This window comes from Drosophila albomicans, chromosome 3, assembly GCF_009650485.2.
Source record: "Drosophila albomicans strain 15112-1751.03 chromosome 3, ASM965048v2, whole genome shotgun sequence".
Classification (NCBI taxonomy): Eukaryota; Metazoa; Arthropoda; class Insecta; order Diptera; family Drosophilidae; genus Drosophila; species Drosophila albomicans.
The window spans coordinates 14196836-14341014 of NC_047629.2; the positions used below are offsets into that span (position 1 = coordinate 14196836).

A 144179-nucleotide genomic window follows, 5' to 3' on the forward strand; every position below is an offset into this window, starting at 1 on the left:
CAGTAACTACATACATACATATGTACATATGTATATATAATTGCTCCTAAGTCTTTCACGCATCATGCCTGCACGTGTTTCTCTCTTCACTCTCAGTTGCTTATCATCGCATTGCTGGCCTTAGCCTCTAAACTGCCCAGCAGCTTGGCAACAATAGTCAGAATGACGTCTTTTTGGGAGAACGCTTCAGCAAAATCATAATTCGCTGACCTGCACCAATTATTTAAATGTTGAAAGTAAATAAAATTAAATGCGAAATGTGCGCTACGTGCAGACGAAAACAATTTCGAGCACACAAAATATCTTTAATATATAAGGTTGGCCAAAAAGTCTTGCGGTATTTCCGATAGGTGTCTTTGCAAGCGCGTAGTTCTAGTTCTATTTATCGAATCGGTTCATGCGATACCTTTTTGGAAAGCTCTTTTCCCGCGCTAACACGTGTTTAATTTATTGTTGTTTGTCTTGAGTCGTTCGTGAGTTATAGCGTCACAAACATGGAGCAAAATAAAGAGAAAATACGGCATATTTTACAGTACTACTACGATAAAGGCAAAAATGCAACTCATGCTGCCAATAAAATTTGTGCAGTTTATGGACCCGATACAGTTTCCATTTCCACCGCACAACGATGGTTTCAACGTTTTCGTTCTGGTGCAGAGGTGGTCGAAGATGCGCCACGGTCCGGAAGGCCTGTCGTCGAAAATTGCGGTAAAATCGCTGAATTGATCGAAAGAGATCGGCATAGCAGCGCCGTAGCATCGGCCAAGAGCTGGGCATGAGTCATCAAACCGTTTTAAACCATTTGAAGAAGCTTGGATTCAAAAAAAAGCTCGATGTGTGGGTGCCACACGACTTGACAAAAAAACATTTTTGACCGTATGAATGCATGCGAATCGCTTCTGAATCGCAACAAAATCCACCCGTTTTTGAAGCGGATGGTGACTGGCGATGAAAAGTGGATCACTTACGATAACGTGAAGCGCAAACGGTCGTGGTCGAAAAGCGGTGAAGCTGCCCAGACGGTGGCCAAGCTTGGATTGACGGCCAGGAAGGTTCTTCTGTGTGTTTGGTGGGATTGGCAGGGAATCATCCACTATGAGCTGCTCTCCTATGGCGAAACGCTCAATTTGGACCTGTACTGCCAACAACTGGACCGCTTGAATGCAGCACTCAAGCAGAAGAGGCCATCTTTGATCAACAGAGGCCGAATTGTCTTCCATCAGGACAACGCCAGGCCACACACATCTTTGGTGGCGCGCCAGAAGCTCCGGGAGCTCGGATGGGTGGTTCTTTTGCATCCACTGTATAGTCTGGATCTCGCACCAAGTGATTACCACCTATTTCTGTCCATGGCGAACGAGCTTGGTAGTCGGAAATTGGGCACAAGAGAGTCCTGTGAAAATTGGCTCTCCGAGTTTTTTGCCAATAGAAAAGCGAGCTTCTATAAGAGGGGCATTATGAAGTTGGCATCTCGTTGGGAACTCGTCATCGAACAAAACGGCGCATATTTGACTTAAATCGCATTATTATAACCAATTTTATGAACAATTGAAAATTCAATAAAAATACCGCAAGACTTTTTGGCCAACCTTCTATATTCTAAATCGCCATCAACACTGTTAAATTTTGACGTTCATTTGTTATTCTGCATTATACAGTATAGAGTATATATATTCCAGATTGTTATCTAAAGTAACTGAAACACGTTTGCAGTAGCCGATCAGACGGACATGGCTATATCATCTCGGCTGCTGAAGAATATATATACTTTATGGGGTCAGAGATGCTTCCTTATACACTATAAAAAATATTTCAAGTTCAATCTTATCGTTATTAAATACATTTTTACTTTAAAACTTCACAAAACTTGACTCAACTTCCACTGAAGTTTCACATTTAAAAAAGAAAGAAAGTTCAGTAATCGCGATAGTCCCACATCTTTAATAAGAGCGTTTTTTCCAGTACGTGATTGCAGCTCACAACCAGGGTTCCAAAGACGAGCTGCAGGACGAAGAACATTACGGATTCCTTTCTAATTGGTTCAGAAATCATTAAGTATATAGCTTATTTTTTTATCGAAAATAGATAATATCTAAAGCAAGCTCATGCCGATACATCTATGCATATTTATAAAGGATACATCTAAGCATATTTTGTCTGATGGCTAAAACTACATGTTGACATATTTATTTCATTTTATTTGCCATATTTCAATTGATGTTTTTACATTACTCAATGAATATAAACAAGATTTTTTGTTAGTACTAAGCATTTTGGTCTACAAAATTTGTTAAAAAGATGAAGGTATATGTTAATTTTAAGAAGTTTGACTGAGACCGAATTCTTATTAAGAAGAGGAAAAAATCTTAATGTTATATTTGGTTTTATTTTAAATATTTGACATTTTTTAGACTAATGTTCTTCGTTTTTAAAATTTGTTCCTAAAGAACACAATTTTTCAAACGAATGTATTTTTTTTTACAAACTGAAGATAGTAATGAGGCTCGATTGATTTTATAAACTACAATTACATACTCTTAAACACTTCAGAAAATAAAATATATACACAATCAGCACAAAATGTATTTTGCAATTCATGTTATTTAAATAGATCCATTATAGAATCTACTTTATAATTGGTTATTTATTTAATAAATAGATATAATCGATTATCATCGTCATTTATAATGTGTTATATTTGCGAGTAAATTCGATAACTTTGTCCATCTTGTGTGCATAGTTCAATCACTATCTCATAAGGCAACTGCAAGGTATACAGGTTATATTCGAGGTGCAGGTGCAGCAGCACCTTCAAAGGTTGTGGCACCCTCAAGTGTGCTTTGATACCGACTGCTTGCCGCACTCTCGGCTCCGGCGGCGAGCATTCAACGTGTTTCCTGCCACGGCAGTAAGAGGAAGCAATTATGAGAGCAGGCAGCACATTCAACTCGAGCACCAGCATCAGCCAACAAAATGCAGTGTTGCCAGCTGCCTTGTTTTTAGCCAATCCCACCGCTCTCCCCTTTTTGCCAGTTGCAGCTACTTTTTGCCACAAAAGCGTCACAGCGCGTGTTGCTCATAAGATAAAGATAATAGAAAAGTTGAATTTATAGCAAAACACTTTTTCAATCATGCAACCAAAACGTGTGCCACGAACCCTCAATTCTGCTCCAAGTCTATCCACACTGTGTTCATGCTAGGGAAAAAAGACTCTGCTAGGATATGGATCCTTCTTCTTCTTCTTCTGCTTGCAGTCGACGTCAAATCATTTCCGCAACACTTGCTTATACACATTGTTGTTGTTGTTGTTGTTGTTATTGCTGTTACTCACGTTCACGTTGTTTTGTTTCTGAATAACGTCAAAGTTAATGGCTGCTGACACTTGAGCACCATTAACACAACGACTGCTGAATACTCTGCTTCACTTGATTTGCTCTCGTTTTTAAAAAGATTCAAACGTATTTCTAAATAATGTTTTCTAAATGTTTTTATCTCAACAATTTTCCATTTATTTTTTATTCTTATCAACAAAAATTCCCATTACGAAAAATATCTACATATTAAAGTAATATAATAAAATAAGAAATGTCATTTTAGAGTTACTTGATTGTTGATTATAGAATATTTTAGAGATACATTACTTTGCTTTAACTTTCGGTTAGAGTATGCCAAAGTAACTTTTGGCTGTGCAAAAAACATCTGCCTGCGAATATTCTCTCCCTCTCTCGCTCTCTCTCTCTCTCTCTCTCTCTCTGCCTCACATGCTCAGTCCACCACCCAAATGTATCTGGCAGATAAACTCGACTTGACTCGAGAGACAGAGAGTAAAATAGACCTCCAGGGCGATCTAACTGACTATTCATGCGTCTCAAATTTTGCAATACAATCCTCCCTCTCCAAAAAGGAAATATATAAAAGGCAAAAAGAAAAAAATACTATATAAAAGATGATGAAAAGCGCCGCACATTACACTTTACGTTGAGGCTTGGGCAAACAAGTTGTTCCCCCTTTTTTTTTTTGCTTTTTTATCTCTTCACCAGATTCAAGGGGACACCGCACTGTATCTGTCTCTTTCCCACCCTCCTGCATCGTGGCCCGCAAATTGATAAGAAACTTTAAAGAATATTTAGCAAACTTTCAGGTTTTGCTGCTGAGTTACAAATGTTATTTTCAATTTATATATTAGTGTGATTGCGTCATGGAATTGAAGTCAACAATATTTATATTTAATTTTGATGAAATATAAAAAAGGAGTAAAAGAAAAACATAGTTGAATGTGTACATTGAAATGATATCTTCAGGATAATCCTAAGTCTGTTCGGAGAGTGGTAATATGTATAAAGTTTACAACAAAAATTACTCTAAAATGGTCAAGTGGAGTATTAGATACAGAATTTGCAGATATACTGAACTGATATAATGTGGAACTGAAAAATACACCTTAATCTACAAATAAATCGGCTCTAAGTATTTAATCTGCGTTAATATACATGCAATCGAATTTTGCATTAATGATAAGAGATAAGCTCTCTCAAAATTGTTTTATGATATTCTCAGAGCGAGAGACTTCATGATAATGAAATTTAATGGAAACTTAATTGAATTGATTAAAAGCTGCTACATCAAGGCGTTTACTTTAATTTAATATTGAAGGTTCGATTGAAATAATATAGATGGTAGGTAGATGATTTAATTTAATATTGAAGGTTCGATTGAAATAATATAGATGGTAGGTAGATGATAGGTTTACTTACTTTTAAGTATTTGCAGCTGTATTGAAAGCATCTAGATACTTACAATTTGCTACATCAAATCATGAAATACAATAACAACTGATCAATTTAAATTATAAAAATAAATCGCTGCATTAAATAGTCGATAGTTTTTTTTATGCAGAACGCAATTTCTTAATGCACCAATTATATATTATATAAATGATTATATTATTTAGTAAAATATCGGAATTTCGGCTCTTCAGTTGCTCACTTCTTCATCGCTTCTTTGGGGCGAATTAGCATCTTTGCTTCTTTCAATGGATTTCGTTTGTACCAATTTAGGTTTGGCCCATAGAGTGCATTTAAATTACTGCATAAGAAAAAACAAAAATCAATAATTATGTGTATTCGATCGAAAATAACAATCTGCAATATTTACCAATTATAACAATACGTGTACCACCAGCCACTTTTGTAATGAAGTGCGCAATTACCATTCTGAATGTCGTGGTCGCGATCGAATGTTGTGAATTTCATGTTTTCGCCGTTTCTCATCGCATCCTCATTAATAGTTCCACTGAATTTACCCAAACTCAGTTTATATCCACTGTCTTCGTCAGCTATTTTGAAGTCGTCATATCGAGCGTTGAAGGTACTTCCACTCACAGCAACCAAATGAATATAAAGTTCGTGAGGCTGCAAGCTCGTGATACGATATATTTTCTCTAGTCCGAGGAAGAAATCGCTGCTATAAGAACCGAAACCTTTGCGATACGTTGCCCAATCCCTATTGAAACTCTCATTTCCCCCAACTCGTTGTTGTATTACAATCCATCCAGGTCCAGCTAACTGACTATCGCATAAAACATCAAAGAAACCAACTCCAGAAACATTAAGTTGATGAACATCTGAATCTCCAAATGGAATGCAAGATGTGGGACTTAGCTTATCAAGTTCAGATTGACATAACTGATTTTCTTTCACTTTATCTATTAGCTTAGCTTCACTCTCTTTTAATTGCAATTCAATTTTTTTCTGTTGTTCTCTGATGTTTTCTGATGTCCGATTTAATGTATCAATTGCAGATTGGCATAACTGAATGTCTTTATCTTGACTTATTAATTTAGTTTTACTCTTCTCTAATTGCACTTCAAGTGTTTTCTGATGCTCAGAATTATTTTGAATATTCTCACTAAATCTTTTTATATTTTCATCTTTTTCAATTAAGCTAGAATTAAGGTTTTTAAATTGAAGTTCGCCATTTTCAAAGTTAGTTGTTTTATCAGCTAATTCTCCTTTTAATTTCACAATAATATTTTGTTGCGAATTAATCTCAGATTCTAATTTCTCAACTTTATTTTGACTCAATTGCAAATCGCTTTCCCCTTTAAGTACTTTGTTTTTATACTCATCTAATAGATCTGCCTCCTTCATGAATTTATCATGAATTCTCACAATTTCATGATACTTTTCCATAAGATCAGAATTTAATTCATTTAACTTATTTGCCTTAATTTCACTGTCTTCTAACTCATTTCGAACTTGTCTAAAATAATCAAGCAACGGTTTCACTGTTTTATAGGTGTGACTTAGGCATTGCTTTTCCATTTTTCGGTCGAATTCGCATCTCTGATAAGAAGAAAATGTAAACATTTTTAGCACGCACTGTATTACACTGCTTTATGTAACTGTTCTCACCTCTTCGAAGGCAGCTGCTGCCACCAAGAATATTTGAAGTATTATTAAGAAAACAGTTGCGTTGATTTTTATTTTGCACATTTTGAATGTTTCGACTGAATGCCAGCAAGAATAATTTGCAACTAAAAGTTGAATTTAAATCGAAGAATTCAACTCCGAGTTGCTGTTTTGTTTTTGAGCTTTCAACGGATGTGGGTTCAGCTCAAAAATTTGTGGCGGAAGTGAAGGCGATAGCAAATGGTGTCAATGTCGGGACAATGTCAAATTTCTGACGCATGTCTGAGAGAGGATTCTTGTTAATGAAATTATAAGTGATGACAATTTTTGAGTAATTTATTTAGCCGAATTTTGATTATAATTACAATTAGAAAACTATGTAGTGCAAAATTGCAATGTAATATACATAAATATATATTTGAATCACAGGGACATTATATTGAAGTCAGGATTAAGGAGTCAAAATATTGATGATTTCACATAGACCTATCGTTTCATGATCAGCTCTCTCTCTCTCTCTTTCTCTCTCTCTATCTCTCGCTCTATATGTCTCTCTGTCTCTCTGCTGTGTCACCATTTCAATCAGTGAGAGTGATTCTATGGCTTATCTCAATGTAATAAAACACTTAACTGTACCTAAGTTAAATTTATATTTAATATGTGCCAATGCAATCTTGAACCACCTGACTTTGCAATCATTACTCAATATGGACTTAAGACTTCTTTCAATCAAACTTTATTCTACAGGGTGAAGTGTCTTTTAAGTCTGGCAAGAGAGTTTTCACTTTATGTGCTTTTAACATATTTGTAAGAATGTATATACTGAACGTTCTATATGTTGCTAATTCATTAAATGTATGTCATAATGTCAGATCAATATGACATTGACATTGGACGCTGTATTTTTGGGCATTAGTTTTTTACAGTGGAGTATCATCATCAAAAGGAGCTCAAAGTCTGTTCAGCTGAAGATGGTGTGACAAAATTATTCAATTTTCGAATTGAGCTTGCATCAACTTATTTAAATAAAATTTTTCTTTATTATGGTTAACTTTTTTGTTCTGTTGTACTTAATAAACTTAGAATTCAGACAAGATGAAGCACATACAATTAGATAGGAAAATCCAAGCAAATATATTAATTTTTGCTTGTTAAATTAATTCCGATTTTTCAGGGCAAATGATCATATTGAAAACAATTTTGAACATATCAATAAATGCTATTAGTATTCTGCCAATTCTGCTCGACTGGGTATCTTGTAGTCGAGCAATCGTTCAGTTTTGATTTGTTTCGAAGTATTTGTCCAGTAAATACATTTATATAATTGCTCCTAAGTCTTTCACACATCATGCCTGCTCGTGTTTCTCTCTTCACTCTCAGTTGCTTATCATCGCATTGCTGTCCTTTGCTTCAAAACTGCCCAGCAGCTTGGCAACAATTGTCAGAATGACGTCTTTTTGGGAGAACGCTTCAGCAAAATCATAATTCACTGACCTTCACCAATTATTTAAATGTTGAGTAAACAAAATTAAATTCTTCGTTGGGGAAATGTGCGCTACGCACAGACGAAGACATTTACGAGCACACAAAATATATTCAATATATATTATGAATCGTCATTAACACTGTTAAATTTCGACAGATTCGTTAATTTGGATTCACAGAACCTTTTCAATAAGTTTTTGTCTACATATATGAATGCAACTGAAATTAACAAGTCGAGAGAGCTCGACTGTGAGATATCCGTTACCCATTTTCACAAAAACCATATTCTACAATTCAATACATTTTACAAATATACCACAGAGATATTAAAATATACAAAGGGCTATGTTTAGTATATTCATAAAGTACTACATTCAAAATCTGCGATAGAGTACAAGATATACCAGACTGTTAGCCAAAGTACTTGTCATATAACTAACGATTCATGTACAAAATATATTGAAAAATTAATTTCTTTATATATAATTTAGGATTTTTTTAACGCAATAATTTGAATACAAAGTTGATTAGCGTAAAGCTCTGCTGCTTAGCTCAGAGCTTCTAAGAGATCTCAAGGCATTTTCAAAGCTTAGCGAATGCAGATGAGTTCAACGAGAGCGAATATTTGTTTACCAAGATATTTGATAGGGAGAAATAATCTTGTTATAATATTTTTTTCAGAAAAAAAAAACAAGTAAAAAAGTTACAGTCGAGTGTGCTCGACTATGAGATACCCGCTACCCATTTTTAATAAAGGCAAAATAATGCGGTATCATTTTCAAAATATACCGAAAATACTAAAAATACTAAAAATATACCAAATGGTATGTTTGGTATATCGATATAGTACACCATTCAAAATATACCATAAACGGCACAATGTGCCAGATTGTCGGCCAAAGCAACTCAGACCCCTAGTAAGTATGGGTTTTTGCCCATACAAAAGTATTTCCTTAATAACTTCCACAATTTTTATCTGATCGCAACCAAATTTTCAGGAAACATACCTACTATAGTAATTATGGTATATACCAAAATTAGCTCTAGCTTTATAATTAGGCTTGTTATTCGATTTTTTTGATTTGCGGGGGCGGAAGTGGGCGTGGCAAAAATTTGAAACAAACTTGATCTGCGTGCAAACATAACAAATGCTGTCGAAAAAAATTGTAGCTCTATCTCTTTTAGTCTCTGAGATCCAGTGTTTCATACGGACGGACAGACGGACAGACACACAGACGGACAGACGGACATGGCTATATCGTCTCGGCTGTTGACGCTGATCAAGAATATATATACTTTATAGAGTCGGAGATGCCTCCTTCTACCTGTTACATACATTTCCTGCCGGCACAAAGTTATAATACCCTTCTACCCTATGGGTAGCGGGTATAAAAATGAAAAGATCTTAAAATTGAATCAAGATCAAACAATCCTAAATGTAGATAGTTTAAAATAAAACAACAAAAAATTAGATTGAGCTAACAGCAATAACACCAGAGTTTTCGTTTTAATTCCAAAGTAAGGGGTTACAACATTTTAGGAAACAAAAAAAAAATTATGTTTTTTAATCTAGAAAAAAACATTCTTAAATCAAATTTTAATTCTAAAATAAGCAAATTTAGCATAAAAATCTTGACGTATGATTTCAGGTCTAAAAATCTTATTTCAAGATTGTTCATTTATTTCTAGTTTGACCTAATCAACGAATCAATTGAAATAAAATACGCTCCTTCATAAATCATATGTTAATTGAAGAAGTGACAAAAAAACAAAATCAAAATCGGAGTTTCAGTTTTCGGTTGCTCACTTCCTGAAAACATCTTAATCTTAAATGCTTAAAGTGCAATTTGTATATTAGCCAACCAATGTATCCACGACCCATATAACGTTCTTAAAGTTACTGCATATGAAAAAACAAAAAGACAAAAATGAGCAAATTCGTGCTCAATTTTTCAATCAATTTTCATTTAGATTACTTTGTCGTAACTAATTTTGAATTTGTTGAATGTAATCGAGCATTGGTAGATCAAGCCTTATGTAATTATAATCACCTCTACTTCAGTAGTTGTGAACATCAATAATATTTTAAATACTATCAGAAACAACACTGGGTTTCTTTTTATTCTGCCCTCAAGCAAGAGGAATATGAAATAAAAGTTTAATTTAAATCAACAAAAAATTTAGTTAAGTTAATCAAATGAATGTCAAGTTTGAACCTTAAATCAATATCGAAAATCTACCACATATCTAATTTTTTTTTTATTGTAAACAATCAAAATTTAAGATTGTTTGATCTGGATTTAAGATTTTCATAAATACGAAACAACTGGAGAAAAACAGAGCTCAACGACTATACGTCACAATTTGCGGCATCTCTACTAACTCACCAGAACAACATTTTTTTTGTCTAAGATTGAAAAGTTTTTAAATCAAGATTTGCAATATTATTTTAAATCTACTCGTAGAATGAAAAAATATTTTATTATTAAATGTTTTTCAACTTGAAATTTTGCATACAAATTTTGATAGTTTCAATATTATTTCAAGATTGCTTTGTTTCAGATCGAAAAAATCTTAAATATTTGTGATTTTTTTCGAATTTTTATTAACTAATTAACTAACTTATATACAAAACATAACAAATTAATCTAAATAGTCTCAATAAGAAATATTTAAAAAAATAAAACAATATCTACTAGCATGTATTCAGTTATGGTCATTTCGAACATATCAACAAATGTTTATTTCTTAATACGTGGTCCTAAGACTCTTATTTCTAATTAAGATGTTTATGCTATTGGCTTTTAATCAAATTTTTTGATTTGTTTCTTTCGGAACTTACAACTCGTGCTGGTTTGATTCCAGAATCGTAGAGTCGGCTATCGACCACAAATTGGAAAAATTGGAAATTTTAACAGAAACATTAACGTGGTTTTTTGCTTTTTCGAGAGGTAAGAATACAGACTCCTATACTCGATTAATTGAATATGAAGTAAATTTTTGGTAGGATTAAGGGAAACTGAAAAGAGAAAGAGAGAAGGATAGAGAGAGCGAGAAAGAAAGAGAGAGTGTGTGTTGTTATTAACGAAGGGATTAGTCAGGCAATTGGTTTACTTAGAACAAACAGTGCGCGACAGAAGTCTACTGACAGCGGCTAATCGTCTAAAAGCTCCTGAGGAAAACCATCTTTACACATACATACATACGTATGTACTCAATGTGCAACATTTGCCACGAACTTGCGCCTCCCTCAGCTTTATTTTGGGTTTCTTGTGGCGTCGTCGTCGTCTTGGTGGCGTCGTCAAAGTGCCAAAGTTTTTCATTGTAATAAATATTTTAATTTTGAACTTGAGCAATTAACCCAAGAAACGCATGTGAAGATTGTGCCACACACACACGCACACACTCACAATTGAGTGGAGATGTGAAAAGTGGAAGTGCAAATGGTAATGGTGAGGGAGTTGCCTGTGCTTATGCTGTCATGGCAATTGAACGACTCCTCAAGCAGGAGGCGGGTCAACCACATGTACAAGAGATTTACCCTCACCCCACTCCCTCCCACACACTCTCCGAGCATTATGAACTTAAGCTGTTGCCCCAACCCACAAACTCCAACCTTCAACAACAACAGCAATAACATTAAGATCCTTAGCCAGACTTCTCAGTCGAATTGCTCTTTCGGTTCTGTTTATAAACTTTTGTCTTTTGCATTATTCAACGGAAAAGTTAACTGTTTGTTCTAACATTTTAAATAAAAACTAGAGCAGAAGTTTTGGAATAAGTATACTGATGCAAATGAGAAAATATGTCTAAAATAAATTAAATATTTTAGTTTTTATTGTACATTTTTATTGACAATTACCAAATGCATCTGCATTAAAATATGTCCCATTGTCGATGTTATTATGCTTTTAAACAATTATTCAATTGTCAAAAGATGTTAAATTTTATTGTCATTGTAATGTTTCTCAATTAAAAAACGCACTTGAGTTAAATGTTTATGATTTATCGAACATATCAATAAATATGAATCAATCAATAAATATAAATATGAAATAAAAAGCAACAATGCCTTGTATGCTGCAATCACATATCACTTATATGTGGAGAACCTATTATTTTGATATAATTATGCCCGCTACTCAAAAGGTAGAAGGGCATTATAATTTTGGGTCTGCAAATATAAGTAACAGGCAGAGGGAGTTATCTCCGATTCTATGAAGTTTATGCTTGGTCCGTCTGTCCGTCTGACCATCTGTCTGAACACCTAGAATTTAGAGACAATAAGAAACAGAGCTATAATTTCTTTCCAAAGCACTTTGAATCCTTGCACGCTTATCATGTTGGTTTCAAAATGAACAAGTAAGAAAGTTACAGTCGAGTGTGCTCGACTGTGAGATACCCGCTACCCATTTTTAATAAAGGCAAAATATTGCGGTATCATTTTCAAAATATACCGAAAATACTAAAAAATACTAAAAATATACCAAATGGTATGTTTGGTATATCGATATAGTACACCATTCAAAATATACCATAGACGGCACAATGTGCCAGATTGTCGGCCATGGCAACTAAGACCCCTAGTAAGTAGGCGTTTTCGCCCATACAAAAGTATTTCTTAAATAACTTCCACAATTTTTATCTGATCGCAACCAAATTTTCGGGATTAATAAATACTATAGTAATTATTGTATATACCAAAATTCGCAACTTCCGCTTGTTATTCGATTTTTTTGATTTGCGGTGGCGGAAGTGGGCGTGGCAAAAATTTGAAACAAACTTGATCTGCGTGCAAACATAACAAATGCTGTCGAAAATATAGCTATAGCTCTATCTCTTATAGTCTCTGAGATCTAGGTGTTCATACGGACGGACAGACAGATACACAGACACACAGACGGACAGACGGACATGGCTATATCATCTCGGCTGTTGACGCTGATTAAGAATATTTATACTTTATAGGGTCGGAGATGCCGTCTTCTACCTGTTACATACATTTCCTGCCGGCACAAAGTTATAATACCCTTCTACCCTATGGGTTTGATTGATTTTTGATTGATTTTTATTGATTTTTACTCAAAATAAATTGTAATATAATTACTCAATTATTATTGATGAAAATGATAAAAGCAAAATGTTTTTCGGACCTTGCTTTACATGCAAACATCTCTATGCCAGCTATATGTTATATAGTATTTAGATTCCCGGAATTTATTTGTAACTAGCAATATTCTTTGCTTTCTTCGCTAAATCGTTTTTATGCGTGAACTTGTTTATGTGTTTTTGCCATCTCATTCAGGTAAGTTGCGACTTTATCCCCGATATACTCGTTATTTAACCCGTTCGGAGTGTTCCATCAGCTGGAAACGCGCATGCACAAAGACCTTAATTATAAAAGTCAACAATGGGCAAGGGGAAACGAGAACGGGTTGTTGAGTTACCACCGACTTTGTTTTATTGTCATCAACTGAATGAAAATCCGCTCGCAGTCGGAGTCGTTTGCCCAAAAGTAAAACTCGCATGTAATTAAAATCAAATCCTTTTTTACGACTGTATTTATTTATTTTTTCCTTCGCTCTTTTACGCTTATTTTGTTGAATGCGCTGCGAACCTGCACAAATTAAACAAACCTAAATGAAAAAAAAGAAATTGTGAAAAAAAGAAACACACAAGGACAATCAAAAATTGTGATAAATTTTTATATCAATTTTTTCGTTTCGCTGTACAATTTTCCAGTTCTCATTCGGTCAACAATAAAAGCGAAATGGCAGTTGGGGGAAAATCAACGGAAAAAGGGTTCACAACAGTAAATGAAAACTGGGCGAGACCCGTGCGGCTTAAAGGCTTAACAACTGATTTATTTCAATACGAGTAGAACAAACAATACTTTAATATTCGGACCGAAAAATAAAAGAATAAATAAAATGATATTTTACAATGTACTAATGTGGAGTTTCTTTATAGATTATACAATCAGATTTGTTTGTTATACATTTGTTTGCTAATGTAAATTTTGGCAAAAGTTCAAGTGTGAATGATGCAACCACCCAAAAACAAAAAAAAAGTTAGCATAGATCTAACTCCAGAGCTTGCCAGTTAACCATTTTAATTATTGTCCGCTTTTATTGCAGTCCGCGATTGCAGATAAAGTCGACTGTCAATGTCAATATCAACACAGTCACAGTCTTGCCCCAGAGCTGAGCCCCTGGTCCATCTCTCTCTCTACCTCTTTTCATTGCGATTCTCATTCCCATTTCCACTCTCATTCTCATTCTCAGGCTGCTGGCCATGTCATCGGCATCAGCTGGCGATTAACTTTGCAAAGGCAAAGGCAAAGGCAACCCTTTTATCGCGCCAACGGCGATATGCTAATGATGGCCATGGCCATGCCCACTCAGCCCACAATTTGATGGGCCGCGGGCAGCGTTGTACACTTTTTGCGTGTTTTATTATTTCCCCACAACTCGTTGTAGCATTTACCATTTACCATTTGCTTTTGCTGTTGCTGCTGCTTTTATTATTTTCAAGTTTAATTAACTTTTCTCTTGTTTTCGGCTCACATAAATTTCCAACTCTTTGCTGCCCTTTGCCAGTGGGCACAAGCCGAGTGGCAGCAGCGAGAGATGGCGAAGGAGCAGGTAGCACAGGATCTGTTTGGCTCGAAATTTGATACGTTGCTGTTGTCATAAGCCTTGGGAGATGGATGTGCCCCAGCTGAAACTTTTTCTGAATTAACTCGACCAATTCCAAACTCATCTACTCAGCATTTCTCTCTCTCTATCTCTCTCTCCCGCTCTCTCATCCTCTTTTTCCAGAATTCACATCCACAAGAGAACAAACTATCCCTTTCAAAGAACTACAAATATATTCGCATTCGGCTTAGTGTGGCACAACTAACAGATACCCTGTTAATTTTCGAAAAAATGTACAACAACAGAAATGGTTTGTCAAGTTTTTACAGGGTATATGCGTGTGAGTAGCTGGATGAGAAGCATATGCACAGGAAATGTTGTTAGTATTTTAAAGGGTATTTTTAGCAGACATTGTATTAACAACGTAAAATGGTATGGATGGTGGAAAAGTAATAATTGCAGGTTGCAATTCTTTAATGAATTTGTTCACTTATCAAAAATTCTTCCAGCACTCCCCGCCTGTGTTAATTCTATAACTATAGGGTGTATAGATAAGATGAAAAGTTATGTGAACCTTGCCTTCTTTAGTAATCAACAATTAATGTAGTACTAAAAGATGAAATTTTATGGTCAAAACTCCCGCTTGGGGTAATTTTTCAATTGCAGGGTATACAAAGAGCACTTGACTTGTGGTCGACAAGTGCTTACGTAATTTCGCACTCTTAATGTGCTGGATATGAGTACACATAATAATCGTAATAACAATGCCAGCACATCCACATCTTATAAATGCGAAACTTTGCAGATCTCACCGCTCCTCGACCGCCCCTCGCTCCACTGTGTCTCTGTTTTGAACTGACTCTGCGATAGCTGCCAGTTCATCTGTCAATTAGACTTTAATGTATTGCGATTGTACTCGAAGTTATACGCAATTACGTTAGAACTTCAAGGCAGAGGGAGGAGTCTGAGCAGCCGAAAGGCAAATGAACACATTTATTGAGTGACAGACAGCAAAGCATTACACATTATACCATACTAAATAAAAAATAATAACAATTTTCTGCTTGGCAACTTGATGAACGCAAGCAAAACAAAGAAACTGCAGAAAAAGAGATGATATAATCCTAAATCAAAGTCTAACTTCTTCGAATAGGTAAAAAATTAAAGATTATATGAAATATATATATATATATATTTTTTTTTGTAAATCTTAGATCATTTTGGGCCTTACGATCATGTAAATTTCAGCAATCGATAAGATCAACCGAGGCGCTCGCAGTTCTTACACTGTTTTGGTTCTTTTTTGATAAAGTTGAATTTATGGTTTTTACCCTCGAGCTGTCTGGCTTCAATCCACATCACGCTCCCCATCCCGCGTCCCTCGCTGTCGTTGATTGGTGCGACTTTGCAGTGATCTTGCGAAGCTTGTCAGTTGCTCTTGAGATTTATGTCTGCAGCAATGTTCGAAATCGAGCTAACAAACAAGTATTGTCTACAACTCCAGCAAACACACCAAGATATTTACATATATATCTCTTTTTGATTATTTATTTATTTATGTTGTGCTCGGTGCTCTGGGCGCTCAAGCTGGGGTTTTCATTTTGGGCAAAGTGTCAGTGCTGAGATTTATTCATGTTCCAAGAGAAAAAAAAACGAATTTGATGCCACGAGCTTAAACATTTGAAATGAGTTTGCTAAAGAACCCAACAAATGTTAGATAGCCTACAAAATGTATCTACTTATAGATGCAGACGCAGAGAGAAAAGCTGATATTCCAAAAACATGAATCAAAATTTAGAGTTTGAACATTTTACGAACTTAAAGCAGAGAATTTTCAAACTTTAAAATAAAGCATAAAACAATTATTATTTTCTTTTATTTTAAGCAAACAGAATTTTGTAAACTTTTGGATTCTGGAAATAAGAATTAATTCCTTAAATGGATGGTCTACAATTACAGCATTGTTTAAATTTTAAAGAATTCTTCTTCTTGCTTAAATTTTGACATCGTTTTATCTTGATTCATGATTTTGTATCTTTTTTTTTTCTGTGTATGTACTTAATATTAGATCAGACTTTAAAAGAAACTAGCATATAAGCCATTCATGTTGGAGCTTAACTACGCTTTTAACATATAATGAGAAATTTAATTTCATATTTGATTATTTGCAGTTTTGTTATAAGTATGAAACATATTATCTAACTGCCTATCTGTTAGATGTCAGAGAGTATTATAAACAATGAAAGAAAATCTACATTGGAAAACATCTTGATTTAAGATTTATTTGATCTTAAAAAAACAATCTTAACATAGGTTGAAACAATCTTAAATCAAGATTTTCGTTATCTAAGTCAATTTTAAAAAAATATAAACAACATACGTAAATGTGTAAGAAAAATAAATATATAAAAAGATCTGAAATCTTTTTGTTTTTTAGTTTCATTTTAAACAATCTAAATTTAGGATTGTTGATTTAAGATTTTTCTTAAATGGTTCAACTTAAAGATTTTTCCATTTTTGAAGCAAGATTATAATTTTGAATTTCAAGATTGAGTAATCTAGATATTTTGATGTTTTTCAATCTTGATTTAAGAATCTTCTTGGTTCAATTTCGACATACAAACAATTTCGATTCAAGATTTTATTCTTTCGGTGTACAAGAATTTGGCATATAAGACGAACATGTTGGAGAAAAATTTCATATTTGATTATTTAAATGATATAAATATAATATTATAATAATATTCTACTATATATGCCAGCATTTAATGACGCATGCAGCAAATGTTGGTTTACTGTTGAAATCATAGAGTGACACCTTTAGAAGATATCTCGATGGATCGACATCCTGGCAGGTCACTCAAAGATCGAATCATAGATATTTGTTTGTGCGTTTGATTTAACTTGCCACTCGCAGCTCTCTTTCTCTGTCTTTCTCACTCTCTACCTATCTCTCTTTATGTCGATCCATTTTCTTGAATGTTATTTTCCTTTACTCTTTCATTTCTTAATTCTTGGGGTCGTTTGATCAATCTTGATGGCAAAGGCTGCTGTGTGACAGGCAGCAACCTGAAGCGAGATCCACACACATACATAAATACACGAACACACACACACACACACACAAACATGCACTCAGCTGTCTGCCTGTGTTGAAGGTGCGGCCGAAATCTGCTGTGTTTGTTGTTGTCGTTGCCTTTATATTCGATCTAACTTCGTGTTGGTTTCTTTTGTGGGTCTTTCGTATGGTTGTTGTTGTGTGTGTGTGTGTGTGTTTTTGTTTTGTTTTGTTCGTTTCTTTTATTCCTTTTTTGCTACATTTGGTTGTTATAGTTGTTGTCGTCGCTTGGCTGTGGTTAGCGCGTTGGCTTCAGACAACAATTTTGACCTGTTCTCAATCTTCTTGCTGTTGTTGTAATGGATACAGTCGTTGATTGCAGTCGTTGTTCCTGTTGTTGTTGCTGTTGTTGTTGTTGACTTTTTCATGCAATTTAAGTCTTATTTATGGTTCTCGTTGATGTGATCGTGTTGATGGTCGGCTCTTCGTTTCTCTCTTCTTCTTTCGCTCTTTACCACTTTTTTTTTTGCTTTTCCTGTCTTCAGTTGGATTTGTTGATGTCTTATACATATGTACATACCTGAATGTACATACATTGATGTATATATATATGTGTTGTATTCACAATAAATCCTAAACAATCCTATAATCAACGCGAAAGAACTTTAAGTGATAAAATTGTCGATTTCTTTGGATATATTTGATGTTGATTTAGATTTCGATTATTTTGTTTTGTAGTGCAGAAGTAAAATTTGAAAACTGAGTATTGATTATGTACAAAAGACAGTTTGGCACTCTGAGTGTGAATCCCAAATGTGAAGTGCAATCAACTCTATGAGCTCCACTTCAGCAATAAAAAACTATTAAACAATAACAACAAAATAGAAAAACACATTCGAGTCAAAGTAAACAACAGCGATATGAATTTATGAGATCATGTTTGATGGTAATTATGCTCATGTCTATGTCAGACACACAGCTAAACTATACCCTGTAATTATGTTAAGTTGGAGCCACACAACTAATAATGAATAATACAAAAAATATATACTGCACTTTTACAGGATATGTGCATGTTCACGATATAAGTATTAACAAAGTTGAAGTTCATATATAACATAATTTTTCTATTTATTCTGCACGTTCCAGTCATCAAAAAAGGTCTTTATCTCGAGAGTCATACAATTTGATGGCTATAGGCGGATGTGCTTGACTTTGAAATACCCGCGATATGAATTTCTACTTAAACAAAAAACTTTGTTCATAGTATCGATCAATATTCAGGGGGATCTGAAAATATAATGCTGAGGATCAACAAAGTATCAAGCGCATGTATTGATAATACCCGTTGATAATGTGGTGAACGGGTATGCAAAGAGTCGAGCAACACATTGAGCTGCAAATAGAACGCTGTCAAACTAGTTGTTAGACCTAGGTTAGTTCTTAAACTTTATCACAATCTGAGCCATGTTCCCAGACCTGTTTCTTGGCCTGACTTAGATTCGTTTCATGTTTATGGTGCTTGAGCCAGCAAAGCCAAAGCCAAAGTGGTTGGGCCTGCCAAACAACAAAGAGTCTGTCCAAATATATATATGTATGTATATATATATTTGTGTATACATGTGTATATAGTACTCACTATATACTCATTGTCCGCGTGTTGTTTACGAACAAGAAGTTTTGCGGCAATGGATGTGGTTTGTGGTTTAGCTGCTTTTATGGAGACAACAACAACAACAGCAAAACCAAAAACTAAATCAAAAACAATAGCAGCTGCTAGACTAGCACATACCCATTAATTGGTATTGTTTAAGTGACGATTCGCAGGCAGAAATTTCGTGCGTTGAATTAACCCCATTGCAGGGTATTTCAATGACAACAAATAATTTCATATTTTTTAAGCAAAAACAAAGAGAGAAGTAGAGAAAGAAGTTACAGTCGCGTGTGATGGACTGTGAAATACCCGCTACCCATTTTAGTATACCGCATATAATACTAAAGTAGTATATTGATATTCGACATGTGCCATAGCGATGAAAATATATGTATTTACTATATACCAGCCAAGGCAACTCAGAGCCGTAGTAAGTAGGCTTTTTTGTTCATACAAAAGTTATTCTTATATAAGGTTGGCCAAAAAGTCCTGCGGCATTTCCGATAGGTGTCTTTGCAAGCGCGTAATTCTAGTTCTATTCGTCGCATCGGTTCATGCTATACCTTTTTGGAAAGCAATACCGCAAGACTTTTTGGCCAACCTTATATAACTTCTACAGTTTTCATCCGATCGCAATAAAATTTTCAGGAATTATGAAAATTAAAGTTCTAGCTTCAAAAGTACGCTTGTTATTCGATATTTATCGTGGGCGTGGCAAATATTTTGAAACAATCTGGGTAATCTGAGATATAGGTTTTCAGACAGACAGACTGATCTGGTTACATCGTGTCGTCTGTTAACCCTGATCAATATACTTTATAGGGTCGGAGTCGACTCCTTTAACCTGTTGCATACATTTCCTGAAGGCACAAGGTTTTAATACCCTTCTACCCTATGGGTATTGGGTATAAAAGAAAAACGAAATCGACAACAAGAGGCAAGAAACATTGGTTAAAAAGCCATCAAAGAGCAAGACATCAACAACAACAACAACAACTTCAACCAGTTCAAATCGCAGCCGGAGTCGGAGTCGATGTTGATGTCGAAGTAGAAGTCGAAGTCGAAGTCAGAGTTGGATTCGGAGTCACGATGTTGGGTTGGTCGGTCTGTCAGTGGTTTGGCTGTTGGTTGAGGTTTGTTTTGCTCTGTGTTGTTGCTGCTTTCGTTTGTTTGGAACCAGTTTTTGGCCTCAGCTCGAAACTTTATTTACAATATTGTTTTCGCTGTTAACGACGATGCTGCTGGCTGCGATTTGAGCTCAGCTTGTTGTTGTTGTTATACTTGTTGTTGTGGTTTTGACCCAAGCCCCTTTTTTATACTTGGCAGCTAAAGCCATATTGGGGTATTCACAACGGTTGCTTAAAATTTTAAATTGTGTTTGAATTTTAAATGAATATTTCACAAAATTTTTTTTTTGTTGTACATTGTTATCTTTTAGTGTTATTAAAGTACACATAGAATGTTATGTTAAGCTGTTTTCTTTTTGTCAAAGATTTGATGCCAAAGAATTTATATGTTATATATCATTTATATAAAGACTATGGCTTGATAATTTATGCATTGCACACCTTTTAATTACAGAAAGATATTGGTATTCTTATTTTGTATTGTCAAAATCACTTTTGTTGCTTCAAATCGACAGAATATTTCGAGTATCTTTCAGTCGAGCACACTCAACTGTATTTGTTTTCATCTTTCTCTCTGTGTGTGCGTGCAATAAAGAAACTGGTATACCAACTACTTGGTCTCAAGACGAAACTCACGACAATGTGGCCAATTTGATGTGCATCTCGCATGGTTAGCACTGCCAACCTCTCCCTCCTTCCTTCTCTTTCACTCTCTTTCTTCGCTCTCTGCTCTATCATTGTCCCTCCTTTTGGGTGTTGATGGGTCCCGTGCGGTTTATCAATCATTAACAGGCAACGCACTCATAAAAGTCCATTGCCTAAATGGCCATCACATTATACAGATGCCGTCTTTCAGATTTACAAATACACACAACAAAAACAAAAAAAAAACATACCCATAAACTTTAGCTCAATCTCAAACTCCAACTCTAACGCAAACAAAGAACCGTTTTTACTGAAAAATCCGAAAATTGTTGTATGGTCATAACATTTTACGAGTTTTGGACCGAGATGACCAGAAAACTGCACTTGGCCGTCTTAGTTGATTAGACATTTTCTGTGCGAGTAATATGACGCTTTTGTTTTGTAACTTTGTGTCGGCAGGAAATGTATGTGACAGACAGAAGGAGGCATTTCCGACCCTATAAAGTATATATATTCTTGATCAGCGTCGACAACCGAGATGATCTGTCAGTCTGTCCGTTCGTCTGTATGAATACCTAGATCTTGGAGACTATAGAAGATACAGATGGAATTCTTTTTCGAGAGCAGGCGGATCAAATTTGTTTCATATGTTTGCCACGTCCACTTTAGAATGTTGCAACATACAATAATATCTAAAGTCTTTATCATTTCTGAAAATTTGGTTAAGATCTGATAAAAAAAAGTTGAAGATATTAAAGAAATAGTTTTGTTTTTGCAATCTTGTATATATTTCTTGAATGTAGTATTGCATCAATATACCTAACATAGACTTCGGAATATTTTTAGTATTTTTGTTGTATATTAATTAGGGTAGCGAATATCTTACAGTCGAGCACACTCTACTGAAGCTTTCGTTATTGTTTATATATGCTTTAAATGGAATTTTTTTCGAACAAAAGTATTTTTTAATTGTATTTATTTAATCATTTCACACTATTGAATTTGTTGCAAGGCTTTCAAATTTCATTTGACAAAGAGTCAAAATCCTAGTTACAAAATATATAGCCTAGAATTAGTTAGTTGCATAAATCAATGGATGACAATAACTATAAAATTTAATGAATCTATATGCAAATTTCAATAGAAAAGCGCATTTGAGACAATTTATAATTTCCAGGAATTTATTAATTGCCATTCCTCGAAATTATGACAAACATTATCAGGCTTATACATGAATATGTAAGCGCGTTTATTGAAGAATATTGATGAGATTAGGTCAGAAATCTAATCGTGTCTAGAAGCATTATTTAAATTCCTAGAATCAGTTCTGCCAATTTAGCTATTTCATCAGCACATTCCATTTTATTTGATTATTATTATATATTTATTTTGCACATATTTAACACTTGACTACTTTAATAACAAAGTTGCGCAGCTAAATTACGCACGGGACATTCGTACGCGTTCAAAGTAAAAACACGGTAAAAAGGAAATGTTTTTTTTTCCAACTGAAACGCTTAATGTATAGCATTTTATTAGCTCTTTCATTGGTGCAAAGATTGATGTTGGGTATTTTTTCATTCAGAAGATAATTGCAGAAGTCATGTGATTCGCACGGGACACAAAACGGAAGTGGTTTAAGAGGTCAACCAATTCAAACGCAAATTTCAGCGAATCCAGAGTCAATATTTTAATGCAACTAATTTTAAATTTTTGTGCATTATAGCTCTATCTCTTATAGTCTCTGAGATCCAGTGTTTCATACGGACGGACGGACAGACGGACAGACACACAGACGGACAGACGGACATGGCTATATCGTCTCGGCTGTTGACGCTGATCAAGAATATATATACTTTATAGGGTCGGAGATGCCTCGTTCTACCTGTTACATACATTTCCTGCCGGCACAAAGTTATAATACCCTTCTACCCTATGGGTAGCGGGTATAAAAATATGAGAAAATTATTTTTTAATAGAACGCACATCAATTGATATAAACCATTAGTAAACACGATAAAAATCTCAAGAAAAAGTATAATAATAAAATATTATGATATTTAGTTATATTTATGCTTTTGCTTTGGAATCGTTGTCAGCAAAGTCAAATGAACGCTTGAGTAGTTAAGATCCATTGATCTTACTTGCTGTTCAGCTGCTGTGACTATCAGCGATATTTCCAAGAATAAATATATATTGAATTCAGTTGAAATTACAAAAAAAATCTAATGATTGTGTGTGACATGTTTACTTATTTACCTCTTACGCAACATAATTTAAATATAGAACTGAAGGTCAGAGGAGAGCAATCATTAAAGATAGAAAATGCACCGCATGTTGGGGAATTTTGTTGTGGATTGGATTGAAGCTTTGCAATGCTTCGAGACTTTGCCACTTTGCACTTTCTCTTCAATGCAAAAGGGAATCGTAAACTGAATGTCAACCAAAAAGAGAGAGAGAGAGAGAGAGAGAGAGAGAGAGAAAACATAATTTGCTTTGCTTAGTTTTAGCTACGCTCTGGTATTTTTATTACAATTTCTGTTAGTTGGTTCGTTGCGACAAGAACAAGAACAAGTGAAGAGCAAAGCCAAGACCCAATCGCACATCCCACATCGACCCAGTTCGTGGCCGGCTGTGGTTCAACTCTCAACCGACCCGAACCGAATGGACCAAAAGCAATGTAACATGCCAAATGTGTCCCGGAATTTAATTAAACATTTTCTGCGCTTATTCGTGTATACCATTTACCCCAAGCTCACCCTCTAATCTGCCAGCCAGGGTTGATTCGACCAGCTCCCCTGATGTGTCTGTGTGTGTGTGTGTGTGTCTGTGGCTGAGGATGGTCGAGTTCGGTTCTTTTTGAGGGTTCTGTGTGAAGGTTATTGACATATTTTAACAACTATTTGCGAAAGGCTTTAGTTTCACTTCAATTTCGTTTCGAGTTGTCCTCACACTGCCTTCTCTTTTTCACTCTCTCTCTCTCATCACATAATTGAAACAAGTGCAAAATGTCTTAATCCTGTTGGTCCTTTCACTTCGTTTGTTTGGCATTTAAATGTCCGCGCGGCATCAATATTTGTATTCTTGCAAATATTTGCCATTTGCCATGTAACAAATAACTTTATTCAAATTAATCCATGAAGGGCACCAAAGTAAAAATTGTTATTTCTCAAGATATGTAAAGAAAGAAAAAAATTTTTTGTCTGACAATACCGTACACGAAATACTCTCACTGCAGTTGATACTATGAGCATAATAAAATTGCTGAAAGTGTACTAGAAAAACGAAATAAAAGGAAGTACATTATATGAGATGTCGCCAGTTTGCATTAGTCAAACATTCTGGAACTTTAGCAAAAAAACTATAACGTAATTTTGTATATATGTATATATGTTAATAATAATATAATTTCAAAATGATTCATAATAAAAGCAAATACAGTCTATATAATTGCATGGGAGTTAAATGTGCTTCAATTCGAACATATGTAAATATGTATATAAATGGTTATTATTATATGTTTAGTGGTATAAGAGAAGAAGTTGCCATTAGTCAAACGGAAGCAGTTTCTGCAATACTCAGAGACGCAATCGTTAAATGGAAGACGTTGCTAGTTGTGGTTAGGTAAAACAGAAGTTGTTTCTAAGCTCAAGCCCTTGCACTTTTGTAGACGAGTGCAAGCGAGTACGCGACAATTAATTGCCAAAACAAGCGCTGGCTGATCGTGTCTATCACACAGAAAAAGCGTTGCAGCAGATGTTGCTAGGGTTGAAAAAGCCAAACGTGAAATAGAAAAGGATGCTGCTTGTGGTTAAGTATAATGGAAGAAGTTGCTATTAGTTAAGTGGAAGCAGTTGCTAGTTTGTTAAACAGATAAGGATGCTAGTTGCGTTGATGTATAACAGAATAAGCTGCTATTAAGCTCAAACAGTCGCAAGTTTTTTGGCGAGTGCAAGCGAGTGCGCGATAGTCGTTTGTCAAAACAAACGTTTGATGATCGTTTCTATCCCACAGACGTATGTACAAACAGATTTGAGTAAATATTCATCTGCATGTGGAAAAGCAAAGTTCAAATCTCAACAACAACAACTACTTATGTATGTATGTATGAGAGTGAGTGTGTTAGCGCTCTATATAGTACTCACCCGTGTGCACACTGAGTTATGTATTGCATATGTATTGTGTAAATATACATACATAATATGTGCGTCTATATATTTATTTAAATGTACTGGCAGATCGAATTATAAGCACTTATATACTTATATATTTTATATACTGCATGTAGATTAGGTTTGTAACGGAATGAAGATTAGGTTTGTACCTACATATATACTATATAATAGCTATACACTGATAATTAGCATTGAAACTTGAAGTTTTCATTACTGCGATGCAGTTTAGCTTTTTTTTTAATTTTTAATGTCAGACGCCATGGACAGAAGATTTGAAATATTATAAAAATAATAATCAAGACAATCGCTCTCACTTAATGAACAACATACAGACGGAGGCTGCACTTATCAGTAGATGCCAATAAAAAGAGAAAGAGTCTCTGTGACATCAATATATCACATTCGATATAATGTTTTTATGATGCAACTTCTTAGAGTAATTTTGCACTGCAGTGTTTGTTCTTTCTAATCGTTTCAAGTTCATATTTCAAATTTCGAATCCACTTCGCCTTTTCTGCTTCCATTATCAAGAAGCCTCTCTCGGGCAGGCAGTCGAAAGTCGAGATTGTCGGTTCTCTCGGGACGAATAGAGACTCAATTTGCTATCACTTTCTCGTCCGCTATGAATTTTTAATCTGAACCTACATCGGTTCTATACGTATTAGCGGTTCAATCTCATAGCACACTCAAAGCTGACTTTTTCGATTTAAATTACGCTTTTAGTTTCAAATTCATCTTTTCCGCGAGCAGTCGAAATATTCAAAATGTGCAATTTAAAAATCAACTCAGTTCTTTTCTTGGTAGTACTCGAAATATTCTTTGTGGCCACAGCTGCCTTCGACGAGGTGAGAACAGTTACATAAAGTAGTGTAATACAGTGAGTGCTAAGAATGTTTACATCTTCTTCTTATCAGACGTGCGAATCCGACCGAGAAATGGAAAAACAGTGCCGCTTGCATAACTATAAAACTGTGAAACCTTTGCTTGATTATTTTAGGCAAGTTCGAAATGAGTTAGAAGACAAAGAAATTAAGGAAAATAAGTTAAATGAATTAAATGCGGATCTTATGGAAAAGTATCATGAAATTGTGAGAATTCATGACAAATTCATGAATGAGGCAGCTCTATTAGATGAATATAAAAACAAAGTACTTAAATGGGAAAACGATTTGCAATCGTGTCAAAATAAAGCTTATAAATTCGAATCTGAAATTAATTCAAAACAAAATATTATTGTGAAATTAAAAGGAGAATTAGCTGATAAATCCGCCAACTTAGAAAACTGCGAACTTCAATTCAAAAATCTTAATTTAAGCTTAATTGAAAAAGATGAAAATATTAAGAGATTTAGTGAGAATATTCAAAATAATATTAAACATCAGAAAACACTTGAGTTGAAATTAGAGAAGAGTAAATCTATATTAATAAAGAAAGATAAAGATATTCAGTTATGCCAATCTGAAATTGATACATGGAACAGGACATCAGAAAATATCAGAGAGCAACAGAAAAAAATTGAATTGGAATTAAAAGAGAGCGAAACTAAGTTAATAGATAAAGCGAAAGAAATTCAGCTATGTCAAGCTAAGATTGTTAAGTTAAGTGCCACTTCTTGCATCCCTTTTAGAGATTCAGATGTTCATCAACTTAACGTCCGTGGCATAGGTTTATTCGATGTTTTATGTGATAATCAGTTAGCTGGACCTGGATGGATTGTAATACAACAACGAGTTGGGGGAAATGAGAGTTTCAATAGGGATTGGGCAACGTATCGCAAAGGTTTCGGTTCTTATAGGAGCGATTTCTTCCTCGGACTCGAGAAAATACATCGTATCACGAGCTTGCAGCGATTCGAACTTTATATACATTTGGTTGCTCTGAATGGAAGTACCTACAATGCTCGTTATGACGACTTTAAAATGTCTGATGAAGACAGTGGATATAAACTGAGTTTGGGTAAATTCAGTGGAACTATTATTGAGGATGCGATGAGACACTCTGAAAACTGGAAATTTGTAACATTCGATCGCGACAATGACATTGGTGATGGTAATTGCGCAGTTATTTACAAAAGTGGCTGGTGGCACAAGAATTGTTATAATTGGTAAATATTCAAAACTGTTATTTTTGATGGAATACACATAATTATTGATTTTTATTTTTTCTTATGCAGTAATTTAAATGCACCATATGGACCCAATCTAAATTGGTATGTGAAAAATAAAATCGAGCTTAAAGAAGCTAAGATGCTAATTCGCCCCAAAGAAGCGATGAAGAAGTGAACAACTGAAGAGTTGAAATTCAAATATTTGACTCAATTATGTAATCATTTATATATGTATAATTGGTTGATTAAAATGTTGCGTTCTAAATAAAAACAAGTAAGAAAGCTACAGTCGAGTGTGCTCGACTGTGAGATACCCGCTACTAATCTCAAAATATTAAAAATAAATATGCATGTATTCTCGATCGGGATTTGAGCTTGAGCACCACCGACCGGGTGGTTAAAAAAAAAAAAGTTTAAACCCCGAGCGGGCTCGAACTCGAGCACCACAAAATGCTCGGATTGCACTCTACCACCTGATCTATCGCATTGCTTATGAACCCTCTATGCATATAGATACTAATATAGACGAGCATGTATATACATGTATATACGTATACGCATATATACAATACATAGCAGGCGTTTTTGCCCATACAAAACTATTTCTTTAATAACATCTACAATTTTTATTTATAAAGCACAAAGTTATAATACCCTTTTACCCTATAGGTAGCGGGTATAAAAAGACACAACATTATTGCTATTAAACCTTTTCCCTTTCAATATCGCTTTCGTGAGCCACACAGCTGCTGCTTAGTTTGAAATTTAATTAGTTCAAGATCTCTTTTTTATTTACAAGTTTTATTATTATTGACTGGAACATCGAGAACTCTTAACGAATTATTGAATTTGGAGAACAGTAGAAACTCAGTTCAGAGAATATCCGCAAACACATCAATTAATAATAATACTTAACAGAAAACATAATATATATAATATTTAATATGTTTTACAAATTTTAAAACTTTTTGCTTTATGATTTTTATACTTTTTTAACTTTTTAATTTATTAACAATATAGCAACATTTTAATTAATATATATATAAACATATATAATTATTCTTACGCTTTTATTGCTTTGATTTGAGTGTAGTTAAATAAATTATTGTTACTTTTTTTTTTTAATTTCTTACTTTTATATTCTTCTTATAAATCATAATATTTTTATATTAATACTTTTTATTACTTTGAATTGTATAGCTTAATGAAATTTTGTTCCTTTTTCATAAATTTCCTACCTTAAGATTTATTCTTCATTATTCTTTATTAACTTTTAATTTATGTACAATATAATATTTTTTATATTTTTTTATTAACACTTTCACTGCTTTAATTTGAAAGCACCTAAATAAATTTGTACTAATTTTTCGTTCTGAACTTTTAAATTTATTTACAATATAATATTGATCCATTTTACATACTATGTATGTATAATACTTTTATTATTTTAATTTGAATGTATGGCGAAATTATGAATGAAAAACAAGAAAAAATATAAAAATTCTTGAATTTGAGAAATTATCGATCTTAAATCAGGATTTTCAAAATAATATCGATGTGCAAAGATCGAAAAGGTCTCATACTCAAGATGAAGTTTGTAGAACATGTTTTTTCTCCCAGTGTACGTATGAATATACTACATACGTACGTATAATTAACGTACTCACTGCACTGCATTAACACACACATTGAAACAATCTCTTCTTGTTTGCTTTGCGATGTTGTTCTCACAACCTTTGCATGATCGTTGCGCTTCGCGCAATCAAATGATCACTGCGAAAAGCGAACACAAAACGTAGAGCGCAAACGTTTGCACAAACAACACAACGCAATCGAGTGTCTCACTCGCACTTACGCTCGCATGCTTGCGTTTTCTCTCGCATTTTAACTTTCAGTCACTCTCTTAGTTTAGAGTATTCTGCATTTGCGCATGCAAGCTTGTGCTCAGTGTTGTGCCTGCGCTCCAACGGCAGAGAGCTTTTTGTGGATCGTGCAAGTAACAAAAACAAAACAAAATATGAACTCACGCGACAGACAATTCTGGACGGAGTTTCTGCTACTCTATCGATCGTTGCCGGCCGTCTGGAAGGTCAAGAGTCCAGAGTACAGTAGTCGCGCTTTGAAGTCCGCTGGATACGAGCAGCTGGTCCAAAAGCTGCACGAGGTCGAACCACATGCGGATCGTGCCCTAGTGGTGAAGAAGATCAACTCGTTTCGTACAAATTTTCGACGCGATTTGCGCAAACGCTTGGAAGGCGAGCGACTCGGCGAGGCGCCATTTGAGTCGACGCTTTGGTACTTTGAGCTGCTTGGCTTTTTGGAGGATCAGGAATCATCATTGGGCTCAAGCCAGAGCTTGCACAATGCCAACAGTCCTGAGCGACAAACACACAGCGAAGCTTTCGTAAGTGCAATTTGTAATAGCTTCCACTCGTTATCACGGCTTCCTCCTTTTCTCTCTCCTCTCTCTCTTTCTCTCTTAGCATTCAAAAAAGCGTCGCTCTGCGATTAAAGATGAATTAACTGCAGCTCCCGCAACCGCTTTAGCAGCCACACCTCGCTCCTCTCGTCCACCCCTTGACGAATCGGAGGCTTTAGCTCACATCTGGCGCAATCAATACGATGAGTTGGCGCCGCGACAAAAGCTTCTTGCCCGAAAGCTTATCTCCGATGTGCTTTACTACGGCTGCTTGGATCAGTTGGCGCCCCGTCATGTAACCCAGCTGCAGCAGCTGATGCTGCCACACACCCGCATCTCCTCGCCACAGATCGAAGATGTTTCCTCGTCGCCACAGCGAAGACTTGAAAATTGTGATGATGATAACGATGCTAGTGATACACTCGATGAGAATGGCTGAGATGTTTTGGCATTAAAAAAAAGCACATCTCAGATTGAACAAAAATGACTTTGAAAATAAAACTAAAATATAGTATTTAAAAATGACTTTTACAATATTTAAATTCTTATGGTAGTTTTAAGCTACCGTTTAGTATCACTTATGTATAAAAAACAAAATTAAATGGAAGGCTTTGTGGAAGGTAATATTTATTATCTTCTTTTATGAACACCACACATACAATGCACACTCTTTTTCTATGAAGTTTAATATAGTTGTCGAATCAATTACTTTTTTTGAGCGGAAACCTTCCGGATGGACACAAATTTGCAATAAATGTTGAAGATTGTTTTCATTGCAAATATATAAGAAATATAATACCAAATATACTTCAGTTACTTCGTATTTTTTTTATATAATACCTAACTACGTATACTTTATGTACTAAAAAATACTTTACTAACAATTTGAATCCTAACTTTTCATTTTATAATAATATATAATAATATAATAATATATAGTATAATAATATATTAAGTGTTATATCCCGTATACTTCAAGTACTAACTATACACCTCATTTAATGGGCTTTTAATTAATAATCAACTACTTGTACTTCATGTATTAAATTGCGTATACTTTATATTTCATATTCATATACCACGAATTTTTTTGTAAACTGCACATACTGCGTATACTATATGCTCCAAGTATACATAGTAATACTTAATGTATCAAATATACTATGTATACACAAGAAGCATACTTAATATATCTCACTTACTGGGTATACTTTATATACCAAGTATGCTACGTATATAGATATACTTCATTGAATTCACAAACTGCGTATATTTTATATACACTATAACTACGTACACTTCATAAATATAATACGTATACTTGATTCACTTCATAAACTTTACTTACAATATAACTCATATACAAAATATTCTAAGTTAACTTCACGTATTTCATAACCTGCGTATACTTTATATATACTATAAATTAGTAAAATTCATATATCTAACATACTACTATCATATTATATATATAAATATTATACTATGTATACTTCATTTCACTCACAAGCTGCGTATACTTTATATGCACTACAACTTCGTATACTTCATACATCTTACATACTACGTATAGTTTATATACCAAATATATACTGCCTACTTCATTCACTTTATAAACTGCGTGTACTTTATATACAATATAACTATTTTTTTATTTACCAAATTTACCACGTTCATATACTTGATTCACTTCAAAAACTTGTTATACACTTATACGTAGTATACGTAGTTTACTTAATACATCTTAAATACCTTATACTATATACCAAATATACTACGCATATTTCTCACATACTGCACATGCATAATATATTATGAACATTTTACATAAACTCTGCAAAAGCCAAACGGCAAGAGGGAGGACGTCATACCCTTTACACAATATAGATGTAATATTGATTCTTAACATACCTATTCTAATAATTTTAACAACAAATTAAATTGTAATGTAGAGATTTAAGATTTCAGTAACTAGCAGTAACAGTAAGTAGATTTATAGGAATATCATTATGGAGCTAGATAAAAAACAATACACCGCGAAAGGGTTACCCAGGTTTTTTTAACGGAATCGATTTTGGAATAGTATCAAATACTATTAACAATATTTATGAATATAACACTATATTAAGAATTCACACATTTTAATAATCTTATATTAATATTAAAGTAAATAAAATGAGAAGTCAAGCAAAACACAAAAATCGAAATTAAAGTTAAATATAAATTGAATAGAACACAATAAAAGAAAAACTTGGGAAAAACGAAAATAAACTGATTAGAAGGGAAGAAATGGAAATAAATTGGACTCTTGGTTCAATTGCTTGCCAGGAAAGGAAAACAAATTAACAACATTTATGTGCAAGATTAAAACGTGGGGAATTGAAAAACTTGTGCGAGGAAGCGAAACGATGAAGAAGCAAATGGCAGTTACGAGTTAGTCAGAAACAAATGACACTTTTAGTCGCAAGGCCGCGACGATTTGAAAAATGCAAATTTATTGGCATTTAATTTGAAAGAGAAACAACAACGCTGCTGAACAGAGTGTGAGAGAGAAAGAGAGAGAGAGATAGAGAAATAAAGAACAAAAGCAAGATCCCCATAATGTGCACGGAAAACTGTACAAAAACAACACGAGGGGCGTACCACAAACAACAAATTCGGCATATAAACGAGCACATAATGAGCTTCGCTGTGGGATGAGCCTCGATAGACAGAGGCGGAGAGATGGCTTGAAAATCGCATTAAATGCCTAAAAATAGTAGCACACAGACAAACATACATGAGCGTACGAATAAAAAGTGGCATAAGTAACAGCTCGTCGAGTCGACGGTGCTGCCTTTTTTATGCTCTCTGCATATCATGCAATTACTTTCCACTCAAATGTCAATTTAAATTGAAGTTTTATGCAAAAACCATACTTGAAACTTTGCCTCGCTCGTCTGCTTCCGCCACTTGCCTCATGCCTCATGCCACTTGCCGGTTGCCAGCTGCCAGCTTGCGATTCCCGCTTGAATCGCTCAAGAACAATACGCCGCCTGGCAACTCAATCTGACACAGCTCCTTCTCCTTCTGCTCTCTCTCTCTCTCTCACTCGCTCGCTCTTGGTCTTCAGCGAAACCCAAATCCAATCCCCAAAATACACCATGCTCATTTCCGGAACAAGCTGCTGTTCTCCAAAAGTCTTCAGTCTTGGCTCTGTTCGTGTTTGCGTTCAGCTTTTTTTTTTATGTGTTAGATGCACATTTCGGAAATTAAGTTGAAATTTATTAGCACATCTTTGTCGTCGAATTACATGCGATTGCTTTTTTCACAGCACCAAAACATTTCAAGTGTCTTCGGCTTGAAGTTCAACGATCTTGAGAATACCCTAAAATACAGAAAATATTTTTGATCAATTAAAAGTCTTACACTCTAACTCCTAATAACCATTTAAAAATGCTATCAAACTTTAAAGAATTTAAATATAAAATTTAATTTTTATTTTACTTGGAAAACTCGCATAATTTTAATCTATGAATGATTCTGAAACGTTGATTATTACTTTTGGAAATAGTTGATTTATTTAAGTTTTTCTCGCTGCCGATTCTCAGTTAATAAATGAGTGCCTGCATATAGGTTTCCTTCAATTGATTGGTTGTTAATTGACTCAACTGTGTGCAGCCAACCGATATGCCAGACTCAATCAAACGTAGAGTACTTGCCGCTCACAAATGTATCTGAAGGACTTTCAATGAGCACAAACACACACACAGACACAAACGCTTATTTATTTGCACATATGTGAGAGTTTGTGTGTATGTGTGGGCATTCGCTTTCCATTTGGTTGAGTATTAGTGCCTCAATATTACACAATTTCGAATCGCATCAAGTCGTTAAAAGTTTCGATTACACAACGCGTTTTACAATTGCCATCAAAATGGATATCGAATAGGGCGCAACGCGAATCTCTGCAAAACCAAACAAAAAAAAAAAAACTAAAAAAAAATCGAGACCGAAACCGAAACTGAAACAAGAACAACAACCACAACTAAATGTTTTGGAGTGGGGCTGTTGGTGGTGGTGCTAAAACAAATATTGAAAGTGGCATTAAAAATAAAAAGAAAACAGAAAAAAACACAACAGAGAAAAAAACAAATTCGAAAAAGAGAGAAAAATACTTTGCGAACGTTGATTTTATTGCCATGAATTTGCGCTCAAATGGCAAATCAATGTGTTTCCTTCTGCCAGTCAATTTTATGGTTGTATTGTTTCCCATATCCTGTGCCACAGGGCCACAGCATCAGCAGCATCACCACCATCACCATATCACATCATCAAGGGCGAACACAAAACATTGCAGAGCGAAATAGTGCTGAGATGCCAGACCATCGAGTGGTTCCAGCTGAACAGGCATTGATTACACTTAAGTAATCATTAGAAAGGGGTTTTTCGCTTGCGAATGCCGCACAAAACAGAATGGCAAAAGGGATGGTGATATTGCCAGACAGAGAGATAGAGAGAGAGATAGAGAGAGAGAGAGAGAGAGAGAGAGAGAGAGAGAGAGAGAGTGAGACTTACATATCTATTTTACAGTTAAGCATTAATCCGATAGCTTTACTTTTAAAAATCAGCAACAAACGTTTGCGAATGGCGCAAAAAGAAGACCCGTGGATTGCGAAATTACAAGAGAGAAAAAGAGAGAGACAGAGTGAGAGAGAGAGAGAGAGAGAGAGGAATTAACTGATACCTTTACTTCTAAAATGCAGCAACAAACGATTACGAATAGCGCACAAAGTAGAATAAGAGAAATCACTGAAAGAGAATTCTTACTCAGAAATTTCCATTATACTTTTCAAAGTTTAAGTCTTCCCCTTTCTGAACTGCACTACAAACGTTTACGAATATCGCACAAAACAGAATAGCAAAATGAAATGTGCGGAGAAAGAACGAAATCTTCTCTACGCTTTAAGCCTAAATAGCCATCTTTTGTTTTACATTTAACGTTGACAAAACGATTACGAATACCGCACAAAGCACAATTCAAAAAACTAAAAATCAGCATATTTCTCTAATAAGGACGCTTGTGTGAATAAGAACTCCAATTGTTAACAGCTACTTTTATGTATTTTGTCGTTGTAATTGCCACAAATAATCCTTTAATTTGTAATGCCTATCGATATGTTATCGCTGGCAGGACACGCACGCACATCGTCATCGCTCCCTCCCCAATAATATCGAAAGTATATTCGTTAGTTTTATGCCCCGGTATTCCCATTAACTTTTCGTCGTAATTTTTAATGCCAACGCTTTTAACGCAACACCCCCGCCCTCAATAAAACTCAGGCAACAAACTATGCATATAAAAATAAAAGCAGAAATGTTTACTACTTTGTGTATTGTGAGCCCCTCTTCGACGCTTATCTGTGAGTCTGGCACTCGCAAGTGATGCATTGATTTTTCGATATACAAAACATTTTTATTCAAACAAAAGAGTGCAGCCAAGGCAAAGGGCACCTGACACAAGGAGCGCTTTTAACGGCTTTCCTCCAACTCCTCTGCCTCCGACTTCGCCAGCGGCTCTTGCTCAGCAACCGTTAGCACCCCGTGCAGATTTTTGTTGCTTTTGTTTTTATAGCGGCGTGTAATGTGATTTATAGCCTGTTCGGTCCTTAAAATAAATTCCTTTTAATGGTTTTTTATTGCCATCAGTAGTCGCCATTGCCTTCGTCAGCGTTAATGTTAATTAAACTATTGTAATGCTTGTTGCTGCAAAAAAGCTTTGAGGAAGCCAGCGGAGGCAAGCATGAGAACCTACCGAGCAGTTGGCATCACTTACTAAATGTTTATTTTGCCATGTGTGCAGTTTTAGTTAGGAATTACGATGAAAGGATTTGCTTAGCCATGACCTCCAGTGATATATGTATAGTTGTGATATATGCTTTCAATCGACTGAACATATTCTGCAATTCAACGGATAAATTACATTTCATTAAATTATTTTCACACACTAGTATTGTGATTCCATTAGTACAAAGGGAAGTCGGGTATGACAGGTGAGTGGGAAGCTTAGTTGACTAACTGAAGAATCTACGCATGCTAAATTTTCTTCAAGACTATCTCATATCTCTTCAATTGTCTGATGTTCAGACTTATTTTAGATCTTTTGGATAATAGCACTTCAAACTTGTTTCATCCTTCTAAATAATAGTACAATTGAGTTTCTTTAATTGAATCTCAAAACAAGTCGAGAGTGCTCGACTGTGAGATACCCATTTTAAATAAATGCAAAACTGTGCGGTATTTTTTCTAAAATATACCGTAAAAATATTGATAAAATACCATTCAAATTATACCACAGACTGCAAAACATACCTGATTGTCAGTCAAAATAACTCAGATCGGGAATCGGAAAACTTGAGAAGAAAATTTTATAAAATAAAGGGGAAACCAATTATAAAAATTACCTTAATGATCAATATTTGATTGAAATGATGTCTGCAGTATAATTATAAGTCTATTAGTTGGCAGGCATTAGTAAAAAAAACAATGAAAAGTATTTAAATATACTCAAGTACAGCAGGAAAGCATCTGAAAATGTACAAATTGCGTCACCAAATTGATTTGCATACAAAATATTATACAAGTTGTTCGATTGTTCATTGCTTGTTCCGGGCGTACTAATCACCAAAATCATTATCACGATCGAATGTTGAGAATTTCATGTTATCAACGTATCTCGTTGCATCGTTAACATTTCCCTTGAATGTTCCAACGACAACATAATCATAAGTTTACTTACTTTTAAATATTTGCACCTCTATTGAAAGCATTTAGAGACTTACAATTTAATACATCAAAACATAAAATACAATAAAAACTTTTCAATTTAAATTATAAAAATAAATCGCTGCATTAAATAGTCGATAGTTTTTTTTATTCAGAACGCAACTTCTTAAGGCACCAATTATATATAAATGATTACATTATTTAGTAAAATATTGAAATTTCGGCTCTTCAGTTGCTCACTTCTTCATCGCTTCTTTTGGGGCGAATTAGCATCTTTGCTTCTTTCAATGGATTTCGTCGGTACCAAAATAGATCTGGCCCATATGGAGCATTTAAATTACTGCATAAGAAAAAACAAAAATCAATAATTATGTTTATTCCATCGAAAATAACAATTTGAAATAATTACCAATTATAACAATCTGTGTGCCACCAGCCACTTTTGAAAACAACTGCGCAATTAGCCTTATCAGCTTCGTCGTTATCCCGATCGATTGTTGTGAATTTAATGTTTTCAGCGTATCTCATCGCATCCTCTATAATAGTTCCACTGAATTTACCCAAACTCAGTTTATATCCATTGTCTTTATCAGATATTTTGAAATCGTCATATCGAGCATTGTAAGTACTTCCATTCAGAGTAACCAAATGAATATAAAGTTCGTGACGCTGCAAGCTCGTGATACGATGTATTTTCTCTAGGCCAAGGAAGAAGTCGTTATCCATTGCACCGAAACCTTTGCGATACGTTGCCCAATCCCTATTGAAATCCTCATTTCGCCCAACTCGTTGTTGTATTACAATCCATCCAGGTTCAGCTAACTGACTATCGCATAAAACATCGAAGAAACCAACTCCAGAAACTCTTATTTCATGAACACCAGGATAATCTCCAAAAGGAGAGCAACTTGATGGGATAAGAGTATTGAGTAAAGTCTTATTCAATGTATCAACCTCAGCTCGACATAAATGATTTTCTTTCACTTTATCTATTAGCTTAGTTTGACTATCTTTTAGTTGCAATTCAATTTTTTCCTGTTGTTCTCTGATATTTTCTGATGTCCGATTTAATGTATCAATTTCAGATTGGCATAACTGAATATGTTTATCTTGCTTTATTAATTTAGTTTTACTCTTCTCTAATTGCACTTCAAGTGTTTTCTGATGTTCAGTATTATTTTGAATATTCTCACTAAATCTCTTTATTTTTTCATCTTTTTCAATTAAGCTAGAATTAAGATTTTTGTATTGAATTTCGCAATTTTCCAAGTTAGTGGACCTCTGAGCTAATTCTCCTTTTAATTTAACAATAATAATTTGTTTTGAATTAATTTCAGATTCGAATTTATGAACTTTATTTTGACACGATTGTAAATCGTTTTCCCCTTTAATTACTTTGTTTTTATACTCATCTAATAGGGCTGCTTCCTTAATGAATTTTTCATGAATTTTTACAATTTCATGATACTTTTCCATAAGATCCCAATTTAATTCATTTAACTTATTTTCCTTAATTTCTTTGTCTTCCAACTCATTTCGAACTTGCCTAAAATAATCAAGCAACGGTTTCACTGTTTTATAATTATGCAAGCGGCACTGTTCTTCCAATTGTCGGCCAGATTCACACGTCTGATAGGAAGAAGATGTAAACATTCTTAGCACTCACTGTATTACTCTGTTTTATGTAACTGTTCTCACCTCTTCGAAGGCAGATGTGGCCACCAAGAATATTTCAAGTACTATTAAGAAAAGAACTGTTTTCATTTTTAATTTGCACATTTTGAATGTTTCGACTGCTCGCGGAAAACATAAATTTGAAACTAAAAGTTTAATTTAAATCAACGAAGAATATAGCTCTGAGTGCTGTATGATTTTGGAATTATCACGTGATCAACGGATGTGGGTTCAGCTCAAAAGTTCATAGAGGAAATGAAGGCGATAGCAAATTGTGTCAATGTCGAGACAATGTCAACTTTCTGTCGCCTGTCTAAGAAAGGCTTCTTGATAATGAAACTAGACAGGGACATTGTATTGAAGTCAGGATCAATGAGCCAATATATTGATGATCTATATATGCTACTAATTCATTAAATGTAAGTCATAATGTCAGATCAACATGACTTTGACATTGGACGCTGTATTTTTGGGTATACGACTACAGTTCCAAAATTCGTTGCAGCCGAGAGTGCTCGACTGTGAGATACCCATTGTAAATAAAACTATACTCTACAAATATACCACCAAAATATTAAACTATAGCGAAGGCTATATTTTGTATATTCATAAAGTACTACATTCAAAATCTTGTTAGTCAAAGTAACTAAGACACGTTTGCAGTAAACGGACACACGGACATGGCTATATAATCTCGGCTGCCGACGCTGATCAATGCTTGTGAGCGATTCGTTTATACGAATTTTGGTTGTACTTAGACTTAGAAGACTGTGTAGTTCAGTCGAAAATAGTAATGTATTATAAGACTAGAGAAATTAATAAGAAGTTGTATCACAGGAACGTTATTTTAAAGACACATAGACTTAACGTCTATCTCTCTCTCTCTCTCTCGATCTCTCTGTCTCTCTATCTTCTGTGTCCGTGAGAGAGATTATATTTCTTATCGTCGCAACAGCGACGTAAAATTTGGAGACTACATAAAATACCTATATTTCAAAATTTTTCTTTATTTTCACGACTAATGTACCTAATTATTCGTCAAGATTAATCGATTATAAAATTAATTAATTCAGCAAGCCCTATAATCGGTAACTCTTGGTAGGTTTTCAATTCAACATTCCAGGACATCAACAATTGAAAATAAACTAACTAAATTAAATTCAACATTGAAGTTTCAGTGCAAATTTCATATATGTATGTTTACTCATAGTTGAATCTGCAAATTGCATTTAATTAACGTTCAAATAATTAATAAATATAATCAAAAGCAAGCGCAGCCACAAAATGTTTTACACAATGCATACTATATGCAAGTCAGTGTGGGTACATGTGAGTACAATATATGACGCTATCGCACTCACTCTCCTTTGCTCTATCATCAGCAACGCACAGTTGTTGAGATTTGCTCTGTGTTTTTGCTCATGCAGATGAACATGCGTCCGTGGGATAGACACGATCAGGCAGCGCTTGTTTTGGCACTTGACTATCGCGTATTCGCTTACACTCGCCTCCAGGCGTGCAACTGTTTGAGCTTAAAAGCAAATTCTATTATACATTCGCACAACTAGCATCGTCTTCCGTTTTGACGAAGTAGCAACTGCTTCCACTTGACTAATATCAACTTCTTTTGTTAGTCGTATACATAATCCTTTTCTGTTTAACTTCTGTTCTCTTTCATTGTGTAAATGTATCTTATTTAAATTATAAAATGTATATCATCCTAGTAAGATTCATTCAAATGTTATGCTTCGGAAAACATAATTCAATTATGTTAACAACTATTACTACTGAGTAAATAGTTTCTAAATCACGAAGAATCGGTAGACGAAAAATGTGCTTTGACTTCGATTTCAACTGATGTTAAGTACAGTTCTAAATCTAAAAATAGAACCAATTTTAATTATTTTTTTTATTCATTTTATTTTTAAGTGTGTTTATGTAATATTTATTGTTTTTTTTTATTTACATTTTTCTTTATGTAATTAAAGTTAAGTTGGGTTTTCTTATTAATCCGTATTTTATAGAAATATTTCGAATTTTCAAAAGTGGTGCAATTTTTGATTTCGCTGCTGTACATATTTGCTCAGATGATAAGAAAAAGAGCAGCCTTCATCACGTCAGACTTGTGACGAGCAGTCAAAAATATTTGCTGGCTCTCTCCGCTGATCTCTCCCTGCAGCTTAGCAACCGCTGTTGAGTACCGCTTCTATCTATAATTCTGCTGGGAGAGGCGCAAGATGCTGATATACAGTGTGCTTCGAAGGGTAGATCAGCTAAGTGATCTCGAACATTTTCTATTTTAATAACAAATTGTCTTTAACAGACATGAACAGGTCTCCAACTTTACTGCACTTGAAAATGTATCGAACTAACGCATGTCGACTAAAAAACCTATAAAGAAGCCTTTCGTGAATGAATTTCTACTTTCAATTTTCATATCAAATTCACTTTCAATTTTGAACACTTTGTCTTAAAGATTAACCTACTCATTTTGACCTCAGTTCATCACAGCCATATTATTTGGGATTAGGCTTTGTGCAGTGAAATGCATTTGGGATTACGATGTGTTGATTTAGCTCAGCATCCAGAACACACAGGTGCTGCTCTCCCTTGGCAGCATCAACCAGATTAGATGCCCACACTGTGCTCAGCTTCTAATTCCTTATGTGCGGCGATGGCCATCAACATCCTCATTCCCATTTCCATTCCTTGGGATTCTTCCTTCTCGGCTCGTTTATAAATATTTAACGACTCAAGTTTGGCTCCCTAGACGAGGATGTGGCCACGCCGGGAGTCATTCCCATTTGAAAATTGCGTTCATGATAATTGCGGTTCTGCTTTTTTTTCTTATTTTTTTTTTTAGAGGCCGCAGCTGCGTTTAATGGCTTTTTCACAATTTAAGCAAGTTGTGTTTTCTTATTTTTCGTATTTTGTTTTTTTTTTTTTGGTCTTAGGCTGTTTTGTGTACTGCAATAAATTGTTGATATTACACGCATTTCACATACTTTGTGCTATTTGTTTTTTATTAAAATTTTAAACTGTTTGCGGCAGATTATTGACAATGGACACACCCTGGAATTGAACTCATTACGACTGGACAAACATTCGTTTGTAAATGATACCAAGCACAATCTAAATCGAGAGATTACACAAGGGAAAGTTAAGAAAAAAGTTTATCTAAGAGTTGAGCTAAATTGCAAAGTAAATGCGATTATAATACAAAAGAGTTGAACAGCTGAAACACGCGAGTAATGCAATGAAACAATGTGATTTCTTACATTATCAATAAACTTCGACTTCAATACTTAGTTATATTATAAATATGAAATGAATGTATTTAAAATTATAATAAAAAAATAACAAAGAAAGCAGTTTTTCCAATAGAAGCAAAACAGTGCGAATGCTATATTTCGTATATATAAAATATACGATATCATATTCTCTTATTCGCCGTAAATTTCGTTGTGAGCTGAATTCTCAGTTTTAGTTTAATTATCATAAAACTTGATATTATTTTCACTGACTAAAATACTTCAAATACGACATCCGAACGTTGAGAATATCAGCATTTATTAGACGTCCACAATTTAGATCGTTTTGTTTATAAGACACGGCTAGACAAGGTCGAGGTGCCGTCTGCAGTACAAATAAAGTGCTTGAACAATTTCATATATGAATACGAGTACGATTATATCGACGTCTCCAAAATGTTCTTTGAGCCCCTTCGATTGGGCTCACACCTTGTTGCTGCCAGGGCCAAGTCCAAATAATGTTGTAATTTACAGAAAACGAAAACGAAATCGAGAGAAAAAAATAAATGTTGTTGTTGTTGTTTCGTTTTTTTGTTCAAACGATAAACAAAAGGCGAAAAGGCAAAATAAATAGTGAAAAATAACAAGTCATAAACATGATTTATATGCAAAGTGCGCGCCGTGAGATTGTGGAATGGTTTTTTGTTTTTAATTTTGTTTTTTTTGTATGTTATGGTATATACTTTATGTATGTATATGTTATGTATATGATTATGTTGTTGTTGCTTTTGGAAGCCATGTGGTGCCAGATCTTCGATATTAGCGTCAATTTATGCATGTTGACTCTTTGGTACAAATCGTGCGCCAAGACAATGGGCCAACAATTGAACTACTACCAAAATACGCCAAAACAGTTTCTGGTTAAGCATGCTGAGGAGTGCGGGGTGTAGAGTGTGGAATGAGGGAGCGACCCTCGCAGCGGGACACACAAATGTTGTTTGTCACACACGCACACACATGCACACATACAGCTGACGAGATGACGACGATCATCATCATCATCATGAAGATCGGCTCGCAACCTCAGCATTCAATCAGAAACCTGCCCAGTCATCGGGCTCAGGTTCGTTTTAGGGTTTGGGTTTAGATTTAGGTTTTAGGTTTTTAGGGTCTGTGATATCTATAGACGCTTCTTGTTAGCCAGAGATTGTATTTAGGGTTCTTTTTATGGGTGTTTTTTTTTTTTTGTTTTTGTTTGCTGTCTTCCAGACAATGGCCGCACTTGTGCCACACTTGGCCTGCCTTTCTGCCTCATTGTGTGTGCGCAATGAGCAATGATTAAATTAATTATGCCTTACAGGTAGAATGATCTAGCTCTCTCTCTCTCTTTCTATCTCTTTTTTTTTTGTTCTGCACTTTGCTGTATAGAAATGCAGCAAGCGTGCAATAATCAACTGCAGGACATTTGATATTTTTGACACTTTTCACAGACTTGTAAATTACAAAATACGCATCCCAAACAAAAAAACATCCTAATACCTGCCTCTCCTCTACCTGCCCAACAATTGAAGTGTAATTTATGACAACAATGCATGGCGATTGTCCCACAGTGCTCTGACTCCTGCCAGACTGCCTGCCTGTCTGTCTATCTCTCGATCGATAAGCGCGATAAGCCCTTGATCAGGTTGCCAAGCAGAATCCTCTGTCTTGGTCTTGGGTTCTCTTCACTATTCCTACTATTCATCTATTCAATAGACATTCGAAATTGCATTGAAACGATCTTCAATCCTCTTCTATCTGTCGTTGCACTTCTATTGTCTTGGGATCGAAAGAGACAACAGGAAGTGTGCAATGAAATTGGAGAAGAGTAAATAATGTAATTGCGATATGATTTTGCACATAAAGATATTACGCTTGATCACATAAATGATCAATCAAGCAGCTCGTTTCCTGTTCATTCAGTGCAATTGCAGTAAATATTTTTATATCATTTATATTTAAATATATTTTAAGAACTAACAAATGCATTTGATACAAAATTGCACTCGCGGAAAATGTAAACAATTTTCGCATAATTCTCACTCAAATGTCAAATGTGAGAAAAGCGATTTGCATGGCGCCCCAAAAATAGATGAAAATTTTACGACCACCCACAAAATTGTGGATACTTCCGTGGGTTGAGGCCGAAAATAAAAAGAAAACACACCAAAAACTAAAATAATCAAAATTAGAAATGCAATTGACAAACAACTGATGGACTTGCAGATACCCTTTAGTGTGGCAGAAGCGCAATTAATAGATCACAGAAACATTATTCTATTATTGCGAAAGTTTAGTGTATATTGCTATATATATACCCATAGATATTGTAGGTTCGTGGGTTTTGGCAACGCGTTGCGATTTTTAAATAGTCTGCTCGTCTAATTTTGATGTCGTCAATCAATAAAAATACAATTTTCATTTTGGCTTCCTTCGATTTGGACGACGCAGAATTTCTTGGACGCCGCACCGATTCTGGGATAAACAAAAACGAAACAGTGGCCAAAATTGTGAATGTGGGGCAACAGCAGTCGAGTGCTGTTGCATCTCGCCCCTCCCCCCTTGCCACATTCGTGGCGCCATTATCAACAAACAAACAATGGGTTGAATTTAGCCAAATCGCCGGCAAAATAAAAATGATTTTAGTGCGCTTTTCAATTTTATTTCCCAAGTTGCGACCGCTGTGGCATCGCTTATTGTTTTGATTTTTATTTTTGTACTTAAATAAAGCGCAATTTGTTTTGTTCACCTTCACCTCCCCGCAACACGCTCTTTCAGCTCTATCCATCATGATTCCTCATCGTTTCGAATACCCTAACCTAGGTTATATGAATCGATCATTATCAGTGCGAATGAATCTTTTTTTTCTTCTTAAAGCGATGCACTTTAAATATGGAAAAAATATGTGAAACTTGACGAATATCTTTATGAAAATTCCTCTTAAACTCATTTGTAGAGTGCAAGAGTATTCAATATTCGTTGCGGCAAAATTATTGTTTTTCGTTCTTGTTTATCAACAGTTGAAATTTAATAGATTTGGCACACTTTCGGCAGCTTCGCATTGACGGACAGTGGAACAAATGAAAATGTTAATACCTTCTTATATTCATAAATGATTCAAAATAAATCAAAACAACCAAATATTCAATTATAAAATTTAATAACTTCAATGTAAACTTCAAATGAAAATAATTCTTTTTCTTCTGGTAATAATTTTCAACTTTAAACTAATATATCAGCATAGGGGTTGGTTGGTGCTCAACAACATTTTTGCATAAATAAATAGAACTGGAAAAAAAAACAACCGAAAAATACAAAAACGCATTTGGATTTTGGAATATATACCACACGATATGAATGAGCAAATGAATCGATGAATGAACGAGATTGAATACAAATGCGAATCATAAAAACGAAAAAATGCAAAATAAAAACAATAATAAGCTTTTATTTAGTTTTATTTGCCACTCAGATATTCAGTAATTTGTAGAAAGATTTGGTGAGGTGTTCTTAAAGTTTTGCTGAGCAATATTTTATTTGACCTTCGATTTTCCACTTAGCATTATCATTAATTCTAAATAATAAATTCAAATAAATATTTTGTAAACTACTCAAACTAGTTTCTAACACGTGTCGAGTCAAATGGTCAAGAGCGACATCTTAAATCAATCGATTGATGCCTATTTTTGGTTATATTATCGAAATGACCCATTTGATTTGGTGTTGCTTTGAGTAAAAATCATAAAGTCACAAAATTTAAATATGCTTAATTAAAAGCAAACAAAAGTTCAAATGCAAATGAAACGACGCCAAAAAACGACAGCGAATCGTAAAATGTGATAAAAATAATATTTATGATATGACAAAATACCGAACCGCAGATTGTACAATATTTTCGAAACGAAGTGGGACGACTACAGAAATCGCAAATAGAAACAGCGGATGAAAAAATGGAGTTGTTGAGCGAATGATTTTGAAATCGGCAAAAATTCAAATTCCGCCAGCGTTTTGTTTACAAAAAGTACATACATATATATTTCCCCTCTACCACTTATACACACTAATAGCGGCAATGGGATAGACACGTTCCTATACTTATGTATGTATACAGATGGATGTAGAGTGTGAATCTGCGATTAAATTAGCTTGTTTTTTTACACCCTCGCTTGGGGTATATAAATTCACTTGTCCATGAGGAAACCTAGATTAAAAGTCGCCCAGGCTTAACCGTTGATTACAGGGTATTTGCTGCACAGTGCTCCACGTCGTTCATGCGCCTCGTCTATGCATATTAGACGAAATTATAAACAAAAACATAAAGAGACGCAATATGCGCGCCCCGCTAAATTCGTCACGCCCGGCAGAGACGCGAATGAGTATTAAAGCATATATCGAAGTGAGTGAGGCAGAGCGATGGGGAGAGGGAGAGCGAAGGCGGGCGATAGCGAAGGGAGCCGACAGGCTGTCACTTATCGCTTTACGTTTTCGTCTTTGGTCTGCGAACAGATCGCGTTGTTTGTTTGCTGTGCTTCGTCTTCAACTTGTTGTTGTCGTTGTTGTAGTTGTTGTTGTTGTTGTTGTTGTCATGCCCAAAGCTGGGGGTCGACCTATTCAATATGCTGACACACGCGCCAACACCTCCTACGCTCGAGCAGCGCTGTCGCGTCGCAGCCCACTCGTTGAGTGCTCGTGCATTGTTTTTGCGACTCGACGCGACGCGACGCAGCGATCTGTTAAAGCTTTCAAACGAACACAAAAACAAAACAAAAAAAAAGAATGAAAACAAAAACAAAATAATGACACAGTCAAAGCTGTACATAGCTTATAGCAGTGACAGCCACTCGGTCGACGCATGATATCACAACAGAAACAATAGTTTCAAATTAATTGGGAATGGGAGAATGCTTGTGTGTTTAGGCAGCAGCATTTTTAATGCGATTTCGTTTCAAGACTTAACTAATGCAAATAGTGAAACTACATACTTTACATTGAGCATCATTTTAATATGGTAAATATAAAGAAGAAAAAACAATACTATTACAAAAGTTGCTTTAGAACCCAATTTAATGAATTTTTGCGCTCAAAATAAGCTTTACTATTTCTACACACAATTCACCCATAAAGCAGGGACACCTGTACTGAAAAAAATAATGCTCGCAATAATTTTGCATCTGTGATTTCAAATACTCAGCAAGCAGCGAAAAAATAACTACAAACAAACCAACAACAAAATGCATTTGGATTAGCGAACTAACTTAGTAAGTGTTGTTGTTAGGCTCAACGCCAAAGCAGAGAATATGAAAGAAGATGCAAAATTGTTGTTGTATTTTGTTTTCTCAACCTTTATGCACATTGTACATACATAGTATGTATGTATTACATACATGTTGGTCGCGTTTAAGTAAATACATATGTACATACATACACCTATTACAAAAACAAAACGGAATGGAGGAATGGCGAGCAGATCCCAGATCCCTGATGAATGTGCGAAAGGGTCAGCAACAAATTTGCCATCAGCTGTTGAGCTTTTATGGAAGTACAGTGGCACAAAATGGAACTCTCACTGGCGCCAGAATAGCAGATTGGCTTTTGTTTTGCTTCACGTTCGCATTCTTATTCTTGCTTGATACGTTTGCAATCTTAATAGAAATAATATAAATAAACAAAATACGAAATTACGAAAATACGAAAAGAAGCAAAAAAATAAGTGGATTTTTTTTTTTTTTTTTTTAGAAATTTGAATACAAACACCGAGACAATTAATTCGTATGCCATGTTTGGCGCCTGGTTTGTAAACCAGCTTTTGGATTAACTAAACAAACAGCGAAGACCATTGTTATTGTTGTTTTTATTTCTGTTGTTTGGGGCTCTTGGGAACAGTTTTTGAATATCATAGACAGCGAGAAACGTTGTCTGTAAATTAATTAGCTTCATGCGGCAATCGATTTTGCATTTTAGGTACGACAAAACAAACGGGGCTGAAAGTGAAACCAATTCATCCGAGGCTAAATAATACTATTTAAATCTAAAGTATTATTTAAGACACAAAGTCATCGAACTGTTTCAAGATTTTAATAACGAATTTTTTGATTAAATGTAAAACTGTTTATTATCAGAACTGAGCTTCTTATGCTTATTTTATCTTTCATTTATTCCTTGTAGAAATGAAAATAAATTCATTTAGATTCTATCTGAGAAGCAGTAAACGATAAAAGAAATATTTTGTAGCTAACTGCTATACATCTGACGTAAAGAAAGCAAAATATCTTTAGTACTTGGACAACGGATGTGAATTATTGCCATACTAGTATAATAATGAACCATTAACAGATATGGGAAAGCGTTCGACAATCGTAAAATGCGTCAATAGATGTTGACGCAATTATACATATAGCGTAATTGGGCTTAAAAGGGTTAAAGTTTTTATAGACGATTGAAAAGTCACTTTTCAATGAGGAGAGAATTATTGCCATTTATTGTTATTTTTTTCAAGGGATTTTCAAATGATATCTACAGTAGAACTAGGCCATGATAAAAACACTTTCGTCTGTTTGTTTATAATTGTTTATACAATTTGCAGAGCGAATCAACTTTTTTGTTTCTTCTTTCAGATAGCGCGCAATCTATTTACAGTTGGTAGGAGCAAACAAGTGAGGGGGAAGGTAGGCCTTGATATATATGTATATGAATGTACAGTGTACAGTGTACACAAACATCTCTCCAGACACATACACACATACACATATGCTTTGGGTGCTTACATTTTGCAATTAGATTAGAAACCGCCCAAAAGACGCAGCCATAAAACATGAAACTGAAACTGAAAAACAAGAAAAACAAAAACATTAAATGGCGATTAAAAGTAATTTAGATAAAAACACTGAAAGCAAATAGCCAACAACAATAACAACAGCATGAAGCTTTCAAGCACGTTTAGCGAGCTTAATAAGTAGAAGGAGATGAAGTAGAAGAAGCAGAGCGACACACTTCAAATGTGTCTGTTTAGCTCACTGGGCATGATAAATTTATAAAGCACTTGGCGTTTGCGTCTGAAAGTAAGTAAAGTGCTGCCAGAAAGAAGAAATTGCATTTTAATCAATTTGATATTCCGCTTAAAATACTATAGCTGTAAAATAAAAAGTATTTATTTGAAATACAAATTTTAATCGATATTAAAGTAATGTAATAATTTAAATTTAGTTCAAATATTTATTTATATAATATGAATTATATGGTAATTTACAAAAATAAAAACTTAAAATGCATAAAAAACAATAATTCCTTATATTCAAGACTATTGTTAATGATATTTCATTTGTTATATCTTACTTCAACAAAAGTAAATATCCAAATTACTTTTCCATAACGGAGAAATTCTTAAATACGAAAACTCACAGTAAAGTTGTTTGTGGACTCTACACTGCAGAGTATTCCAAAGTCGTTATGTTTAATATATATAGGAGTACACGAGATATATATTCACTTGCAGCTGGTAAAGCGAGGTCGCTGAGGTGCTACCGAGTTTATCTAGGGGCGCCAGGGCGCTGCGACGTGCTTAACTGATTTAGTTAATTGCATTGTTTTTCAATTAAAGTTCGTATTAATTGAGCAAACACAAGAGACAACAACGAGGCGCAGAAGAAGAGGCTGGAAATAGAGGCAAGCGATATCTGTGGTATTATACCTTTTACCTGATACCTGCCTCATTGGCTCCGATAAGATAAACGCTCCAACACGGGCGGACTAAGAACTCATAACGAGAACCTCAACCCAGACACTTTGGGCCATGGCTAAAGTGTTTGCACCATGATAAAAAAAAAGAAACACGAAAAGTATAAACAAATATTGATACACCCATTTATAGCTATGCTATGTAACTCTATCTGTATCTTGGAGTCCCAGACTTAGCTGTATCTTTAACATTATCTGCACATATTTACAGTTGTCCGCTTTTATTTATAGAAATGTTGGGTTGGATTTTCTTCTATGTGTTTTGCAAAGTAGTCAGAATTGTTAAATTTAGATGAACTAACATGAATATGAATATTATGTATTATATAATATAAATAAATATTAACTTATTTGATTTAAGTACTTTAAAATAAAAGACTATAATTATATGTATATAAAAATATATAAATAATAAAGAATTTAATAAAAAAAAATAATTTTTATAAATATTCGTGTTTTTGCAAAATGCTACAATGAAATGTTGCTGACAAAATGTAGACAAAAATACAAAAAAAAATCAATTAAAATAAAAATGGGGGTATTGCGTTCACTATATAACAGATTATTGTGTAGACAGAGACAGGAACTGAGACAGAGATACAGACAGAGACAGAGATGGAGGCTTGGGCGACACAAAGTGGGCACTTGGCCTGAAAGAGGCTTTGACTGTGGATGCCATTGGCATTGGCAGTGGCTTTGGCTTTGGCTTCGACTCTGCGCTTATCTATGGTAATTGAATGTGAGTTGTGAATGCGAGTGTGAGTGCCAGTTGCGGGTTAGAGTGTATTTGTGAATGCTTTTGCTGCTTTGCTGCTGGTCTATCGCCTGTTTGTTTATGCAAGTGCCGAGGTGTGGAGCATTGTATTGAATACACAGTCGCCAGCTGCGGGGGAGTACTACATAGATTGTTGTAATAACAATAAGAGTGGCTTCCAATTCGAAATCAATTAACGTTGAGTGCTACTGGGCATGACAAGAGCGTCAATATTTACACAAAATAATGACAATCAAATAAACAGTAGCCAAGAATGAAATAAAGAAACAAACCGAACATAACGTAACCCGAAAATGGAATCCCAGAACCACCTTCAAAAAAAAAAGAAGAAAGCAAACACAATAAATGAACTTAACCCAAAACATTGTGACGACGCCTACAAAATGTTTTTCATGCTACTTCTTATCACTTTCTAGTCGTGGATAAGTCACTCAAAAGAACGACTATTTAGAAATTTTTAGCTAACTTTTTCTAGATATCTTGATGAAAAAGTGTATAGATCAAAAAAGAGTTGAAGTATTTATTATTCACCAAGGTCTTTCGATCAACTCTGATTGAACTAACGAATGTGTAAATGACAAATGAAATTTTCTGATTCGTTTAAATCTTGCAACAAATTCAATAGTGTGAAAACATTAAATAAATACAATTGAAAAATACTTTTATTTCATATAAAGAAAACATAAGAAATTAAGAAAAAAGCTCGCTACCCATTTAGACTAAAAGAAATCATTGGGGTAATATTTCAAAAAATATAACAAACCCATAATATACTAAAATATACCGAAGACCATATACGGTATATCTATCAGATTGTCAGCCAAATCAGCTAAGACGCCTAGAAATTAAGCGTAATTTGCCATTCAAAAGTTTTTCCTTCATAATTTCTATAATTTGTATGCGATAAGAGCCAAATTCAATGCCATAAATACTTTAATAAATATCAAAGATACTTTAATTATTATTGTTAATTATTATTAAATTGGACACAAACTTTATCCGCGTGCAAACATTACAAGTGCTGTCGAGGTGAAAATTTACTTGTTATCAGATAAAAAGTGCGAAAATTAATTAAGAAATATTTTTATATTGGTAAAATCGTTTAGTTATTAGGGGTCTTACTTTTTTTTAGCTGACTATTTGGTATATTTGACACTCTATGGTATGTAGTACTGCATCAATATACCTAAAATAACCTTTACGTTATATTAATTCGGTATATTTTAAATATATTTTGCCTTTACTTAAAATGGTTAATGGGTATATCACGGTCGAGCTAAAGATAAGGTGACAAATTATTTAATTTTCGAATTGAGGTTGCATCTTAAAGTAATTCTATTTTTATGGTATAACTTTATTATGATTGGCTTTTGTGTTCTGTTGCATACAAGATTTTTTAATGTATTTAGAATTTAGAATAGTTAAAGCAAATAACAATAGATAGGGAAATCTAAGCAAATATATAAATTTTTGCTTGTTAAATTAATTCCAAGTTTTAAGGGCAAATGAGCATATTGAATACAATTTTGAATATATTAATAAATACTATTACTTTTGCGAAATAATTAATTTCATTAAATAAACTTTCAAATTCCGGGTATCTTGTAGTCGAGCAATCGTTATTTTTTTTATTTTTTTCGACCTATTTGTCCAGTAACTACATAGTATATATAATTGCTCCTATGTCTTTCACGCATCATGTCTGCACGTGTTTCTCTCTTCGCTCTCAGTTGCTTATCATCGCATTGCTGGCCTTTGCCTCAAAACTGAAGAGCAGCTTGGCAACAATTGTCAGAATGACGTCTTTTTGGGAGAACGCTTCAGCAAAATCATAATTCACTGACCTACACCAATTATTTAATTGTTGAATTTGAACAGAATTAAATTCTTCAAAGGCGAAATGTATGCCACGCACATTTTCGAGCTCACAAAATATATTCAATATATATTCTGAATCGTCATCAACACTGTTATGTTTTGACAGATTCGTTCATTTGTTATTCTTCATTACCACATACATAAATTCACAGAACCTTTTGCAACAGTTCTTGTCTCAAAATACGAGTACAGTTGCAAAATGCGTTGCAGCCGAGAGTGCTCGACTGTGAGATATACATTGTAAATAAAACTACAAGTATATTCTTCAAATATACCAACAAAACATCTCACGGTCGAGTACACTCGACTGTAGCTTTCTTACTAGTTTAAATCTGATCGCAACCAAATCTTCAAGTATCGCAAATACTGTGGTTGTTATTGTATCCACCAAAAATCTCTTATAGCCGGGCATAGCAATATCGTCTCGGCTGTTGACGATGATCAAGAAAATATATATACTTTATAGGCTCGGAGATGAGTTCTCTTGCCAGTAATTTACATGTTCTGCAGTCACACAGTTATAATATAAATAGTTGTGTCGCAGTTCTATGGCATATTGATAGAGCAATCCATATTAATGGATTTGGAACTGCAGAGCTGCAGGACAGAGAGAGAGAGAGAGAGAGAGCGAGAGAGCAAGCAATTCATTTATTGCAGGATTAGCCTGGAACATTTGCATCACGTTGGCACATAAATTTGGCAAGTAAATTTCGACTATGCGAAGAGCGCAAAGTGTGCGAGTAGTTTGAGTTTGAGTTGAGACGAAGGGAAATTAGGGAAAACGGCTCGCTGAGGCGCTGAATTATGACCTTACCTGTGACTCGGTCGAGACTTGCCTTAACTACCCCGAAAGAATTCATTCATAAATTTGAGCGCAACGCTTTAACTTGGCTCGCCTGACACTCGCGCTTGGGCCATAAAAATGTCGCATTATTTTATGCTGGCACACGTGCGACGACGACAACGATGCGAATGCAGATGAGGATAAGCATGAGGACAAAGGACGAAGGACACTTCCGGCATTAACGACTTCAAGGATGTCGAAAGCAGTCGCTTCGCCACTCGGTGGAATGCAACTACTTAAGGCGGCACAATGTGCATATTTGCAAGGCAATTGGATAGTTGAAATTAGCCGGGTACTTAAAATGCGTTTACGACTTACGCTGAATGCCATTCACATTCACATTCACATTCAAATTCCAAACGAATATACATTGTACGAGTTGTACGCTGGCATTCATTGTATTCACAAATGTCTATGTCTGCGTGTATTCCGAGTAGGTAAAGTGAATTTTATCTATCCTGTCGATGTGGTTGCCTATTTATTAAAAACTGTTCAAAAGAGATGCTTATTGCTTCGCATCGCTTTATAAAGAGTTCCATTCCATTTACCCAAATTCAGTTTGTACTCGTATCCATGGTCTTCATCAGATATTTTAAAGTCGACAGAACGAGCGTTGTAGATACTTCCATTTAGTGACGCTGGAAATCCAAGAAAGAAATCACTTTCAAGGAAAATGAAATCTTTGCGATACGCTGCCCAAACTCTATGAAACCCTCATTTATGTTATGTTTATTTTTTTCCTTAAGTTCCCTGTCTTCTAACTCATTTCTAACCTGTCTTAAATAATCGAGCAAAGCTTTAAATCCGGCACTGTTCTTCCATTTGTTGGTCGAATTCATATATCTAATAAGAAGAATAAAAATTTTCTTTTAGCACCCACTGTTATACACTGCTTTATGTATCAACTGATGTTACAACGACAAATATTTCATGTGTTATTAGTAACAAAACTGATTTTCATATTATTCTAACCATTGCGATTCTTTCGAGTGCACTCAAGGAAGATGAACTGAATAATGCACTTGAATCTACAATTAAATCGGACCATTTAATCTGTGTTAATAAAAAAACAATCCAGCATTCGATTGCTTTTATATTAACACTTTAATGATAAGAGATAGGCACTCTCATCGGGTCAACAGAAGAGAATATTGTCTGATCTTCTGAGTTTAATAAAAATTTAATTAAATTGATTAGATGCTGATACATCAACGCGTTTATTAATTTAATCTGTTTATTGAATGTTTAGTTAAGAATCGAATATGTGTATGACATATAATACTTTAATTTTGATTATACTTTAATTATTTTAATATTCACGGTTCGATTGAAAGAATATATACATTTGCAGGATAATCATAAGTTTTTTTTATTTTTAAATATTTGCATTTCTATTGAAAGCATCTAAAGAACAAAAAAATACAACAAAAAACGGGTTTTTTTTCAACTTTAAAAATAAATCTCTGCATTAAAAAGTCGATCGTTATTTTATCTAGAACGCAAAATTCTAATCAACCAATTATATATAAATGATTACATAATTGAGTCAAATATTTGAACTTCAGCTCTTCACTTGCTCACTTCATCATCGCTTCTTTGGGGCGAATTAGCATCTTAACTTCTTTAAGTTCGATCTTATTTTCCACCCACCATTATATCTTTTTATATGGTTTATTTAAATTACTGCATAAGAAGAAATAAAAAATAATAATTTTGCGTATTCCATCGAAAATAACGATTTGCAATATTTACCAATTAGAGCAATTGCCGTACCACCAGCCACTTTCGTATTGAACTGCGCAATTACCATTACCAGCTTCATCGTTGTCGCTATCGAATGTTGAGAATTTCTTGTTTTCGTTGTATCTCATCGCATCCTCAATAATTGTTCCATCGAATATACCCACACTCAGTTTGTACCCACTGTCTTCATCAGATATTTTGAAGTCGTCATAACTAGCGTTATAGGTACTTCCATTCACAGCAACCAAATGAATATAAAGTTCGAATCGCTGCAAACTCGTGATACGATGTATTTTCTCGAGTCCCAGGAAGAAATCACTCTTATAAGAACCGAAACCTTTGCGATACGTTGCCCAATCCCTATTGAAACTCTCATTTCCCCCAACTCGTTGTTGTATTACAATCCATCCAGGTCCAGCTAACTGACTATCGCATAACACATCAAATAAACCTACGCCAGAAACATTGAGTTTATGAACATCTGAATCTCCAAATGGGATGCAAGATGTGGGACTTAACTTATCAAGGTCAGATTGACATAAATGATTTTCTCTCACTTTATCTATTAGCTTAGTTTGACTATCTTTGAATTGCAATTCAATTTTTTTCTGTTGTTCTTTTATATTTTCTGATGTCCTTTTCAATGTATCAATTTCAGATTGGCATAACTGAATGTCTTTATCTTGATTTATTAATTTAGATTTACTCTTCTCTAATTGCACCTCAAGTGTTTTCTGATGTTCAGTATTATTTAGAATATTCTCACTAAATCTCTTTATTTTTTCATCTTTTTCAATTAAGCTAGAATTAAGATTTTTGAATTGAAGTTCGCAATTTTCTAAGTTGGTGGATTTATCTGCTAATTCTCCTTTTAATTTCACAATAATATTTTGTTTTGAGTTAATTTCAGATTCTAATTTCTCAACTTTATTTTGACTCAATTGTAAATCTATTTCCCCTTTCATTACTTTGTTTTTATACTCATCTAATAGAGCTTCCTCCTCCATGAATTTTTTATGAATTCTTACAATGTCATGATACTTTTCTATAAGATTAGAATTCAATTCATTTAACTTCTTTTCCTTAATTTCTTTGTCTTCTAACTCATTTCGAACTTGCCTAAAATAATCAAGCAATGGTTTCACAGTCTTATAGTTATGCATGCGGCACTGTTCTTCCAATTGTCGCTCGGATTCGCACGTCTGATAAGAAGAAAATGTAAACATTCTTAACACTCACTGTCGTACACTGCTTTATGTAACTGTTCTCACCTCTTCGAAGGCAGATGTGGCCACCAAGAATATTTCAAGTACTATTAAGAAAAGAACTGTTTTGATTTTTATTCTGCTCATTTTGAATATTTCGACTGCACACTTAAAAGATGAATTTGAAACTAAAAGTTTAATTTAAATCGACGAAGAATATTGTTCTGAGTGCTGTATGATTTTGGAATTATCACGTGATCAACGGATGTGGGTTCAGCTCAAAAGTTCATAGCGGAAATGAAGGCGATAGCAAATTGTGTCAATGTCGAGACAATGTCAACTTTCTGTCGCCTGTCTAAGAGAGGCTTCTTGATAATGAAACTAGAAGTGGCGAGAACTTTTGAGTGATTCATTTAGCCGAATTTTGATTATACTTAAAATTAGAAAACTGTGTAGTGTAAAATGGTATGTATTATATATACATATGTATCACAGGGACATTATATTGAAGTCAGGATCGATGAGAGTATCATGAGCAGCACTCTCTCTCTTTCTCTCTGTCTCTCTCCCTTTCTCTCTGTCTGTCTCGCATCTTCGTCACTGTTTCAATCTGTGAGTGTGATTTTATAGCTTATCTCCGAAATGCAGAGATGCGTTCTAATTGATGAGGCGACACACTCATGCGTATTTTATATGTTTAATTCATATTATATAAAACACAATAAACAATTTACTTTTTTTTTGGGATTAATGAACTTCACTCAATGTAGTAAATGACTTAAATGTATCTGAGGTAAATTTATATTTAATATGTGCAAATGCGATCTTAAAATGAGTAATGCAAATCACACGAAAGAAGAATCTGACTTTGCAATCATTACTCAATAAAGACTCCTGACTCCTTTTATTCTGCAGGGTGAAGTGCCTTTAAAGTCTGGCAAGAGAGTTTTCACTTTGTGTGGAGTATCATCATCAAAAGAAGCTCAATGTCTGTTCATCTGAAAATAATGTCACAAAATTATTTAATTTTCGAATTCATAAAGTAATTCAATACTTATTTAAATGGTATAACTTTATTATGATTGGCTTTTGTGTTCTGTTGCATACAAGTTTTAAGGGCAAATGATCATATTGAAAACAAATTTGAACTTATAATTAAATACTATTAGTATTTTGCAAATTAAGATTTTGATTAAATAAACTTTCAAACTCAGGGGACTGGGTATCTTGTAGTAGTGCAATCTCGACAAGATTGTTCTTTTTCGATTTGTTTCTAACTATTTGTCCAGTAACTACATATTATATATATAATGGCTCCTAAGTCTTTCACGCATCATGTCTGCACGTGTTTCTCTCTTCACTCTCAGTTGCTTATCATCGCAATGCTGGCTTTAGCTTCAAAACTGCCCAGCAGCTTGGCAACAATTGTCAGAATGACGTCTTTTTGGGAGAACGCTTCAGCAAAATCATAATTCACTGACCTGCACCAATTATTTAAATGTTGAATTTAAACAAAATTAAATTCTTTGAAGGCGAAATGTGCGCTATGCTCAGAGAAAGGCATTTCCGAGCACACAAAATACAAGTATATTAAATATATCTCTTGAATCGTCATCAAGACATTTGGGCAGACTTGTTCATTTGTTATTCTTTATTACCACATACATAAATTCACAGAACCTTTTGCATCAGTTCTTGTCTCAAAATACGTACAGTTGCAAAATTCGTTGCAGCGGAGAGTGCTCGACTGTGAGATACCCATTGTAAATAAAACTATACTCTACAAATATACCACCAAAATATTAAAATATAGCGAAGGCTATATTTTGTATATTCATAAAGTACTACATTCAAAATCTTGTTAGTCAAAGTAGCTAAGACACGTTTGCAGTAGACGGACACAAGGACATGGCTATATCCTCTCGGCTGCCAACGCTGATCAATAATTTATATATGTACTTTATAGGGTCGGAGATGTTTCCTTCTGGCTGTAATATACATTCCCTGCAGCAGCAAATTATTAATACCATTTTACACTGTTGGTAATTATTTCTATCTATCTTTATTATTTCGTCATATTTCTAACGATTCTTAAAAAATATTTGAATATATATGGGCAATTCCCAAAAAAAGGTAAACCACGACCGAAAAAAAAAATCTTCACATTCATCGTATTTTTTTGTATAATGTCATAAAGAAATATCCAAATTTTCATAATACAATGGATCCGTAGCATATCTCCGTTGTTTTTATAAAAAAAATTTGCCTGCAAACTGAAAAAATGTAATTTTTTCACTTTTAGCTCCTTTTGTATGCAATTTTATGTTTTATTATTTCACAAAGAAAACATATGATATGTTTGCTCTTTTTTTACCAAATCTCTAAATAGCAATCCAATAATAAGATAAAAAATGCAAAGTGAGCGAAAAAATGTTCAATTAACTGTTTATTTTTATTTTGCTTCTTATCTATGTTCAAATCGTACGTTCGCGACCGAAAACATCATTTTATTGTAATTGCTTCGCATTAAGTGCAAGCAGGTGAAAGAAACATTGCGTGTTAAGTTATTTTGGTATATATATTTTAAATATAAAAAATCGTTGGGGTTACTCAAACCAATCTTTTTTTATTGATTGTCAAAGTAGCGTACGTTCGCGACCTTACCTATAAGCATATGTCGATTTTTACTAGCGTCGCATGGATTTAAAAAAAAAATTTTTTTTTGTTTTTGTTTTTGAAAACTATGTTGTTTGCAGTTACTTATTACTTGATATTTTCTTGGGAGTAGACTTAATAGAAAGCAACATGATTCTACTTTAAAAGTAAAGTTATTTCTTTAAAATATTCCGTCTCAATTCGCAGAGTTTTGTATTTTACTGTATTAAGCCAAAGTCGACTTCCATTTTGCGTACGTTCGCGACCGCATGTTTTTTGACAATATTTTAAAAATTAAAAATCGATAAGCCCCATAATTTACACTAACCAAAGAGCTAAACAAATGCTATCGAAGAGTAAAAAAAAAGTTTCAGGAAACGTTTGTTTTCGATTTTATTTTTTTTAATTTATCTCGTACGAACGTACGTTCGCGACTTTGGGAAATGCCCATATATTATATATACAAATATATATTCTTTAGGGTTTTCTTAACGCAATAAAAATAAAATTGGTATGTTATGTAAAGTTTTTTATAGCTAGTGAAATTTTTAAAGATTAGTTTTTTTTTATAATAATAACTAAAAATTGTGTAAGATATTGAAGATCATCAAACAAAATGAAAAATATAATACAAAGTAATTGTTAATTAACTAGAAGCACTGGCTGCTCAGCGCAGAGCTACTTCAAGGTCTTTTCAAAGCTTAGTGACAGCGGATGAGTTCAACGACTGCGAATATTTGTTTACCAAGGCAATGATAGCGATAAGCGATAACATTTATTATGTTCAAAGAGAGAGGCTTGTTGCACTCTTCGAATAGCTGAGAGTTCAGTGCAAATCGATCAATCGATCGAGATAGAAAGAGAGAGAGAGAGAGAGGGAGCAAGGAAGTTAGACAGATAGAGATAGAGAGAGAGAGAGAGAGAGAGAGAGAGAGAGAGAGAGAGAAAGATAGACAGACAGTGAGAAAGACAGACAGAAAGAGATGCAGAAAAATATCAAGAAAGAGATAGAGATAAAAAGAAAGATACAGAGAATGAGATAGAGACAGAGGGTTGGAGAAAAGGAGATGGATAGAGAAGGTAAGAGTGAACAGATAGAGAGAGATAGAGAGAATGATAGAGAAATATAGAGAGATTGAGAAATATAGAGAAGGAGTGTAAGTTATAGAGGCAAAGAGTAACAGATATACAAAGATAGATAGATACATAGATAGATAGATGGATAGATGGGAGACTTAAGTCAACGCTAAATATATCCCCAGATATTTGAGCCACTAATAAGTATTTTGCATTTGTTGTGTAGACATTTTCCAATGAAGCATTTTATATGATAAGAAAACTCGCATTGGATTTTCGTGATGTGAACTTAATGTGCGTAGGCATAAATTGCAAATCCAAAATATACATTTATTCAAAGTTAAAAGACAAGTTTAAAAAGAGTATTTTAAACTCGAACGTATTCGTGAATATACTAAATGCAAGTTTACTCCTTTGGCCTCAATCGAGCATTTGTGATAAATTCGAAATTGTTTCGCTTTCAGTGTTTGTTGCATCCATCTGATGTTCGTGCAATGCCCTCGACATGCAAATTGGTTGGAGTCCAACAACAATCTAGAAAATTGAATCATTTCGCACTGACAGCTAAATATGAAATCAGAAATGGAATTACAAAACAGACACACTGTCCCCCGCCCCCCTCTAAGCCCCTTTCGCCAACTGCCCCTAAAACGGATATGCCACCAAATTGAATTGTGCTTCGCCCTTCGTCCTTCTCCACTCCGCTGACCTGCTGCGTTGAGTCTCTCGATCTGCCTTTGGCCATATGTCAGTGAGTTCTTGAGGTGAAAATGCAATTATTTATTAGCAAAAAGGAAAAAAAAAAAACACGAAAGAAAAAGAAAAACGGGAAGCAGAAGGGAAAGTATGTATCCCTGTAACGCAATCAAAACATGACGCACAGTGTGGCAAGGGGGCGACGAGTGAGTGACAGTGGCACGTATGTAGAATTAGTTTACGAATTGCTGCAGGATATGTGAAGCAACATTTCACAGCAAACAATTTCCCCATGCGAGCAGACGCAGTCAGTTGCACAGTGGTGCAAATTGACGAAATATCTTCTCTAGTGAACTCAAATGCAGAATAAATGAGATATAAAATAGAGCTGCAGCCAGCAAAAACCTTGATTAATAATTAAGTTAAATTTTGGCAGCTCATAAATCAAAAGAAATGAAAATGATGCCAATCAGTTTTCAGTTTTAAGTAAAACATATGCTACAGCTTCCTTTATAAGGCAAAGCATTTTTTATTTAAAATTCAAATTTATTTATAAGCAATAAAACTACAAAATACAGAAAAAATTTTCTGATGTTTCAAGGTTCCTTATTTAAAATATTCTTTTTTTTTAACACGAACATTTTTTTTTTCAAATTAATAGATTTATCATCGATGCTAGCAGCAATTGAACACAGAACCTTTTCTCTTAGATTGCAATTGAGAAAAGATTGAAAACCAAATAAATACGTTACGGGAATTTCGATAGATTAAAGAATTTTGTAACCCAAATCTTGTATTTTTTGTGCTATATTGAGAATTTGGCATTTTTCAGACTTTTCTAATGTTTTTTTTTTTATGAAATTTTTCTTAAAATGGTGTTTTTTCAAGAACACAATTTTCAAGAAGAATGTTATTGAACTTGGTCTCTTTTTCAGTGTACAATAAAATGGGATAAATGTATTTAATACAGTTGTTGATTAATAGACAAGTTAAAAGAAACTTGCAATAAGAAATAGTTAAATAATTTACGCTATTTCTTTACGAAGTTACTTCTGAAATTGAACAAATTTGCGCTTACTTATAAAACCCATTTTAAGAAGAAAACATGATATGAATATTGACTACAATTTCAACATATTTTAATAACATCATTATTAAATTTGTCGAATTCGACACTTTATTGGCCCACAGTACGTGAAGTCGATTCACAGACATAGGCATAGAACATACACTAGACGCAGTTGACGCCAAATGAAAGTTGGGGGAATTGGAATTGGCTTGGTTTTGGTTTGTTGGTTAAAGTCCTGGGTCCTATTGCCTCTGCTTTCTGTCCTCGTTGCGAGGCAAGCTGCTCTCGGCGCTCGCTCGTTTGCCTCAAGAGATGTGTGTGAAGGCGAATGGGAATCGGGAGGTTGTTGGAAATTTGTAGCACATGTAACGGCAGGCAGCAGTGCAATACACAAATTTTTTGGAAGCTCTATTAAACGCTGCCATCTAGGGGAAGGGAAAACCCAAAACACCGAACTTCAAACCGAAACGAAACAAAACTGAATCCAAACCTGGCGGGGGAGACTCGCAAGTTTTTCAAACAAAAATTGTTGGCAAGTGTGTGTGTGTGCGTGTGTGTGGATTTTTGAAATGAATATGCATGGGTGTGAGGGCGTGGCCCAGAGGCGCACGGTACCGGAAAAACTCTTGGCAAAAGTAAATTTAAAAGTTTTTCATGCGCTTCACCCGCTCCCAGCCACCTGAGAGATATGAGTAGCGCTCACTTTTAGACAAGTTTTCCTAGTTTTCTTTATGCTTAGTATATGCTTTTTCTTTTTTTTTTTGTTGGTTTTCCGCAACGTGAAGCGTGGAGCGCGAGGCACGTGGATGGCTAGAAGATTCGCCTCGCAATGCCAGCAAATGTGCGATAATTCACATAAGCAGTCTTATCATATGCATCAGTGTGTGTGTGCGTTTGGGATTTCCTGCGGAAAGAAAACACCTCCCAAGCATTTAGGCATACAAAGTTTTCGCTGTGGCACGTCCCACTAGAAAGCTATTAAGATGCTCCCAAAGAGAAAAGTTCGTACACTCGCATCATAGCATAGATAAAGCTTACAAATCACCGGGATTCGACGGCCAGAATACCCGGCAAATAAGAAAATATCTATTTGAGAGAGCCGAAGCCAATTGTTGTTAGTGCTTTAGCATCTTGAATGTATATGTGTATTTAACTTAATAAATATAATAAATAAATAAATCTATGGTAAGAGAACTGAATTTACAAACTTTGAAAAGCACATTAAAATTAATTTTTACAGTTCAAAAAACAGTCTGAATATTGCATTTCTGTATTGAATTTACATTAAATTGTATTAAATTGGCTTGCTTAAATATCTTCTAAGTAAAATAAAAAGCTTTAGTTTATATTGTGAATGTATGTATTTGTAACATCACAGTTTAAAAACTAAAATATTCTCTAAAAAAAAAATAAATAATAATATAATAAGATCTCAAAAACTCTTGAATACTTTTTCTTTGTAAAACAAAAAATATATTTCTATATATACATATGTACATACAAACATATAAATGTTATTCAAAACATCGGACTTTATGATAAAAAATAGACATACCATATTTCTTAGAGCTCTATTCTCATTGGTTTTTCTATGATTTCTTATATAAAATTACCTAAGGAAATTATACATATAATGAAAAAAGGTTTTAATTAAATATATTTTAATGTTGTGTTATTCAAAATCGAATATATAAATAAAAATAATTAAAACTAAGGACTAAAAGGATATCTAAGCATATAGCAGGATAATTGCGCTTAAAACTGAAATATAGAAAATTAAATTAGTAAGAAAATTCATAAGAAAATGAAATAAATAACAAAATTAATCAAAAATGTATCAAAAACAAAAATAACTTACTTTAATTTACAATAAACAAACTAAAGCTCTGAAATCGCTTGAAATCAAAGTAGTCATATCTGATGATGATGATTGCATTGTAAGGAATTGGATTGAAATCCGGCTACGCATCGAACATCGAGGTGACAACTAACATTTTGGCACGCACGCATCGAAAGAGCATTTAAATAACGCTCCATCATCAGACACAGACACAGTCACAGACACATGGAAACTTTAACATGCTGGCAGCACTTGTTCTTCCTCTTCTTATTCAGCTGGTGTTTCGACTAGCTGCTGTAGTGTTTCGTGTCTCAACTCACAGCTCCGATCTGAGAGCTCTTCGGGAAGCTGGCGTTGATAAATGCACAGCGCATAAAAGTTGGGGCAAAACTACTTTATAAGAGTGGGAGAGGGAGGGGGTTCTTAGGCAAATTTTCGCCCTGTAAACTAAAAATGTAGCCAACTTGTTTCCACTTACCTGGCACCATGCCATGCCACGCCCACTGCCGACCGCCACCCGCCCCATTGGCAATCGCAGCAAATCGCTGGGGCCATTAGAGCTAAGGCAAAAACGCCGCTAAATGCGATGTGAATTATTTAAGGCACGTGTGTAGCGCAGAATGCGGCAAATTCGACAGTGAAATGCATTTATTATTGAAGATACAGTATCTTCCCTTCCTCTCGTCTCGAGCCAAGTGGTTGCGGAATCCTTCGCTTGACAAGCTAACCAATTATGTTCGCCTGATGAGTGCTCCAAGGTGGCTGCCATGGAAAGTCCTTCGATGGCGAACGAATAGATGGAAGGTTTTTTGATAAACGCTTTTACAGTTTTCAAAAGTTTTGTGCTGTGTGTGGCACGTGATTGGAATTACGCGTGCCACATCCAACTAAGGCATCGACTCCTTACCACCAAATGTGGTATAGGAAGCAAAAGGGTAAGAAACTCGATAAGATAGTAGAACTCTTAAAAAGCACACACAAATATGTTTTAGGAAAATTCAAACAAAAAATTCAAAAAAACAGCTGAGTTTTAAGTTTTTTAAATTTTGGAAATTAATTTTCCTAAAAAAATATATATATAGTAAGTTTGATTCAATAAGGGTTTATTATTGTATGTAAATAAATAAGAGCAGTAATAAATTCCAATATAAGCACTTCAATTCGATTAAAGGCATGTGATTTTCCACTGACTACTGACAGAAAACACTCATTACACCAACCAAAATGAAACACACACATTTCTATTGGCATCGCATTTTAACATCGAGCCCATCTGCATTTCCCAAAGTAAACTTTGAATGCGAGTGCAAGCGAGTGCGCGATATTCATCGTGTCTATCACACGAAGAAAGAAAACGTAGAAGATGCTTGTTGTGGTTAGGTATAACAGAAGAAGTTCTGTACTTCTAAACTCAAACACTTGCACTTTTGTAGGCGAGTGTAAGCGAGTACGCGATAGTCAATTGCCAAAACAAGCGCTGGCTGATCGTGTCTATCACACAGTAAAAGGGTTGAAAAAAGCAAGCGTGAAATAGAAAAGGATGCTGCTTGTGGTTAGGTATATTGGAAGAAGTTGCTATTAGTTAAGTGGAAGTAGTTGCTAGTTTGTTAAACATATAAGGATGCTAGTTGCATTGATGTATGAAGCTCAGTCTCAAATTTTTAGGCGACTGCAAGCGAGTGCGCGATAGTCGTTTGTCAAAACAAAAGTTTGATGATCGTGTCTATCTGACAGACGTAAATATTCATCTGCATGTGCAAAAGCAAAGATTAAATCACAACAACAACAACTACATGTGTTTGTTTGTATGTATGTTGATGATGATAAAACGCAAGTGAGTAAGTGCGATAGCGCTCTATATACTATAACACTCACCCGTATGCACAATGACTTGCATATGTATGGTGTGAATATACATACATTTATTTGCGTCAACATATTTATTTAAATGCGCTTGCAGATCGAATTATGAGCACTTATGAAATTAACTTTAATTTATTGTGAAGAATTCACTCTACGAATATATTTGTATTCTTGTAGATTAGGTTTGTAAAGGAATGAAGGGTGCGGCAATAGGTCGAATCTCAATTTTGAAAATAGCAACAGACTTTCACCATTTTTGAAAAATTGTCGCTCTTTGTTACGCTTGCCACAAAGCGATTCCTTGACCTGCATTTTTTAGTCAACGAAACCTTCATATTCACTATATTTTTTAAAGCCAGTTATTATAGAGCTTTCAATCAACCAAACTTCATTTCATTGTGTTCACTTGAATAAATTTCCCTTTCACTATGGGAAAGAGTATCCACACTTCGATAGACTTTGCCAGTTTTTATATGAACTGGGTTAGCATTGAGGCGTCAGAGCCTAGGCTCTAGGATTTTTCATTCTATTTTAATTAAAATTTAAGTTGCCAAAAAAAAAAAGAAAATAGAAGAAAGAAGAAAGAAGAGAAACATAGAAAATGTGTTGTGATTTATGAGGGCAACTTCAATGCACCAGCAACGAGGCCTAATCGAAGCCTGTGGAATTGGGTGCCAGAAATAAAAATCAAAATCGAAATACAGAAATGTAGAAAAAGATGATCCGATATTTTTGGGGTTTGCCAGAAATTCAAATATTCACATGTTCTCGTGGGCTGACAGACATTTCAATATTTATTCAAGGCGACCAAAATATGAACAGAAAATAAAAATGTATAAACTCTTGGAATTGTTTTCTTATTAAATATTTGGGTTGAAAGAATTATGTAAAGCTTCGGATTTTTAAACCTTTCACTTTTAAAGCGTAACAGGCAGAAGGATGCATCTTCACACACATAAAATATATATACCACGTATATATTTTTATACATACATATTTAATCAGAACCCTTAGTATAGAATTCGAAAAGTGTCCGAGTATCGGGATTACTAAGCTTTTTTATACGTCTTGTTTTTTCTTCTGTTCAATACTTATGTAAAAATTGTTGACTAAATAAATTTTAACCTTGAAATATATTTTAAGCTGCCTCTAAAGTCAGCGTCACCATTGCGGCGATAAGCAATTGAAGCACTCTCGGTAAATGAAGACGGAGGCTAAACTCGGCAGGCACCTATGAAAAGAGAGAAAGAGAGAGAGAGAGAGAGAGAGAGAGAGAAAGAGAGAGAGAGAGAGAGAGTGTTGATCAGCGGGCGTTAAATCTATGTGATATTATAAAATATATTGGCCCATTTATAGTGCTATCGATACATTGCGCTGTGATGTAACTTCGCATGAATTATTCTTCTCTAATATTACAATGCACTTTTATTACACACAATTTATACCCATAATTTGAAAAAAAAAAAAAAAAAATCACGCACAAGTTGCCGCCACTTCTAATTTCATTATCAAGAAGCCTCTCTTAGACAGGCGACAGAAAATTGACAGTGTCGGTTCTCTCGACATTAAAAGAGACTTTATTTGCTATCACCATTTCTCCCACTACGAACTTTTGAGCTGAACCCACATCCGTTGATCACGTGTTAGCTCGAAAATCACTCTGCTACTCAAAACTGAATTCTTCGTCGATTAAAATTAGGCTTTTAGTTTCAAATTCATCTTTTAAGTGTGCTGTCGAAATATTCAAAATGCGCAAAATAACAACAAACTCAGTTCTTTTCTTGATACTACTTCAAATATATTTGGTGACCACAACTGCCTTCGAAGAGGTGAGAACATTTACATAAAGCAGTGTAGAACAGTGTGTGCTAAGAATGTTTACATTTTCTTCTCATCAGACATGTGAACTCGACCGAGAAATGGAAAAAAAGTGCCGGATTCATAATTATAAAACCGTGAAACCGTTGCTTGATTATTTCAGGCAGGTTCGAAATGAGTTAGAAGACAAAGAAATTAAGGAAAATAAGTTAAATGAATTAAATTCTGATCTTATGGAAAAGTATCATGACATTGTAAGAATTCATAAAACATTCATAAAGGAGGCAGCTCTATTAGATGAATATAAAAACAAAGTATTTAAAGGGGAAAACGATTTGCAATCGTGTAAAAATAAAGTTGATAAATTCGAATCTGAAATTAATTCATTACAAAATATTATTGTGAAATTAAAAGGAAAATTAGCTGAGAAGTCCACCAACTTAGAAACTTGCGAACTTCAATTCAAAAATCTTAAATCTAGTTTATTTGAAAAAGATGAAGAAATAAAGATATTTAGTGAGAATATTCAAAATATAACAGAACATCAGCAAACACTTGAGTTGAAATTAGAGCAAAGTAAAACTAAATTAATAAATCAAGATAAAGATATTCAGCTACGCCAATCTGAAATTGATACATTAAATCGGACATCAGAAAATATCAGAGAACAACAGAAAACAATTGAATTGCAACTAAAAGATAGTCAAACTAAGTTAATAGATAAAGTAAAAGAAAATCATTTATGTCGTGCTGAGGTTGATACATTGAATAAGACTTTACTCAATAATCTTATCCCATCAAGTTGCTCTCCTTTTGGATATTATCCTGGTGTTCATGAAATAAGAGTTTCTGGCGTAGGTTTTTTCGATGTTTTATGCGATAGTCAGTTAGCTGGACCTGGATGGATTGTAATACAACAACGAGTTGGGGGAAATGAGGATTTCAATAGGGATTGGGCAACGTATCGCAAAGGATTCGGTGAAATGGATAGCGACTTCTTCCTCGGGCTCGAGAAAATACATCGTATCACGAGTTTGCAGCGTCACGAACATTATATACATTTGGTTGCTGTGAATGGAAGTACTTACAATGCTCATTATGACGACTTCAAATTATCTGCTGAAGACAGTGGATACAAACTGAGTTTGGGTAAATTCGATGGAACAATTATTGAGGATGCGATGAGATACCACGAAAACATGAAATTCTCAACATTCGATCGCGATAACGACGAATCTCATAGTAATTGCGCACTTCGTTACAATGGCTGGTGGTACAAAAATTGCGCTAATTGGTAAATATTGCAAATTGTTATTTTCGATGGAATACACATAATTATTGATTTTTGTTTTTTCTTATTCAGTATTTTAAATTCACCATATGGGAAATATCTAGTTTGGTTTGTGAAAAATAAATTCGAACTTAAAGAAGCAAAGATGCTAATTCGCCCCAAAGAAGCGATGAAGAAGTGAGCAACTGAAGAGCTGAAATTCCAATATTTGACTCAATTATGTAATCATTTATATATAATTGCTGCATTAAGAAAATGCGATCTGAATAATAAAACGATCCACTGTTTAACGCAGCGATTTATTTTTAAAGTTGAAGTATAGTAGATCAGTTTTTTTTGTTTAATTTTATGTTCTTTAGATGCTTTCAATAGTGTTGCAAATATTAAAAAGTAAGTAAACTAATGATTATGCTGTATATATCCTTTCAATCAAACCTTGAGTATTAAAGTAATATTGTAAACGATTTACACATATTCGTTTCGATTCCAAACGTTCAATAAACAGATTAAATTAATAAACTCGTTGATGTAGCAGCATCTAATGAATTTAATAAAACTTTAATTAAATTGAGAAGATCAGACAATATTCTCTTCTGTTGACCCAATGAGAGTGTCCATCTCTTATCATTAAAGTCTTTATATAAATGCAATCGAATGCTGGATTGTTTTTTTATTAACACAGATTAAATAAATGTTCCCATGTAATTGTTGATTTAAGTGCATTATTCAGTTCCATATTCATCTTCCTTGAGTGCATTAGAATGAATCGCAATGAGCAGAATAATTATAAATGCAGTTTTGTTACAAATAATGCATGAAACATTTGTCGTTTCAACATCAGTTATAGAAAATAATAATTACATAAAGCAGTGTATTACAGTGAGTTCTGAAAGTGTATTTATTTTCCTTGTATTAGACATATGATTTCGACCAATAAATGGAAGAACAGTGTCGCATTTAAAACTATAAAAGTATAAAGACAGGTTAGAAATGTGTTAGAGCAAAGTTAAATTATGGAAATGAAGTTTAATGAATAAAATTCTGATCTTTTGGAAAAGTATCGTGCAGTTTTATTGGATGAATATAACAGCAAAGTACTTAAAGGGGAATACGACTTGCAAAATTGTCAAAATAAAGTTAAGAAATTAGAATTTAAAACAAAATGCTATTGCCAAATTAGAAAAAGGATTAGCAGATAAATTCACCCAACTTAGAAACTTGTGGAGTTAATTTAAAAACTCTTCATTCTAGTTTAATTGAAAGAAATCAAATCAAATTGAAAAAAAAATCAATCAAAAAATGGAGTTGCAATTAAATAAAGAAAGATGAAGTTATTAAGTTATGTCAATCTGAAATTGATACATTGAGCAGGACATCAGAAAATATCAGAGAACAGCAGAAAACAGCGGTACTATATCGATATACCACATATACCATTTAGTATATGTTTAGTATTTTTGCAGAATATTTGGTATATTTTGAGAATAATACCGCAAAATATATTGCTTTTATTCAAAATGGGTAGCGGGTATCTCACAGTCGAGTACACTCGACTGTAGTTTTGTTACTTGTTGAGATTATCCTGGTGTTAATCAACTCAATGTTTCTAGAGTTGGTTTCCCCGATGTTTTATGCGATAGTCAGTTATTGTAATACAACAACAAGTTGAGGGATTGGGTAACGTATCGCAAAGGTTTCGGTTCTTGGATTGAAGAAAAAAGATGGACTCAAATGGGACTGTTTATTTCGCTCATTACAACGACTTCAAAATATCTGATAAAGACCATGGATACGCACTGAGTTTGGGTAAAACATGAAAACATGAAATTCACAACATTCGATTGCGACAACGATTTGGGCAAGTGGCAAATTAATAATTTCAATTTAAAAAGGGAGCAGTTATCTTAGAGTCGAGCATACCCGAGTGTAGATTACTTACTTGTTTAAGATTAAGATTGATTTGTTTTTCAATGTCCAATTTAAAGAAGCGGATTGTGTATTGGAAGTGATGTTTATTGGATAGCAAAGTGGTAAACTAGATATACAAATTGGATTGTAATAGACTTAATTTTACATCTGGCGATATATTTATAATATATAGTAGAAATTGCCGCTCTCAACTGCATCCGCCTCTCTCTCCCTCTCTGTTTCTCTCTTCTATTCCCATTGCGCTCTCAGTCTTACTTTAGTTGGCCGCTGTTTCTCCATTTCCCTGCACATGCAGTATCATCTCGAAGGGATCCCATTCCAGATCAGATTCGTGCTTAACCCGACGCCTGCTGCCGCCAACGCCCGCAACCAGCGGATGATGAAGATGATGATGATGATGATTATGATGCGGATGCAGATGCAGTGCCCCATGATGTGGCAACTGATGCTGAACTAGTCCAATTGGCATGTCTTGGGCATGCTCCGCTAAACCTGGCGGTCGATAAATCTGCAAATGCTGCGACTGTTGCGCCAGTTGATGATGCGATTGCGGATGGGATTGGGATTGGGATTGAGGATGCGGATGGGTTTGTGTTTGCGGATGTTGTTGTTGCTGTTCGCTAACCATCTCCTGGATGTGTTCGCGAGTCTGCTCCCGCTCGTCCACCTTGCGCAGCAGCATGTCTCTCATAAAGGACATGCGCTCAAAGTGCTCCCAGTTGGAGCGGAATCCCTGCTGTCCGTACTGCGCATGACGCTCCTTTTGCAGCTCGTCGACGTAACGCTGCTTGATGATCGACCAGCGCGTCTGCATGAGAGCTGCAATAAATGAATAATCTGTTAAGTGCACGACGAATCGAAGCAAACTTTAAATGCAGATCATGCAGATGAGAATATTCCGAAAATATTCACGAAATTTTATATTTAAAACGATTTTCAGCTTTTAAATATACACAAATAGTTGGTGCAAATATCTCATATATCATCTGAAAAGTATCTTCAATACTTACTGGGCGTCAATCCCATTTCGTGAGCCGCCTCCTTCCACACAGCAGAGGTGCGACTTTGTCCCTGACCTTTCTCGCTACGCTGGCGACCCGCCCAGAGCGAGGGGCGTGCCTTGATCGCATCGATGATGCGACCCCGCATGCTATTGTGCAACGAACTGGGGCGCCCCAATTTGCGCGAGGGCGTCGCAGTTGCTGTGGGCGTGGGCGTGGTTGTTGCCTCCACGGTGACAGCAGCCGGTGGCACCAGCCCGGTGAAAGCCGTGTACGTCATGGCATGAGCAGGCGGTTGCTGGATCAGATGTGGCAACTCTGCGCTGACCGGAGGCGTTGAAGGTTGCGTCTGCAACCAGCTGAAGCTGCCGCTTGGACGACCGCGTCCATGTGTGGCACTGGGCAATGGCGGTGGCAAGGCCAGCGGCAGCGGCAGCGGCAACGTTGATGGCGTTGATCCTTCCGCATGCAACGTTGTCTCGGCGTTAGCAGGCGATGCGTTCGCTTCAGCGTTCACAGCTCCCGACTGGGCGCCCACAATTTTGGCAACAGTTATGTTGTACATAAATGACATTGGCTCAAAGTGCTCCCATTTGGTATTGAAGCGCTCCTTGTGCAGGATCTGACGATGCACCAAATTGTGATAATGATACTTCATTTGGCTCCAAATCGACTGCAATTTGACTGCCCGAGAGGAAGAGAATGCGAGTGAAAAAAGTTCATCATTACGAGTACAAAGAAAGCTTCTTAAGCCTACTAAAAAGGATTTTATATGGTCAGTAGAAAATTGTCTCTATAAAATCAAATATAAGCCATAAAACCAACATTTCCATCAGAAGACTTCAAACAAAATAAATTTGAAGACCGTTAAAAGTCAATATATTTCTAGACATTTATAGAAGAATATCAAAAACTCTCAAAACTTTCAGAATCAAAACAATTTTTAATTCTATGGAAAACTATTTAAGAGAATTAATTATAAACTACAAGAAAACTGCTAAAATAATTAACTAGAAGAAAAACGAAACAGAAGACTTTCTCCAATCTATAAAAATACCCAAATATAATAAATAAAATATTGTTTTGAAGTTTTCTTTTGTTTGTGGAGCTTCTCTTCGCCTATAAAACTGGCATATAAACTACAGTAGAATTTTCATAAGAAGAATTAACAAAACAATTCAAACAAAAATATTTTTAAATTAATTGCCATCAAATTCTTAAGGGAATTACGAAATTAATTTGAAATTCGGGAATTTTCTTATTTTAAAACATATTTACAAATTAATATAGTATATTCAAGTATATGCAGATCCTTTTATAAGAATATAAGAAACCTCAAAAATATTTTGAATTGATATCTAATTGAAGATAATTGCAAAGGTAAAAGTTGGGGTTGTATTTATCGGCAGTTTACTAAAAAATATTTGCTTAAACTTAAAAAAAAATCAATAATTTGAATTAATTAAATAAATTAAATACACATTACAAATAATTGCAAAATGTTCGGTGTGCACCAATCGACACTTTACTGTAGCGCCAAAGATCTTCCTCATTGCAGATACACATTTATTGCATTCACTTAACCCCATGAGCCAAAGTCCAATAGAACATTGCACAAAATGTGACACGACACGATGCGTGTGATGCATTTATTTTTAGTCTCACGCACGCAAGCAAAGCATAAAGCGAAATGTACATGTTGGACAGAGAGTAAGAGATAGAGAGAACGACAGAACGCGAAAGAGAGAGCGCAAAGGCAAAACAATAACAAATTGACCACAGGCCGAACTTGTACTCAGCTGCTGCTGTGGCTGCTATCGCGATCTCTGTCGCACTCACCTGTAGGCACATGGCCGCCAAACTGTTCGGCGATCTCGTTCCACATGGGCGAAGTAACGCTGCGGCACAAGTGTAGCTTGTTGTTGGAGTCCCAAATCTCTGGATACTTTTTGATGGCCTTCAACAGCTGAGCACGATTCACGAAGGGATCCTCCTTGGGCATGGCGACAGGATGTGGATTCGAATGTGGATGTGGATGCGATGTGGAACTGGAGGCGATGATAGCGACGGCGACGACGACGACGGCGGCAGCGGAGCACAACTGCGTCCTTTGACATCAATTATCGGCGAATAACTGAAAGTAGAGTTTGCAAAATATGCGAATTGAAAATGAAAAGGCAAAGCGATTGAGGAAAATAGAGAAAACGATGACGACGTCGGGGCAACGACGACGACGACGATTGTTGGTTGTTGTTGTTGTTGCTGTTGCTGCTGCTGTTGTTGTTGGGGCGCAGCGATGCCGAGAGATTGGAAAGCAATGTATAGCAGCAGAGGCAAAAGCAGCGCAAAAGCGGCGAAAGCGCACACGAGATGAGATACACAAAATGCAAGCGAGAAGAGAGAACAGACAGAATGCGCAAAAAAAAGCAGCAACAGTTCGGCAGCAGCGACGCCTCAGCTTTACAGTCTGTGTGTGTATGTGTGTGTGTGTAAGGTGATGATGGGGATGGGCGGGGGCGATATCGGTGGAGACCGCTGTTGTGTGTTCCCCGCACACACACACACACACGCACACTCACACACACAAAGATGAGGCGACAACCAACAAAACAGACAAAGGCAACGAAACTAAAGAGACAAAACAACGGCAAACAGAGGCCGCACCAGCGACGCAGCAGAGCAGCAGCGAACCTTATGGAAGAAACAGAAACCGAGCGAGCTGCAAAAAAAAGCTACACAAAATACTACATACAAACACACCTACAAAAAAAAAAAAAAAACAAAAACAAGAATAAAAACAGCAAAATGAACCAAAAGCAGAATAAAGAAAAAAGCCAAGAAAAAAATAAAACGAGACATTGAAGCAAAGGCAAAGCAAATGATGGCAGCCCGCAAAAGAAAGGCAACGATAAACAACAACAACGATGACGCCGACGTCAACGTCAATGACTACGTTGGAGCCCACTTGCATGTGTTTGAGCACTGCGAGAAATGCAGTCGACACAAATAATGAATATTTGCAACCAGATTTGGAAAAGTTATAACTAGATATTATTAGTTTGAATTGTGAAGGTAACATCATTAAATACATATGTATGTATATAATATATTATTTTGCTTTAACATCAAATGGTCTGACGTATTCTCTCAGTGTATAAATGACTTTCTGTACATATATATGTACATATATGTACCTGTGTTGCTGTATGTGTGTGTGTGTACATGTTTGCCACAGCCTCGTCGAAATGTTGAAGGTGGCAACGTGGCAGCAACATCGGCTTGGAGCAGTCGAGTCGGGCCGCATTAGAAGCGGAGAGCAGCAGCAACTTGTGTTGGCTGCCGCTCTCCGCGAATGCGAATGCGAAACAAAAGAGCAGCAGCAAACAGCGATGAGTGCTGAGCAAAATGCAGCGCCAAATGCACGATGACCGATGCGACGACGACAACACCGACAGCGACAGCGACTACGGCAGAGGCAGAGATAGAGGCAGCGAACAGGCCGTAGCCACAGACGCAGCTAAGTCTATAACAACAACAACAAGAGCACCACTGCCTAGCGACTGACGAAATGGGTGAAGGTATCAAAGAAGGAGAGGGAAGGTGCGAAGAGGGTATTCGGTTGCTCGGCCAGTTGGTCGTTTTGGGGACTACGTGCAATGAACCCATTTCGCAGCCACTACTATACACTTACACTTACAACTACAATTGCACACACACACACACATGGCACGCACAGCGTTGTGCTGGTATTGGTGCCGAGTGCACCCACTGCCAACGACGACAACAACAACGAATAACAGCAGCAAAAGTAGGCGAGAAATCATCCAACAGTTTAGCCAATGCAATGGGGTGACTCACAAACCAGTAGGGTGTCCACAAATGAAGCCTAATATAAAAAATTTCATATGCATAGTAGTACTAAGATCTTTGTATATCAAAATAAAATAAAATTCGTTTTAAGTATAATTGTTTTAAGTATTGTAGCTCAGCCACAAATCAAAGAAATACAATATTACAAGTGATATTTCTTTAGTATTTTAGGTATAATTTTTGTTAATGACAACAATTTAAAAATGCGTTTCTTAACCATACCAAATTAATCAGATATTCTTGAATTTTACATTTAAATTCAACTTACAACTATTATAAATACCAAATTAAAATATTATTAAATTATATCGCTAATATATGCACATCGTTAATCCTTTTTAGGTTTACCAAAAAATTGATTGAGGGGCGCACAAATCAAAGTATTTCATTTTTATATTATATACCGCCTAAAATATATTTGCCCAAAAGTTCTCTACTTTATTACTGTAATTTAGATAACTTAAAACTTTTTTTTATAGAAGATTCCTCCGATCTTGGTTCAGCATAATTTGGCTGTAAAATTAGTAGCACAAAGATACTTGAACTTTGGTTCCATTCAGAACATAAATCGGAATAAAGTCATAACTATAAAAGATTCGTGATGTGTGGGTCAAAGTTGCGATTGGTTTTATGACCAATGGCAGAGGGAAATGCGTGCTTCTAAGCTATAACAGAGATCTAATGGATGATTTTAAGAACATGTTGGATGGGGGCATTATTTAGCCATGAATCGGCTTTAGATTGTTGTGCCCCAAGGGTCACAATGAGAGATCATGGAATTCTTATCAGACGTATCGTAAGTACGCAGAGTGGTTTCATCAATTATTCAATAGCATGCGACTGGCCCTACAACTGATACCCATTGAGTGGCCCCATCATTCCGTATTTCTAATGCTGTTGTTAATGTTTTTAATGTTTGTCGTATTTTATTATTTTTATTTTCTCTTTTTTTCCGGATGGTTCTGGGGTCAGCTGTGGGATATGTGGAAACGGTGTCTTTAATTTTTATGACTGCATAAATGGTCCTCAGCATCCCCGAAAGCGAACGTAATTTGCTAGATTAGAATTAATTTCGAAGCTCGAACTTCGACTACTATTTCTTGGGCAAACTTGGACAGTAAAAAGGAGTCAAAGCAGAGTGTAATAATTGCGCTGAGGCAAGACATTGGGACAGTCAGTCAGTCAGTCAGTCAGTCAGGCTCCACATCAATTGTCGTTGTGAAGATGGGCTTCAAACTCGCATTGCGTGGGCTACGACTACGGGAGGAGCTTAAAGGGACTGTGTTTGTCTGTTTGTCCTGCCTTTGCTGGGTTTTTATTTTCATTTATGCTTTTTAAGTGCTTCATTAAAATCGCGTATGGACGCGGTTTGGGGTCGCTGCTGGGGTCTGCGAGCCCCATGCATGAAGCTGGGGCGGACAGACCTTTGTCAGCGTCATCAAGCTCCGATGCTCGCACTCACACTCACATACACACACACTCGCACACTCACACGTCAGACACAAAAAAAGTATCTTTCAGATACATGTCCAAAACGTAAAGAAAGCAAAGCCTAAAAAACGCACGACAACAACGTCAAGCAGACACAAGAATAATAAAAACCAAGAATACACCAGGGCGAGCATGCTCGACTCGCATATACCCATCAATTATTAACAAATATATAAGTACATTATAAAATCATGAACAATTTGAAAGAGTTTTAATATAATGTTTGGAAATTGTATATTATTGTAAAATTTGATAAATTATAACAACAAAAACAGCAAATTTTACTGACAATAAAGTTTTTTCTTTTCAATTGTTTTAACTATATTACTTCGATATTGAATGGAACAAATAGATGGAAGACGCAAAATCTGTGCAGCAGCGAGGCAACTTAGCAGCTTTTAATGGGTATAGGGTATGCAGCAAGAAAAAAAGGCTGCAACAAAAATAAAAGAAGAATTATAACCAAACATGTTTTTCACTCGACACTCGGCCTCAGCCTGGCCCCAACTTCATGAAGCTTCAGCCGCAAAGACGCAGCTTCAACTCCGGTTTCTTTACATACATACATATTTATGCATAGGTGTGTGTGCTTTCTTGAGCTGCGTGGCAATAAGTGTGCCTGAGTGCAAAAAAAAGTAAGAAAAGAAAAGAAGTTAAGTATCTGCCGCTTGTTGAAGTCAGCTTTGGACACCCGACAGCAATTGCTAAAAGGCTATAACAATTTGGTGAACTAAGGCAAGGCGACAGTCTTAAAATCGAATAAATGAATAATAAATTAAAATTCTGGATAATTTTCAATTGAAATTTGCAATTAAGGTTTCAATATTCATTAAACGGCAATGGAATAGCTCGAAATCCGATATTTGAGATCTATTTACATCAAACTTTTGTTCGAATTTTGTATTAAAACGAATTTATTTGACAAGGAAATTTACCAATCTAAATTATTAACACATAATCAAAACTAGTAATTACAGCAAATAAGAAATATTTATATTTCTTGAAAATCAGATATGGTTACAAATTTATTTATTGTTTGATCTGGCAAAAATAGAAAAAGTTAATTCAGAAATACTTTTGTATGGGGAAATATGGTATGTTTTGTACTCCATGGTATATTTGGAATGCAGTTCTATATATCTATACCAAATATCGCCTTTTTTATATATATATTTTTTGTAGTTTATCAATTTAGTATATTTTGCAGTCAAACACAGATGGCATTATCTTAGGTGAGTTTCTATACCCGCTTTTGGTATAACATTGTGTCTCCATGAAATGTATTTAGTATATTTTGCAATCGAACACAGATGGCATTATCTTAAGTCAGTTTTTATACCCGCTTTTGGTATAACTTTGTGTCTCCATGAAATGTACATATGTAACATCTAGATCTAAGAGAATATATGTAATAGAGAGATAATTTCGATAAAGCCACGCCCATTTCCGCCCCTGTTAGCGTTATTTTGAGGCTATGGTTATGAATTTTGACAATAATAAATAAATCCTGAAAATATTCTTGCGATCGGATAAAAATTGAAAAAATTTTTTTTTTAAAAATACTTTTGTATGGGGAAATACGGTATGTTTTGCATTTTATAGTATATTTGGAGTGTATTCAATATGCAAAATATAGCATTTGGTATATTTTTAATATTTTTGTTGATATATTAATTCGATATATCCTAAAATGAATACCGCACTGTTTTTCTTTTATGGTAGCGGGTATCTCACAGTCGAGCACACTTGAGCTGTAGCTTTCTTACTTGCTTCTTTTAAGGTGTGCACAAAAAGAGGCCTTCTTAACTGGCGAGCCAGTCTCCGGTGGAAAGATAACACCAGAGACTGGGACAGAAACAATCAGAGAGAGAGAGAGAGAGAGAGAGCGACAGGGAGTGAAGTTGAATCCGTTGGCCACTTGGCAAAAACTCCTTTTCATCCTCAAATCACATACAGTAGCAAAAAATTTCGACAGTTATTTACGATTAGCACAAAAGATACGAGACATGACATGCGCTGAGATGCCGCACTAAGATGCAGATGCTCACGGCCAAGATCGCTGCCAAGGAGCTGCACAGTCCAATGAGGCAGGGGGCCTCAGGGGGGCAGGGGGAGAAGGGAGAGTCGTCACTGCCTTTGGCTACTGTTGCATGCCAGCAGGAATTCACACAGCGGGTGAACAGAGCTTGGGCAGAACGACAACGACAACGAGAAGGAGTCCCAAAAAGCATCTCTGCTCTTTATTTATTATATTTTGTTTTGGTTTTGTCTGTTTTTTATTTGGTTTCGGATTGGCAATGTTCCCATTTTCTTACGGCGAATGGAGACGGAACTTCATTTTTATGAGCTTCGTTTGACGATCAATTAAATGCTTCTGACACTTTTGCAAAAACCTTTCTGGTCTTTGTCTTAAGCAAACACACAAAAAAAAGAAAAACAGTGAAACAAAGATAAATCATGCAGATTAAACAAAATCAAGGGGCTGTCGCAAAAATTTAGTCAAAACATATATAAATAATATTTACTTATTTTATTTTTGAATTCTATCTATATATCTTTGTTTGCGAACACAACATATAAAGTAATTGCTGATTTGCCTTAATAGTTTTACGATTTTGTTTAAGAATGTTTATGGAAAAATACAAATATATACTTATATAAACTTTAAATTTGGATTATTTAAACCAAATCAAAAAGAAACAAGTAAGAAAGCTACAGTCGAGTGTACTCGACTGTGAGATACCCGCTACCCATTTTGAATAAAAGCAATATATTTTGCGGTACTATTTTCAAAATCATCTTAACGAAAATATACACTTAGGAGGTGTTTAACAACGCTATAATTACCTTATCGAAATCATTTTAAAGTGAAATTTATAAGATGTTGCAGAGAGAAAGAAATAATTAGTTGACAATAAAAAGAGGCTGCCACACACATGAAAATTTTCTTCATTTTCACGATTGGAGACAAAAACACTGAGAGGAAGGAGGAAGAAAATTTATCGACTCATGCGTCCTGTTGCGTGCCATGCAATTTAATTGGGCTACTGGATAATGGGTAGGGAGGGGGCGTGGCAATTGCAGTTGCAGCTCTCTCCACCCGCCTGACTCGCTGCATTTGCGTGCATTTTAATACACTTTATCATTTGTCCGTTGTGCACTTTGTTTTATTATTTATATTTGCTATAATTTTCCGCGCTGCTTCGCCGCAAATAGTAGTTAAGGGTGCGGAGTACGACTGCTAGATACCACGTAATATGAAGCTAAGGCAAAGTCGGGACAACTTTCGATAGAAGAAGAAAAGATGTTCTTTTTTCAAATAGTTTTTTATTTACTTTATCATACTTTTTTATTTGAAAACTTTTCGACTTTTTTATTTGTTTTTATATTTTCATTATTGTTACTCTTAAGTTTATATTTTTTGTTTTTTTGTTTTCATTTATTATTATTTTGGTTATTTTAAATTTAAATTTTCTACATGCTTATCTAAATAATTGTTTTATTGACTTTTTTACTTACAAATTATTACTTCTTTATCTATGCTTTTATTGCTTTGATTATCACACTTACCCCGTTCTCTGTCAATTACAGGGTATTGCAAAGAGCAATAAAAAGCACAGAGAGCTAAAGTGAGGTGCGGTGGCAACCCTGAGGGAATGGGCGGGCTAAGTGGGAACGCAATAATTATAATTAAATGCATTTTTACGTGCCATTTTTCCGTTTGGATTTTTCTCTATGCAAATAAATAATTGTACACCTTTCCCGCGATGCGAGATACCCGCAATTAATTGCATTAAAGTTTTTGCATATTTCGAAAAAAATAACAAGAACAACAACAACAAAACCCTATAGAAAAATGCCACATATATCATTAAATGCATTGCAAAATTTAAGTATGCTATTTAATTTATGCTTTTTACATTCGGTTTATCAAAATATGTGCTTAATTACAAACTCGTATATTATATTGTTGTGCAATTTATAATCATTTGTTAATCTTTAATGTTTAATTAAGCAAATTTCTCGATTGGCAAATTGAATAAACAAAGCCAAATCAACTTTAGTTCTTTTATCACAGAAATTTATTCCGTATTGCAATTTTCTGTCTTTCTTTTTTATATTTTTTTTTTTGTTTATTGTAAGGTCAAAATTGCCTGAAATAAAAACGAAAGAGCGTAACAAATGCGAAATAAATTCAAATTGCTTTTGGCACCAAATCAAAATGCAGCACAAAAAATGTGCACGAGGAATGAACAGCAAAAGGAAATTGGTATGAAATATGCTAAAAGTGAAGCACAGAATATGAAGCTGGATCGAAAGCAACGAATACTCTATACGCTATCTTTCATGACAAATGAGAAATTTAACATTTCTGAATTGTTTAATATGTACTTTAAAAAATACTCAACACTTTTATTGCGTTTAATTTGCAGAAATACGTGATTAAGTGTTAGGAACACAGAAAAAAAGATGTGTCACAAACAAGAATACAAACTTAAATCAAGATTGTTTAATGTCAGAATTGAACCACGAACCAAGATTCTTGAATCAAGATCGAAATTCTCCAAAACATTTATAATGCAAATGAATACTTTCAAGAATGGAAAAATCTCAAAATTGAATCAAGAAGCCAACATCTTAAATCAAGATCAAACAATCTGAAATTTGGCTTGATTAAACAAAGTAAAAAATGATTGCTTGTTTTTTTTTTTTTTTTTTAAATATTTTTTGTTTTATATTATATAGTTACAATTAGGTTCTAATTTTAAAGGAAGGGAATTTTAACATTTTAAGAAACAGAAACAAAATTATTTAATTTTTAAGATCGATAAGTTCTTAAAATGAACTTAATTTCAATTTAGAATAAAACATTACTGACTCAAAATATTAATATTAAAATAAGATGCTTTTAATCTTGATTTAAGATTGTTTCAACCTAAAAATCTTTTTAGAAGATTGTTCTTTTAAAGATCAAAAGGTTCTTAAATCAAGATTTTTCAATCAAGATTGATTTTTCTCTGTGTGTTTTACGTGTTTATATTTATCTTTAAAGGAAGAAAGAGCGACAATTTGTTTGCCATAGCTGATGTGCTCTGTCTCGGAGGCCTTTCGCATGCATGTTAAAAGTAAAAATAAAAATGAAAAAAAATCATAAAAAATCAGTTTTAATAAACGTGTCAGGCAACAAAGAGGCAACGGTAGCTGCTACGTGTCCGTTCTCTGTATGTGTGTGTCAGTGTGTGTTAGTGTGGATGTGTGTGCGTGCATGCAACGCATTAATTATGAATTTAATTCACTGGGGCCGTTCGTTAGGGCAGCAGCAACATCAGCAACATCAACAACAGCAGCAGCAAGAACAGCAGCAACTATTGAGGGACAATCGCTTTGTTGCACTGTGGCAAGAGGGAGAAAAGGGGCGAAGGGGGCGGTTGCTTGGCCACTTGCGAGTTGCGGTCGCAACGGCAAAACGGCAGTTTGACGAGGGTCTGTGCGAAGGGGGCAGTGGTGGGGCACAATGTGGCAAGTGGCAAGTGGCAAAGTCAACAAATGTGCAGCGGACACAAAATTTTCTCAATACACAAACATGAGGCGAAGCCCGCGGCCAAATGGTGAGCAATCCGCATTCCCCCTTTTCTCCCCCTCTGCCAGTTGCCACATTTTTTTTTGGTTGCTGTTGCATTGTAATTTTTCATTGGAAATATCGCGCTACGCACTTGATTGCAGCATTTAATTAAAGCAACAGCAACAGCAACAGCAACAGCACAACAACTAAAACAACAAAATCCCGAGGCGAAGCGAACTGAAAACTGAACAACATGTTGCCAAGATATTTATGCGCAACACTTGACAGATTTATTTATGCGATGCTAAAGTCATATTATTCGTTGTTGTTGTTGATGTTGCTGTTGCTTTTTCTTGATTTTAGCCAACATTAAAACGAAGCCAACAACGAAAGAAGCGAAGTTGAGTTGTGAGGGAAATAAAACCGAGGGAAACCGCGACTTCAAGCATGTAAAATGTTGCAATTTAAATATTCTAGATTTATTTCAAGACATTTTTGAACTTAAGAAGTTCGTAGTTTTTGCCTCAAAATTTAAAGATAATTCAAATGTGATAGATCTTTTATTAGTTTTAAATCTTGTATGGTTTATGCAATAGAAAATACTACAAAAATCTGGCATTTAATCACAAAACATTGATTAAGGATCAAAAGATTGTTTGAAACGTTTTTTTAACTGGAATTTACGCTTACAAATTTTATTGCCAGATCGAAAAGTTTTTTAACTTAGATTTTTATTCTAGTTTAAAAAACCTAATTCGTTCTCTTTGTGTAGCAACTGAGTTTTCGATGACCTCATCACTAATCGTCAGACTTGTATCAAGCTAAGCACCAAAATATTTGTGGCTCTTTTCGACGCAATGATCTTTGCACATATATACAGCAATTATTAGTGAGCAAATATATTTTATTAATGTTTAAGTCTGGAGTCCAATATTCTTATCATAGCGGAAGGTGAAAATACATATTTGGATATTACATATAAGACACAATAAAACTGACCTCTTTCAATGGAGCATTTCAAAAATAATTCACTACTTTAAAAAGTCAATTGTATATTTATCAAGAACGCAACAATTGTACGAATACATCAAATATATAAATGATTATAAAACAAAGTCAAATTTCTCAATTTCATTTCATTTCATTCATTCATTTGTTCATCACTTCCTTGGGACGAATTAGCATCTTAATTTCTTAAAGATAAATAATACCGCGAAACTAATCTGCAAAACTTACTGAATTAAAAAAAGAAACACAATAAAATAATTATGTAAATTGTATCAGAAATAAAAATTTGATATTTTTACCTAATAAAAAAAGTTTTGAGCCACATGCCACTAAGCCAAAATTCCGAATTATTAACGCCATAATTGTGGTTGTCGCGATTGTGGTATCTCAACTCGTCTGTAGCAGTTCCACGGAATAAATCCAAAGTCAGTGCGTATCCACTGTCTTCATCAAATATTTGAAAGTCAGATATTTTGAGCGAATAAGACACTTCCATAATATTTCTTAAATCATTCTCAAGCAGAAACCTTTGCGATTCGTTGCCCAATCCCTATTGAAATTGTTTTCCAATGTTCTGTGGTATTTAGATATTATCACTAAATTTCTTAATATTTTCGTCTTGTTCAACGAAACTAGAATTAAGATTTTTGAATTGAAGATCGAAATTTTTATGAATATTCACAATTTCATGATACTTTTCCATTAGATCAGAATTTAATTCATTTAACTTATTTTTGTTAATTTTGTTGTCTGCTAACTCATTTCTAACCTGTCTAAAATAGTCAAGGAAAGGATTCACTGTTTTATAGTTTTAAATCCGGCACTGTTCTTTCATTTGTTGGTCGAATTCATATGTCTAATAAGAAGAAAATAAATACACTTAGCCCTCATTGTTATACACTGCTTTATGTAATTATTATTACCTTTCCTTCAACTGATGTTCCAAAGACAAATACTTTAGGTGTTATTAGTAAAAATATAAGAAAACTGTTTTTCATATTATTCTGCCCATTGCGAGTCTTTCGACTGCACTCAAACGAGATGAATACTTATGTAAATGGAACAAGTAAGAAAGCTACAGTCGAGTGTACTCGACTGTGAGATACCCGCTACCCATTTTGAATAAAAGAAATATATTTTGCGGTATTTTCTCAAAATATACCGAATATACTACAAAAATACTAAAATATATCAAATGGTATATTTGGTATATCGACATAGTACCGCATTCAAAATATACCATAGACGGCACAATATACCAGATTGTCAGCCAAAGCAACTAAGACCCCTAGTAAGTAGGCGTTTTTGTCCATACAAAAGTATTTCTTTAATAACTTCGACAATTTTTATCTGATCGATGATTTTCAGGAATCATAACTACTACAGTAGTTATTGTATATACCAAAATTTGTAACTCTAGCCATAAAATTACGCTTGTTATTCGATTTTTTTGATTTGCGGGGGCGGAAGTGGGCGTGGCAAAAATTTGAAACAAACTTGATCTGCGTGCAAACATAACAAATGCTGTCGAAAATTATAGCTCTATCCCTTATAGTCTCTGAGATCCAGTGTTTCATACGGACGGACGGACAGACACACAGACGGACAGACGGACAGACGGACAGACGGACATGGCTAGATCGTCTCGGCTGTTGATGCTGATCAAGAATATATATACTTTATAGGGTCGGAGATGCCTCCTTCTACCTGTTACATACATTTCCTGCCAGCACAAAGTTATAATACTCTTCTACCCTATGAGTAGCGGGTATAAAAATCTTAAATCTACAAATAAATCAGCTCTTAATATTTAATCTGTGTTATTATAAACGCAAGCAAATGGTCCATTAATGATAACAGATAGACTCTCATCGGGTTAACAGATTGTGTGATCTCAATTTAATAAAAGTTTTATTATGTTCATTAGATGCTGCTACTTCAACGAGTTTATTAATTTAATCTGTTTATTGAACATTTGGAAAAGAAACAAATATGTGTAGATCATTTACAATATTACCTTAATATTCAAGGTTTGACTGAAAGGATATATACAGCATAATCATTAGTTTACTTACTTTTTAGTATTTGCACCACTATTGAAAGCATCTAAAGAACATAAAATTAAAAAAAAAACTGATCTATTTCAACTTTAAAAATAAATCGATGCATTAAACAGCCGTTTTATTATTCAGATCGCATTTTCTTAATGCACTAATTATATATAAATGATTACATAAATGAGTATTGGAATTTCGGCTCTTCAATTGCTCACTTCTTCATCGCTTCTTTGGGGCGAATTAGCATCTTTGCTTCTTTCAATATATTTTGTCGGTACCAATAAAAATTTTCCCCATATGGTGCATTTAAATTACTGCATAAGAAAAAACAAAAATCAATAATTATGTGTATTCCATCGAAAATAACAATTTGCAATATTTACCCATTAAAACATTTCGCGTACCACCAGCCACTTTTGTAATATTTCGCACAATTGACTTTTAAATGCGTATCGTTGTCGCGATCGAATGTTGTGAATTTCATGTTTTTAGAGTATCTCATCGCATCCTGAATAATAGTTCCATCGAATTTACCCAATCTCAGTGCGTATCCACTGTCTTCATCAGATATTTTGAATTCATCATAGCGAGCGTTGTAGATACTTCCATTCAGAGTAACCAAATGAATGTAAAGTTCGTGACGCTCCAAGCTTGTGATACGATGTATTTTCTCGAGTCCGAGGAAGAAATCACTATCAAGGGAACCGAAACCTTTGCGATACGTTGCCCAATCCCTATTGAAACTCTCATTTCCCCCAACTCGCTGTTGTATTACAATCCATCCAGGTCCAGCTAACTGACTATCGCATAAAACATCAAAGAAACCTATCCCAGAAACATTGAGTTGATGAAGATCTGAATCTCCAAATGGGATGCAAGAAGTGGGACTTAACTTATCAAGTTCAGATTGACATAACTGATTTTCTTTCACTTTATCTATTAGCTTAGTTTGACTATCTTTTAGTTGCAATTCAATTCTTTTCTGCTGTTCTCTAATATTCTCTGATGTCTTGTTCAATGTGTCAATTTCAGATTGACATAACTGAATATCTTTATCTTGCTTAATTAATTTAGATTTACTCTGCTTTAATTTCAACTCAAGTGTTTGCTGATGCTCTGTTATATTTTGAATATTCTCACTAAATCTTTTTATTTTTTCATCTTTTTCAATTAAACTAGAATTAAGATTTTTGAATTGAAGTTCGCAATTTTCTAAGTTAGTGGACTTCTTAGCTAATTCTCCTTTTAATTTCACAATAATATTTTGTTGCGAATTAATCTCAGATTCTAATTTCTCAACTTTATTTTGACTCAATTGCAAATCGTTTTCCCCTTTAAGTACTTTGTTTTTATACTCATCTAATAAAGATGCCTCCTTCATAACTTTTTCATGAATTCTTGCAATTTCATGATACTTTTCCATAAGATCAGAATTTAATTCATTTAACTTATTTTCCTTAATTTCTTTGTCTTCTAACTCATTTCGAACCTGCCTGAAATAATCAAGCAACGGTTTCACGGTTTTATAATTATGAATCCGGCACTTTTTTTCCATTTCTCGGTCGAGTTCACATGTCTGATGAGAAGAAAATGTAAACATTCTTAGCACACACTGTTCTACACTGCTTTATGTAAATGTTCTCACCTCTTCGAAGGCAGTTGTGGTCACCAAATATATTTGAAGTAGTATCAAGAAAATAACTGAGTTGATTTTTATTTTGCACATTTTGAATATTTCGACTGCACACTTAAAAGATGAATTTGAAACTAAAAGCCTAATTTAAATCGACGAAGAATTCAGTTTTGAGTAGCAGAGTGATTTTCGAGCTAACACGTGATCAACGGATGTGGGTTCAGCTCAAAAGTTCGTAGTGGGAGAAATGGTGATAGCAAATAAAGTCTCTTTTAATGTCGAGAGAACCGACACTGTCAATTTTCTGTCGCCTGTCTAAGAGAGGCTTCTTGATAATGAAATTAGAAGTGGCGGCAACTTGTTCGTGATTTATTTTTTTTCAAATTATGGGTATAAATTGTGTGTAATAAAATTGCATTGTAATATTAGAGAAGAGAAATTCATGCTAAGTTACATCACAGCGCATTGTATCTATGGCACTATAAATGGGCCAATATATTTTATAATATCACATAGATTTAACGCCCACTCTCTCTCTCTCTCTCTGTCTTTCTCTCTTTTCATAGGTGTATGCCGAGTTCAGCCTTCGTCTATATCACCGTCTTCATTTACTGAGAGTGCTTCAATTGCTTATCGCCGCAATGGTGACGCTGACTTTAGAGGCAGCTTAAAATATATTTCAAGGTTAAAATTTATTTAGTCAACAATTTTTACATAAGTATTGAACAGAAGAAAAAACAAGACGTATAAAAAAGCTTAGTAATCCCGATACTCGGACACTTTCCGAATTCTATACTAAGGGTTCTGATTAAATATGTATGTATAAAAATATATACGTGGTATATATATTTTATGTGTGTGAAGATGCATCCTTCTGCCTGTTACGCTTTAAAAGTGAAAGGTTTAAAAATCCGAAGCTTTGCATAATTCTTTCAACCCAAATATTGAATAGGAAAATAATTCCACGAATTTATACATTTTTATTTTCTGTTCATATTTTGGTCGCCTTGAATAAATATTGAAATGTCTGTCAGCCCACGAGAACTTGTGAATATTTGAATTTCTGGCAAACCCCAAAAACATCGGATCATCTTTTTCTACATTTCTGTATTTCGATTTTGATTTTTATTTCTGGCACCCAATTCCACAGGCTTCGATTAGGCCTCGTTGCTGGTGCATCGAAGTTGCCCCCATAAATCACAACACATTTTCTATGTTTCTCTTCTTTCTTCTATAATTTTTTTTTTTTGGCAACTTAAATTTTAATTAAAATAGAATGAAAGAGCCTAGAGCCTAGGCTCTGACGCCTCAATGCTAACCCAGTTCATATAAAAACTGGAAATTTTCGTGTGGCAGCGACTATCGAAGTGTGGATACACTCTCCCATAGTGAAAGTGAAATTTATTCAAGTGAACACAATGAAATGAAGTTTGGTTGATTGAAAGCTCTAAAATAACTGACTTTAAAAATAATAGTAAATATGAAGGTTTCGTTTACTAAAAGATGCAGCTCAAGGAATCGTTTTGTGCCAAGCGTAACAAAGAGCGACAATTTTTCAAAAATGCTGAAAATCTGTTGTTAGTTTCAAAAATACATTGCCACATTTTTGTAGCGCTTGCATATATTTTGGATACAACATAATTATATTGGAAGCTGGCCCATAAATCAAAGGCGTTGACTGTGGCAAAGGGAAGCGGAGGAAGTGGCAGGCAAAAGACAAACGAAACGGAGGCGTTGCCACGATGCACTTCGACAATGCAACGAATGACCGTGTGGCCGGGTGACCGGGCGGGCGGCAAATGCAATGCGATGCGATGCGATGCGGCGTGTGGAAACATCTCTCAACATTTGGCAGCATGTGGCAAGAACGCGAACTCAAAACGCTCCGCTGCAACAAGCGTCGACGATGAAAATGATTTATGTTCCAAGTTGCAGTTGCAGTCTGTCTGCTCGTCTGGACAAATAGACAGAGAGAAAGAGAGAGAGAGAGAGAGAGAGAGAGAGAGAGTCTGAGGTCTACATCTTTTAACCAGCTGCGCAGCTGCGGTTGCACAACAAATTGATATATTTCTCTTAATTTACCAATTGCTGGCAACATATTTATTACACATAAGAAGCAACAGCAACTAAACAGATGGTCAAGACTAGGCACGACATAATTCCTAATTGCATGTACTGAAAAGCGATCTAAAAATGTATAAAAAGAACAACTATATAAAATAACTCAACAATTGCTGAGATTTAGTCAATTTCCTTGCACATAATATGCAAATATATTACTATCCCAACTTTATGATTGAAGTTTTATGATTTCACATAGAGAACAAAATCTAGTTTAAAAAGTAGATTGAAAATCTTGATTTAAGATTTTTTCAATTCTTAAAAAAAACAATCTTGAAAAAAGATTTTTAGTTTGAAAAATCTTAAATCAAAATTTTATAAACTATATTTAGATTTTAAGATTAAAATCTTGATTTAAGAATGTTTAATGTTAGTTTGAAAAGAAAATTGCAAATCTTGATCTTAGACTTTTTCGATCTTAAAAAAGAAAAACAGAATTTTGTTCGTGTTTTTTAAAAAGTTTGAATCCCCTTTCTTTAGAATTAGAACCTTATGTTTAGTGTTGTTGCTGTTAGTTGAGGAAGTAGAGATTCTATTGTATTTTTCAAAAACTGTGCTTGAAAATGAAATAAGATCTATGTACATACATATGTCTAAAAAGAACTAAATCACAAAAAAATAACAATTTCAAAGAACAACCAAATCAATTGTTTAATTAATAAAAGATTTATGTGGTTTCCTCAAGCTCATTGTATATAAAGTGAAAATGGATTTGCATGTGTCTAAAAAAAACATAACTTGTATAGAATTACAACTCTATAAATTGAATAATTGATAGAAGATTTATGCAATTTTTTGAAGTAATTGCAACGAGATTACAGTTCTACAAAGCAATCAAATCCATTGATTAATTAGTATATGATTTATGGGATTTTTAATTGTCGAACTTCAAAGTCAACACAAATTAACTATAAAAAATAAACAAATTGACAGACTTCTCGGAATATTTTGTTGCTGAGTACAGATAAGACGCAGTTCTATGCTGCGTGTTTACTATACGAGCAATATTTAATAATTTATGTTCATTTGATTTAGTTTTATTTTATGCTGTGACGCGCTCTGTCCAATGATCCATTTGTCGGCCTGAAATATTACAAATTGGGTTCGGTTTCAGGTCAGCCAGCTTGAGGGATGAGTAAGGTCAGGCGAGCAAGTCGTAAACTAAAATTTGTTATTTATTTAGCAACGCGTTGACATTAGAATGGGGCAAGTAGCATAAATTTTCCTATATTATTCACTTGATGTTCCTCGTCTCGTATCTCGTGCACTTTATGTTCTCAGGCCTCTGGTTTTAGATTACACATGGCGTGAAACAAGTTCCTCCATTTGGGATTTTGAATTATGCTCGGCGATAAAACTAACTTTTGTTTTTGTCTTTTTTTGTGGGATTTCTTGCCGTCATCTTTCATATTTTATTGACTTGAATTATTGTTTCGTCAGTTTGCCATTACGTAATGTTGCCCCCGAGGCACCAAATAAAATAAAGCAACAAAAAATATAAAATTTCACAGTTGAATTATGTATAATTGTCGTGATATATTTCTTTCAACAAATTCTGTCGTCTCTTGAAGAGATAACAACGGACAAATTATGGAAATGAGAAAGTTATGCCCATAAAAAAGTAGCATAAAGATTTCAATCTTTACGGAACAAAATCAACTCGAGTTTATTTGCGGCTGAAATCTAATTTCAAGCTTCATTTGCATTTATTAATTTTGTATTATTTTGTTGGGTTGCATGTATTAAGCATTCAATGCACTTGAAAGCTGGCCAAATCGGTAAAAAAAGCATAACAGAGCTTTTAAGTTACTGCTCGGCTTTCAAATGTGCTAAAGCTGCAATAAACGTAACATTTTTATACCAGCCTCAGTAAATTTATATAAGGCATCTTTCGCTCTAAAGTATAGATATTCTTGATCGACCCCAACAGTTGAAACGATATTGCCATGGTCGTCTTTCCGGATGTAAGTTAAAGAAGAAACATTTTTTCGACATTTTTACGAAAAGCGGTTTTTGGAACATAAAATAATAACTTAATGTCTTAATGATTCTTAAGAATTTGGTTAAAGCAGTCATTAAGGAAATTATGAATATGGCACAAACATTATGTCGGTGGATAATCTGGTATAATTGTACCCTAAACTATTTTATGAAATGTAATAGTATATTAATATACCATTATATATAGCCGTATATCGGTATCTTTTTTAGTATATTAATTTTATTTTTTAAATAATTCCGCAATGTTTTGCTTTTATTGAAAATAGGTATCTCACAGTCGAGCACAGTCGAGCCCAGCTCACCTACTTGTATTCAATTGGTTTCACAGTATCAATGGGATTTAGGCCCTAGTTACTACACCATCCTTTTGAAGTATATATTTGTTATAGTACAAGGCGAGCAGGCGGGGGGAAAAAACATGAAAAGTTTCTCTTTACAAATGTGCCGACGACTCGAAAAAGAAGTTGACTGAGTTTTGGCCAGCTGGGCATTTGGGAAAGTAATGCGAGTCTGCTGGCATATGGTGTAAATTTCACAAATCCGGAAATAAATCTTAGTTATGCTTTTTTAAAACCTCTCAACAAAAGGAAATCACACACACAACGCAAGGCGGCGATAAAAATGAAAAACTATAAATTGCGTCATAATTTTCATCGCTGAAAGCCGGCCTGTAAACAAAAGCCAAAAAATTGAAAAGGAACAATTCCTTTTTCCTTTTATTTTATTTTTTTTCTTCTTCTTTCATGAATTTACTTCCTCCCCTCTGGTGCCTAGCTGACGAGATAATCAGCGAAAATGCCTTGTTGTTATTGTCGGGGTAGACACCCAGTTGTCAGGCAGCTCTCTCTTGCGCTCACTTATCGAGAGTGTCTGAGAACTTTTATCATGCAAATGAAATGCGCGGCAAGCTTAAGATTCGCCTGGGAAAGCGCTTTATTAAATATCTATAAATCAGGCGAGTCGAGAAAGTTGATTGTTACGCAAATTTCGGGAAATAGAAAATAGTTTCTTTACAAATTCGAAACAAAAGGGGTTTCATTTTTTTTATTTTTTGTGTTGTTGTTTTCTTTTGTTGCTGTTGAGAAATTGCAATCTATCAATGAAGCTGAGCTTCCCCTACTTAAGGGCAAGAGCGTAGGGTGCATCTCGCTCTGAGTCACCCTCGTCTCGCCCCTAGCTGCGTGTCTGGGCGCAATGACAACAATAACAAACAAGACTTTGGTTCACCCTTGAGTGAAGTTTTCCTCGGCTTTTCCACGACATGTCCCAAGGGTTATTTTCTTCTTCCCTGCTTTTCTACAATGCCATTCATTCTGCGTAGCAACTTTTCTATACAACTTGTTGTCGTTGCTTTCTTTTCTATTCTATTCTCGAGATTTTTCTTTTGAATTTCATCTGGGCTGTGTGGTTACTAGTTTTTTTCCTTCTTTTTTTTTGGGGCGAGGGCGCGGCCTGCCAGTTCTCATATTACAAATATTCAGCCATAAGATACAAGATACTTGAATGCAGATACAGATACCCAGCAGCAACAACAAGCTGCGGCTGCGACTGCGGCTGTTGCTTACCTGGACACAGTCCAGTGTTTAAAATTTAAACCCTTGCCCTGGCAACAAGCACATGTGTGTGTTTTCTCTTTTCATTTTTCCCCTCAGTTCATTGTTTTTCACGCGCAGTTATTAATTACGCATCAAAAGATACCGATCTGCAATTTATTTGAGCTGACGACCTCCCGCCTGTTTTTTTTTGTTTTTTGTTTTTGTGTTTTTTTTTTTCGAGTGGAGCCCGGAACTCTGCTGATTTGTTGGTTTGCTTTTAATGGGTTTTATCTTCGATCTAGCCGGCGTCAATTTGCATATTATGAAATTATGTAAATTACCTTAAATGCAGCATAAAAGAGCAACCGTTCAATTCCAATACCCCACGCACTCTATCTCTATCTGTATCGTTGTTCGCATTGCTTTGTCGTTGAGTCGATTCTATTAATTACACCACTTATGAGTAGATCTGTGCTGGAACATTTCGATATGGCTGCAGCTTAATTTAATATAGGCATAATTATAGACTGATTAAAAAGTAGCTGGAATCACACGATGCCATTAAATGATTATTCGATGATAAACTGTAACGAATTACATTCAAGCTAAACATTAAACAGCTGAATTGATTTAGTTTGAAGTATTAATTGTGCTTCGGTTTCATTCCCATGTAGGGTAGAAGGAAATGTGTGTAACAAGCAATAGGAGGAATCTCCGACCTTATAAAATATATAAAAGTATCAATTTGTTATATTTCTTTAAACAAAAAAAAAACCGAATTCTTAAGGTGAAACATTTTTAAAATATATTGTATATTTTTTTATGTATTAATGCTGAAGTTTGGATAATATGTTTAGCATTTTTTTTCTTTGATTTTTTTCTAGTTTTTGCGGGAAAATTTAACGAAAATAAAATTGATCAGCGTCAACGCCCGGGACAATATATTTCCGTTCATGTCCGTAATTTTAAACCTAGAGCTGCGAACATAAAAAAAATAACTAGAGTATTTAAGACTCCTGAATATTTGCTTGCAATCAGACAATATTTGTTAAAGGTATTTAAGAAATACTTTTTTGTTTGGGTGAAAACATTTGTTCAATTTTATTGAATATATCAAATATAGCCTTTTGTATATTTTAGTATTTTTGCGTTATAATTTGGTATATTTTAAGAATACTATTCAAAATGGGTAGCGGATATCTCACGATCGATCACACTCGACTTAAGTTTTCATACTTATTTCATTATTTATGATAAAGACCAACAGATAATCGTATATTTTACACCCTTTGGTATATTTTGAATGTACTAATTTATCAAAATACTAAATATATAATTTATTGTTTTAATAAAAATGGGTTGCGGGTATTTCAAAGTCCAGCACACCCGACTCAAAATTTCTTACTTGTTTTTATTATTTATACTTAAGTCAGCTGGACAAATATGTGGCAAAAAAAGCAAAAGAATGAATCTCATTTCCCGTGCAGTCAGTCAGTTAGCCAGTAAGTGGCAAGAACTTTGGACTAAATGGGAAGTTTTGCGTTGTGTGCCACTTACAGAAAATATGTGGTAATTATGCTGCCAGTTACAACAAGCAACCAACAAAGAGATACTAAAGAGTGTGGAATTGTGTGTATTCTATTAATTGTGGGGCTAAACGGAGCTGTTTAAGTTGAAGGCTTCTTCTGCATTTTCACCGGAACCAACGGCAAGTTTTTCCTACTAAACCAATGTAAAAGATCGCCAAGAGTTGATGAGGGGTTTCAATGGGGTGGGGCGGGGGAATAGAGAGTTACATAGGAACTTTAAACATGACGTTTTATACGGTGTTGTCTGTCTGTCCGCTTCGTATGATGATGAGTGAGAGGCAGCAGAGCGAACCGCATTGCAAACGCCTCAGCTCAGCTGTTATTCAGTTTGTTGTCGTCGTCGTTGGTTGTCGCTGTCGTTGTTGTGGGTTTCCGGTATTATGCCCATTTACAAAGGCGGCGAGAAAGGCAGCAACAACTTGAGAAGTTCTAAGGTTACAGAAAACAACAAAAAAAAAAAAAAATAAAAGAAAACATAACAAGAAGCAAGCAACAGCAAGAAAGCAAAACAACAATGATAGCAGCAAAGCGCACACAGTGGTCAAATTTGGTTTAAAAAGCAATCAAAAATTGAATTCAAACTACACAAACTACCGAAATATGCATTAATAATTCTATATGTTTGTATTTAGCTGATTCAATATTCACGAAAATAAGGAAAAAGGACAAAAGTGACGCAAAAGGTGTCCGCCTAATGGAAGACTTCGTTTAATAGAGCTGTCCGTTAAAGAAATTTCCACTGTACACCAGAAAATGCGAGCTTTTCTAAGTTTTTAGATTTACAATTAACATTTTCAAATTGCGAAATTATACTTTAATTCACAGTTATTATATTTGATCGACTATTGAATGCTCTCGACTTTGACTTCACAATTCAGATAGATAATAGCTATTTGACTGTAAATTAACTATAAAAAGAATATTTAAATTATATTAAATTTATATGATCTACCAGCAAATGCTTTTAACTTCACAAATAAACAAAACTTAAACTATATAACTTATTTTTCAAAAAATAAATATAATAAGAATATTTAGAGGGTATAAACAGATAATTTACTTTCGTGAAGCACTGAGCTGAAGCTGATTAGAAGTGAGATCATCTATATGCGGTATGTACGTCATTTTTTGCGATGACGGCTGTTCAATCTCTTATCTGTTGTACAAAAATGTTGGGATAGGTCTTGCTTTTAATTTTAAATTTTCAGTCTACATATATGTATTTCTAGCACTGCTTATTTGATGACAACAATTAGCTTAACAAGCTAATAAGAATGGTGATGCACGTCCCTTTTCTATGGATGGATCTGAGTACACAGCTTTGCCTATAACTCTATAACTTTAAATCTTCGCAAAGAACACTGACATGAACAAAGATATATAAGAAAAAGGAAAAGGAATTGATTTAGTCGTGGTAACTTTATTGAATGAGATAAAGTTAACTCGACCAAATTAATTCGTTAAATAGAAAACATTTTAAAATTCAACAAAAAAAAATCAGTTTCCAAATTTGCAGATACAATTCAAAATCTTATTTATTTAACATAATTGCTTATTGTCTGGGTCGTATAAGCATCTTAACTTCATCAATTAACCAATTTCTGGTGAATAACCTACTTAGTTGGGGTCCATAAGTTTCTGTATAACAAATCATTAAATATTAATATAATTAATAATATATTATACCTTCACAATATCAATTTGCAATACTTACAAAGCAAGTAAAATACATATATAGCGCAATCGCGCTCACTCTTCTTGCTCTAGCATCAATAAAATATATAGCGCTATCGCACTCACTCTTCTTTGGTCTATCATCAACTACACAGTTGTTGTTGAGTTTTGCTCTTTGTTTTTGCAAATGAACGAATACTTAAATAGGTGAGTGCATCTAAGGGTTAGACACGATCAGCCTGCGCTTGTTTTTGCAATTGACTATTGCGTACTCGCTTGCACTCGCCTACAAACACGCAACTGTATGACCGCAACTATCATCCTTTTCTTTTTAACGTTTGCGTCTCCTTGTATTGTAGCAACTTCTTCTGCTATACTCTTAACGAACTAGCAACTGCTTCCACTTGACTAATAGCAACTTCTTCCGTTATACTTAACCTAGCAACTAGCATCCTTTTCTGTTTTGCGTTTGATTTTTTTTGGAATGTTCCTATGTAATTGCAAATAAGAAATGCATGCCAACGAATTTGACAGCAGCTCAAAAGTCTCTCTGTTCGGATTAACAGGAAAGTTTGTAGAATTCTAGTAAACAACAATCTGTGAACACGAGCATTAGATAGAAGAAATAATTCAAAAGTTGCTCCGGGCTTTTTCTCCCTGAAGATGACGCAGTAAACTCGACTCAGCAGACTCTTTGAACAATCGTTAGTCTCTCTCAATAATAATACTAACTAATCATCATGCTATATGGATCAGTGATTAGTACTCTCTTCTTTACTGATAGTCACAGTCTCCGTCTAAATGTTTTTTCTCTCTAGTCCGTTTCATAACGCCAATGCTGCCTTTGCTTTTTTACGTCATCAGCAAATCCGAACGGGCGCTTGCTTACTTAATCTTTTTTCGTAAAAAATTGTTGGAAATTTAAATAGGGAATGGATTGTGTAGATCATTTATTACGTAAGTTTAATGTGCTATATTTTATAATAAAGTTATTTCAGCAATGTTATTGAGAAATCATAGACAAAAAGAAAATAATCTGACTTCCAACACAAATGATTAATTTATTTTATAGTGACGCTTTATTTAATAAATTATTAAACCATTTAAAGTAATTACAAATCAAATTTTCAATTGCAATTTATAAACGAAGATGGTTTATTCACTTTACTTCACTTTTCTGTGGCGAATCATCATCCTAGCTTCTTTAAGCTCGTATGGTGGATACCAATTTAGGTCTTTTCCATATAATGCATTTAAATTACTGCAACAAAAAAAAAAAAAAACCAAATATTAATTATCAATGTAAATTAGACGATTTGGAATAATTACCAATAATAACAATGCGTGAACCACCAACCACTTTTAAAATGCACTGCACAATTGTGGACGTCTTCGGTATCGTTGTCTTGATCGAATGTTGAGAATTTGCTATTCAAATAGTTTCTCATCTCATCCACAACATTTCCCTTAAATTTGCCCAAGCTGCTCAGTGCGTAACTATTTTCCTCATTCGAGATTTTAAAGTTGTCGTATTGTGCGTATTTGATGGTGCCATTTAGGAAAACCAAATGCACATAGAGCTCATGATCTTGCGAACTTGTCAACCGATGGATCTTCTCTAAACCCAGGAAAAAATCACTCTCAAACGAACCGAAACCTTTGCGATACGTTTCCCAATCCCTATTGAAACTCTCATTTCCTCCAACTCGTTGTTGTATTACAATCCATCCAGGCCCAGCTATCTGACTATCACATAGAACATCGAAGACATCATAGTACAAAGCTTCGATTTGATGAACACCAGGATGGTCTCCAAAAGAAATGCAACTAGTTAGAATACGTGTGTGTTGTCGTTTCTGAGTTGTCATATTTAATTTACCAATACTTTCTTGGCATAACCGAATATCGTTTTCTTTCATTCGGAACTTATTTTGGTAGTCGTCCAATTCCAATTGAATTGTTTTCTGATTTTTAGTTATATTTTGCAATTCTAAAACACGTTTCTCAATTAATGCATCCTTTTTAATAAGAGTAGCATTTAAAATATCTACATTATGCTTTAAACTTTTTAACTTATTTCTTTTACGTATTAATTCACCTTTACATTTATCATATTCCCCAAAAAGTTTCGAATTGGTTTTTAATCTGTCAATTGTAGTTTTTTGTACATTGATCTCAGATTCTAATTTATCAACTTCAATTTGACACACTTGAAGATCGTTGCTTCCTTTTAGTATTTTGTTTCTGTACTCATCTAATTCAATTGCCTTATCCATGACTTTTTCATGAATTGTTTCAATTTTTTGATATTCCAAATTAACATTTAATTCCTCTATGTGATCTTCATGCACTTTGCTTAGTTCAAACTCATTTCCAATATGTAAGCAGTCTAATATTGGCTGCAGAATTCCATCAATATTTGATCCGCTAGGTATATTACTTAATTGACACGGCTGACGAAAAGAAAGTTTAAACGCTTTTAGAGTTCACTATTATTCACTTTATCGTGGGATTGTTCTCACCTTTTCTGCGGCAGCTGTGGCCACAAATAATATTTCGTGTAGAATTAGCAAAAAAACAGATTTTATTATTTTTGTACCCATTCTCGATTCTTTTGACTGCACTCAAGAAAGATGAATAGGAAACTAAATTTTTCGCTTCAATCGACGAAGAACTCAACTCTAAACAGTCAAATTTTTTGCGAATTTGCAATTGGTTCGGATTTAATTAAAAGGTCTGAACGGCAGAGGAGGTCAATTAATGATACTATATATAGACTTTCTATATATGTTGATACAAGACACGATACTGCTTGCTTCTTGATAATAAATTTTATTTGATTAGGACATTTTCGGCAGCTCTCACGATATTTGGTGGGTCAATTTAATACTTTGTTGGTCTCTCCTATAATAATCAGCGCTGCTTCTGCTCGCAAGTTCTATTAAGATATTCATAATAATGCACGTTTTGATATTCACTTAGAATATTAACCATTTATAGAAATTTAACGTAACGCCAACAACTGTGAAATTCATAGCAACAAGTTTCAGGAGCATTGTAGTTGTTGGAGTGATATGTTCTTTATTATTTCACAATGTCTTCCTGAGATATTTGAAATTTTAACATTTAATTTGTCATCGATGACAAACAAATGCTCGTGTTGTCGGATCTAGTGCAGACCAAGGAGTAATCATTATTAAAGCCACTGAAGAAGGTGGACTATTATTATTGTGCTGTTCTTTTTAATTTCGCCCCCGCTGTTTACCGTAGATTTATTAATTTATTTCTGATTTTCTGCCACTTTCTCGATCTCAATTAGGTAAAAATTCAAAATTTTTTAAATTATACTTTTTAATCATTTAAATTAAAATTAATTTGGGAATTTTTCATTAAATAGTTTGGAATTTAATGTATTAGAATTCAACTTTAATTGGACACAATTGCAGACCGCTCTGCGATTCCACTATGATTATATCCGTAACTTTGTGCATCTCCGACTCTATAAAGTATATAGTATATATTCTTGATCAGCCTCAATAGCCGAGACCCGTCCGTATGAGCACCTAGATATCAAAAACTATAAGATATAGAGATATCATTTTTTTCGACAGTACTTGTTATGTTTGCAGGCACAATAAGTTTGTTTTTAATTTATGTCACGCCTTTTTCCGCCTCCGCAAAACGGCAAGAATCGAGTAACGTGCGTAATATTCAAGATCGAGCGATTTTTGCTACATACAATAATAATAATAATAATAATAAAAATTTAAGATTCCTGAAAATTTGGTTGCGAGCAGATATAGCCTTTGATATATTTTTGTATTTTTGTGGTATATAAATTTGGTATATTTTAAGAATAACATCGCTTTCTTTGGCCTTTGTAATATAACTTTCAGTATATTTCATTATTTTTGCTGTATATTTAAGAATAATATCGCTTCGAGCCTACTCTACTCTAACTATCTCAATTGTTTTTTATTTATTTTATTTTCGCCTTTTTAATTATCACAAGCTAGGATAGATACTCAAATTTAAGTTACTATACAATATACAGAAAGACTCTGAAAAGACTTATATCTAAAAAGTGAAAATGCCACATAAAAGCATTTTAGCTTAGATTGAAATTTTGAGCAGAACTCACACGAAGGAGTTGCAAAATTTGATTGTTTAATAGGTAGATCTTTTCGAGCTGCTTTGTTTTCCTCCTCTTCTGTAACTCTTTTACTTTGTGGCTGTGAAGCATATGTTTAACTCAACAATTGGGTATGATTTTTCAGTACATTTAAAGTTTGTTGCGATGAGTTGTGGTCTGAGTCAAAAAGATCCGCAACGGTTGCACCAACTATTTCATCGCAGCTCAAATGGAGATTCTCAGCATGGACTCGGATCAAAAATTTGTTTCTGCGAAAGTAAACATATAGAAATATATATTACAATCCTTTTATTTTACACATTTATTGCCATCTAAACATGAGAACAAACACAAATTTACAACTTTAAATTGAGCAATATAAAGATACACATTTAGTTAATTAATTAAAAAAAATAAGTATTAAATTATCAGTTGCCTTTACTTATTCTTCTCTTCTTTGGGGCGTATCAGCATCTTTGCTTCTTTGATAACACGAGTAAAATACGTAGACCACCTTAGATCCTGCCCATACACTGCATTTAAATTACTGCATAAAAAGAAGTTAGAAAAATAATTAATTTCGAACAACACCCAATTCGCATTTGCTATATTTACCAATTAAAACAATTGCGGTACCACCAGCCACTGGCGTAAAAGTCAGCACAATTTAGACGATTATTCATATCATTATCTCGATCGAATGTTGAGAAGCGCATGTACTCATGGATTCTGAGCTCATCACCAGCAGTCCCATTAAATTTGCCAAGGCTGCTCAATGCGTAACCATGATCCTCATCAGATATTTTGAAGTGATCGTAATGAGCGTAGTATACTTTGCCATCTGCACTAACCATATGCACATATAGCTCATAGTGACGAGAGTTGGTCAGACGATAAATCTTCTCCAAGCCAAGGAAGAAATCCTCATCGAAAGCACCGAAGCCTCTGCGGTAGTTTGCCCAATCCAAGTTGAAACTCTCGCTTCCACCGATTCGCTGTTGTATCACGATCCAGCCAGGTCCAGCTGCCTGACTATCACACAAAACATCGATGAAACCAATGCCAGAAACTTTGATTTGATGAATACCAGGATGCTCTCCAAAAGGAATGCAATCAGAGGGACTCGTTTCCTTTGCAGTCGCATTTAATTCACTAACTTTCGCTTGACATAATTGATATTCTTTTTCTTTCTCTACTAATTTTGCTTTATTCTCTTTTAATTTCAACTCAATTGTTTTCTGATATTCCATTGCATTTTGAAAATTTTCGTTTGACGAAATATTTTTATTATGCTCATTAAGACTCGAATTTATATTATTGAATTGAAGTTCTAAAGTTTCCAAATCTTTTGATTTTTCTTCTAATTCGTCTTTGCATTTAACAATATTCTCAGAAAATGTCATATTTGGTGTAAGTTTTTCAATTATTTCTGTTTGGGAATTAATCTCAGTTTTTGATTTATTAACTTTGTTTTCACACAACTGCAGAGAATTTTGTTGTTTTAATATTTTGTTTTTATACTCATCTAGCTGAAATGTCTCCTTCATTACTTTTTCATAGACTCTTACAATTTCTCGATACTTTTCCATAAGATTGGAATTTAATTGAATTATCTTTTTCTTCTTTATTTCGCTCTTTTCTAAATAAACTAGTATTGGCTTGAAGATTTTATCAGCATAAGATCGGCATTGTTCATCAATTTGTTTGTTGGTTAATTGACACGGCTGATAAAAGAAAGTTTTTACGCTTTTAGAGTTAACTTTTCATCACCTTATGGAGTAATTGTTCTCACCTCTTCTCCGGTTGCTGTAGCCAACAAGAATATTTCGTATACTATTAGTAACAAAACTGCGTTTAATATTATTTGTCTTCCCATTTTCACTTCTTTCGACTGCACTCATGGAACTTGAATATGGAACTAAATATTTCGTTTCAATCGACGAAGAACTCAGCTCTGAACAGTCAAATTGTGCGAATTTAAAACTAATACATATACAATTGGTTCGGATTTAATTGAAAGGTCTGAACAGCAGCGGAGGTCAATTGATGATACTATAGACTTTTTATCCAAAACGTCAGAAGAAACAAGACTGTCTGCTTCCTGATGACTAACCTTAAAGATTTTCGATAGCATTTACTTACAGCTTTACCTAGCATCCCCGATGACGATTTTTAATTGCCGCCTTTGTGTTGATGTCACATCAAGTAAGACCGATAAATGCGACCCAGTTTTTGTTTATTATTAATTTATAGGCCTTGACATAAAATTTCATAATATTTCTATATATATATTATATTATCTTTTGTAGCAGAAGTAAAACAGTGTTTTTGCTTTTAATTTATTTATAATCCTATAATCAGATGTTAAACTTCCTATAATAAAATCAATTTTGTGCCAAATGTTATAATTACAGTATATACTCACTTCAATTATTGGGATAATCCAAATATAAGTCGATACGTAAAATAAATGGTATTCTATATTCGAGTATTCATTTATTTAATCCATTAGAACAAAATCAAATTTCTTTTTTTTACTTATTCTTTTATTCCTTGGATCGAATGAGCATCTTAGCCTCTTTAAGTTCAATTTTGACGTCCAAATACCAATTAAAGTTTGTTCCATAGACAGCATTTAAGTTACTGCATTAGAAAAACTCCATTAATATATTACTTTAGATATTAAAATAAATAATATTTACCAATTATAACAGCTCTTGTACCACCAGCCACTTTTGTAATGATCCGCGCATCTTTTATCGTCGCCACGATCGAATGTTGTGAATTTTAGATTTTCACTGTTTCTCATCGCATCAGAAACATTTCCCATAAATCCACCCAAACTCAGTGTGTATCCATTATTTTCATCGGATATTTTAAAGTCGTCGTAACGAGCATAGTATATAGTGCCATTAAGTTCCACCAAATGCACATAAAGCTCGTGGCGTCGAGAATTCGTCAGACGAAAAATCTTCTCCAAACCGAGGAAAAAATCACTGTCCATGGAACCGAAGCCTTCGCGGTAGGTGGCCCAATCCCTATTGAATCTCTCCTTTCCACCAACTCGCTGTTGTATAACAATCCATCCAGGTCCAGCTAACTGACTATCGCATAAAACATCGAAGAAACCAACTCCAGAAACATTAAGTTGATGAACATCTGAATCTCCAAATGGGATGCAAGATGTGGGACTTAACTTATTAAGTTCAGATTGACATAACTGATTTTGTTTCACTTTATCTATTAGCTTAGCTTCACTCTCTTTTAATTGCAATACAATTTTTTTCTGTTGTTCTCTGATATTTTCTGATGTCCGATTTAATGTATCAATTTCAGATTGGCATAACTGAATATCTTTATCTTGCTTTGTTAATTTAGTTTTACTCTTCTCTAATTTCAACTCAAGTGTTTTCTGATGTTCAGTATTTTTTTGAATATTCTCCCTAAATCTCTTAATATTTTCATCTTTTTCAATTAGGCTAGAATTCAGATTTTTGAATTGAAGTTCGCAATTTTCTAAGTTGGCGGATTTTTCAGCTAATTCTCCTTTTAATTTCACAATAATATTTTGTTGTGAATTAATCTCAGATTCCAATTTATTAACTTTAATTTGATACGATTGCAAATCGTTTTCCCCTTTAAGTACTTTGTTTTTATATTCATCTAATAGAGCTGCCTCCTTCATGAATGTTTTATGAATTCTTACAATGTCATGATACTTTTCCATAAGATCAGAATTTAATTCATTTAACTTATTTTCCTTAATTTCTTTGTCTTCTAACTCATTTCGAACCTGCCTGAAATAATCAAGCAACGGTTTCACGGTTTTATAATTATGAATCCGGCACTTTTTTTCCATTTCTCGGTCGAGTTCACATGTCTGATAAGAAGAAAATGTAAACATTCTTAGCACACACTGTTCTACACTGCTTTATGTAAATGTTCTCACCTCTTCGAAGGCAGTTGTGGTCACCAAATATATTTGAAGTAGTATCAAGAAAAGAACTGAGTTTATTTTTATTTTGCGCATTTTGAATATTTCGACTGCACTCTTAAAAGATGAATTTGAAACTAAAAGCCTAATTTAAATCGACGAAGAATTCAGTTTTGAGTAGCTGAGTGATTTTCGAGCTAACACGTGATCAACGGATGTGGGTTCAGCTCAAAAGTTCGTAGTGGGAGAAATGGTGATAGCAAATAAAGTCTCTTTTAATGTCGAGAGAACCGACACTGTCAATTTTCTGTCGCCTGTCTAAGAGAGGCTTCTTGATAATGAAATTAGAAGTGGCGGCAACTTGTTCGTGATTTATTTTTTTTTCAAATTATGGGTATAAGTTCACAACAGTGTATAATAAAAGTGCATTGCAATATTAGAGAAGAGAAATTCATGTGAAGTTACATCACAGCGCATTGTATCGATGGCACTATAAATGGGCCAATATATTTTATAATATCACATAGATTTAAAGTCCGCTGATCAGCACTCTCACTCTTTCTCTCTCTCTCTCTCTCTCTCTTTCTCTCTCTCTCGCTTTCTCTCTCCTCCTAGGCGTCTGCTGAGTTCAGTCTCTGTCTATATCACCGTCTTCATTTACTGAGAGCAATTCAATTGCTTATCGCAACAATGATGACGCTGATTTTAGAGGCAGCTTTAAATATATATTTCAAGTTTCAAATTTATTTTCAAATGTCGACAAGAATAAACGCTTTAGTCAAGAAGCTTGACATGAACATTGAACAGAAGAAAAAACAAGTAAGAAAGCTACAGTCGAGTGTACTCGACTGTGAGATACCCGCTTCCCATTTTGAATAAAAGAAATATATTTTGCGGTATTATTCTCAAAATATACCAAATATACTGCAAAAATACTAAAAATATACCGAATGGTATATCGATAAAGTACCGCATTCAAAATATACCATAGACGGCACAATGTACCAGATTGTCGGCCAAAGCAACGCAGACCCCTAGTAAGTAGGCGTTTTTGCCCATACAAAAGTATTTCTTTAATAACTTCGTCAATTTTTATCTGATCGCAACCAAATTTTCAGGAATCATAACAACTATAGTTATTATATATACCAAAATTCGCAACTCTAGCTTTAAAATTACGCTTGTTATTCGATTTTTTTGATTTGCGGGGGCGGAAGTGGGCGTGGCAAAAATTTGAAACAAACTTGATCATAACAAATGCTGTCGAAAAAAAATTATAGCTCTATCTCTCGTAGTCTCTGAGATCTAGGTGTTCATACGGACAGACGGACGGACACACAGACGGACAAACGGACATGGCTAGATCGTCTCGACTGTTGACGCTGATCCTTTTACCTGTTACATACATTTCCTGTCGGCACAAAGTTATAATACCCTATGGGTAGCGGGTATAACAAGACGTATAAAAAAGCTTAGTAATCCCGATACTCGGACACTTTCCGAATTCTATATTAAGGGTTCTGATTAAATATGTATGTATATATATATTGTTTATATTCTTTATGTATTCGAAGATGCATCCTTCTGCCTGTTACGAACCTTTGCATAATTCTTTCAACCCAAATATTGTAAATGAAAACAATTCCACGAATTTTTACATTTTTATTTTCTGTTCATATTTTGGACGCCTTGAATAAATATTGAAATGTCTGTCAGCCCACGAGAACATGTGAATATTTGAATTTCTGGCAAACCCCAAAAATATCGGATCATCTTTTTCTACATTTCTGTATTTCGATTTTTATTTTTATTTCTGGCACCCAATTCCACAGGCTTCGATTAGACCTCGTTGCTGGTGCATCGAAGTTGCCCCCATAAATGACAACACATTTTCTATGTTTCTCTTCTTTCTTCTATAATTTTTTTTTTTTGGCAACTTAAATTTTAATTAAAATAGAATGAAAGAGCCTAGAGCCTAGGCTCTGACGCCTCAATGCTAACCCAGTTCATATAAAAGCTGGAAATTTTCTTGTGGCATCGAAGAAATCAACTCCAGAAACTTGTATCTTATGAATACCAGGATAATCTGCAAATGGAATGCAACTAGATGCGTTCACAAATCTAACTAGTTTATCAACTTCTGCATTACAAATTTCATTATTCTTATCTTGCTTTTGTAACTTGCTTTGACTCTCCTCCAATTGCACCTGCATTTTTTCCTGACGCTCCATTACATCTTGGATTTTTGCAGTATATTCAGAGATATGTGTATCCTTTTCAAGAAGACTAGAATTGAGCTTTTTTAATTCAATCTCACATAGTAATAACTTATTGGATTCACTTGTTAATTCTTCTTTACATTTATCGTAATTCTCGAAAAGTTTGGAAATTGGGCCTAAATTGTCAATGATTTTTTTTGGGAATTGTTCTCAGATTCCAATTTATCAACTCTATTTTGACACAATTGCAAATCGTTTTCCCATTTCTGTATTTTACTTTTATATTCATCGAATTAAACTACCTCCTTCATGATTTTTTCATGTATTGCTTTTTTGGGCCGAATTAGCATCTTAGCTTCTTTCAATGGATTTCGTTGGTACCAATTTAGATCTGGCCCATATAGTGCATTTAAATTACTGCAAAAGAAAAAATACAAATTAATAATTATGTGTATTCCATCAAAAATTACAATTTGGAATATTTACCAATTATAACAATTATGGTACCACCAGCCACTATTAAAATAGTTCGCACAGTTGGTACTTAAATCTTCATCGTTGTCGCGATCGAATGTTGTGAATTTCTCGTCCTCGCCGTCTCTCATCGCATCCTCAACAATAGTTCCACTGAATTTACCCAAACTCAGTTTAAATCCACTGTCTTCATCAGATATTTTGAAATCGTCATAACGAGCGTTGTAGGTACTTCCATTCAGAGCAACCAAATGTATATAAAGTTCGAATCGCTGCAAACTCGTGATACGATGTATTTTCTCGAGCCCGAGGAAGAAGTCGCTATCCATTTCACCGAAACCTTTGCGATATGTTGCCCAATCCCTATTGAAACTCTCATTTCCCCCAACTCGTTGTTGTATTACAATCCATCCCGGTCCAGCTAACTGACTGTCGCATAAAACATCGACGGAACCTATGCCAGAAACTCTTATTTCATGAACACCAGGATAATCTCCAAAATGAGAGCAACTTGATGGGATGAGAGTATTGATTAAAGTCTTATGCAATGTATCAATTTCAGCACGACATAGCTGATTATCTTTATCTTTCATTATTAATTTAGTTTTACTCTGCTCTAATTGCAATTCAATTGTTTTCCGATGTTCTGTTATATTTTTAATATTCTCACTAAATCTCTTTATATTTTCATCTTTTTCAAATAAACTAGAATTAAGAGTTTTGTATTGAATTTCGCAATTTTCTAAGTTGTTGGACTTCTCAGCTAATTCTCCTTTTAATTTCACAATTACATTTTGTTGTGAATTAGTCTCAGATTCAAACTTATCAACTCTATTTTTACATAATTGCAAATCGTTTTCCCCTTTAATTACTTTGTTTTTATACTCATCTAATAGAGCTGCCTCCTTTACAAATTTTTCGTGAATTCTTACAATTTCATGATATTTTTCCATAAGATCAGAATTTAATTCATTTAACTTATTTTCCTTAATTTCTTTGTCTTCTAACTCATTTCGAACTTGCCTAAAATAGTCAAGTAAAGGTTTCACAGTTTTATAATTATGAATCCGGCATTGTTCTTCCATAAGTCGATCGGATTCACATGTCTGATAAGAAGAAAATACTCGACTTTTAACATTCTCTTAATCACACTGTATGACGTCTGTGCTCTCACCTCTTGATCGGTAGCTGTGGCTACAGAATATATTTCATGCACTATCAGTAACAAAACTGCGTTGATTATTAATCTGCTCATTTCGATTCTTACGACTGCATTCAAACAAGATCAATATGAAACTGAATAATGCACTTAAATCTACAAATAAATCTGCTCTTAACATTTAATCTGTGTTAATATAAAAGCAATTGAATGTTTTATTAATGAGAGATAGACTCTCTCTCATCGGGTAAACAGAAGAGAAAATATTATCGTATCATCTCAATTTAATGCAAATTTAATTAAAGGGATTAGATGTTGCTACATCAACGCGTTTATTAATTTAATCTGTTTGTTGTATGTTTGGGTAAGAAACGAATATGTGTAGATCATTTATTAAATTACTTTACCTTGAATATGGTTCACTTGAAAATATATATACGTATATGTATATGTATATCGAAAGCTTACTTACTTTTAAGTATTTGCAGCTCTATTCCAGAGACTTACTATTTCCTACATCAAAACATAAAATACACTAAAACCGAATATATTTTAAGTAAAAAATAAATCGCTGCATTCAATAGTCGATCGTATAATTATTACGAAAGTAAATTCGTAATTCAACAATTATATATAAAAGATTACATAATAGAGTCAAATATAGGAATTTCAACTTTTCAATTTATCACTTCTTGATCGCTTTTTTAGGGCGAATTAGCATCTTTGCTTCTATCAATGGAATTCGAATATACCAAACCAGATCTGGCCCATATGGTGCATTTAAATTACTGCATAAGAAAATACAAAAATCAATAATTATGTGTTCTTCAGAAAAAATAACAATTTGCATTATTTACCAATTATAACAACTCACATGCCACCAGCCACTTTTGTATTGAACTGCGCAATTACCACCACCAATGTCGTTGTCGCGATCGAATGTTGTGAATTTCAAGTTTTCGCCGATTCTCATCGCATCCCCAACAATAGTTTCATCGAATTTACCCAAACTCAGTTTATATCCACTGTCTTCATCAGATATTTTAAAGTCGTCATAACGAGCGTTGTAGATACTTCCATTCACAGCAACCAAGTGTATGTAAAGTTCGAATCGCTGCAAACTGGTGATTCGATGTATTTTCTCTAGTCCGATGAAGAAATCGCTCCTATAAGAACCGAAACCTTTACGATACGTTGCCCAATCCCTATTGAAACTCTCATTTCCCCCAACTCTTTGTTGTATTACAATCCATCCAGGTCCAGCTAACTGACTATCGCATAAAACATCGAAGAAACCTATCCCAGAAACATTAAGTGGATGAACATCTGAATCTCCAAAAGGAGAGCAACTTGATGGGATGAGAGTATTGAGTAAAGTCTTATTCAATGTATCAATTTCAGCTCGACATAGCTGATTATCTTTATCTTTCTTTATTAATTTAGTCTTACTCTGCTCTAATTGCAATTCAATTGTTTTCTGATGTTCTGTTATATTTTGAATATTCTCACTAAATCTCTTTATATTTTCATCTTTTTCAAATAAACTAGAATTAAGAGTTTTGTATTGAATTTCGCAATTTTCTAAATTGGTGGACTTCTCAGCTAAATCTCCTTTTAATTTCACAATTACATTTTGTTGTGAATTAGTCTCAGATTCAAACTTATCAACTCTATTTTTACATAATTGCAAATCGTTTTCCCCTTTAATTACTTTGTTTTTATACTCATCTAATAGAGCTGCCTCCTTTACAAATTTTTCATGAATTCTTACAATTTCCTGATACTTTTCCAAAAGATCCGAATTTAATTCATTTAACTTATTTTCCTTAATTTCTTTGTCTTCTAACTCATTTCTAACCTGTCTAAAATAGTCAAGTAAAGGTTTCACAGTTTTATAATTATGAATACGGCATTGTTCTTCCATAAGTCGATCGGATTCGCACGTCTAATAAGAACAAAATACTTAACTTTTAGCATTCTTTTAGTTACACTGTACTCTCACCTCTTGATCGGTAGCTGTGGCTACAAAATATATTTCCTGCACTATCAGTAACAAAACTGCGTTGATTATTAATCTGCCCATTTCGATTCTTTCGACTGCATTCAAACAAGATTAATATAGAACTAAATAATGCATTTCAATCTACGTAAATATTTGCTCGATTGGTTTGATGTATATCATATATTTATATATATATAATTATATATATATAATATAAATTAATATATTTTCATATATATTTATAAAAATATAATATAACAAATTCGAACTTAGCTGATAACGTAAGATCCGAGATTGGATTATAATAGAGTATATAAATATTCTCTCTCCGTGCTAAGAGATAATAGCTAGCGATCGTCTGTCTCAGAGAGGCTTCATTAAAAATATACAAACATTTTTAAATATTTTAAATAGAGTATTTTGTAAAATATTTCCATGCATATATTGTACACATTGTGCCCACTGTGCACTGTCAGCTGAGTCGCAGCAACAGCAAAAGCAGCTTTAATTGTGCCAAACATTGTCAGTACCCGGAGATAGATTCTCTTTGAAGACCCGTCAACAAAAACAATAACAATAACAACAACAGCAACAGCTGATTGTGTTCAATGTTAGCTTGAGATGATAGGGGAAAGGAGGAAAGGGGGAAGGAGCCAGCGACCGCTGACGTTGACAATGTGGCAAGTACTCGAACTTATGCTGGCTGCTGGCTGTTGGCTGCTGGCAGCAGTTTTAAGTTACCTCAAGCGCTACGCATAAAAAATGAGAGATACGAAGGCAGCGATGAGGAAGCCAGCAAGTTGCCCCTTGCCGCCGCCAGTTGCAGTTGATGATACCGAGTCTCGACTACAATGTATGTATGAAGTGAAGCGACTCCATTGGGCTCTGGCTTAACCTTCGCATTGTTGGGCAACAAAAGCGACCGAGAACTTGTTAAAAATGAGTGGAATTTCGCGCTGCGTTGCACTTGTGGCAACAGCCGCAACGTCGCGCAATGCAACGCGATGCGGCAAGCGTGCTGCAAGGGGCAAGGGATTTTGGTATGCGGGCGCAGGCAGGCAGGCAGGCAGGCAGGATGCAAGCCAGCTGAGCCGCTGCCTGATATGTGGCATTCAACTCGCTGCGGTTGCCCCTCTATCATTGCTTGTGCTGCTGCTGCTGCCCGGCTTAAGAACCCAAGAAAAGAACCCAAAAAAAACAACAACAAAAATACACAAAAAAAAAAAAAATAAAGAAAAAAGGGTTGCATCGTCTCAGTGAGCTCACCTCGTTGCCGACCCATATAATAAGCTTGATAAAAATCAACGCGCTTGTTTGAAAATGCAGCTCGTAGAGAAAAATTGTTTTCATTGCATGCGGGAATTAGCCAGTTGCACACTTGCCCCACCCCTCCCCCTGCTAGGCAGCCCTCTTGACGGAGCACAAAAACAATTTGGGATTGGAATTTAATCTGCTGCAGCTACGCATCGGAATCGGTTCTTGTGTGGCTTATAAACTATACCCTAAAATGCCCTTTGGGCTATGTGAATTGCGCTTGACACTTGTTACTCTTTATTTTCCAGTCATCGGTCGATTTATCAATTTAGCTAAAGTGTGCTATATTATTTAAATAATAAAATAATAATACTTATAGTAGTTGTAACTTTAGTTAATAATAAAATAAACATCTGAAATCAGTTCTTTAAACAGTTTCTTAACCTTTATTATTTTTTTACAGATTGCTAGAATTTTTGTATTTTTGAATTTCAATATTCTTTTCCATCACATATTTTTCTTCATTCGATTTTTATTAATTTTACAATAATAAAGTTTCTTGTTCAATCTGTCTATGATCTCATTAGCATTAATACAGTTTTAAATGAACTATAAATGTTATATTATATAATATAATGTATTGCAAATTTATTTATTAAATTTTAATTACTGTTCTTTAAATATGAAAATATGGAACACAACTCTTTATATTTGAGATCAAAAAGTGAACTGAAACTTAATTTCAACTAAAATTTTGTCCATTTAATAAGAAGTTATCTTTGAGTTTGTATTTTGTAAAATAATAGTTTATGGAACAACAAATCACTTTATGATATTTCCTTTTATTCAATTCAAAACTAAATAAATTCAATTACTGTTCCATTATATATTTTTAACAATTTATTATCATACTTTTACTATTCAAATCTAAAATAAACTGAACTAATATGTTTTCAGAGCTATAGTAATAAGTAGCTTAGCAGTAAGGGTATTTCGTCGTCGATAATTGGTTGTTCACTGAGCGTATTATTCAGCTGTTTGTTGTTATAATGGTTTACTTTGGTTTCATTTCTTTACATTCATTTTGCTGCGGATGGGGAGACGTGGTCTAACTGACAAAGCGAAGGCGTCTTTCAAGTTGAGCTACAGCTTCAACTTCAACTTCAACTTCGTCTTCGTCATCGTCATCGGCTTATGTGCAACCAAGTTGAAGTTGCAACAAATTCAAACGCAACTCAGGGCCAAGTTCTGACTTCCATTGTCTGGATGTGTAGGCAGACGAAACGGGCAACTGTAGCGGGCGATGGGGAGGATTAATGTCAAACCCAAGTTGAGAGCGCTAATAAGATACAAGATACTAGATACAAGTACTATGCGTATATTTCTTGCATTTCGCTGTACAAAACTTTGAAGGATTTGTGCAATTTTCTATAATTGAACCCTGTTAAACGGATGTGTGAGTGTGAGTGTGTGGTTGGTTCTTGTCAAAGCTGTTTGCTGGCTTACGCGGCTGCTTGTTTCGCTTATATTTCTACTTGTGCTGCCAAGGATTACGCTGGATATGCCGCTGATATGGCAACACACACGCACGCAACAAGGATTTTGTCTAAACAACAATTCAGTGTGCCAAGAGCAGCTAAGCAGGCTCATCACACACACATCTCTGAGTTGCGTCTTTTGTAAAGTCGTCGTCAGTCTATAAAATTGTCATGGCATCGCTCGTAATCCCTTTTTAGATTGCATCGAAAGTTATGCAACTAAGTATACATATATGTTATTATTTGTAGGCGACTCTGACAACATTATCGTTGCTTCATGTAAGCATTTATTAGATCAGGTCAGACAAGGCAAATGCTATAAACAATAAGTTGTACAGAGTAAAATATAAAAATGTTAAAAAAAAACAAATAGTTATTAATAAATATTGAAACAGTAATTAAATACTTAAAGGTATATTAAAAATATAAATAAATACTATATAATAAGTACTGTAATAATAATTGTATATTAAAAAGAAATACTATAATATTATGATAATACTAGAATATTAATTAAATACTAAAAAATACATACAAAAATATTAATTATATGCTAATAAATAAATATAAAAATTGTAATTAAGTACTGAATAAAAAATACTATAAATATAAATAAAAACTAATAAATAAATACTAAAATACTAAGTAAGAAATAAGAAACATTTTTATTAAATACTTAAAAATACTGAATTACTATTTAAAAGCTGATTAATTAATATGAATAAGTTAAGTTATTTTTAGTAGAGGACATTTACAATAGTTAAGCTCAACAAGCAATAAATAAAATATAATTTTTATCAATTCACATACAAAAATATAAAAATATATTTAATAAATACTAATAAATAAATACGAAAATACAAATTAGATACTAAGAAATAAATACTACAAATATAGATACATACTAAAATACTAAATAGGTTCTAAAAAATAAATACGAACATATAAATACTAAAATTATAATGAAATACTAAAATAAATACCGAATAATCAATTAAATACTAAAAAATATATACGAAGCTACTAATAAAATTGTAATTTATTACAATAACTATGCATTCAATGGATTTGAATAACCCACTAATATATTTAAATGAGTTTAGAGAAGTGTGATAAATTCTTTTGAATGAACTTATTAAGCATAAAATGACAATTGCCATCAACATCTTCAATTCAGTAGCTTATTCATATAGCAAGCAGAACTCTACAGCAGTGTCGTAAATTGACCTCGTTGAGGTTGTAATTGGCACTTGAAATCGATCCTCACTCTAACCAAATCCGCTTTTGATTTTGGCGATTCTACACACACATACAATGTATTTAGTATGTATATAGTATGTTAATTTTAAAGAATGCGCAACGTTTGCAGCCCAAAAAAAGAACAAGAAATATAACTAAACAAAAAAAAAAAAAGAAAACAAATGAAAGAAAAAGAAGTAAAGAAAATAAACACAGTGCACACATAAAATACGAGTGTGTGTGTGTCTCGTATTTTAGCCAGGCCCAAAGCCAAGACCATGCCATGACCATGTCCATGGCCGTATCTTGTATCTGTATCTTGTATCTGTGTATCTATCCCACTCACTCTTCTTCTCTCCACCTCCTCGTGCTCCCTCTCTCGCTCTTGGTCGCAGCCTCAGTCGTTCGTATATCCGTTCTGTTTGCATGTCGTCGTTGCCTCGATAGCTTCTGGTGTTTTTCTGCTGTCCAGCAAAACCTCTGTCCGTCACTTTGTCCGTTCGTCCGTCGTGTCTGCTTGTCAGTCCATTTGTCTGTCCGTCTGTCTGTCTGTCCATTCCTATCCTGCTCTTTCCGTTGGTCGCTTGGACGGCTTCTGTTGTTAAGTTGGCATTAATGTGTAGTCGTTTGTAGTTAATTCGTTGCCTTCTATCCGCCCCTCCTCACCGCCCGACCTGCTTCACTTTAACATTCCCTTTTCGAAGTCCCTGCTGCAATCATCGTCTCTTCGTCTCTGCATCCGTACTCTCGGCTACGTATCTGCACTGAATGACTTTAAATGTATCTGTGCGCTACAAAGTACCAAAAATATATATTACACTTAACTTACGCCCCGAAAGCAAAGAAATGAAACGAATAAACAACTTACAAAGCGAAATGTGTGAGGCCAGCACAATGTGGAAAAACAATTTGTATGCGCGTTGCAGCACAAACGAATAACGAATACTCTAACAGCAAGTAAAACAAATATATAATAACTAATCAAACATTATTCAAAAGAATTTCTTTAAAAAGAAATCCAATTCTTGTTATAAAACTATTGAAAGTTTTCATACAAAATAAGCAAATTTAAAAAAAGTAAAGACAACATGATGATTCTTTGAATAATAATAATAAATAATAATAATAATTAATAATAAAAAAGAACTATTTCAATTCAATTCAGTCCAAGAAACAATATTTATTTCAACTATAATTTCAGTTCTTGAACTACATTTAAGAAGATTCTAAGTTTCCGATGACAAATGACACAGACTTATGAGATGTATCCAAACTTTGGTTAGAGAAATTGAAATTAAATGAAAAAAAGGCATTTCGTTCATGAGGTTGATATTTATTTTTATTGCTCGAGTATTCAAGTATTCGAGTATTATTCGTTTTTCTTTTATTCGTTGTTGTGGTCAATTTGCGTCACGATCATCTGTTCGCTTCCCTTGTTTCCCTTACTCTTTTCCTCGACCTTTTTCCTTTTCCCTCGGTTTTTTCAGTTCCCATCGCTTCGACTTCGACATCGACTTCGACTCCTTCACCTCCGATGTCCTCGCTAAGCGTACACAAATTAGTGCAAGTTTATCAGATAAAAGTCGAATTGTGCCCTCACCTCACCTCTATGTATTTTCGTCTTTTCCTTTTCCTTCCCTGCCCTGACACGACCTCATTCAATTGCTCTACCTTTCCACCGGGTTTCTGCACTCTATTGACAGACATTTGGCTTTCTTTTTCACTTTTCTTCTGCTTCTGTTTCAGTTTCTATGTCTTCCATTTTCGCTTGCTTTCCTACCCGATAACTAAAGCTGTAAAAGGCATAACAATGAATTGGTGTTTCATATTTAAAGATTATATTTTTCATTCTCTGAAAATTTAGTAATAAATTTGTAAGACTTGGTTTAAATTTACATAGGAAAATAATTAAGATCAATAATGAAGAAGTTTTTCTGAAATACAAAAAACTTGTAATCATTAAATACTATACACTCAACAGTACCGGGTATTCGCCGGTCGAATACTTTCGAAAGTAATTTTTGTTGTATTTTTTTGTTTTTGGCAATGTGTAGTTTCTTCCTGTGCATGTTGTTGTTACTTCAAGTTGGATTGCGTTAATCTGGTAAATGTTTTGACGTTCTCGCAATTAAAAAGGCACCGGGTGTTCACCCTTCGTGTTGTTCTTGTTCTTGTTGTTCTCGTTGTTGTTGCTGTTGTCGGTCACCTTAGCTTGTTGAGGGGCCGTGACAGGGAACTGTCTGTTTCACTAATTAAAAGCAATGTTCCAGAAATGTGTTTACCTGCTGCTAATGAGAATTCACAATGAATTTCACTCGTTGATTCTTTCCCTATCTTAACGTACTTACTACAAACTAAGTTGTACCCCCTCCCTCCACCCCACCTCTGCACATTTCTCTTCTATTTTTTCCACCGTTCTGTTGTTTGTTTTGGTCAGTTTTTTTTTTATACTCACTGTTGGCGCATTGCGACTAATGCCTGCGGATGTGGTTCACAATTAACGGTATACCGGTGTAATTATACCCAGCATATAGACTTTAGAGCGGGTATATTGTTTACTGAGTGAAACTTATAGATTATAACTTGAGAGACGTAAGCAATTCTATAATTAATTACTCATATTAACTGCAACATTTAATCTTACTTGTGTTTACAGGGTATTTTTGACAAAGTTCTTTGATTTAACTTTGTTGTTTTAGCACAATGAGCTTTTTCCACGTACTGATGCAGTGTGGCTTTGTTGACTCTTCAGCATTTAATTCAGTAACAAATAAGAACAAAAATTATAATAACTAAAGGGTAAAGTTCGCATAAATGAAACTAAATTTGAGACTCACTTCAGTGCAGGGAAACATCCTTTTAAATAAAGTAGTTTCTTCAAGAATTAGAATTTTTATAAAGAGCTAAGCAATATTGAAATTTTAAGGTTTTATAAAGAATCTGTAGCGATGCTATTATGCGAAATAAACTTCTTTACATTCTAACAATTTCCTCAGCCACTTTCTAAGCTGTTCGATTTAGTTTACTGCGGTTTTCAGCCAGTTTCAAGTGTCTGGAGAATGCAAATATTTGTAGTAGATATATGCATGCACTTATGACAGAGAGAAAGAGAGAGAGAGAGAGAGAGAGAGAGAGAGAGAGAGAGAAAGAGGGAGAGAGAGAGAGAGAGAGAGAGGGAGACAGAGAGATCAGTTGTGGTATCTAAAAAGATACAAAATACGTTTAGCATTTACCTTGCTCAAGTTTATTGCATTGCTTTTGTTTTTCTTTTTTCTTTACCATACATTTGTTAGTTCTTCCCCATTTTTGCAGAGCTTGGTGTTGTTGTTGTTGCTGCCTTGAAAATCAATGTGTGTAACGAAAAAGCAACCGAAATAAATGTTCTGTGAAGGAATTTCGACTGTTTTTGTTTTCACTGTTTCGCTTGCATCGCCTCCTACTCGCCTCCCCCGCCCCTCCATCTTTCTGCTTCCCCTGTCGAACATGGCAAACCATTTGGCCGGGACGAGAGCGTATTTGTTTGCCGGTTTGTGTTTATACCTTTCGACTTATTTAATGCCTTTCGCATGAAATGGGAAACAGAGCCAAACCGAAGCAAACCCAAACCCAAGCCGGAACAGACGGACAGATGGATGGACAGACTGTCGAATACAATGGAAGTTGTTTTGTTCGGTTTATTGATTCAAGTTTATTGCACAGACAGACATTGAGCCAAATGCCACATGCCACAAATTCTATCTACCACATACATACTACACATTGCTTATGATATGACAGCAATTGCAATTATGTAGCCAAAGGTTGGCATTGTCTGCACATGATGGGCAACTTACAATTTGGCAACTTGCTTTAACAAATTAACAATTTGAGAGATTCTTTAAAGTTAATTTACTTGAAAGTGCAAGAAAATTTTTATTTTTCACTATTTGTATATTTTTTCCATCAACCAAAGAATATCCAAAATCTTTTAATAAATGCTAATACAAATATTGAACTAAATTATTAACTTTTATAGAATTTCTTTCAAATTGTTTACATAGTTTAAATGATTATTAGTTTCGCTTATATATTACTGTAGTTTTGTAAAGTTATTATAATGCTTATATTAAAAACAAAAACTTTAAAATGTTAATGATTGATTTCATTGTTATGTTAGTATCATCAATGGCAATAATAACAAAAATTAAGAAATTAAGAAATTGTAACAAACTATTTTGTGAAATTTCATTATAATAAATTAATATACAAAGAAAAATTTTCTAAGAGCTAATGAATTTGTTTCAATCTTTATAATTCCAAAGATCTGTAATTTTTCAATAAATTCTTACATATTATTCTACATTTTTGAAAGGCATTGCAATGTGAACATCAAAGTAACTTTCTAAAAGTTTATGAAATTCTTTAAAGTCAATCATTTGCATAGTTAGGATCATCAACAGGATATGATGTTGGCTTTACCGATGTTTGACAGAGTGGAACTGAAACTTCAACCGAAACTGTGAAACCCTCGCGAAGCGCATCGAACTGCAATGGGATATACTATTAAGGCGGTTCACGAATGCAAAAAAAAATATATATAAAAAAGTCGAATGAATGAATAGAGGGAAGGTAGCAATCAAGAGGGAAACAAGCGCAACAAACTAACTATAAACAAAACAAAAAAAATATGCACAAAAACTAACAAAATGAGAAATTCTGGGAAACAAAAAGAAACAACAACAAGAAGAACAAGCAGAACGATCCAAAACTTAGTATAAACAATTGACAGATTCATAAATATGCAATTTACTCAACTTTTTATTTCGCTTTACTGCATTTCCTGTTTCCAATTGAAGTTGTTGTTGTAGTTGTTGCTGCTGTGGCGCTGTTGTTGCTGGTAGGTACTAAAATTACCCAACGGCAACCAAATGGCAACACATGCCCATAAATTAGCATTTAGAAAAAATACAACACAACAAAAACAAAAAACTCATGAAAAAAGTAATATCAACGACGCACTAGTGACTATGGAATACCCTTTTAAAATAATTATATTTTCTTTGATATACTTTTTTTTATCACAATTCTCTAAAACAAATCGTTATAGCGTGATAAAAAATTATCATTTAATATTAAATTTTAATACCGAATTTAAGAATGTTAAACCAACATTTAGTAAACAGCAGAAAAACCAACAAAAGAAATAACAAATAAGAAGAAACCCAAAAATAAATTGGACTAATGGTTAAGAAAATCCAGACATTGACACCGCTTTAGACTGATTCGGTGTATTTAAGCCGCATTGTATTGAAAACATAAACAACGCTTTAGTTTGTTAGAATTTTCGATGAAAAAAACTTGTTTTGTTTTTATTTTAAAATATGATTAATGTCATATAATATTCCAAATATATATTATTTCTTCATTGTTATTTTAAAATAAATATGTTTAATGTAAAATAATAATATAAATATATGTTATTTCTTCATTGACAGATGTTAGATTTATAGAGCCGATTCCTGCTTGCTTTTAATACATGAAAAAAGTGTTAAATGTGAAAAAATCAATTTGAGCATCTCAGTTTTAAAGTTTTCATGAATATTTTCACCATTGAATAAGATTATTTATACTATTTGTAGGAAAGTGTAACACAATGCATTACAAACTCACTATACTCGATGCATAGGATAGAGCAAAAGGCAGCAGCAGCTACAAAGCGAATGCAAAGAGAAATGTAATTCATGCCCAACAACAACAGCAGCAACAACAACAGCAGCAACAACAACAGCAAAAACAACAGTAGCAACAAATGGAGCGAATGGAAGATGGCAAGAGAGGTACTGCGGGTTACGTAGGCAGACGTGGACCCATCGAAAGAGAGTGGGATAGAGTGAAAAAGGAGAGAACGGGAGGTGGAAAGACACAGGGAGAGTGAGAGAGAGAGTGAGTGAGCGGGCGAGGGAATGTGACACACAGAGAGAAAAAGCTTATGTAGATTTGGCTTAATTCGATTTGGTTTTGCTTCTTGTTTTTCGCTTTTGAAGTAAACAGCATAAAAACCAACAACAGCAATAACAAATGAGAAGAAAACCAAAAATAAATTGGACTTATGCAGCAGCAATAGCAACAGCAAAAGCAGCAATTGTTGGCCAATTTGTGGCAAGTTTACGTTGCCCCGTTGCCACTTGAAGATAAGTCGGGTCAACTATACAACTTGCAACAACATCAACATCAACAATAGCCAAGCCAAGCCAAGCTAAAGCAAAAGCAAAGGCAAGGCAAATGGTCTGCGGTTTAACATGGCCAATTTGACTGCGATTTCTGGGTTTCAGGTTTCGTCTTTGGGTTTGGATTTGGGTTCGGTTTAGGATTGCCCTCTCTCTCTCTCTTTTCTCCCTCTCTCATTTAGGGTCTCTATCGCATTTTACATTTTTGCCTGGTTTTATCCATCTAATACTCTCTGCTCTCTCTCTCTCTCTCTTTGTCTATCGTATAATTTAGCTTACTAAATGGCCTCTAAGTGCGATAAAAAGACATTTTATTCAAATATATATTCTTCTCCATTTCTATATGCCGCCTCCCATTCACTCCCTCCTCCCACACTTGTGTGTGTGTGTGGTTGCCAATTGACTTTTATTAAGAGCTGTGTCGGTTTCTCTGTCTAGCAATTTGTTGGGCTATGATTGGCATCGGTTACAATTTTCTCATCTAATTGATGATGCTGTCTAAGCACATTATTTGTTTTGCCTTTCGGTTAGCTGGCCATATTGGTCAGGGTTCGTGGTCAGAGTTTAAATAGTTAACGGATGGCTGGACATTGCTTATGACCCAATATACCTTGGTATTTGGGTATTAAACATATAATTTCATCAATATATTACATTACAGAATGCAAATAAAACTCTGAAGCTCACGCATTAATCAAATGGACACTCCGAAACAAAGTTGAGGCAGATTAGAGGTCGATTATAAATAGGGGATTAAGTAAAATAAATACCATTGCAATAAATAGTATGATAAATCCTTAAAAAGTAATTACGTTCAAAGTAGAACTTTAAAAATGTAATCTATTATTAATTATATTAAATGAAAACAGTTTCTAGTATTGAAGAACATTTTTTACTTTCTTAGTAATGTTTAAAATATATAAAAACACTTCTATACAATATTAGTTTAGAAAAAGACTATAATATTGAAGAAAATTATTTTTACTTTTTTAAAATGTACAAAAATACTTCCATTCAATACCAATTTGACAATAAAAATACTAACTAATTAGTTCAGACAAGCGCTAACAAATTAATACAATATGAGTTATGCTTACTATAAAATATAATAAAAGGCAAAAATATAAATTATTCAAAAATGATTTTTAAATTTAATATACAAATTTACTGATCCATATTAGCAAAGAACCAACCATCTAAAATCTTTCATGCCTTTCTCACAGTGTGGCGAACAGCACTGCGAATACATGTCAGTATTCATGAGTGTATTCGAAATTGAATATGAAATGTCTGTGTATTCATATTTCGTTCGCTCTTTTGTGTGCTCCAAAGGGAGCGTTGAATGCATTGTCATTAACCATGCAACAGTCGCAGCTTCCCCGCAGCTTCCCCGCAGCTTCCCCGCAGCTCGTTGCTCGCACAATGCGAAAACCAAATTTAATAATAGCGCTCAAAATGCGTTCAGTTTTTTTATTCCCCTGTTATGCAAATCGATTGAGAGCGTAAATTTAATAAAAGTTGCTACGCTTTGCTGAACTTTAAATACCCAGAATTCAAAGATCAAGGCTCAAAAAAAACTTATCTGCCACATTGAGTGTGTTTACTTATTTCATGAATTATTGTCATTGCTTGCGAAATACGAAATCGAAATCAAGCGAATTTGTCAACTTGACTTGGCTTTCTGATTGCCAACGGAAGCTGCCTAATAAGCAGCATTACCAAAAGGCACACCTCACTGCCACTCCCCCTGTCTATGAATCATGCGCAGCTTTGACATTTATGGCCTCAATTTATTTGATAAATTTCACACGCACGTTATCAATTGGCTGGACGAGTGTCTCATGCTCATCTGCAGCCCTCGATGCCCATCTCTCCAGTTATGGCAATAAATTTTGACGGATTAGTGCGCTTATGAGTGGCATTTTGGTAAAAGGACTCCACAGTGCACACACACACACACACACATACACAGAGTTCGAAGGAGGCATCGAAACTATTTAGGCTGGCATCAACTGCAATAATGTCTATTATTATTTATTTTTATTTCGTAACGCTCTCAGCAGGGTGGATGCTGATGTCGATGGTGAGAGATGATGGAGATGGTTGGAGATGAGGCTGTGTGTGCGCTTGTGGGCCGTATCAATTTTCATAAAATATCGATAGCCGGTTATTGATAACCGTGTCGAAAGTCATTTTCTATTTCCACTCGCCAGGCCAAATGATGCCTCGAGCCCTTATTCCTTTTTCCACTTTTCCTCATTTCTCCCTCGCCTTGATAAATATCAACTTATCAGCCATGTTTATAGGCCGCATTTATCAATTCCTTTCTTACGGCGACCAAATTCAAGCATATCTCTTCAATGCTCCAGCCAGATGCTAACCACAAATTAGACCCGAGTTGGGTCAACGTGATATAGCTAAAATATTAAATTGATATTACGTCAATTTTTATAAAGATAATCCTCTACGCTTACTTTAGGTCTGCACATATTTTATTTGCAATGTTTATTGATGTGGAACTCAGTCTAGTATATTAATTTATTATTATTATTATTCATAGTACTTTATGGGACATTATTAAATAAGTTAATTCAGTTGTTGTATATATTGGCTTTCAAAATGGATTTAATTTCTTTTAACTATTCCATCATGCAATATTTTTTGCGTTATAAAAACTTATTATTCAACTTTTATTCAGTACATTAATTTCATGATTATTTCTTTATGTTAAAGCCTACTTTATACTAGTTTCAGTTTATGTATAAACGTATTTGTTGGTTTTTTAAGTAGTTTTTTTTCCTTCCGACCTGTCATCCAGAATCTTCATTTATTTTATTAAACCAAATTCTGACTATTTTTAGTATTATTTTGTTGTGCTTTATACCGATTACTCTATTACTCTACTACTACTTTAGTATCTTTTTCTACCATACCTTTCAATAATTTAGTATTGCAATCATGTACTTAAAATTTCCGATTATTTCAAGTTTAGAGAATGTTCATAGATAGCATTCGCTTTAGTAATTAAATAAATCACAAACTATTGCATACTTTGACACCTTCTACTCACACACATATGCACACACACTTCCCAGAATCCTCTTGAGTTAGTCGAATAGAATTCAATGATTTCTCAATTTCGGAATAAATTAATTTTCCCAGAAGCTGCGCCCTAACTATGTTAATGATGTCCGATGTAAGAATCAATTATGCGTCCAAGTGTGCTGTGTTGTGCGTTGCCCACACTAAAGCCCTTCAACGCGCAATGTAACCCAATAATCCCAGCAATCTGATGTCTAATTATCACCGAGTGGTTGCTCATTGACCCATAAAATGAAATGAACACATTTGAACCCAATCGAGGAAGAGAACGAGGAGGATGAGGAGGAGGCATCAAGATGAACTGCAGGCAGACCCATTGACAGGTACTCCGACATGCTGTGTACGTGTCCGTATGAAAATTCCTGATATGAGCGGAGAGACGTTGTTATCGCCAAATATCTAAATTCAAATCCTCAAAATTAATTACAAACGCCTCGGCTGGTGTGCAGCCATTCATAATGCGTTCTCTCCTTCGTATTATTCAGAATCGAGAGGAACAAAAATGGAGAGAAAAGCGAAGAAGATAATAATAAAAACGAAAAAGAACAAATGAATATTCGTAGACGTTGGCGATGCTTGTGTGCAGATAGTAGACAGCGCACATGACCGTAGATAGAAAATAGAAAAATCTGCGATAATAATAACAGAAAAGAGAAACGTCAAAGACCTAGTCGAGAGTTGAATACTCTAAAAAATTTCAACAAAATAAGAAATGAGCTTAAATTATACTAGAATTAATAATATAATTAATTAGAATATTAAATTTTATATGTAAAGTTCACAAACTGTTAATATTGATTAAACTATTGATTTATTTATTGTATTAATACTACTAAGTGGCTTCACTTCAACAAAATAATGAAATATTCAAAATAATTAGAGATTGAACTACACAGAATAAAGCACTATTTGCCGACTAATATAAAAAGAGAGTCAGTATGCATTGATACTCGTAGTTTAATATCTTGTTTAATATCCAAGGAATATACAAAATATATATAATATAATTGCATTTTGCTGTATTCGATTCTAGAAAGTTCCTTACCAAATTTCCTCATAACACCTTCAACACTAACCAAGTTCACATAGACTGCAAATTGAATACACCCGAAGTGGAATAGTGTAGAATGAGCAACACCCTGGCAACTTGTACTTTGGTGTGTCTCGGTTGTGGGTTCGTTTTATGCCGCTGCACGTTTCGATGGCTGCATCGTGATATCGCCCAAGTGGTAGGTGGAAAGAGGAGGCCACTTGAGAGGCGAGTACATGTAAATTTTTACCGAAACATAATTGGCCTAATATATTTTAGCTTGGCTTTGTCCTAATGTTTGGTCTCCAGACACGTACAATTGCGCATGTGTGTGTGTGTGTGTATGTGTGTGTGATGTATGAGAGTGTGAGTGTGAGTGTGCTCCCCACAATGGACAGGCGAGCTACTTCTCATCTTTGGCTTATGATTTTTATCAGTGTTTGACTAACGCACCCAAATTTATTTAGTTTTTTTCTTCTCTTCTCCTCTTCTTAGAAAAATGGGTGTGTTTCTGTGTGTGTGTGCCTGCATTGCCCAATGTTGCCCAGAAACTGAAACTGAAACCGAAACGAGAGACGAGGAACGAGGGACAAGGGAAACGCTACAAACAAGTCGAAACGAGCCCAAAAACAAATAATACACATACTACTGACAAAACCAAGCAAATGCATTAGGCCAACTAAAAGTTTGCTTAACTTTTGATATTTCTCAGTTAGTTAGGTGTAACTGTAAATTGCTGTGGCAAGTGTGCGAACCTTGGCATTTCGCTTGAGAGCAGGTGCTTATGATCTGTTTATGTGGCAATCCACATAATTCAGTTGCGAGTATTGCAAGCAAAACTGCAAGTCAGTTCCACCAAACATTATTAATAAAGAATTGCAGTGTGCCCGACTTTGTAATACTCTTCTTTCTTTTTTATTTGACGAGATGAAAAGTAATCAAATTCTAGGACTAACCATTCTGACTATAACTTTTATTATTTCTGAGATTTTTCAGTTATATAGTACATAGTAAGCGGGTAGATTTACTGAACAACAGAGTTAGCTTTGCAAAGTTGTACTCGAAAATCGTTTATCATTTACTTCTCTACCAGCATGTCGGACAAGTCCGCTTCCAGTCGAGCTGATACAATTCAGCTGATCAACACAGCTGAACACCTCTTTGCAGCCGGTGACGGCGACCAGATTCAAGCACGATCAACTGAACAAGCTACAGGCGAGCCTACTCAACGCAGTGCTGCGGAGCTTTCGGGGGGAGATCAAGTTGAGCCGAAGGCAAAGCACAGCCAGAGCTCAATTTACAGCACACACGAACTTGAGCAACGGTGGAAGCTGCGTCTGCAAAAGCTCGCCGAATTTGAGAACATGCAGAGTGAGCGAAACGAAAGCTCTGCTGCTAACGGGGATGAAACGACAGCTGAGACAAAGACATGGAAACAATTCTGGCATGACGCAACACAAAACTCAATGGACTCTGATCCATAAATCAGCTGAACACAATTTTATGAGAATATTAATAAAATAAAACAGAAACTGCTGCATTATATACCAATTTAATTTTTATGCAATCGATCACAATTATCCTTAAGAGTTATCGTTTCAAACGGGACGACGATAAATGAGTTGAAGTATCGATATTAAGGATGCGATATTTTGCGTGCCGTGAGACATCGATATAACGAGCAACCCTGAATCGATTTTTTCACTCGCACTCAAACAGCTGACTGATGATCAAACTTCATTAAATTGCCAGTGGTTGAACATGGCTTGTGAGTGAAAATTGATTCCTTAAATAGTTTTCATACTAATTTTAATGCTTAATTCGCAGATAAATGGACGAACAAAGAGACAAAGCTGTTGCTTACCCTCTACATGAAGTACAAACAGGAATTCCATGGCCAGCCGAAGCGAAACACTGTGATTTGGCAACACATTGTCAGAGAGATGGAGGAACATGGCATCTCAACCAGCTACATAAAGTTGGATCGCAAATTTCGCAACATGAAGCGGACGTACAACAATATTAAACGGAAAAATCTCATGGAAGCACCGAACTGGGAATATTTTCATACCATGGATGCGATACTCGATGGAGGCAGCAATCAATCCAGCGAATGGATGTCATCCGAGGGCGATGAGACCGTGTGTGAGGAGGAGAAAATTGAGATCAAAGCCGAACCTTATGATGTCTATCCCCATGAAATGCTCGACGAATCCAATTTCGGTGATATCATTTCGGATAGAGCGACGACAACAACAGCAACGAACGAAGAACAAGATGTTGATGTGGACAGCCCGTATCTGAATCTGGCAGAGGAATTGGAAGTTCAACGGCTTGAAGAATTACGCTCGATTCGAATAGCACTCATCGAAGCGAATGATATACAAAGACAACGCAATCAACTTTTGCAGGAGAGAAACGATATGATGAGAGAATTTTTATCAACCAGACCTAAATAATAATTTCTTTAAATTTTTTGTTCCATACATTTGACAATTGTTTAATAATAAAACATAATTCTACTCGCCTCAAAATATGTACAACAATATTGCAAAATGTGCGTTTTGCTCTGAACTCAGGTAACTCAGCGATCAAGTTACCCTAACTCACACTCAGGTAGCGCTTTGGGTAGGTTTGCCTTACCCAATTCTCCAGCTGTGTGCGATAAAGAAACTCGAACCGAAATAGAAATAAAAACAAAACAAAAAGAAAAAGAAAAAGATGCATCACTAGCATATTGAAAATTAATTTCAAACTGATTTATTAAGTTGGCGACATCATTCGATGACGCTGACGTCAGGGACAGACTGAAAATCCAGTAAAGATACGCTAAGTGCTTGGCTAATTAGCGCAATTAATAAGATAAATATAAAACCCGGTCACTAAAACAAGAAAGACTGTGGGGAGACATGCTAATGAAATTAACATAGCGTGGTTAATAGTTTTACTAAATTTGAAAACAAATTTTCTTCCATCTCCCATCTTTTGCATATATGTTAATACCCCGTAATGCTTTACGTAGTATTTGCCTGGGCCTATATGTTTTAATAAGTGCATACACTTGACGACCATACCCTATAATTGCTGTGAGAGCTTCGCAGCTTCGGTGTTCAATGAAGCACAAAGAACGAGCAACATAATGTTAGAAAAGAAGAAACTTTTAGCATATGGGAAGATATCAAAGAGAGAGATAGAGAGTGTGAACTTAGCTCTCCTTGAAAAAATGAAGAAAATAAAAAAATAACATCAAGATCTTAAAGTTGTGAAACTGAGCGAACGATCAAAAGCGAGAGAGTAAAAAAGATCCAGATCACAAAGGCATTCTTAAGGGTGGTTTAAAAGGTAGAGAGAATATTTATGTATGTGATAATGATCAAATGATCATAAACTAAGAGAGAGAGAGAGGGTTAAAAGGATTTCAGACATATCAGAATGTAAAGAACTCAAAACACATAAATGCGAGAGCATTCATTATTCGTTGTTCCCAACTACGTTTCTTTTAAAGCTGTATTCTAGTTTTATTTCTCTGTTAATTGCCATTAACAATTAATGAGTCGGCGCTGCTGAGCACGACTTTGCAGCAGCGGAAAATTACCTACGAAGCGGTCGCAGTGAAGACAGATAATTAATGGGGGAAAGCGTAGGGGTGGAAATTGTGGAAAATTCTGACAAATATTTCAAACGATTGTGATAATTTGTATTGATTAATTATTCAAACTCTTTAAACTCTCATCAAATTTCCTTCGAACTTTAACACAATTTCAGATAAATGATTAGATATAGATATGGTTTAGGATTACAGATACAGACATAATAAAATATACAATTATAAAAATATAATTGCAGAGCTCTGTATCGTATGAATATTGATTTGGATTCCAAATGGAAAACTATAAATGCAATAGATAGCGTTATTGATTTCAATTTCATATATAGTTAGAAGAGTAGTTTTTGTTGTAGATATAAATATGATATCATTAATGAAGTTATAAAAGAGCATATAGATATGAATAAAGATTGTAGATACGGATGCATAAATACAGATTCATAAATATAATATATATAGCTCTTCCACATAAAATTCAATGTGCACATGCAAAATTAAATAAAAGCGTAAAAAAATTCTTCTGTTAAACAAATTTCACAATAAAAAATGCTTTACATTACACCCAAATTTAACTTTTATTACATTAGACTAAAACTAAATTATATATATAAAAAAATTAATTACATGCTCTATAAAAAAGGTAGACATAAAAATTGGTACTATTTTAATTTGGCAAGTTTATATATTGATAACACGAATGATTGCACTTTCAGATATAAAAGGCGGGTTTGTCATAATTATAAACACAAATAACAATTGCGGATGTTGATAATAATTAAGATAACAGTTACCGAGCCAGTTATAGATAGAAATATAATTGCCGATAAAGAATTAGTTAAAGATTAAATTGAATGATTGTAGTAGATACAAATGATATAGAATTAGATAGACATAATGATTAAGATAGCCGATACATAATAAATATATTGATTAATATAAAATCTGATGTAATTGAAATAACAGTTACCGAAAATAATTATAGCTTTTTTAGTAAATAGAAATATAATTTCCGATAAATAATTAGTTTGAAATATTAGATAAATATATTACACAAATATAAACTAAGTTTTTTGAAATATGCATATATTAAATTAGACAGAAATGATTATGAAGATAACGACACATAATTAAATATACATAGATATTGATTAAGATAAAATTTGAAATTAGATAGCGATAATGGTTAAATTATATGACACGCTTGTAAAAAGAGCTTTTATAGTAGATATAAATGATATATATACATATATACAGATGATAATAAAGATTACGAATGGGTAGTTTTTGTAGTTGATATCAAAATAATTGTCAATATATACTTAAATATAGATATCGATTAAGATTAAATCTCAAATTATTGATAAAATTTAATGATTCAAAGTTTTTGTAGTAGATATAAATAAAATTGGCAGATAAAGAATTATACAAACATAGAGAATGACTCGAATATAAAGATATACATAGATATTAAAATAATTGTCGATATATAATTGAATATAGATATTGATTAAGATTACAGTTACATCTATAAGTGTAGTAAACATTTTGATTAATATTTTTGTAAATATGTTTAGATAGACATCGATATAGATATATAGAGATGTGCACTCAAATCTACATTTGTTTGCTTCAATTCGTCAAGTAATTGCTAAAGCGAAGCAGGTGTGGATGGGGAAGAGAATAGGAAGGGGAAGGGGAAGGGGAGGGAGGCTGCTTCAATTAGACTTCCTCTTACAATTTGGCCAGTTGCACAAATGTCTGGCGGCGGTTCTCTCATTAACTCAACGGTGCGGACAGAACGACCTCTCGAATTTGGCCAGCGACAAAAAACAGGAGTGTGAGAAGTGTGGCAGGCACATTGGCGAGAGGACTCTGGACTGTCTCTAGGTTTGTGTGGCATGTGGAAGTGTGGAATGCTCGCTGGCAATGCCATTGCCATTGCCAATTTCCGGGGGCAAAAAGCGGCCGTTGGGCGTAAATTAAAATTAAATTCAAATGGAAAAGTGTCGTAGCATTTGTCGCTCTTTCTCTCCCTCTCACTCTCTCTCTGTCTCTGTTTCTGTTTCGCAATGAGCGACCATTGGCCATTGGCACGTCCTGTCGGATTCGTTTTGGAGTCAGGCAACATTTTAGCAATTATATTCGCGTTCGGGCCACATTACAACGGCAATTACACGCAGGAGGCAGCCGCAACGTGGGCGACAGAGACTGCCAACTGGTATCCTTGGTATCCTTGGCATCCCAGGCATCCTCGTCAGTGTCACGTGAAGCGGCAATGTGCTCCAACCGACTCACTGACTGAATCATCGTCTGTCTGCCTGTCTGTCCGTCTGTCTGTCTGTCTCTCTGTCAGCTCGGTTCGTCTGCCTGACGCACAATCCTCTGATGGACGACAGTCAGTGCTGACGTTGATGTTGACGTCGACGCTGTCATTGACAGGCGAACTGTTCCAGCTTCTGCTTTTCCTCCTACTCCCACTCTCTGTGTCTTTCCTCCTCCTCCTCCTTCAATTTTGCCTTCTGCTCGCTGTCGGGCTTCTCTTGCCAACCAAAGAATTCGAATTGCAAATACCTTGCACCATTTTTTGGCTACTTAAAAGCGAATTTGTACATTTACTACAATTTCTTATTCGATTATACTATTTCATTATCGTAATAATGTGTTTTATTTTAATACTTTATAAAAACGTTTGACAAATTCTTTTCATGCTTATTTAATGAGCAACTTGGGAAATTGGAGCGTAACACATATCAACAGAATTATTTCAATACGGAATTGCTTAATTTGCATTCGTTCTCGTTGCTTAATACAGATAGTGACAGATTTGTAAAACTCACTAAGCTAAAGGCATATAATAATAAATATCTTAACAGATTTTAAACTTATATTATCTTTAAATTTCTAAAACAACTTTCAATATTAAATTAACTAACTTTTAAAGTTTTAAACACATAATTGCTTTCCATATTTTGAATTTTCAGCAATAGGATACATTTAAATATAATCCTTTTAATATTACATAAAAATACTTTTGATTGAATATTTTTTAATATCATAAATGGAACCTATAAATCTTTTTAAAAATATGTAGTTCATTAAAAATATATTATATTCTAATCCTATTAATTAGAAACTATTTAAAATAGAAATACTTAAAAAGAATAAATTTATAGACAAGTTATATAAGAACTATGGTTATATATTATTTTTTCATTAAATATAATCAAAAAGTAGAAGTACTCAAATAAATTATTTTAGAGAAACCGTAAACAATATAATATTTTATAGAGGAATGGATTTCAAATTTGATTTCACTCGCGGATTTTTTTTTATTAATTTAAACTGCGTTCACTTTGCAAAATGTGTTCAACTATTATGCTAATAAATAATTGGCATTTTTTTTAGAATTTCAATTTCTTTAATCAAGTTCCATAGAAGGCAAACATTATTAAAAATGCATACGCTGCGTATACTCTACAACTTATAACGAAAAAGAAAAAAAAAAGGAGAAATATGAAATTTCCGCATGTGCTGTGCGTATATGTTCGATATGTGAGTGTGTGTGGGGGCAAATGAAATAAAATAAATGTATAAAAGCAATAACCAAGCGACATTACATAAAAATCTACTTGGCCCAGCTCCTAATGACTCTTGTCCTGGCCACTGAACGTGAGCGACAGAGACAGAACGAAAGACAGAAAGAGAGAGAAATGGGGCAGACGATGTGCTATGAGGGAAGAGAGAAAGAGAGGGAAGGAGAGAGAGGAAGAGAGAGGTAGCGAGACGTGGGCCTATTTAGGCTTACATATGTATGTTTGTACATATGCGTGTGTGCGTGTGAGTGTGCGTGTGTGGAATATGGCCGACACTTCCGTTCGACATGTTGCACATGTTGCTCCCGTTTCCGTTTCTCTAGTCCCCCTCTCCACCGCTTTGCCCGCCACCACCACAAATGGTCATGTGGCCATTCGCATAAAATACAATATATTGTATACAAGATTGGTTCTGTTCCAATTGTTGCTCTTGTTGTTGTAATGAGTATTGCCATTTATTGTTGTTGTTGTTGTTGCTGTCGTTGTTGTTGTGGTTGTTTTTGTTGGTGTTGGTCACGCATGGTGTTGGCTGTCGCTTGCTGTTTTTATTGCCAGCGCTTCCTGCCTCTCGCTTGTTTCATAATTAATATCCTTTCACACATTATTATTATGAAAACAGTAGCGGGAGGTTTCGCATAGTACCGCATATGCTCACCCAACGATACCCTGTAATCATCACATACATTGACTAAGCAGCAGACACCGAGGAGACCAAATGATTTCACTAGACAATCTACAGACTTGCTTGGGTGTACCAACATTTTACATATCTTCGACATGGGAATTCGTATATTTTAATCAACTAACTGTATCAGCAACAAGAAAATCGGTCAGCTTCAGGTCTAGATTTTGACAATTGCAAAATTACATTAGCTTAAATCTTAAAACTCTTTTTGCTTGGCGTAAATAATTCATCTTCAACACTTTAGAACTGCACTAAAGATGCTTTCAAAATATAACACGATATTTTCATTTTCAACAATAGTAAAAGCAATTTCAATTGCTGGCATATTATAAGAAGTAGATAAATCAGTGCAGAGATGGAATTAGTTGTCCTCATACCATCTAGAGCGTATTCAAAATTATACCAAATCATGAAATCAGAAGTGATTATAATAATAATGATTCTTGATCAAGTGATATAACATAAAATATTTCTGAAATTCAGATTTTGCTCTTCGTACTAAGAATTTTTGTCTCATAAGTGCATCAATAACATGTAAATATAGAAAACACATTTTGATTTCAAGAACATTTAATGTTAGACTTAAGTTCTTATGAATATGAAGAAGATATCTTATAGTTTTAAAACCAAAATTATGAGGTAATCAAAATATTATATTACATTTTTTTAGGCGAATATTTTAAGAATTTGTTCTTTAAGTTTTATTTCAATAACACAATTTTGAAGTCGAATGTTCTTAATTTTACAACTTGGTAATTTTTTTCAATGACCATAAAATAATTATACACTAATTTTTATACCTTATTTTTTTTTTAATATTAAATATATTTTTTATCATTATGTAGCCCGTAATTATTCATTATGCATTCAAGAATAATTATCAAGTTTTTCACTGCTCTCGAATATATTTTTGAAACCACATTAATGTTCAAACCAATGTTTTTGCGCAGCCATTACGGGGTATCTGCTAGCTTAGCAACTGTGTCGACTCACACAGAAACACCGTTGGCGCCCTCAGCCACCGTTGGCTTGTTAAGCATTTTATGCGTTTGGGTTTTTTCATAAATTTCCGACAGACTCGCAGCTCGGCCAAGCTTCGGTCCAACCCGGACTAACTACGGACTTGTAATTAAAAGCTCATGAAAAGTGATTAAAAAGTGAACTGCGGCTGCAGGCCCATCCGTTGTGCCACACACGAACCGAACATACACCCAAACAACATACGTCGTCTATGTATTTATAAAATTTGTCTTTTTGCTTTTGTTGTTTCCATACTTTTTCTGCCATAAAAATGTCAAAAACATTGGGCAAAAAATAAAACCAAATGGCCAGCTGCTAACGGCACAGTGAAAACTCATTGAAAATTAAAGCTTGTTGGCCAATTTTTCAATCAAATTTAATGCAGCACTTAAGTTGGTTTTTAACTCATATTAAAATCTCATTCATACATTGTTATTTTGTTCATTTTGCTTTTAAGCTCAATCGAAGCCCAAGTGAAAGCACAGCCGCAATTAATTTAATTTAATCAACATTTTTGTTTTGAGTTCTAATTATATTTTTTCATAACACAAAATACCAATCATAACATTCATTCAAGTGCAGTTTTTTTTTCCTTTTTTTCTTATTTGTTATTTTGAGAAAAAAAATATTTTTTAATGAAGATTTTAAAAGTCTTATATTTTTAAAAGAAACCTTAAGTTCAAGAACATTTGATATAAGATCCAAATTCTCTTTAATAAAAAGAAAAATCTTATAGTTCTAAGGCAACATAACATCAAATAAAACATTGCATTATAATTTTTTTTTTTTTGCTTTAATTTTGAATTTTATTATTTAATTGGCGCACTCAGTTATTCTGTTTTATGTTACTCTACTTACTAAATCCTTATTACGGGTTCGTTTTTGATCCCAGGACATCCTCTCTTGAAATGCAATTAAGAAGAATGGTCGCGACACATGACTAAATGAGCCATGAATAAAACCACTCAAAAGCTAGATAGACATTTCGATGGATTACAGAATTTTATAAATCTAATATTTTTGGTCTTATTTTAAGAATTTGGCATATTTTAAATGAATGTTCTTGTTTTAAGAACACATTCTTTAAGACGAATTTTCAGTTCTTTTAGAAACTGGTCTTTTTTTCAGTGCATTTTGTTGTATCACATTAAGTTATATTTAAAAATTCTAGTTATATTGCCTATTAAAGAAAATATGCATATTTTTTAACAATGTCAGAAACTGAAATTAAAGCTGCACTTTATATTTAATATAGACACAAGCAATCTCTTATTCAGATCAAGAAAACATGTTCCGCACCCCAGGTTAAATGATAGGCTTATCATATACATATAAACTTATCGGCTTTGTATGCATGCTCTAAGATCGCATTCAATTGATAAAATTGCTAGTGTTGAGCTCAATTTCAATGGTCATTTGTAATCCCCATTTAGGTGCAACTTCAATTCGTACTGCAAACCGCAACCGCAACATTCGCTCAAGTGACCGATAATTGTTGCAAAAGGAGGGTCGAGAGGAGAGCATGACTCATACATATATAGAGAAGGAGACTTTGGTGGTTTTGTGCGTGGAGAAGGTGTTCACATTTAAGGATTAGCATTTAAGAACGTATTTATGCTTGGCACTAAGATATATCAAGCGGGGAATGGGGAGAGACACGCATGTGTCGCCGTTGCCCGTCAAGGATGACGCACGACTTAACGCTGATAGGGATACGAAAGCATGTAGGCAACAGAACGGTGGTATAGGGGACAATTAAACACCGAGAGAAAAAAATCCAAATAATTTGAAGAATTTTTAAAAATTTTGAAATTTAATTGTGCATCAAATTTGCAATGAATTTCGGCCAACAGCAAATTTAAAACGGTTGAAAAGTGTAGATAATAAATAAAACAAATTTTCATTAATTGTTTTTTTATGCTATAATACAAATGAATTATTTAGTGAGAAAATTCTCGGATTAGTACTTAAATAAAATGCATATAGGAAAAATTAAAAACAACAACAACAAATGCTAAAATTAGGATTAAAAATAATATAAATTTCATCGTAGCATTTATTATTCATTTGTTATATAACTCTTTATTTTCATAAAAAGAATTCATGATCATTATTTTCAGTGAAATATTATTTAAATTTCACTTTAGAATTTATTAAATAAAAATTTTGTTGTATACATATAACTCATTACTTACATTATAAGATTCTATTTACTTCTTGCGTTAAATAATAATAATGAACAATAGAACAAAAAAAAACTGAAAAAATAAAATATTGACCACAAAATCTAAAATTCTTTCATTCCATGAATGGATTGGTAAGAAAACTTTTCAATGTTAATTTTATCACATCTCAAGAATAGAATACGCACTATTTGCTTTCCATAGTTTGATAAGCAATAAAAATAAATTAAATGAAATTCAATAAAAAATTAAAGCACAATAAAAACGATTTAGAGTTAAAATATTGAAACTACTGCGAATTCAACTAAATTTATTGCTGCTAAAAATTAAAATTTTAAACATATTTTTTTGTTGGTATAACTTTTCTCTCAGTGTAGCGTAACTGGGTGCTCGGTGACAGCAACTATCGCGCATGCATGAGTGGCATTTTCGCCGTCATTTCCATGCGGCTTTGCGTGTTGCGTGCAATTTGCGTGTAATTTTTACAACGAGCAGCGAAAGGCGCTCGGAGTTGGAGTTGGAGTCGGAGTTGGCTGCAACTGTACGTCCTCAGGCTGAGCCTGGTCCTGAGTCCTGTGTGTCATCACAGCACATAAATCATAAGCAACAAACGCCAACTGCGTCGCAGCGAAAAGAACACACACACTCAGCTCAAAAACAAAAAAAAAAAAGTAAAACCCAGAGAAACATAAAAATGGAAATGCGTAATTTATGCTGCGCAGGACGAAAGGCAGCATAAAGTCCTGGTGGTTGCTGCGTAACTCCTGTGCTCCTGTAACTGTACACTTCACATAGCGAAAAAGCTTGCAGTTTTCCCACAAGGAAAAGACACCACTTTCAACGTCTGAGACGCAATTCGGGAAACTGCGTTTTGTCTTTGCTGCAAGCAACCCTCTGAAAGTTGCCGTTGCCGTTGAAGCTGAATTGAAGTTAAAGCAGCCCGTTAACAACCCCCAATTGCTGACGCCTTGACTATCGTCCTTGTCACGACAAAGGACTACCGTTCGATTTTATCGCCTGTACCAAAAGACAACAACAACAACACCTTTGTAATCGCAGCGCCTTAATTCAATCAAGCGCTGAGCGATGAGTGTACAGTTTCAGGAAAAACCTCATCAACAGCAACAGCAACAGCTTGGAAAATTCCAAATGGATTGCTTCGTTACTGTTTAGAAAAAACAATCAAACACATTGATGACTGCAAGCATACGTTAGGGAATTTAAGCTTAAGTTCCTACAACTCGGTAATTTTATTTAAATAGAACATTTTGTTACAATATTATTACCACAGTTATCAAATGCGTTTCATCGAAATTAAGTTTGAGGATATAAAGTTCATTCATTTAAATAAAGTATTTTTTACAATATTATGACAACAGTTATCAATTGCATTTCATCGAAATTATGATTGAGAATATAAAGTTCATACAACTCATTAATTTTATTTAAATAATAAAGTATTCTTTATTATAAGCAAAGCAACAAGAAAGCATCATCGAAATTATATTTGAGGAAATAAAGTTCACCTTTGCCTTACTCCATTTTAAATCTCTCAAATATGTAAATTTAATAACAATTTTTAAATGAATATGAACAAATTTCGATCAGTGTTATCTAAACATCTGGCAGTTACTTGCAATCAGCATAAATTATCAGAAACAGCTCTTGAATTCATTAAGACAATAGCTGAGCCATCAAATAACAATAAAGTGGATCACTTTTGAGCTCGAACCGTGCATAATTTCATATATTGGAAATCAAAATATATTCGTGACTACAATTTTCACTTAACTCAACATAGAAAATTAACATTTTGAATCGAAACTAATTTGAAGAGATTTAAAAACATGAAAATTGTAAGCTTCTTTTGAGAAGCAAAGTGTTGAAAAGTTAGAAAAAAGTTGAAAATTCAAATTCATTTGAGGTGTGTAATATTATTATTAAAAGTTTTTTTTTATAGTAAACCAAATTTTCGCTAACAATACGATTTAATATTTTTAAAGAGCAAAATTCAATTGAAGCAAAAAGTTTTTTAAGCAAAAAAAACTGAATTTTCACTGCACTTATTTCAATATGGAAAGTCTGGAATAAATTTTGATTACAAAATATTATTCTAATGATAGAAAATTTGATTTAAAGGTACATTCTAGTATATTTTGAATGTAGTACTATACCAATATACCAAATATAGCCTTTTGTATATTTTAGTATTTTTGCGGTATATCATACATTTTAAATACGGTACATTTTAAGAATAATACCACATTGTTTTGCTTTTATTCGAAATGGTTAGCGGGTCTCTAGATTTCTTACTTGTTCTATGTTGAATATTGTGTTGAGTATCTTAAAGATACTTTATGTGTAAGCAGAGTGCAACGAGTGTGTTATTAGAAGTTCGCAAAAGATAAATTCTAATTGTGTCTGTGTGTGTGGATCATTGATCAATAAATTGTGTACTCAGCTTGATAAGAGCTCAGCTCCAGTTGCAGTTGCTCCAAGGCGAGGCAACAAAAAAAAAAAAAAAAAAATGTGCTGGCTGGCTGGCTGGCTGGTAAATCTAAACCAAGTGCTGAGGTCCACTTGGGGCTTCATTTTGCCAGTTAGCTGACACACACAATAGTGACAGGTCGGTCAGTGGAAAATATGAATACCACTTGAACATGTTAACCCCGAAAGGCGTTTATAAAACTGTCCAAAGCTATTAATATCAAAATTCTGCACACACACAGAGTGAGAGAGAGAGAGAGAGAAAGAAAGACAGAGAGGGCAACAACTGCGCAGTTGTTTAGCGCTGACAGGACAAGACCCCTCCCCCTCCTCTTCAAATATATATCCTGGGGCCAGGTCAAGCTATGAATCGCAGCGAGCGACGACGAGCAGCAGCGAGTGGCATGTTTGGCGTCCATGAGGCGGAAATGAAAAGCGCATGGCAACAAGGCTGCGGGGGGATAGCAACAAAAAAAAAACCAGGGGGGCCACAATGGTCACTGGTTGGAGTATTATCAACAGGCATACATGTGTGTGCGTGTGTGTATGTTCTTGGTCAACATGAAGCGACCCTCGAGGGTGGCCCAAGCTTTTGTTTGGTTGAAAGCTAAATGCTATACGAGCATCTACGCGCCATGTGTCCTTTGTTATTTATGATTAAAAGCGCAAGGACTCGTCAACTACCTCATACTCTTCTCTCTCTCTGGCACACACACACACACGTATTTACATATGTATATGTTTGGGTTTTTGTATGCTAAATATAACGCTGCATGTGTCCATACACGTCCATCACTTAATCACGCCACCACACTCACCAGTTCTCCTTCGTCCTTTTCTCCTGTTTTTTGCTTTTTTTCGTGTTTGTTGTTGCCCCTTCTCGTGGCCTATACTTCCCTTTTGCCGTTGCCGGAATACCCTACAGTTGTGCATATGTGTTTTGCCTAACAAAGATCTAACAACGTTGTTAGACTGCAATTATAAAAAGACAATTTTAGAATAAGTGCTTTATACTAACATACATATATGTACATGTAAAAAGAATATGTTAAAAAATTCAAATAACTTTAAACTGTGGAGCTAATAATTTTCTTAGAGTAAAATATGTGTTCCTAATTTTTGAGGTAACTTCATGAAATGCAATAATTAATTACTGTAATAAAATTTGTATTATGTTTTTATGAATTTCAAAACTATGTTCAAAAAACTACATGAATAAATATTTCATTATTTTGATAAAGAATTTTAAAATATATGTGTCAAATTGTTTTTTTTATTTTTTGTTCTTTCAGAGTTCCAATAATTTGTGAAGAGTTAAGGAATACATAATAAAGAAAGTTATTTTGAGAAAGTTAAGCAAATTCGTCTTAAGTTAAGTTCAACTAAATACTGAAAAATATGTTTAAATATAATTATTAATAAATGATTCAAAGAAAACTTGAAATTTGAACTTTAAACAAAGCGATGTTTAAAAGGAATTTATAATATAATATATAATAGAATTTATCTGTATTACTAGAACTTTAACTTTTCTATTTCAACATACAAAATTGGTCAATTTCAAAAGAGGTAATTAAATGAAAATGAGTGCAAAATGTGTTTATAGAAACTGCGTTTATTGCCTTCACATGTTTTATGCAAATTTCGAATTTCATATACAATATTACTTTGCATGTTGTTATTTATTTATAAATGCATTTATAAACTTATCACTGGAACATCATAATGATTATAGCTTGCATGTAGGTCATCAGGCTGTTCGCCCTAGCCGCAGGCAAAGTGCTGCGAAGGGTGCTAAGGGGATTCGCGGTGTAAAATAAAGAATGGAAAATAAAGTATAAAAATTGCGTGCGAGGATTTCGCAATGTTCATACGCTTGGTTAAGTCTCGCTGCACGCACATCCTTGCGCACATCCTGCCTGAGTGTGAGTGTGTGTGTGTGTGTGAGTTTTTGGTTTTTATTTAATTTCAGCTACATGAATGTCCATGTCCGTGTCCATGTGCCTGTGTGGCTGTATCCCTGTGCATTTGCAGCGTATCCTTTGCGCCCGCTCACTGAAATATGCAAATAAGTTAATTTTTATTTATTCTTCTTTCGCCTTAGTCCTTTTCTCCCGCTCGCTCGTTCTCACTGTCTCTCTTTGGCATGATTCACTTTTTGGGTTCATATCCTTGGAATTTATGATGCAATCTGAGCGACAGACGACAGAGAGAGAGAGAGAGAGAGAGAGCGAGAGTGCAGACTCACACATTGCTGGCAGGTATCCTGGCGGGTATCCTTGGTTTCAAGTTTCCGCATTATTATGATCTCTATTTTATGCGGTGTCCTTTGTGTGTGTGTGTGGCATGCAGCAGCCGTCAACATCAGCGTCCTGTTGCCAGTTGCCAGTTGCCTGTTGCCAGGCAGGCAGCTTCAGGCATGTCCTGCATGTCCTGCTGCCATTAAGGGTGGGTTGCCATTCGCCGCCGGCGTTTAGTTCGGCACTGGACAAAGCATTTTATTTGAGCTTTTTATTCGCTTCAATTCAGTTCGTTTTTTTCCTTCCCATTTCATTTCATTCTTCTCTTTTTTTGTGTATGTGTGTGTGTGTGTGTCGACTCCTTTTTATGTTGTTGTATTTGCTGTTGTTGTTGTTGTCGTGTCCTTTGTTAGCGAAATGTGTGTCAGTGCGTCAGTCGGTTGCCTTGGCACTTGGTTCAACTATTTCCGGTTTTAATATGCGCACTGCCTTCCTTAGCCTTTGCCTTTGCTTTTGCCTTCGCCTTAGCCATCACTATTGCCTTTGTCCTTGCCGACCACTGGTGTCCTTAGAGGTACAGTTCGCACATGTTTCCATCTCGCAACTTCCACTCCTTTTCCGTTCCGCTCAACTGGTCTCTTCTGCTCTCTCTCTCTCTCTCTCTCTCTTTCTCTCTATCATTTCGCTGCTGCATGTTATTAACTTTTGTTCTGGCTTTTAGACTTGTCGGCAAATGTCAGGACGAACAGGCCGTAGAATGGTCTCATTTGTCCTGATTTATGGTCTCGCGTTATATCTCTAGGTGCTGCTCGTTTTCCCCTTCTTCCCTCTGTACTGATCACATTGACAGCTGTCCTTTGACCTCGTTGTTTTTTTCGCTTGAAGTAAATGAGACAATTTTAGTTGGAAACAGTTTTCCATAGAATATAACATATGTATGGAATATAATCACATATAGTGTATGTATTTTATATAACTAAGTATAATATAAATAAATTGATTTTAAATTTAATATATTTTATTAGCTAATTTTGAACTTTAAAAGCTATGCGTTGGAGTTGGCTATTAGTTAGTTGTTTTAAACTCAAAATCTTTAATTTAATGGATTTAATGGATCTCAAAACGAATTTTGTTTTTTTTTTTTGTTATTACTAAATTATTTTCTAATAAAATTTTAATTAAATTAATGAATGAACTGAAAGAATTTTCGTTTTTATACCCGCTACCCATAGGGTAGAAGGGTATTATAACTTTGTGCCGGCAGGAAATGTATGTAACAGGTAGAAGGAGGCATCTCCGACCCTATAAAGTATATATATTCTTGATCAGCGTTAACAGCCGAGACGATATAGCCATGTCCGTCTGTCCGTCTGTCCGTCTGTCAGTCTGTCCGTCTGTGTGTCTGTCCGTCTGTCCGTCTGTCCGTCCGTCCGTATGAAACACTGGATCTCAGAGACTATAAGAGGTAGAGCTATAATTTTTTTTTGACAGCATTTGTTATGTTTGCACGCAGATCAAGTTTGTTTCAAATTTTTGCCACGCCCACTTCCGCCCCCGCAAATCAAAAAAATCGAATAACAAGCGTAATTTTAAAGCTAGAGTTGCGAATTTTGGTATATACAATATTTACTATAGTAGTTATGATTCCTGAAAATTTGGTTGCGATCAGATAAAAATTGTCGAAGTTATTAAAAAAATACTTTTGTATGGGCAAAAACGCCTACTTACTAGGGGTCTTAGTTGCTTTGGCTGACAATCTGGTATATTGTGCCGTCTATGGTATATTTTGAATGCGGTACTATGTCGATAAACCAAATATACCATTTGGTATTTTTTTAGTATTTTGCAGTATATTTGGTATATTTTGAGAAAATACCGCAAAATATGTTTCTTTTATTCAAAATGGGTAGCGGGTATCTCACAGTCGAGTACACTCGACTGTAGCTTTCTTACTTGTTTTTATTATTAAATTATTTTTCAATAAAACTTCAACTACCAAAATATCTTTCAGGACTTATTACAATCGATAGTTATGAGCCAAAATTTCGAATACTTTACAATAGTCGACTATTGATAATCAATCGATTACTTGCTCAAGATCTAAGCGCGCTGACCCCAGAATGATAAAGCGAAAGGCTTGGAAATGGAGCATGGACTGAAGTGGACTAGAAATGAACCAGAACCAACTCGATTCAATCGATCACTGTTGCACGACAGATGGCGATCAACGATGAAAGAAAATCATTGAGCCGAGCATTGCAATCGCATTCGCTGGAGTGGGAAAATGGAGCTTCAAATGGAGTCGGAGTTGGAGATGCAAGACTGTAGGCAATGTGCCATCAATTAAAGTAATTTAAAGGAATCGAGCGATAGGAGAACGAACCGAAGAAGCAATTGCTCATCGCCGTAACTAGATCCACAAGCTCAAAAATCAATCAGGCAGAAAGCCGCAGATAAAATAGAAGACTCTTCAAGAGAAGCGAAAGACAACGCTAAAGAGGAGGAAACAAAAAACAAAACAAAAAAAATTATACAAAAAAACAGTAGCCACAAAATCGATGGAAGAATATTGGAAAACAACGGACAATACACAAGTCATCATTAACCCAAAACAGTAGCCGACTCTAGCTTGGCAGAGAGGAGAGGTGAGAAGAGGAGAAGAGAAGAGAGCGGAGACAGCAACAACACGATTAGAATGGAGAGTGGATAAGCGTGTCTGTGAGCTATAAAAGTGTAATATCTGTAACTCATTAATGACAGCAATTTCAGACACAAAGACTTCGAGTAGTTGAGGAGAACTAAAAGAGTTTGAGGAAGGAGAATGTTCGGCTGAAAAACAACAGAAGTAATAAGACAGCAGTCGAGTGGGTTCGACTTTGAGATACCCTAGAGATACCTAGAGATTATAACCATTTTTTGGCTTTACTTAAGACTATTTTATAATCCTATCTTTCACTCCAAAAATATAAATATAAATATAAAATATAATATTATATTTTATACAACTCTTCTTCGGGTCAAGAAAATAACAAAAATCCATGTCAAATCTGTTGGAGAAAATACGAGTAACAAGAAATTCAAATAGGCTTTTGGCTTTCCTCATCATAACGCTGACGACAATGATGATAATGATGATGATGCTGCTGCTGATGCTGCTGTTGCTGATGACTGCGACTGGTTCCAATCAACTGCCACTTAACTAAATGACTGTGCGCCTTAGCCAGACACAGCAGACGGACTCAAACTCCCAAGACCGGAGACTCCAGACCCCAAAAGATAGTCTCACTCTGACCATATGCATATGTGTCTGTCGTCTGTCTATCTGTCTGTCTGTCTGTCTGTTTGTCTGCCTGTTTGTTTGTTTGTTTGCTTGTTTTTATGTATCGATGTGTGCGTATGTATGTGTAGCGATTTTTATCACGAGTGACTGATGAATATGCCATTAAAGATATACGAGTACCACGTTCCACACTCCTCCAAATGAGGCGCAGAAAGGGGGGGAACTAAAAGAGGTACAAACGGAATACAAAGCAGACTGAGACCAAGACAGACACAGAGGTAGACAAATGACCAACTGACAATAATGAAACTGATTTGTTGCTTTTGTTTTTTTTTTCTGTTTTTTTTTTTACTCTTTGCGCTATAATTTGACTTTTGAAGCAAAGTCTATTGATTCCAGGAATGAGTTACCTTTTAATAGTACAAATTCATTGACTTGCTTTAAATAATCTTGCAATATTTACTTGAAATTAAATTGTTTAATTTATAAATTTTAGAATAATTCGTTGTCTTTGTTGTCAGCAAAATCTTAAAATGAAATTAAGCTTGATTAAAAATACTGCAAATGAAATCTACGAATGTATAATATAGACAAATGATTTGATATATTTGAATCTTCATGAATTATAAATAAAACTGTGAGAACTAATAAAACTATAAGATAAAAAAGCTTTAATTCGATTTAAGTTGAAAAGTTGGGTACTATAAACTATATTCGGTGATACAAAAATAATATAATATAAATTTATCATAAAAGTATAAACGAAAAGAACGTATATAAAAAATTGTACTACATAAATTGTACTACTAAATGTAGATTTTGTTAAATAGGAATTTTATTCATTTTCGAGATTTTGTATGTTTGCTTACATACTCAAATATTTTCTTATTAAATAAATCTGAAAATGTTATTTAAATATACAGTTAGTTTATTCAAAACAAAAAAAAATAATCGAGACTCGACTGTGTAGTGTATAATTCTCTTCAGATACTCGTGCTCGAATATGTTTCATACTCGTAAATCACTCCGAAAGCGAACTTAATAGCGGAGCAACCACAACTAAAAAAAAGAAGAAAAAAACAGATTGAACCTCACCCTCTTTTTGGTCAATTTATGATTGCCACACTAATCACAGTTGGCTTCAACGGGTTCGACAGCCCGTCACCGTCTCCACCTCAGTTCGCGCCCCTATTCCCCAGTTGTTGGCCCTTTCATGCAAGCCATGGATACATGCATGGCATTTGGAGTGGGCGAAGTTTGGCGGAGAAGTTAAATACTACACAGTGAGAAAAAGTCTACTATTGAAAATTAAAAGCATTTATACAACATTGAGAAGATTTTAACAAAAAGATTTGTTGAAATTTTTGGTTCATTTTCATTTAATTATT

At 34.5% G+C, this 144179-nt stretch overlaps 12 protein-coding genes and 1 long non-coding RNA gene across 14 annotated transcripts; 4 read left to right on the forward strand and 9 right to left on the reverse strand.

The window, feature by feature from the left end:
• Positions 1 to 4771: 4771 nt before the first annotated feature.
• Positions 4772 to 6533, reverse strand: LOC117568345 (fibrinogen-like protein 1). The gene is made up of 3 exons (XM_052004854.1): positions 6414 to 6533; positions 5155 to 6344; positions 4772 to 5085 (listed from the first exon to the last, which is right to left on the reverse strand). The coding sequence occupies exons 1-3, from the start codon at positions 6492 to 6494 to the stop codon at positions 4983 to 4985; spliced, it is 1374 nt and encodes a 457-aa protein (XP_051860814.1). The 5' UTR covers positions 6495 to 6533; the 3' UTR covers positions 4772 to 4982.
• A 19357-nt stretch (positions 6534 to 25890) lies between these two features.
• On the forward strand, positions 25891 to 28306 carry LOC117568348 (fibrinogen-like protein 1). The gene is made up of 3 exons (XM_034248938.2): positions 25891 to 26037; positions 26107 to 27296; positions 27366 to 28306. The coding sequence occupies exons 1-3, from the start codon at positions 25957 to 25959 to the stop codon at positions 27472 to 27474; spliced, it is 1380 nt and encodes a 459-aa protein (XP_034104829.1). The 5' UTR covers positions 25891 to 25956; the 3' UTR covers positions 27475 to 28306.
• Positions 28307 to 28842: 536 nt separating this feature from the next.
• Positions 28843 to 30274, forward strand: LOC117568356 (uncharacterized). Its single transcript, XM_034248957.2, has 2 exons — positions 28843 to 29703; positions 29783 to 30274. Exons 1-2 carry the CDS (start codon positions 29230 to 29232, stop codon positions 30155 to 30157), a joined length of 849 nt encoding a protein of 282 aa, XP_034104848.1. The 5' UTR covers positions 28843 to 29229; the 3' UTR covers positions 30158 to 30274.
• Positions 30275 to 36633: 6359 nt separating this feature from the next.
• LOC127565591 (ryncolin-1-like) lies at positions 36634 to 37760 on the reverse strand. Its single transcript, XM_052004864.1, has 2 exons — positions 36893 to 37760; positions 36634 to 36823 (listed from the first exon to the last, which is right to left on the reverse strand). Exons 1-2 carry the CDS (start codon positions 37207 to 37209, stop codon positions 36712 to 36714), a joined length of 429 nt encoding a protein of 142 aa, XP_051860824.1. The 5' UTR covers positions 37210 to 37760; the 3' UTR covers positions 36634 to 36711.
• Positions 37198 to 85839, forward strand: LOC127565593 (uncharacterized). Its single transcript, XR_007954924.1, has 3 exons — positions 37198 to 37295; positions 54834 to 54948; positions 85756 to 85839. It is a non-coding gene; the product is annotated as an uncharacterized LOC127565593 (long non-coding RNA).
• LOC117568365 (fibroleukin-like) lies at positions 54066 to 55926 on the reverse strand. Its single transcript, XM_052004857.1, has 3 exons — positions 55693 to 55926; positions 54431 to 55623; positions 54066 to 54361 (listed from the first exon to the last, which is right to left on the reverse strand). Exons 1-3 carry the CDS (start codon positions 55771 to 55773, stop codon positions 54331 to 54333), a joined length of 1305 nt encoding a protein of 434 aa, XP_051860817.1. The 5' UTR covers positions 55774 to 55926; the 3' UTR covers positions 54066 to 54330.
• Positions 69934 to 74076, reverse strand: LOC117568346 (uncharacterized). Its single transcript, XM_034248936.2, has 4 exons — positions 74060 to 74076; positions 72705 to 72999; positions 70875 to 71549; positions 69934 to 70683 (listed from the first exon to the last, which is right to left on the reverse strand). The coding sequence occupies exons 2-4, from the start codon at positions 72865 to 72867 to the stop codon at positions 70121 to 70123; spliced, it is 1401 nt and encodes a 466-aa protein (XP_034104827.1). The 5' UTR covers positions 72868 to 72999; positions 74060 to 74076; the 3' UTR covers positions 69934 to 70120.
• Positions 85840 to 96571: 10732 nt separating the features above from the next.
• On the reverse strand, positions 96572 to 97722 carry LOC117566685 (ficolin-1-like). The gene is made up of 3 exons (XM_034246231.2): positions 97506 to 97722; positions 96737 to 97397; positions 96572 to 96668 (listed from the first exon to the last, which is right to left on the reverse strand). The coding sequence occupies exons 1-3, from the start codon at positions 97681 to 97683 to the stop codon at positions 96572 to 96574; spliced, it is 936 nt and encodes a 311-aa protein (XP_034102122.2). The 5' UTR covers positions 97684 to 97722.
• Positions 97723 to 99851: 2129 nt separating this feature from the next.
• LOC117568357 (fibrinogen-like protein 1) lies at positions 99852 to 101442 on the reverse strand. The gene is made up of 3 exons (XM_034248958.2): positions 101332 to 101442; positions 100155 to 101263; positions 99852 to 100086 (listed from the first exon to the last, which is right to left on the reverse strand). Exons 1-3 carry the CDS (start codon positions 101413 to 101415, stop codon positions 99978 to 99980), a joined length of 1302 nt encoding a protein of 433 aa, XP_034104849.2. The 5' UTR covers positions 101416 to 101442; the 3' UTR covers positions 99852 to 99977.
• Positions 101443 to 102059: 617 nt separating this feature from the next.
• On the reverse strand, positions 102060 to 103416 carry LOC127564998 (fibrinogen-like protein 1). The gene is made up of 2 exons (XM_034248939.2): positions 102242 to 103416; positions 102060 to 102182 (listed from the first exon to the last, which is right to left on the reverse strand). The coding sequence occupies exons 1-2, from the start codon at positions 103396 to 103398 to the stop codon at positions 102086 to 102088; spliced, it is 1254 nt and encodes a 417-aa protein (XP_034104830.2). The 5' UTR covers positions 103399 to 103416; the 3' UTR covers positions 102060 to 102085.
• Positions 103417 to 105469: 2053 nt separating this feature from the next.
• On the reverse strand, positions 105470 to 107422 carry LOC127564995 (fibrinogen-like protein 1). The gene is made up of 4 exons (XM_052005726.1): positions 107341 to 107422; positions 106179 to 107272; positions 105995 to 106109; positions 105470 to 105559 (listed from the first exon to the last, which is right to left on the reverse strand). Exons 1-4 carry the CDS (start codon positions 107419 to 107421, stop codon positions 105470 to 105472), a joined length of 1380 nt encoding a protein of 459 aa, XP_051861686.1. The 5' UTR covers position 107422.
• Positions 107423 to 107914: 492 nt separating this feature from the next.
• Positions 107915 to 109431, reverse strand: LOC117568349 (fibrinogen-like protein 1). Of its 2 annotated transcripts, none has more exons than XM_034248944.2 (3): positions 109328 to 109431; positions 108200 to 109270; positions 107915 to 108113 (listed from the first exon to the last, which is right to left on the reverse strand). In XM_034248944.2, the coding sequence occupies exons 1-3, from the start codon at positions 109406 to 109408 to the stop codon at positions 108111 to 108113; spliced, it is 1155 nt and encodes a 384-aa protein (XP_034104835.1). In that variant the 5' UTR covers positions 109409 to 109431; the 3' UTR covers positions 107915 to 108110. The 2 variants fall into 2 exon arrangements, with proteins under 2 accessions (XP_034104835.1, XP_034104833.1); XM_034248942.2 differs by having other exon boundaries at positions 108183 to 109270.
• Positions 109432 to 125300: 15869 nt separating this feature from the next.
• LOC117568359 (uncharacterized) lies at positions 125301 to 126252 on the forward strand. The gene is made up of 2 exons (XM_034248960.2): positions 125301 to 125464; positions 125524 to 126252. The coding sequence occupies exons 1-2, from the start codon at positions 125458 to 125460 to the stop codon at positions 126153 to 126155; spliced, it is 639 nt and encodes a 212-aa protein (XP_034104851.1). The 5' UTR covers positions 125301 to 125457; the 3' UTR covers positions 126156 to 126252.
• Positions 126253 to 144179: the final 17927 nt, after the last annotated feature.

Bases quoted from the DNA above. Each gene is read 5' to 3' on its own strand.
- LOC117568356 (XM_034248957.2), top strand. From the start codon at position 29,230: ATGCAAGCTTGTGCTCAGTGTTGTGCCTGCGCTCCAACGGCAGAGAGC. The intron at 29,704-29,782 runs GTAAGTGCAATT...TTTCTCTCTTAG, and splicing joins AAACACACAGCGAAGCTTTC to CATTCAAAAAAGCGTCGCTC.
- LOC127564998 (XM_034248939.2), bottom strand. From the start codon at position 103,398: ATGGAAAAAAAGTGCCGGATTCATAATTATAAAACCGTGAAACCGTTG. The intron at 102,183-102,241 runs GTAAATATTATT...TTTCTAATGCAG, and splicing joins TACAAGAGCTGTTATAATTG to TAACTTAAATGCTGTCTATG.
- LOC127565591 (XM_052004864.1), bottom strand. From the start codon at position 37,209: ATGGATAACGACTTCTTCCTTGGCCTAGAGAAAATACATCGTATCACG. The intron at 36,824-36,892 runs GTAATTATTTCA...TTTCTTATGCAG, and splicing joins CACACAGATTGTTATAATTG to TAATTTAAATGCTCCATATG.
- LOC117568349 (XM_034248942.2), bottom strand. From the start codon at position 109,408: ATGGGCAGATTAATAATCAACGCAGTTTTGTTACTGATAGTGCAGGAA. The intron at 109,271-109,327 runs GTGAGAGTACAG...TGTTCTTATTAG, and splicing joins CCACAGCTACCGATCAAGAG to ACGTGCGAATCCGATCGACT. The intron at 108,114-108,182 runs GTAAATAATGCA...TTTCTTATGCAG, and splicing joins CATGTGAGTTGTTATAATTG to TAATTTAAATGCACCATATG.
- LOC117568357 (XM_034248958.2), bottom strand. From the start codon at position 101,415: ATGGGAAGACAAATAATATTAAACGCAGTTTTGTTACTAATAGTATAC. The intron at 101,264-101,331 runs GTGAGAACAATT...TTCTTTTATCAG, and splicing joins CTACAGCAACCGGAGAAGAG to CCGTGTCAATTAACCAACAA. The intron at 100,087-100,154 runs GTAAATATAGCA...CTTTTTATGCAG, and splicing joins TACCGCAATTGTTTTAATTG to TAATTTAAATGCAGTGTATG.
- LOC127564995 (XM_052005726.1), bottom strand. From the start codon at position 107,421: ATGAGCAGATTAATAATCAACGCAGTTTTGTTACTGATAGTGCATGAA. The intron at 106,110-106,178 runs GTAAATATTCCA...TTTCTTTTGCAG, and splicing joins TACCATAATTGTTATAATTG to TAATTTAAATGCACTATATG. The intron at 105,560-105,994 runs GTAGTTTAATTC...TTCCATTTGCAG, and splicing joins ATGAAAAAATCATGAAGGAG to ATTATCCTGGTATTCATAAG.
- LOC117568346 (XM_034248936.2), bottom strand. From the start codon at position 72,867: ATGCCCAAGGAGGATCCCTTCGTGAATCGTGCTCAGCTGTTGAAGGCC. The intron at 71,550-72,704 runs GTGAGTGCGACA...CCTCTCGGGCAG, and splicing joins TGGCGGCCATGTGCCTACAG to TCAAATTGCAGTCGATTTGG. The intron at 70,684-70,874 runs GTAAGTATTGAA...CATTTATTGCAG, and splicing joins CGAAATGGGATTGACGCCCA to CTCTCATGCAGACGCGCTGG.
- LOC117566685 (XM_034246231.2), bottom strand. From the start codon at position 97,683: ATGGATAAGGCAATTGAATTAGATGAGTACAGAAACAAAATACTAAAA. The intron at 97,398-97,505 runs GTGAATTAATAC...AACGTGTTTTAG, and splicing joins GGAATATGATAAATGTAAAG to AATTGCAAAATATAACTAAA. The intron at 96,669-96,736 runs GTAATTATTCCA...TTTTTGTTGCAG, and splicing joins TTCACGCATTGTTATTATTG to TAATTTAAATGCATTATATG.
- LOC117568345 (XM_052004854.1), bottom strand. From the start codon at position 6,494: ATGTGCAAAATAAAAATCAACGCAACTGTTTTCTTAATAATACTTCAA. The intron at 6,345-6,413 runs GTGAGAACAGTT...TCTTCTTATCAG, and splicing joins CAGCAGCTGCCTTCGAAGAG to AGATGCGAATTCGACCGAAA. The intron at 5,086-5,154 runs GTAAATATTGCA...TTTCTTATGCAG, and splicing joins TACACGTATTGTTATAATTG to TAATTTAAATGCACTCTATG.
- LOC117568348 (XM_034248938.2), top strand. From the start codon at position 25,957: ATGTGCAATTTAAAAATCAACTCAGTTCTTTTCTTGGTAGTACTCGAA. The intron at 26,038-26,106 runs GTGAGAACAGTT...TCTTCTTATCAG, and splicing joins CCACAGCTGCCTTCGACGAG to ACGTGCGAATCCGACCGAGA. The intron at 27,297-27,365 runs GTAAATATTCAA...TTTCTTATGCAG, and splicing joins CACAAGAATTGTTATAATTG to TAATTTAAATGCACCATATG.
- LOC117568365 (XM_052004857.1), bottom strand. From the start codon at position 55,773: ATGAGCAGAATAAAAATCAAAACAGTTCTTTTCTTAATAGTACTTGAA. The intron at 55,624-55,692 runs GTGAGAACAGTT...TCTTCTTATCAG, and splicing joins CCACATCTGCCTTCGAAGAG to ACGTGCGAATCCGAGCGACA. The intron at 54,362-54,430 runs GTAAATATTGCA...CTTCTTATGCAG, and splicing joins TACGGCAATTGCTCTAATTG to TAATTTAAATAAACCATATA.